We start from the raw sequence: 144,179 nt of genomic DNA on the forward strand, positions 1-144,179 counted from the left end.
TGTAGCAAGCGACCACCGAAGGAAAGGGGCGAAATTGTCGCCTTCTCGCTGCAGCGAGACTGTCTCGCTGTGGCAAGAGAGCGACAGAGGAGAGTGCATTTCTGGGTGCAGTCTCGTTGTAGCAAGATTCTGCAGAAACCAGGGTGCAGATTTGTCTGAGATTTTTGCTGTGGCGACAGAGGGCATTGCTGCAGTGAGAATTTCTCACCGTAGCAAGAGTGTCATGATTTGAGGGTTTTAAAAGGGGGTTTAGAGTTTGAGAATTTATTTCTCAAAATCCCTTCTATTCGCTCGACCCAAAACCCTTTTCCACCGGTTAAATTGCCTCCAAAGCTGTTTGGGAGCTAGATTAAAGGTTGAATCCGTGTGGAGAACGCTTGGAGGCCAAAATCTGCATGAGGAGCATTTCTAAGGTCAAATCTGAGTGTGGGTCTTCAATCCAAGGTAAGGGGGACTCTATCCTACTCTATTATGTGTGATTTACTGTTAATTGTTGAATATTGTGGTGTAACTGAGTTAAAGGGTAGGAAATTGTTGAGAAATGTGATGAGGGCCATGTGCCGTGAAATGTGAATATTGTGTGTGTTTACCCGAAATGGATGAATGTGAATTGTATGCTAGATATTGCATGATAGAATGAATATTGTGAACAAATGTGGGCTCGAGGGCCATGTAATATAGATGAATATTAGCTATGTGTCATGTAATGTGAAATGAATGTTGGCCTAATGCTGTGTATTTGAAGGCAAAGTGGGCTGCGTATCGTGTGTAAGCATGATTATTGCATGCGTGAATGAAATATGTGTAAATGGGCATGTTAGCGCCGTTGTAATGTGCTGTGAATGGTTTAGCGATACACTGGGGTGTGGAAGATGAGGACGGTACAAATACCTTCGGGAAGGGAGAGTGGTGGTGACACCGACTGTGGAACGGGTGCACCACGGGCCACACATTCTCTTTCTGACTAGACCTCTGACCACTACCTTTGTTGAGCGACCCATGACTGCCCACGTGGTATCCGTGAGGCAGGGGTAACCGGCGACCATTCACAGTGTGAATCTGTGATTACAGTGCCACAGTGAGTGTGGCTGGCGTGCAGGTGCACGGGATTATTATTAATTATATTTATAAATGTGAAATGTTGTTGGTGCCGTAAGTGCACCGGTGTGGAATTGGAATGAACCATGTATTGATACTGTTTATGTTATATCTGTGTAAAGGTATTGAAAATGTGTTGGAGGTGAGACTATGATAGATTGTGTGTTTTTTAGTACTCTACATTCATTTTTCAGGCAATCAAGACAATCAGCACCGGACTGCTATAGGACTTAGCTTTTATCCTAAAAATGTTGTAATTGAACTAGTCCTGTAGCATTTATTTGATATTAATTTGTATACCTTCTCTTATTTCGAAATAACTTATGAAATTTTGGTTATTCGAATTCGCAAAATTATTACTTAATTGAAATTAAATTTAAGGTGTTACAATTTTGGTATCAGAGCAATTCATCCAGACTGGACTGGGGTATCGGGCTGAAGCGTTCAAGATAAGTGTTGATTGTTTTGTTTACCTGAATTATAAATGTATTATTGATCTGATGTGCTGGACTGTGACTGTTTAATTTTGTAGCTTAGATTATGGCTGGTAGAGGTAGAGGAGCTAGAGGCTCTAATGACCTTATGGAACGCATGGCTTAGATTCTGGAAGCCATGGTGCACAATCAAGGTGGAGAGCCGGTTGAGTATCGAGGGTTATCTGCCTTCACTAGGCATGATTCTCCAAAGTTTGAGGGTGGATTTGACCCTGAAGGAGCTCGACGGTAGGTTGCTGATGTGGAGAAGATCTTCAATGCAATGGGATGCCGTGAGGAGAACAAGGTTGCCTATGCCACCTACTTGCTGTGTGGGGAGGCTGAGGACTAGGTTTGCCGGTCAGACCCTGCCACAAGAAGATGGCTATATCCAGTGGAAAGCATTCAAGACCATCTTCCTAGGGAACTACTTTCCCCGGGACCTAAGGAAGCAAAAAGCTAGGGAGTTCCTTGAACTGAAGCAAGAAAATATGATTGTTGGGGAATATGCAGCTAAGTTCCAAAAGCTGATGAAGTACTAGCCTCATTTTCAGCATGGTGATGGAGAGGAGGATCTGTGTGCTCAGTTTGAGCATGGATTGAGGCCGTACATCTGAGCTGCGGTTGGTGTGTTTCAACTGACAGACTTGCCTACCCTGGTGAGTAAGAGCAGAATTTTCGAAGCTAACTCAAGAGGGAAGACGGTGGACACTAGGGGAGCCGGCCCAGTGAGGCAAGATAGAAGACCCCCTAGGTTCTCAAAGGGACTGTACTCGGGTTCAAACAACTCTCAATCTCGAGGGAGTTCATCTCAAGAGAAAAGCAGTGGGAATGGTTCAGGATCAAGCTCTTTCAGAGGGCTGCTCAAGTGCTTCAGGTGTAAAAGGGCACACATGGTGAGGGACTGCCCACAGCCATGGCCAACATGTGGCAACTGCAGGAAGTCAGGGCACAGTGTTGATGTGTGCTGGGCCACCAAGAGGAGTGGTAGTACTAGTACGGCTCAGAGGCATGAGTCGAGAGGGAGCACAGGGCCGAGCACGGGGCTGAAGCCGAGCATCCCCAAGAGAGTCTTTGCTATGAGTAGGGCAGAGGCTTCACAGTTAGGGGAACTGATCTGAGGTAAATGTGTAAATAAAGGCAGATTACTTGATGTGTTGTTTGACTCAGGTGCTATGCACTTTTTTGTGTCTGTGGACTGTGTGAGGAGTTTGAATTTGTATGTAACTGAATTGTCGTGTAATGTTGTGGTGACTACCCCTACAGGTAAATTGGTTGTGACATCATCGGTATGTTTGGGGTGTTCGATAATGGTACATGGTAGGGAGTTTGAGGTGGACTTAATTTGTTTACCTCTTTCGTAATTGGATGTAATTCTGGGAATGGATTGGCTGTCAACCATGTACTACTGGATTGTAGAGAGAAAACCTTGATCTTCGGTGTAGCAATAACCGAGGCCCCAAGACTTATGAGTCAAGGTGCATGGGAGAAGACGGTGAACGCCAAGGCCTTTATGGTGATGTTTTCGATGGAGGCCGAAAGCACGGTGGGGCCGGAGTATATTCCCGTGGTAAAGGATTTGTTAGAGGTATTTCTCGAAGATGTTTCCGAGCTGCCACCTGAGAGGGAGATAGAGTTTGTTATTGACCTCATTCTGGGAGCAAGCCCAATTTCTGTGGCGCCTTATAGGATGTCACCAGTGGAATTGGTAGAGGTCAAGAAGCAAGTGGAAGACCTATTGCAGAAATGGTTTGTGAGACTGAGTGTGTCACCGTGGGGAGCACCAATGCTCTTAGTGAAGAAGAAGGATGGAAGCATGAGGATATGTGTGGATTATCAGCAGTTGAATAAGGTGACGGTCAAGAATAAGTATCCACTTCCAAGGATCAATGATTTGATGGACCAATTAAGGGGAGCAACAGTGTTCTCAAAGATTGACCTAAGGTTGGGGTATCACCAGATCAGAGTAAAGGATACAGATATACCTAAAATGGCGTTCAGAACACGATATGGTCACTACAAGTACTTGGTTATGCCATTTGGAGGGACCAATGCGCCTGCGGTGTTCATGGATTACATGAACAGGATCTTCCACGAGTTTTTGGATAAGTTTGTGGTGGTGTTCATTGACGACATCCTAATTTATTCAAAGACTCAGGAAGAACATGCCAAGCACTTAAGGATTGTCTTGCAAATTTTGAGGGAGAGACAAATGTATGTGAAATTCTCCAAGTATGAGTTTTGGTTGTCGGAGATCTAATTTTTGGGACATGTAGTGTCGAAGGAAGGAATCACGGTAGACCTGCAAAAGTGGAAGCAGTGGCTAAGTGGTTGAGGCCGACGAATGTGACAAAGGTGCGCAGTTTCCTCGGATTGGCGGGCTATTATAGGAAATTCATTGAGGAATTTTCTAAGATAGCGTTGCCTTTAACGAAGCTGACCCGCAAAGGAAAGGAGTTCAAGTGGACCAAGGGGTATGAAGCTAGTTTCTTGGAGATGAAGATAAGGCTGACTTCGGCGCCAGTGTTAGCGTTGCCCAACCCAGAGCAAAAATTTGATGTGTATTGAGATGCATCCGGGCAAGGACTTGGTTATGTTTTGATGCAAGACGGGCGAGTGGCCACCTATGTCTCGAGGCAGTTGTGCCTGCATGAAGTCAACTATCTGACTCACGATCTACAGTTGGCTGCGGTGGTTTTTGCACTTAAGGTAAGGAGGCATTACCTGTATGGAGCAAGGTTTGAAGTGTTCGGTGACCACAAAAGTTTGAAGTACCTGTTTGACCAGAGGGAACTGAATATGCAATAGAGGAGATGGATGGAATTCCTCAAGGACTACAACTTCACATTGTCTTACCACCTTGGCAAGGCAAATGTGGTGGCTGATGCGTTGAGCCAGAAATCATTGCACGTGGCAGCAATGATGGTGAAAGAAATGGAGTTAATTGAGGAATTTTAGGACATGAATTTGGCCATGAAGGTGAGGCTGGGGAGTTTGTATCTCGAAGCGATGACGACTAACAACGAATTTTTGGTATTCGTCCGAGATGCTCAGTAGAGAGATGCCTTCCTGCAAGACATGATGAGATAGAAAGGTGAGGGAAAGGTCTTGGAGTTCTACTGTGATGAGAACGGAGTGATTAGGTTTCAAAACCGATTGTGCATTCCTCAAGTGGATGAGCTGAGACAGATGGTGCTTGAGGGAGCGTATAAGAGCAGGATGAGTTTTCACCCCGATGCAACTAATATGTATCAGAACCTCCGGAAGAGTTTCTGGTGGAATGGTATAAAGAGAGTCGTGGCTGAATATGTGGCTAAATGACTAACTTGCCAGAAGGCGAAGGTAGAACACCAACGTCCACTTGGGTTGTTACAGCCGTTGGAGATCCCTGAGTGAAAATGGGATAGTATTTCCATGGACTTTGTTTCTGGGCTGATTAAGACTAGGAACAACCATGACGCCATCTGGGTAATAGTGGATCAATTGACCAAGGCTGCACACTTTCTCACGATCAACATGAAATATAAATTGGAAAGACTTGTGGAGTTGTATGTGAGGGAGATAGTCAGGTTGCATGGAGTGCCGACTAGTGTGGTGTCAGATAGAGATCCGAGGTTTACCTCGAGGTTTTAGGAGAGCCTACAATAGGCGTTAGGGACTAGGTTGAGACTGAGCTCGGCTTACCACCCACAGACTGACGGTCAGACTGAGCAGATCATCCACTCCCTAGAGGATTTGTTGAGGGCTTGTGTACTTGAGCAGCAGAGAACTTGGGAAGAGTGCCTGCCTCCCGTGGAATTCACGTACAACAACAGTTACCATGCTAGTATTGGAATGGCATCGTTTGAGGCCTTGTATGGGCAGAGGTGTAGAACTTCGTTGTGTTGGTATGAAACCAAAGAAGCGACTCTGTATGTGCCGGATATGATCTAAAAGCAGAATTAGCAGATCAAAATGATCAGAGATAAAATGAAGGTTGCCTAGGATTGATAGAAGAGTTATTATGATAGGAAGAGGAAACCATTGGAGTTCCAGGTGGGAGACCATGTGTTTCTGAAGGTCTTGCCTGTGACCGGAGTTAGGAGGGCTCTAAAATCTCGGAAGCTGTCTCCTAAGTTCTTTGGGCCATTTGAAGTGCTGAGTAGAATTGGTCCTGTGACGTATCGGATAGCACTACCCCCGAATATGTGCCGGATCCTTCTCATGTGATTGATCTTAACCCAGTTCAAGTGAGAGAAGACTTGTCATATGACGTGTATCCGATGAGAATTGTTGATCACTGTGTTAAGCAGTTAAGGGGCAAGGACATCTCATTGGTGAAGGTAATATGGAGCTTAAGTGATGAGGGAGATGCCACATGGGAAACGGAGAGTAGAATCAGAGAGTTGTATCTTGGGTTTTTTTTTTTTGCAGATTGTGTGTTTGGTTGAATTTCATGGATGAAATTCCTGAAAGGAGGGGAGAGTTGTAACACCCTGAATTTTGGTAATCTTAATTATTGTATATATATGTGTATATTTGGATATATGTTGTGGATTTGTATATATATATATATATATGTGCATGCATGACTGGATACGGCTGAAAATGGGCTAAGTGCTTAAGTGCAGGGTGTTGTCTCTGTAGCGAGTGACCCTTGGAGGAAAGGGACGAAACTGTCGCCTTCTTGCTGCAGCGAGACAGCGACAGAGGAGAGTGCATTTCTGCGTGCAGTCTCGCTGTAGCGAGATTCTGCAGAAACCAAGGTGTAATTTTGTTTGAGATTTTTGCTGCGGCGATAGAGGGCGTGGTGCTGTTAATGGTTCAGCGATACATTGGGGGTGTGGAAGATGAGGACGGTAGAAATACCTTGTGGAAGAGAGAGTGGTGGTGACACCGACTGTAGAACAGATGCATCATGGGCCACACACTCTCTTCCTGACTAGACCTCTGACCACTACCTTTGCTGAGCGACCCGTGACTGCCCACGTGGTATCTGTGAGGCAGGGGTAACCGGCGACCATTCATGGTATGAATTTGTGATCACAGTGTCACAGTGAGTGTGGCTGGCGTGCAGGTGCACAAGATTATTATTAATTGTAGTTATAAATGTGAAATGTTGTTGGTGCTGTAAGTGCACTGGTGTGGAATTGGAATAAATCATGTGTTGATACTATTTGTGTTATATTTGTGTAAAGGTATTGAAAATGTGTTGGAGGTGGGACTCTATGATAAATTGTGTATTTTTGGGTAGTGTAGAATTTTTCAAGTAATCAAGACGATCAGCACTGGACTCAGTGAAGGGACAGATAGACAACTATAGGACTTAGCTTTTATCTTAAAACTGTTGTAATTGAACTAGTCCTATAGCATTTATTTGATATTAATTTGTAAACCTTCTCTTATTTTGAAATATTTTATGAAAATTTAGTTATTCAAATTCGTGAAATTATTACTTAATGGAATAAATATAATTAAAAATTTATCACTTTCAAATTTTAGAAAAATTCAAAAATATTATTTGTTACTTATAGCCACTTACTTCTTAGAAGTTGTTCAATAGAAAAAGCATAACTATAGTCCAAAGTTCATCAAACTAATAAGAATATTTTCTTAATAGTATATATTTTCATGAAAAAATACTAATAAAATAATGTTACATATTTCCTTTAAAATGAAAATAAATTTCTTAGCAAGATGCGCAAAAACATTACTTTCATACAACAACTTAAAAAAATCACAAGTATTTCATTTTAACTCTAAATTGAGCAAACTCAGTGAGCATATTTTCCTTATGAATTCTTCTTTCATATAAAAATATTAAAAAAATATCATCATACAATAGTTCATTTTTTCTAAATAGTTGGGCGATAATAATCTTGGATGTTTTTTTTTTCTACGTGGCTTTTTTTACTTTTAGACAAATAAATAAAAACAAATGTTGTACTTAATATTTTATTTTCTAGGTTTGACTTTCAATCTTGATGCCTTTTCATATTCATAAATATTTTACTTTGTTTTGAAATTTCTCTATAAACATTATGAATTAATATTTAGTGATAAATTTTTTTTTCTATTCTTTTTATATATTGGGATAATTTAAACATGCTTCAAGTTATTTATATAATTTACATCAAATGAATTTAGAAACTAAATAATAATAAAAATGTTTCTATATAGATTTTAATTTATTATGTTTTTAGTTATCATGCATTGCAATTCTAGCTATACAAAATTTAAGCTTGCCTAATTCTAGAGGAAAAGCTATAATAGGAATCCTTGTTTATTATGAGTGACTTATGACATGGAAACACGAGAATTAAACAATAAACCCTTCGCTAAAAGATGATTACGCAAATTATTAACATTTACAGCTACATTTCACCAAAATATTTTATGCTTTTAGAACTCAAACATTTCAATTACAATTTGTTTTGCTAAATTTATATATTTTTTAAAACTACTTATCACCTAAAGTTAGAGATTTTTAATTTGAGTTGTTGTTTCTCTTAAAATAAAGTTTTCCAATTAAAAATATTATTTAAGGCATTCACCATCTTTAAGTGTTGCACAAGAAAAAATGACTAGCGTCAAAATTTTTTGGATTATATCCCTAATCCTAATCCACCAAACTTTCTTGGCCAATGCCTATTGTACAAAGAGTCTTGTACCCGCTTTGTATGTTTTTGGTGATTCTAGTGTAGATGCTGGAAATAATAACAATCTTAACACACCTGCTAAGGCAAACACATTTCCACATGGCATAGACTTCAATAACTGCTCCACCGGCAGGTTTAGCAATGGAAAAACCTTTGCAGACATTATTGGTATGTTGAACACATGTATTTATGCTCTTTCTTTATCCTATTATGAGTAATAAATATTAACAAAACTTTGGTTATTAAATAATTTATTTCATACAAAATTGTTATAAAGAGAGGAGAGAAAAAAAGTTCTTATTCTTAGATCTTTAAGCACTTTATTAAATTATAGAATTTGTTGTGGTAACTAATATAATAATTTATCAATATTAAGTATTTTGATTTAAAAATAAAAAAATTAAGTTAATTGTATTGAATTTACACAATTATTTCCTTGTGTGTAGATACCTAATATTTTTTTCAAAAAATTAATTTTAAATTAAATCATATATGCAATCTTAAAGTACTAAAATAAACGAATATAACTTTCTAATAAAAGTGTAAGAATATGAGTAATGCTAACTTCAAGGTCTCCATGTGAAAAGTTACAATATTTGTGTAACATTGTTGTGCTCATAGTTTACAAGACATTTTTTTTTGACATATTATGTGTACCTTTCTACCTTTGTTCTCTTTTCTTTTTATATATAGCTATTAGGTTGGGTTTACCGATGCCACCTCCATACTTGGGTGTTTCTGAAACTGAGAGATATCAAATAGCCACAGGAATTAACTATGCATCAGCTTCATCTGGAATCCTGAATTCAACTGGAGATGTAAGTGGAAGAAAAAAAGAAAATATATCATTCTGTTAATCAATTTAAAAATTGTGGGTTACTCACTATATTTACTTATTTATTTTCATGTGTATAAGGGAGAATACTTGTCATTAGACAAACAAATTGAATACTTCACCTCAACTGTGGAGAATGATCTTCCAAGAATTTTGCCTAACAAAATAAAATTGAGGCATTACTTATCCAAATCCATATATCTACTATCAATTGGAGCTAATGATTACACATTGGGTTATTTGAGAAATGTTATGGGAACTAACAACGTCAATCCCGAAGAATATGCAAATTTCCTCTTAAAGCAATTTACTTCACATATAAAGGTAATTTTCAATGAATTATTTGAGTTGACATGATCAAATGACAAAATGTATACGTTTTATAATACTTCACATTCTCTTTTACTAATCTACCTTTTCTTTACCCTTAAATTTTAGAAAATTTATGATCTAGGAGCACGAAAGTTTGTGATTGTTAGCGTTGGTCCAGTTGGGTGCATCCCTGGTTTGATTATTAGAACATTGCATTCCCAATATTGCAATGAAGATATTAATCAAAAGATTAAACCCTACTCAGACAAACTCCATGGAACTCTCCAAGAGCTGCAAACCCAACTTCCAAGTTCAAAATTCATTACCATGGACACTTACAACTTATACAAAGTAATTAGAAATTCCCCTGAAAAATTTGGTGAGCAACAATTAATCTCAAAAAATATTGTCATGTGACTTTTTCTACTTAAATCATAAATACACATTCTTACTGTTTTAACACAATGCTTTTAGGGATCACCAATGTTTTTGACTCATGCATTGGGCAAGGAGAAAAAATTTGTGAAAATCGGAAGCTATATTACTTTTATGATCCTGCGCACACCACCGAAGCTGTAAATGAGATATATGCAAAGGAATGCTTTAGCGGAAACCAGACGTGCTTTCCTTTTAATATTAAGCAATTGATTCATTCCCATTAACAATTTATATTCTATTTTAGTAGAAATACACGATAAACCATTTGTTTTTGTTAACATTCTTTATAAGTTTTTGTATTCATTTTTTGTTCATATATGATAAATAAGTTGTATTTTGCGCAAATTATTATAAAAAAATTGTAGATTTTTAATTATAAAAAGGTGAATACAATGCTTATGTTGCTCTTTTAAGTTATGATGCGTATTGTTTGTTCAGTCTGCTTATAAATGCACATAGCACTAGCAAGTGCACCAATTATTTTAATGAGATTAGTTCATATTCATCTATGAGAATTGGGCCAAAATTCCAGTATTTTTCTTCAAATTTCTTTTTGAGCGCACAATGTAATGGAATGACATGCATTGCACTTAACAAAAGTGGTTTAGATTGGGTTCACTTCTATTTGTCTCTTTTATATTCAAAGCTATCTCATCTACTTTACTTCTCATGCAATGAAGGTGACATTCTCTTAGGTTGAGTCGACTCCAATTCCTTAGACGAAAAATCTCAAAGCAATCAACCAAAACTTCCTAGTTCCTTAGCCTAGCCTAAGTAGCACTTGCATTATAATTAAAAAACTTAGAAAAATTGTATAATCATCGAACGAATTCCTCAACATGTTAATAACGATGATGAACTACTCATATCAAACTCAACAACAATTTTCAATTTGTAAAATCAAGTTTAACATCATTCTAGACTTGGTCAGATCAAAGAATGCATTAAAAGCAGAGAAACTCACCTAATTACATAAATGAAAGTAAATAAGAATGAGGATTTATTGATATTTTAGGAGATTAAAACAGAAGTTCATCTCATTATAATATAAAGTGAAACTAGCCATACATACGTATGAAAAACCTAATGTAAATAATGCAAAAGAAATAAATCAATAAATTACATAGTGACTTGGAAAGACACAAAGAAGTCTTCAAAATGTCTAAAAATAAAAGAAAAAATGAAAAAAAAGAGAGGATTAAACCTTACTTAGACAAACTCCATGAAATGCTCTAAGAGTTGTAAACTCAACTTCCATATTCAAAATTCATTACCATTTACATTTACAACTTATACAAAGTAATTAAAAATACCATAAAAATTTGGTGAGCAATAATTAATCTAATAAAACTTGTCATGTGACTATTTTCTAAAATCATAATTATATCTTATTTTTTTATCACGATATTTTTAGGGACTAATATTTTTTACACATGTGTTGAGTAAGGAGAAAATCGTTGTGAAAATCAGTAGGTATATTACTTTTATGGTTCTATGCAAAAGCTGTAAATGAAATATATGCAAAGGAATGTTTTAGCAAAAGTCAAGCATACTTTCCTCTTAATATTAAGCAATTAATTCATTCATATTAAAAATTTAGATTCTATTATATTAGAAATATATGATCAACCATATGTTTTTGTTAACATTGATTATATATATATATATATATATATATTTTGTATTCAGTTTTTGTTCATATATAATAAACAAGTTATATTTTGTGCAAATTATTATACAAACTTTTAGATTTCCAATTATAAGAAAGTTGTAACACCTTAAATTTAATTTCTATAAATAAAAAGTTTCGCGAATTTTTGAAGCACTCATATGTTTTTGTTAACATTGTTTATATATATATATATATATTGGTATTCAGTTTTTGTTCATATATGATAAACAAGTTATATTTTGTGCAAATTATTATACGATTTTTTAGTTTTTCAATTATAAGAAGGTGAATACAATGCTTATGTTGCTTTATAAATTATGATGTGTATTTTTTGTTCAGTTAGTTTACATATGCAAATAGCACGAGAAAAAGCACCAATTGTTTTAATGAGTAGAGTTCATATTAATTGGTAAAGATTGGGTCAAAGTATAACTACTTGTTTTTCAAATTTCTATTTGAGCTCACAAAATAATGGAATGACATGCTTTGAAGAAAATAAAATAAAAGTGCAGTAATTTTTTTCTATTTATGAATAAAAGAAACAATCACAAAACACTTTACAAAAATTATTAAAAATTTAAATAACAAAAGCAATTTGGATTAGAAGTCACTCTTATAAACACTTGCATTATAATTCAAGAACTCAGGCAAATTGCATAGTCATTGAACAAATTTCTTAACATCTCTATAACTATGATGAATCATTCATATCAAACTCAACACTAATTTTTCAATTATGAAATCAAATTTAACATTATTCTAAAGTTGAGCAAAACTAAGAATGTATTAACTAAAAGAAAGTAAATAAAAATAAAAATTTATTGGTAATATAAGAGATTTAAACAAAAGTTTATCTCATCCTAATATAAAATAAAACTAGCCACACTTACGTGCAAAAAATATAACATAATTAATAAAAAAACAAACAAATAAATTACATAATGACTCGAAGAAATAAAGAATTCTTTCAAATGTCAAAGAAATAAAAGAAAAAGTGACTGAAAAGTAAGATAGAAAATCTAAACTCAAAGTAAGAAAATTTTAAAAATGTAAAAATAATTTTATATATAAAAAATTACTCTCATAAAATCTATTTACAAAGTTTATAGTCTCTTTAGGTATTAAGACACTAAAATGAGCTTTAGAAAACTAGCAACAAGTTTTAAACAACATTTATGCATAATTTAACATTGCAACATCTAATAATAAGCATTGGAATGTGCAAAATAAATTAGCAACTCAAGCACCAAGTGCCCTCATAGTTAGAAGTTTGTTCCTTTTTTTTTCCGTCAACAAACACTTTGACTATTAAAAAAAAAAAAATTTTTTTAACTTTTGGTCTTCATACTCTTTGAATTCTTTAAGATATATTTCTTTTTCATTTGATTCTATAATATATAAAATAACAATAATTATTTCGTAGAATTTGAATTAAAAATTTTAAAATATTTCACAACTTAGATGAAATTTAAAAACATTGATTATTTTAAAATATAGTTAAGACATTATATATGTTAGTGTTAAATAACTTTTAAAAAGTACTAAATATAAATCCAAAAATAGTTTAATTTTGACTTCATCAAATTAATTCTTAATATATCAAATATATTTTTATAAGCAAAGAAATATACTCAAAAAATTAGTTAGTGCTCAAGATACAAGGAAGTTAACCAAAAGTGCAAAGTGTTTGATAAAATTAATCAATTAATTTATAATATATATATATATATATATATATATATATATATTCAATTTCTTTGAATGTTTGATTATTATTCTATATTTTATAAAATTGAGGTAGCATATTTTTTTCTCTCGAAGCATGACTTAGATAAATAATTAATTCATACGTATTAAATTTTTTTTATTAATCTAATCCAATATATATATATATATATCATCAACCATTTGTTTTTGTTAAATTTTTATATATTTTTTCATATATTATAAATAAGTTGCATTTTATCCGAATGTTGTATGGAATTTTAAATTTATAACTATAAAGTGAATTCAAATGCTTATGTTGCTTTTTATTTAATGTTATAAAATTTAGAACTTGTTTCTTTTATAGTTAAAAGATTAAATTATCACATTTTTAAAAATAAAATGCACTTTTTCATCAAAATTATATTTTAAAACAATATTTATAAACCGTTTGTTTTATAGTTAAAGATTAAATTCTCACATTTTGAAAATAAAATACACATTTTAATTAAAATAATATAATTTAAATTAATTGATACACATTTGAAAAATATTTAGCAATTTAAATTAATTTTATTTAACTTTAAACTAAACGCTATAATATTACCATTAAGTTGTATAATACAACCATTGTTATAATATTTGGAGCATTATAGAAATGTTTTAAATAAATATAAGTAATTTAGAAAATAAAAATAATATATGGTATTCACAAGATTGATTGAAAAATTGGACACAAAACCCTTATAGGGTTTGCTTCCGTCGTGATTGCTTAAGTTGGAGACTTGGAGCTATTTTCCCTTGTTTGGCACTTCAATATGGCATGGTTGCAAAGCAGCATTAACAGAGGCTTGATTTCTGTGTCAACCCAAACACCATTTTCAACTTGTTTCTCCAGATTCTTCTCCAAATCATCACCATATGTGGGTACGCCTCTTACCCATTCCACGTGTTTTTCTTCTCCGTTTGATCGAAAGGAAAATTGGGTTGTGATTCTGAATTGGGTTGGGTGAGAAATTTGAAAACTTTACGAGTTTAAAGAAGTGAAGCATTCTGCTTCGGTAGGCATCGTTTGGTTGCTGATAAATTGGAATAACAAATATAAAAAATGGGAAGGAAAATGTTATCATTTTTTATTTATTTTTATTTTTTTAATATAATTTGTTTCGACCCTTTTTTTAAAAAAACAATTATTGTTTTTGTTTGGTTCCTTAAACTATGAGCTACATCTAATTTTTTTGAATAATGGCTTGTTTTGGGCTGTTGATGTGGAAATCTTAGATGTGGGAAGGAAGAGTGTGAGAAAAATGAAAAAGTAAGGAATAATAACAATATAAGGATCAAAAAAACTTAATTGAACCTTTTCTGTCAGAATCTTTTGGCAAAGAAAGCTCAAGAGAGTAAAGTATTGAGTTTCATTTTCTTTTTAATCTAATCTATGCCTGGAAATGGTTGCAAATGCGATTCTTGCATATAATGAGTGCTCACTGTCATTACAAGAAATAAAAAAAATGTTCAGTATTTTTATAACTTTGGACGAATTCTTGTTGTTCTTGCCATCTTCTTGTTAGAAAAGGGGGAAAAAAAAAAAACCGAAACTTCATACAAGCTTCTAATGACTGAATCAAGTTTTCCAATATCTCAAAATGTTTCTTTTCCTTCCTTATTGTAGTCAGAAACTAAGATAATGTTTCTTTCCCTCTTTCTCTTTAACAATGTAGAATTAGTTTATAATCTTTTTTCTGTTGCTGCAGTGAAGGTTGGAATACCAGAGTTTCTTAATGGAATAGGCAAAGGGGTTGAATCCCATGTTGCTAAACTTGAGTCTGAAATTGGTGATTTTCAGAATCTTCTTGTCACTCGTACCCTGAAGCTCAAGAAGCTTGGTATTCCTTGCAAACATGTAATCTCTCGATATCTTTACTTTTCCTTTATTTGGTATAAAAGCACAGTCACACATATGGAATTCATTTATATTTACAAAAAAAGTTATCAATTATGGTTCACATGTCTTATGTTTGCAGATTTTATGTTTCTGTTCACATAGAATTACTGTAAACATCTGTTGATTGTCTGCATTGTTAACATTTCACCGGAGCTTGTCTTGCTAGTAGCTTTTATATGTCATTTCCCGATTGCCACTTCTAGTGTGATAACATAGACCCAGTCCACCGGTTAGCATGATATTGTCCGCTTTAGGGGTTAACCCCTCACGGTTTTGTTTCTCCCAGATATGACACACTAGGAAAAGGCCTCATGCTAGAAGAAAGGACGCCACAACTATTTAAAGACTGATAAGTCACTCCCTCCAACCGATGTGGGACTCATCATCCCCTCCCTCTTCGAGAGAGTCCGCCACAGACGCACTGATAAGGCACTTAAGCCGCCACAGATACGCCGATAAGGTCCACCGGCTTTGGCCTAGGCTCTGATACCAATTGATAACAACCACAAACTGTGTCGCCGAATTAAACGATCTTGAATTAGATTTCACACAATAAAAACGAAATTATTATGGAACAAATAGGAATTGAAATAAGAAGAAAATTAATAAAAAGTGAAAATAGAATAGAGATGGAAAATGGCACCACAATCGCAAGATTGATAAGCCAAAAAACGATCGCCACAAGAGTCTTAGCCTCTTGATAAGATCAAAGAAAATTGGCTCACTTAAGAACCTAGAGTCACACGCTCTCACAAGAGTATTTAATCTCAAATTGTATTCAAAACTAATTAAAAGTGTGTATATAAGAGCTTATATATCCCTAATGCTTGTAAACTAATACTAAAGCAAACCCTAATGGGCTTCTTGTACCAACAAGCCTAAATTCAAATAAACTAAATAAAATAACAAGATTTCATCCTAAATAAAAATTCAAAATAAGTAATGACCAATATTAAAATAAATAAACTAAACATAATAATTAAATCCTAATAAAACTCGTTAGAGTTCATATCCTCTAAGCATATGTAATTGACCATCTTGGACTTTTCTAACTCCAAATTAAGTTCTCTTTCAATTAGAACAGCAACAATCTTTTCTAAGTCTTCATTTATTCTTTTTACCCTTGTGCTTATCATTGGTCCTTAAAGTCCTTCTAATATCTTCAAGTCTTTATCTTCAATGGATCTTCCTTGATTTTCATCATAGTGTGACATTTTGATGTTAGTCTTAGGAATCACCTAGCAACCTGGAAACTTTACCTTTATTTTATATTTTTTTTAACTTTAAGCTTTATTAAATAAAGTGATGGCCTTTTTAATATAATAGCATAATTTAATTCCAACATGTTCAACCCCCTCAGATGTTTTGGAAAATAAATAATCAATAGAGGAAGGAAATTTTGTTCAACATTACCAACAGTAGGAGTAAAAGTAGGAAATGTTTGAAGAAATGATGCTTGGTGAGGGTGATTAAACTTAAAACCTAGAAGGTTATAATTATATCATTGCTTTTAACATAAAACTAAATTTTGTAGACATTGATGATATATTTGAATGGAGGCTTTGAAAGGAAAGTGGAGGAAAGTTTCCCCCCTCTAGATTGTGGGTGTTATAAACTATTTAAAAATAAATGAGGATGATTGGAAGGTTACATGATAATCTTTCATTTAATTCCTTTCATTTTAAAAAATTCTCAAATTAAGACTGGCTACAGTTCACTCAAAATAAGAAATTAATCTGGCCCTTCCTTTCCTTTTGAAACACCTTCATCTATCATACCCTATAAAAGATTTGTTTTTCGGGGAGGGGTGATTTGTAAGGAAAACAACAAAGATTTCCTTGATTATCAAATTAATCAGGATTTATTTTTTACACTTGTTCTTGTTACAAGTCGTCATCACTATCTTTTCTCTAATAGATTTTGTTTTTTATTATCTTTCATTTGCCTGTTAAATACTATCAACATACGTTGGCCAAAATGTAGAATGAGCCTTAGGAAAGAAAATCTCACAGGTTTACTGATGGCAGAGTATCTACAGTTTCTGCCAAGTCCAAGCATACCTAATAATACAATTTAGGCCAGTAAACAATGGAATTTGGATCTTTATTTTGACTTTTGAGCCATCTTGGATTGTCATAAATCAGCCATTAAATGAGTGCAAAATAAGTTAAATAAGTTGTGTAAAAAGTAGCATATGTCCATCAGTTGGATGTTGTAGCAATTATCAGTTTGGTTTTGGACAAAAGTCAGCAAATGTCCATGGGTTTTATATATCAATGTTTATTTGAGTTCATCCAAATTTTAGTTTGTTCAATCAGCTTTGCAAAAGCTAATAGTAATTTATATAACACCATGAAAGGAAGGAATAGAAGACAAAAGTAGAAAGCGCTGATAAGGCAGAAACTTGTATTTGTTTTTGCAAGTCATGGATGGTATAGATTCATCAATGTAAATATCAATTTATTTTGTTGTAATTTCTGTTCTTTCTTTTATGTTACAAGTCATTATTAGATATTAGTATAATGGATTATAAATAAAACGAAATGTCAAGGAGAAACAAATATACAACAGAACAAAATTTTAAAATATAATAGTAAACACTTGGATGCTGATATGAAATTCTTGTTTCATTCATTTCATTGTTGACTTACAGGCAAGTAAATTGGTCTTGTGCTGTAATGTAAAAAACTTTTATTATTCATGGTGTTACCGCTCTAACTGGTTTTGTATGGTTTCAAAAGCATGAATGTACTAGATTGAATGTTGGGTCTAAACCAATGGGACCCCCATTAAAAACATACCAAAGAAAGAGGGGCAGAATAGGGAAGTCAATTCAGAAAACCGTTAGGCAAGATGCTAACAATCTAACAGACGAGCGGACGTGGCAAGGGGAGGAAGGGAGAGATTGTGTGGAGTGAGAGGGAATATATGGGGGTCGCACAATTGAGAAGGGGGGGATTTTTATCTGGGTGGTTATTGGAAGGATAGCTGAGGCTATAGGAGTTCGCATTCTGTTTTTTGTATTGCTGTTTGTTCTTGTAATTCCAGGGTCTTCCCTGTGTTTTGTTCTGTTATTTCAATATAAATCTCAGTTCCTATCATTGAACTAAGAAAATTTGACCAACATAATATATATTTTAATTAATAGTTTTTGGATGTGTTATAAATTTACCCCATTAGCTTGCAACCAGAAAACTAGCTTCAGTAAGCTGTTATAACACCTAGTAAAGTATTATATGGTTTGTAAAGTTTTGGTAGCACCTTTCTGTAGAAAAGGTGGTAGAGTCTCACTGTAGGTGGTTTGGACATGTGTAGAGATTCGTACATGCCCTAGTAATGATTTAGAGGTCAATTATTTGTCTATAGACATGATTTAAGACAACATGATGGTGTCATTGATCCATGTAGCTCACTCCACCTAATGGAAAAAGGCTTAGTTATTGTTGTTGCTATTTGTTTTGTGCTTGCGTGTATGTGGAAGTGAGAGATAATGGAGTATGTTATTGACCCCTAAAGTACCTGGAAGTGAAAGGTGATTTCCTGTTTTGATCATTCTTTGCAACTTGCAATGTCGTAAATCCAAAATTATTTGAACTGTTGATAGACAATAAAGTGCAAAGTGGATTTTGTTTTTTCTTTGGAATGTATCCATTATGATAGTTCTACTACCCTAGTATAAGATGGCAAATAATTGATTACTCCACATGCACACACTAACATTTATAATCTTCCATGCAGAGAAAGTTGATACTGAAGCACACTCACAAGTATAGGCTAGGATTGTGGAGGCCACGTGTTGAATCCATCACATCCTGAGTAGGTTTCTGAAAGGTCTATTGTTGTGAGATCCAGCACTAGATGTTTAACTGCTTCAATATTTTTGAATGAAAGTATCAAATTATTGTCTCCAAATGTAGCCTTTCTTTTTTAATCTCATATAACTCAAACTAAGCTCAGGTCATTTAAAGAGAGCTAACTCATCTTTATGGGCAACATTCCTTTTCCTTATGCGAGGCCTTGGTGTTTTACTTGTCCTACACTAACTGCAATAAAGTTGTACTACTTGAGTATGTTTGGATTAGATTATTTTGGATGATTATTTGTAAAATGCTTAAAAAGACCCAATTCAATCTTGTTTGGTAATTTTTAAAAGATCAGCTTATAATTTTTTACTAATTTGCTTTATAAAAGGAAACAACTTATTTCAGATGAGCAAAATTTTGAAGCTCTTGGTTGAAAGCAATTAGTTTATTGTTTAATTAACTTTTTATTTTCTCATTTTGTCCTTAATAACTAACTCTTATCCTCTCTTTTTTTTTTTTGTAATTTCACTTTAGAAATAGTGATTATTTTATTCAATTTAAATAAAATAAATTATTTTAAAATTAATTCTCAATATTATTAAAACACAACTTATTTTGAGTAATCGATGATCGAAACAATTTACTTTTTCAGCTCTTTTAAACATAGTGATTTGTAAGCAGTATTTGGCCCTCAACGATAATTTAATCTTGGCTTTAGAAGTGTTTATACATTTAATTACGTTTACTTTCACTAGTGAACTGTCCGGCATTAGTAAAAATGATCAGCAACTTGTTTATAAGTTCTAGTTAAACACGCTCTTAGGAATAAACTTGACTTTGATTCGTTGTTACCAAACGAAATAAAAAAACCAACGTTTGCTTCATGTTTTCCTCAAGCAAACGTTTTAAGACTTTGATAAATAAATTATATATTTTGACACGTACAAAAGATATTTTAGTTAGTTGTTAGAAATTAATTTTTTAAGAAATGTATTATTGAAATAAATATAATTTCATTAACAATCAATAATATACCCAGAATGTAATTATCCATTAATTGTACTGATCTTCTAAATATACATAATTATATTACTAAAGTCTAAATTATATAAATATACTTTTACACTATATATATATATATATATATATATATATATATATATATATGGCAAGATTTTCTTACGCCAGGAAAAGAATTTTTAAAATTACACATATATAAGATCTTTATATATATATACCCTGGATTCATCCTTCGATGTAAGTATCATGATCAATAAAGCTATGTTTGTTTTTATAGAAGGTAATCGAAAATGAGAAAATGAAAAATTTTAGCAGTTGTTTGATTTAAAATTCAGCCTTTTAAAACGGTGTTAGCATTAAAAAGTAAAAGGGCATGGTGGAAAAGTAGCCTCTTCATTTGGGTGAAGTCATGCATTCAATGGATCTCTTGTGCACACGCATTCAGCATGTTGATCCTGAACCTTGCTTTCCTTTTTGGAAATGAAATGTGATGTGGCTTTTTACTTGATAGCCCATGATTTGTCATGTTGTGCAATTGCATCATAGTTTTTATTGATATTATATTATTATATCCTTGAGTACTTTCTTCTATAAAAGTGCTTTTACTTTATTCTCTTGAAACCAAAACACTTCTTCTATTCTTCACTTTTATAATATAATTCCAAATTTTACCAAAATTCACTCTAAAAATTGATTCCCTTAAAATCAACTCTACCAAGATCTCAAGGAAATAAACTCCCACTTGTCAATTACAATTCACATATTTTGTATTTGCAGATTTCGTATTGATAATTGCAAGAAACAGCCATGACGCAAGTCTCAAACAGAAAAGTAAATTTAGTTTATCAAATACTAGCATCATACTCTTTTAAAGCATATTTTTATTGTTAATTAAAATTTATTTAAATTATATGCGTGGCACTTCTAAGTTAACGATTATCACTTATACTTTATACTTTTGTAATTTCCTATAAATTTCAATCAATTACAAAAATTGTTAGAGAATGAATTTCTAGCACTTCTATTGTATGGAAAACATTCAGAATTAAAATATTCAACAAAAACAACTCTCTTTCAACCCATTAATATAGGCTCACAAAGGTAAGAAAAAGTTTAACACGATATCAATGGCCTTGAAGATGCGTATCTGTTGTGTTCTGCAGAATCCTTAGACTTCTACACCAGCCCAGCAAAACTCTCCATAAGAAGATGGATACTAGGCATCAAAGCCAGGTGGAAAAGAAGGAAAGCAAAACAATGAACAAAGTTTATAGTGCTTCCATGTTCAAAATTAGTGCAAGTGCTTGTTTGGACCTCACTTAATTTGGCAAATTGTTGGTTTATTTATTTATTTGCAGCTTCCTCGTAAAGCTTTTAAATAAAACTAAATATTTTCCAAAAACAGGATTATTTCCCAAAATTAAGCTGCACTCGAATAAAAAAGTCACATGTTCATGGTGGCAAACTGCACTATAAAACATCAATATAAATAAACTTTTCATTTGCTATATCATTTTTCTCAACACTATCTCTACAGACCACACTATTTCTCCATAACTGGATTTTCCCCTAATACGTACCAACATATATTAATTTAGTTTAATACAATATTGCATTTCAGAAATGCAAACAAGACCTACCTTACCTAGTTTCAGCTTTTCTGGTAGTCACCATGCAATAACTTACTGCCTAATAGGAGCCTCAGTACACACAGATAATTCATTATACAAAAAGGCAACCCTTCCACCTGACTCATATTTCCTGATACTGTTTCCAAGCAAAGCTAAAGCTTATGAACATCAAACCTTTGCAGCAATATGTACCCTTTAGTTAGTTAATTGTAAATATAGAACAAACTCTCCTACCTGATCAATACAACACCAGTTGCAGTAGCAGTGAGCAATGCAGTGATGATGCAATTCTGGACATGTCCCCAATAAATCAAGAACACGGTGAACAAGAAAACTTCATCACAGGTCATGTGTCAGAATCAGAATGAGGCAGAATTTATTCTTCTAAGCTGATATTTTTGTTCAGGCAATGTATCGGGCGGTAACTTTTCTTCAAACTCCTATTAAAGGGGGAAAGTACTATATGAAATCAGGAATTTTGCGACTGTGCACAAATATCAAATTTTCAACATAAAACCGTGCATCAATCATCGGCCTGGCTAAGGTATTATACAATGAGCTTGTCATAAAATCAACATCAGAACACAGCAAGACTAATTTAAAAAAAGGCATATTTTTAGGGACTATTTACTTATTTAAGCCTTCAAAATTTAGCATGAAACACCATGAATTTCATACTTAAAATAATAGTTAAATATCGATCAACTTTCGATATTAGTTCCAATAATATCTTCTTGTACAAAAGCATCACCGGCTTGACTTCTCAAAACTCCAATAATTTTCAAATTACACCAAATTCCTTCTTTAAAACTATATTATATTAACTGGTTTGAGAGTTGCGCATAATAAGATAGAACAAGCAGCTTGTATGCAAATATAATCCCTACTCCCAAATAAATCTATATTCAATAGAAGCTTATACCAAATCACCCTAGTTTATTAGCAGCTTATTTCGACTTGTCCTAGTTTATTAGTAGAAGGGAAGGAAACAATTACAAATTTTAAAATAAAAGTGCATTGTAACCAGGTGAAAAGGTTGTTTCCCAAAAAATGTGTCTATTCTCATTGAATATGCAAAATTGTCAAAGGAAGCTAAGAGAGATGTTAGTATGCAAACTTATTTTCCACCCAAATGCAAATTATAACAGGAAGATATGTGCCAAAATTTACATTCAAGCACAGTAAATTTACTATTCTCTTTGCTGCCCTACTAAGTCCAAAATATTCAGACCAATAAGCAATAGGCACCAAATTACGACAACAATTGAACCTTATTTCATTAGATGAGATTGATTATCAGATCCATCTTCCATCTCCCAGATACATTCATTCTAAACCTTATCTTTTTTTTTTGTCAACTCATCTGCCTTAGCATTATGTTCATCTTTTGGACTCCACTTGGATGCGAGGTGTAATAGAGAGAGGGCAGAAATAAAAGGAAAAGAAATAGAAAGATAAGCAATAGGGTAAAAAGGAGTTGATATTTGGATAAGTTAAAATAAGAATGAAAGAAAAGATAAAAGATTCTTTCTACTTGTTAGGATGAGTAAAAAAGTGAAAAGAAATAATTAATTTATATTAAAAATATTTATAAAAGTTTAAATTAATCTAAATTTTTTAATATATATTATTTCTTAATAAAAAATTATTTTTTATTTCTATATTTTTTAATATATTAAAATTTAAAAATAAAAATAAAAAAAATAGAAAGTTGAAAAATGGAGTGAAAATAGAGTAAAAAATATTTGATATTTGAATAAGTTGAAATAAGAGAAAAAATGACAAAATTCTTCCCGCTTGTTTAAGTGAATAGAAAAGAGAGTAAAAAATAATAATTGAATTGCATTAAAAATAATTATAAAAAAGAAAAATTAAGCTAATTTTTTAACATTTTAATAATAATATTCTACTTGATAAAAAACTATTTTTATTTTTTATATTAATTTAATATTTCTTAAAAATTAAAAAAGAAAAAAGAAAAAGGTTCCTCTCTCCTGCCAACCCCCCCCCCCTCCCCTGCTATTTATTTCTTCTCAAAATGGAAGGATTTTTTTTTTCATGGTAGGGCCCACCAAAAAAAATCCCTCTCCCCTGTTGCCTTCCCCATTCAAATACAGAACTTTTCTTTACTTTCCTTCCCTTTCCCCATTCTTTCTCTCCATCCAAACAAATTGTTGCTCTCATTGGCACTTCATTGCTTAGCATTCATCATTGGACTTATAGCTACAACAACTTTTTTCTTTGATAGGAACTTTGTAATAAGAAATTGCACATAAAACATTTCTTCATTGCACAATTTCATCCACCTTGCTTGAATCCAATGAGCGACATCCCTACCAATTTCCCTATCACTTTGTAAAATGGAAAATACAATATAGCATACCACCCAACTGTTGCTAATTTGTGCCTCAATACACTTGCATTTCATATGCTCCATCTTATTCCTACTACCAACAAATATAAAGAAAAAGTCAAACAATTCTTATACAGTCATCAGTTTTCTCCATATGTTATTCTGCCACCTTATGATTAACTGATCCGGAGGGCATTTGGAAAGCTTTTATGATGCTTATTGGGGTTTATGAAACTGGCTTATAGCTCCTATAAGCTCCTTTTAAGTCATCACAACACGAATCTTGGTGAAGCTTGTTATGAATAGCTATAATAGACTTATTAGGATTAGGGTTTATGTTAGTATTATAATAACAGACTTGGTTCGTTAGGATTACATATGTATCTTTATAAATATACGGATTTCTACATATTGTAGAGTATCTATCTAATTCCAGCACACTAATCTGTCTCTCTCTATGCGCTCTCTCTCTCTCTCTCTTAATTCTACAAAGCATATAAAAAACAGGCTCTTTTAAACTTATTTCTATTTCACAGTCAAATTTCTGATAGAAGTTTATTAAATAAACACTTAATTAAGCTATTTACATAAAACAAACCGTAACTCTCCCCCATTTTCAATTTCATTTTGAAGTGATAATATATGTCAAAGTAACAACTTCGAGTTCAAAGCATAAGGGACTTAATCCCAAGCAATAACAACAACAATAAAGTCTGGATCACAGACATCAGTGAACTTAGTCAAAAACTAAATTTTTAAAAATCTGATTAATTAAAAGATCTCTTTTAATAACTTTATATAAAATTCTTTTGGATCTCCTTCAACTCTTTTCTACTGAACTAAAAGTCATGCAATTCACTCTCCTCATTAGTGCCTCCATAGGTCTTCTCTATACGTGACTAAAAGTCTTCAGTTATCTTTTCCAATATAAATGTTACTTCAATATTCTGCATATACTATCATTTCTTATCCTATCTTTTTTCATGCAACCACTCATCCACCTTAACATATTTATTTCTGTCACTCTCACTTTCTTTTGTGTTGTTCCTTTAAGGCTCAGCATTTACTACTACATAAGATAACTAGTCGTATTGCAATACAATAAAACTTTTTTTTAAGATTGATAAGTACTTTAGGGTCACAAATAATTCCTGATATTTTTCTCCACTTTAACCACTCAACTTTATTTTGTGAATACCATCTTCATTATTTCCTATCATTTTGTAGAATCGATCATAAGTATCTAAATCTAAAAACTTATGATATAAAATCATCTCTAATTTTAACTTTTAACACATGATCCTCATCTTATTTTTTTCTAAACTTACAATGCAAATATTCCATTTTAACTTCTGCCCAAGGAAAAACCTTAGATTCTAAAGTCTCCTTCCATAACACCAGTTTAGCATTAACATCTTGTGAATTCTTAACCAATATTATGTCATCTACAAAGAACATAAACTTAGGGATAATCTTTTGTATGTCAATTATAGGATCAAAGCGAAGCCTTGATGTAAACTTATCCCTATTGACATACCTAATTATCCCCTCATACATATCTTGTATAGCCTTTCATAACACTTCTCTTGGTACCCCAATGATATAATTTTTCAAAGTCAATAAAAATCATATGTAAGTCTTTTTCTTTGTAACGATACACCTAACCACAAGGAAATATAATGAAAATATCCAAATAACAGGAGGCAAATGATGACCATGAGTTAGAACACAGGAGTTTTCCATTTTTTACTAAGGGAAGGCAATTGGAACATCTTGAAGCCTTCAAGAACAGGGTTCTGCTAGTCAAACTGTCAGATTACATACAAAGAATTTTTTAATGTGAATGTGCTCTTTTGAAATATTTTGGACTAAAAAAGATCATTTGATTATATAAGGTTGGTTGTTGTTGTTGTTGTAAAAAGATAATTTGATAATAACATTGAATCTGATCTGATTACAAATTGAATGTTCAAAAAATGTATTTCTAGCCATTAATCATACTAACATTGTTGAAAAAAGAAAACAAAATCTATTTATATACATTAGAAATGTAATTAAAAAATTATGATAAACAATGAGAATAGTTGGGTATTCTATCATTACATGACATCTCTAACAATATACAATATCATTTGATCAGGAGAAAGACTAGAAAGAAAACACACAAACTAAAGATGATAAGATACATTTGAAGCTCTGTTGTAACAAAATATAGTACTTGCTATATTACTGAAAGAAAAACTGCAATATATCCAAATTCCCAACTGGATGACTAATATAATCAACTAGGTCTAAGCACTATCCTAGAGGTATTGTGAATCATCATAGCAATCTCTGGGGTCAAATTATTAATTTTATAGAAGTTATTCATTCAAGGGATAGCTAGGAATGAATGATAAGCATTTGGAGAACACAAATCATTAATAGAACATGCAACCTCAAGTCTCGGATAAATATGACCACCACCAGTAAAGACAAACATGCCCAGGTTATAGAGAAATTAGTCCCACACAGACTATTAGTGAAGATGGTAACATAAAACTTAATACAAGAGAATTTTTTTGACATATACTAAACAAGTGAACAGTCACGTATTTCAATACTATACCAAAATCAATCTGGCAATAAGCAGAAAGGGAATTTTTGTATATACAGGAGGTACAAGATACAAATGTCTTTTTTCAACCTTGAACACTATGGTTTATATTTTATAGTCAATATTTTGCCATGAAGAGTTTCATGTTTCTGTTTTTCCCTGTGGTAGGAAGTTAACAAACTTACATAGCATGGTATTAAATGCCTAAAAGTACCATTTCACTCTCAACCTAAGGTGGTTCCTATTTGTTGAAATGAAAGAGACATTAATATTCATAAATAAATGATGGAATATCACTTTAGTACTTATTCATATCTCAAATGTCATTCCACTCAGTTAAAATATAAGAATTTCAATAAATATGGGGAATTGAAAGTTTTCACTTCCACTGGAATCAGAAAGTCACTACATGACAATCAACTAGTTTTAGTCACAAAACACATTAAATTTATAGCACAACCTAAACTTCTATAATTAAGAAAGGGAAATCAATATAAAAAATACATAAGTAAATAGATTTTCTTACCAAAGAAAATAGATAAACAACTGAAAAAACAAAAACATGAATTGAGGTCAGTACCTTCTCTTTCTTGAGCTTTACATTTTCTTCTTCTAAACGGGAAACCTTGTTGACCAGTTCATTATGGTAAGCCTGCACCATAAAACACTGATGAGTGACAAAAAGAAAATTCCCAACTGGTAAAAGAAAAAAACAACCAAAAAATCAATTCACCAAAGCATATTAGCTTTATGAAGTATATGAAGGCTAAACCTGTTTTCGAGCTCGGGACCGGGCAGCAGATTCCCTGTTCTTGATTTTCCTTCTCAATCTCCTTTCCAGAGTTTTCTCATATGCATCAGGAGCATCCCTTTTCCGGCCCGGTCTCGAGTCGGATAAACTGCCAATTGAAGGGGAGGATGACAGGCCTATTTTCTGTTGAAAACCTTGAGGCACAGGGGAATCCATTGTGTCCAACCCTGCAGCTGGACTGATAGAAGCTTCAGCAAAAAGCCCTGCTTGCACCAAGAAATCCTCTAAGGTGGTTTCACCAAGAGTCATTTCTCTATCCTGACTTTTCACATCCTCTCCATACCTTTTCTTCTGTCCTTGCTGAATTTCCCTCCACACATCGTCCACCGTCTTCCCACTCAACGCGCGGGCCAACGTAAGGCTGGCCTGCCGTTGAAGGGAAGACGACGACGACATGTTCTCGCTTTCCACACTGCCAATCACAGACTTGCTTGCTTCAGCAGTCCACACATTTTGAAGAAGCTCATCAAGGTTCATACTCCCCAATGGCTTCCCCATATCTCCTAATTGACTATTAACCTCATCAAGAGTGAGACTATACCATGAACCTTGCCTAGACAAAGAAGAAGGCTGTAAATGAGACTGTTGCCCATTACCTTGAGAACCCATCGTTTGAATCCCCATTCAAACCAAAACCTGAAAGTCATAACCACACAGCAACAATCAAATCCAAAAATCATCAACCATTGCATATGGATCCCTATTACTCACACCCCCATAATCACAAACATCACTCTAAAGCCTTTCCCTAAACAAATTTTCAAACTTCTCAAAATCCCAACTCTGTTTAGCTCAGAACACAAAAAACATCATCATCACAAAAGATTTGAGGTTTCAGCACAAAGAACCCATCAAAATTGAATCTTGAAGGTTGAGAAATGATGATCAACCAACCCCAGTTCATCAAAACCATCACACAGGATCAAAGAGCAAAAAAGGGCATCATCAAAAAGGGATTTTTACCTGAAAATGGAAAAAGGGAAGAGGATCTCAAACAAGAGAGAGAGGCTATGATATCGGGGTTGGAAAGTGCAGAAAGAAAAACATGATTGGTGGGGTGAATCAAAGTGAAAATGGGAACAATTTGAGAAGAAAACGGAAAAGGAAAAAAGGGTAGTTGGTGTAAACTTTGTGTTGTGTTTTGTGAGTGTGATTCGCAATTTTGTGGAAAATGATGGCAAGTGGCACACTTTGATAGGGTCATAAGGGCTTCTCATTGGGGAACCATCCTAGTCTTTGCTTCTCTCCGCTGTTTCTGTTTATTCTTTTATTACATAGTTGCCTTAAATTCAAATAAAATATATTAAAAATATGTTCTTATTGTGATATGATGAAAGAGGATAGTATTTAATTATAAATTTAGTTTTTATATTTGATATATTTTTTATTTAAATTTCACATAAAAATATTTATCTTTAAATTCTTATATCATAAATTATTTATGGATCAATATTTGTTGTTTAGGAAAATTAAAATAATGTTAGATTTGATTCATATATTGGACATTTTTTTTAATTTTTACATTTACACTTTATCTTTTAATTTTCTGTAAAAATTTAAATTTTATTTTTCACACGTTGCATATTCTTTTTTTATTTTATCATTATATAAAAATATAAATATTTTTGAATTTGGACTAAATTATCAGTTAATTAGCTTTTAATTATTATGAAAATAAATAATTATAAATTTAGATTTATTTAATAATAGAATAAGCTATAATTAGGTAACAATTCAAATAAATTTGAACACTCAAGGTGAACTAAAATTAACAACAATATTTCCTTCTAAAATTACGTTAGATTTACTTTTGTTTTCAAGAAACAAAAGCAGAAGATATATTTAAATTTTAGCATTCATATATAACGACAAAAAAGAATAACATATTAATTGGCAACAAGCTCAGACTAGAGTAGTCTTTTGTGTTTGTCAACATGCTCTTAGATGAAAACGAACGAATCTTCACGAAGTCAAGTCTACACAGTCACGTAACATAGATATCATGTTTGTATAAAACTTTATATATATATATATATATATATATATATATAGAGAGAGAGAGAGAGAGAGAGAGTTTTTAATCATAAAATATGTTACTTTAAACTCACTTTTTAGTAAATTTAATTTTATAAAATCAAATTTATTCAAATTTAAGTTTGTAAATGCTCACTCAAACACATATTTAAAGATTTTAATCTAATCAAGTAAAATTAGTATAAACTGTAAAAAAAAAAAAAAAAAAGAATGAGTTCAATTTGTTATAGAATTTTGCTTGCAGAGGTTTATTATATAGTCTCTCCTTATTTAAATTTTAAATTTTTGAGTGCATTGTCTTTGTTAAGCTTAATTTTATATTTATATTTAATAAGATGTAATTGTTTTAAGATATAAATTGATTTATGGACTAGATTAATTGATCATGTAACATTCAAATTAGCATTTTTTTATTATTTGGGATGTTGAGCTATAATTAATGTTGGGCTTTTAAGTTTAAGTTTGATTTTTTTTTAAATTAATAAGTTAAGTGTCGGATATTTTATTTGTAAATTGATATAAATCAATTTTTGTTATAATTTTAATTTAATTACATATTAATTTAATACGAAAATATTGAATTATGTTGTTTAGTCCATATTATAAATAATTATTATTATTAAGCTTATTTGTGTGAACACCAAAATTTTGATTTAAAAATTTTTTATTTTAAAAAAATTGAAATTTTAATATTATAAAAGGAGAATAGAAACAAAGGGTTTTAAGAAAAAAAATAAAATTTTTCTTAATAAAATAAGAAAAATTTAGAATTAATTTCAAAAAAAATAAAATATTACAAATAATTAAACTCCTAAACCAATGTTACTTTATACATAAATTATTATTTTTTCATATTTTTAGCATTTTATGAAAATCCTAAAATAAAAGGGGAGAGGAACCATGAAAGAGAGGTTCAAGAATTTGAAGGAGGAGGAGATTTTTCTAAAAAATATATATATAAAAAAAGAGCTAGTGGAAAGGAGGAAGAACAAAGAGCTTCAAAAGTCCAAGTAAGTTTTATCATGTATTTTTTTAAAATAAATTTGCTTCTTGACGCATTCCTACTAGGAGCATATTACACATCCATTTAACCACATATTTTCATTTTCTTCTTTTTTAAAAAAAAAATCACCTTCAAGCATCAAGATTCATCACCTCTTCACTTAACATTTTTTTCTTTTCCTTAATCCATCATCGTCTCTAAACACAAAACTTACCATGAAAACTTCTCCCCTACTCTTCCTCCTCTTCTGCTTCTCACACTAAGTTCCACCACCTCTCCACACATTCTTCCATCTATCATCATTCACAAACACAAAACTTACCGTAGAAGTATCTTCCTTACCTTTTCTCATTTCTCTTCCTTTTTCTCACACTAACCTCCACCATCCAAAATCGTGACTCCATTAACCTCACTTCCACCCTTTCATAACTTTTTTTTATTTTTCTTGGAGAAAAGCACACCCTTAACCCTAAAGTCCTTCCCTCTCAAATTTGAAAATTTTAAATTTTAGAGCATTTTACCTTTTTTTATTTTTTATTATTTTTTTGTCTGAATTTTTTTATTTATTTTTATTTTTACTTTTTTTATTATTTAGCTCAACATACAATTTCTTGTTTTAGTTTTATTTATTTATTCATCATCATTATTATTTATTATTATGATAATTATTAATTTATTTAATGAATGAGTTCTTATTATTATTATTTTTTATGTTAGCATAGTTTAAATTATTTTATTTTATTTATTTATTTTAATTCTCTTGATACCATTTACTTTACAATATTATATTTGAGTTATTTTTTTTTAATTTATCTCATTCTAACATTAACAATAAATTATTTTATTTTTTTTTATATTTCATTGTTTATATCCTAATTATCATGTTGGTTTTTTACTTTTTAGGATTGTTATCTTTTATTTTATTTATTATATATTTGTAGAATATTAATGCAATTTAATTTTATATTTATGATTACTTTATCTTATATTGTGAATAATAAATTACTTAATTTTTTGTATAAATAATTAATAAATAATAATATAATTAGATCAATTTATAATACTAATTATAGCTTATCTATCGTCATGTATTATAAATTGATAAAGTTTATATATACTTACGTTACCAAGACTTTATGCAATATTAATTTATCATATATTATCATTAATTAATTAGTTAACCATCTTAATAATAAATCAAGATATATTCCTTTTCTAATTACTAACTTACGAATCAATCAACTAATTTAAATCTAAATTATTTTATTAATAAAATAATTTATAATGCAAATGTGTAACGACTCTACTTTTATGTGTTATAAATTGTCAAAAATCTATTTGTACCAATTTTACCTTAGGTTTTATATAATATAAATCTATCAAATGAAATTTTTAATCTTTTTATTAAATGAGTATCTTTCTTAATCAATTCAAATAAATTTATTTTTTATTAAAATGAAATTAATTTCATATTTTAAAATTTCTTAAATCGTATTTCTAATTTTGATAAATTAAATAACTAATTATTTCTCTATTTTTATTTTATTATACAAATTTTTAAATATCGTTGTGTGATTTACATTGCTTTCGATTGTCCAAAATTATAAGAGATTAATGTATAACTTATGCTATTTTAAATTTTCTTTCAACATTAATCATAATCAAAATTTAAATTTAAATACTTCATTTACGAATAAAATATTTTTTAAAGATTTGCAGTATAGTTGTGTGATCTTCTTTCACTTTCTATATTATTTCTCGTAGGATACATATATAACCGCGTTATCTTGTATTCTAAACATTATAATTTTACAAAAATAATTTTAATTTCAAAAATAAATTTTCTTTTATGAAACTTAATCAACTAATTTTATAATTTTTAGATAGAACTACGTGACTTTGAATTCCCTATTATATCCGGATATATGTAGGAGCGAGAACTAGATTCGTTAAGTCAAAATAATTTTTAAAATAATTTTTTAAGGTATCCATTAACATTTTAATAAATAATTTGTCTTCATTTAAAATAAATAAATAAATAAATAATAATAATAATAATAATAATAATAATAATAATAATAATAATAATAATAATAATAATAATAATTGTTTAGGGGTTAAATAAATATTTTTTAAAATTAAGATGAATTTGCACAATTAATTTAAGGTAACCATTTTAAACAGATGTTGTAGGGTATTAATACCTTCCCTACACGTAAATGACTCTTAAACTCATTTTTGGTTTCAAAAATCATATTATTTTAAAAGTTTTTTTCAAGGTTTTCTTAAAATAAACTTTGGTGGTGACTCCTCTGATAGTTTTAGAAAAATATTTTTATTCTTGAAAGATATTTTTCTTAAACACGTTTTTTTGGCCGTACCGTTATGATCGCCCAGTTGCGACAATTTGTAATAATTTTATTAGTATTAATGGATATATTTTTATGTTTATTGTTATTGGATTGAGTCATAGTGAGGACCCATCTTATTATTAACCAAAAAGACCTGTTCTTTACCACTTCTGAGTAACTATTGCCCATTGAGGCAATTTTATCTCTATTTATTGTTTTCACTCATCAATCAAGAAAGCACTCAGTTATGGATTCCTCAATCTCAAATATTCCAGGTAATTCTAACACCTAATTCTATTATAACGATATTTATCATTTGTCATATTGAGAATTAGATTCCAATTTTTCCTTAGAGTGGTATTAAAGTGTAACATCCTGCATTTTGATTTAAATAAAATGAGATTTATTAAAGTATAATTAGAATATATTTAGTTAGAATTTATATTTTAAAAAGAAAATTAAAAAAATGTGAATAGTATCATATGAACAGTATCAATTAACAGTAAAATCGTGTATGTATAATGACCGCTGACGTCATCAGTGACATCATCCTGACCTCACGTACACGTACAGTACATGTGCACAGTATTTTCGGTGTAAATAGTAAAGTGGTGAACAATGTTTCTGACGATGAATAGTAATTTTGACGGTAAACAGTAAATTTCAAAAAATTTCTATGAAAACGGGGTTTTACACGAATTTTTCATTTCTTCACTCCTATCCAAGGTTCTCAAATGTTCTAAGGCTATATCTCACCATATTCTCTCATACTAAACCCTCATAAACTTAGATTTCTCTTCAGATATGTGATTTTATGTCCGTTCTAAAGGATTTGAAGTAAGTTTCTTCAAGTTTGAAGTTAGATTTATTGTTCGTTTCTCTTCTTCTTCTTTTTCTTATAGATGTTCATGGTGTTCTTAGGAAAAACTTCGTTCTAGAGTTAAATCTTCGGTTAAACTTTGTAAAAGCTCTGTTTTGAGGTAAGTGAGCTCTACTTATCATTTTGCTATGTTTATTACTTGTATTCTCATAGATCTTGTCATATTTGTGATTATATGTGAAATAATCTTTATTTTATGAAAAAATAATTGGTAAAAAGTGAGAATAATTGGTTGTTTATGTGATTTTATGATGAATACATAGTGAAAATATGTTGTTATGTTCAAATAGTACATGATAAGGTATATTGAGGATGATTGATATGGTTTTATGATTTTGTGATATGAAATATACAAAGAGATGAATGTTTCATGTTTGAATATGTTGTGGTTCACGTAAAAATGATGTGTATTGTGAATATGTCATGGTTTGATATATATGATGAAAATTATGTGTAAAACTATGAGAAATGGCATACGTGAACATGTGAATACATCATATCCTTTTCCATGGCATATTCACAATACATATCATTTTTACGTGAACCACAATATATTCAAACATGAAGCAATCATCTCTTTGTATATTTCATATCACAAAATCATAAAACCATATCAACCATCCTCAATATACCTTATCATGCACTATTTGAACATAATAACACATTTTCACCATGTATTTATCATAAAATTACATAAACAACTAATTATTCTCACTTTTCACCGATTATTTTTCATAAAACAAGGATTATTTCACATATAATCACAAATATACAAGATCTATGAGAATACAAGTAATAAACATAGCAAAATGATAAGTAGAGCCCCTTACCTTAAAACAAAACTTTTACAAAGATTTAACCAAAGATTTAACTCTAGAACGGAGTTTTTCCTAAAAACATCATGAATATCTATAAGAAAAAGAAGAAGAAGAGAAACGAACGGTAAATCTAACTTCAAATTTAGAGAAATTTACTTGAAATCCTTTAGAACGGACATAGAATCACAGATCTGAAGAGAAATATAAGTTTATGAGGGTTTAGTATGAGAGAAAATGGTGAAATATAGCCTTAGAACCTTTGAAAACCTTGGATAAGCGTGAAGAAATGAAAATTTTGTGTGAAACTCCCTTTTTATAGAAAATTTTTAAAATTTACTATTTACCACCAGAATTACTGTTCATCACCAAAAATATTATTCATTGCCTTACTGTTCATGCCAAAAATACTATTTGCAGGCACTGTTCATGCCAAAAATACTATGCATGTGTACTATACAAAGACTATATACGTACGTGACGTCAGCTATAATGTTTGTACACGGTCTTACTGTTCACACGCAATTTTACTATTCATCGACACTGTTCATACAGCACTGTTCACATTTTTTTAAATATAAATTCCAACTAAATATATTCTAATTATCTTTAATAAATCTCATTTTATTTAAATCAAAGTGCAGGATGTTACACAAAGCCTGTTTAATTCTGATATGTCAGTGGTATTATGGTTGTTAAAAAATATATATTCATACATACCATGATCTTTAATAACTCAATTTAAGATTTTAAGTTTTATTTGATTCATCTCGAAATTGATGTGGGACCTTTGTTATTAGTAATATTGTGGATAAATTAACATAAACATTTTATTAGTAATATTGTGAATAAATCAACATAAAAATCATCTAAAACATATTAGTGTATAAAGAGAAATTTAGTTTTGAAATTATGTACCCTAACTTTTGAATCCAATTCAAATTTGAAAAATCCTAATCTATAAATAAGTTTATAAATCTGTTTCAATTCCTTAGGCCTTGTATAGAGTAGGAAGTTTCAAATCTTTCAACATCAAAGTCATGAATTTTCATTAAGTATTGAGGGAGAAACCGTGAAAAACCTCAAAACATGATAAGTGGATTCATTCTAATAAAATATGTCTAGTACTTATGAAGTTCATAGTTCTGGAGATGAGTAGTGCTAAGAAATAAGTTTAGTCACAAAATTTGTCGCAAATATATTAGTGACAGATTCTTTAGCAAAAATCCGTCATAAAATTGTGAAATTTTAATAATGTCTTTGTGTAAGAAACTTAAGAAATTTGATAAGACGAAAAAAACTTAATAGCTTTCATTGTTGACAAAGACAATTACTCATACCACCTTGAGTCTAATCTGGATAATTCTAACACTTAATTATATTCTATTGACTGTTTAACATTTGTCATATTGAGAATTAGATTCTAATTTGTCCTTCACTAAATTCATGAGATATTTTTCATTGGGGTTAGGTTTAGTTTATTTGACTAAAATGTTTACTCAAGATTAAGATATAATTGGTATAACTCTAGATGATATTAAGTAAATTATTTGACTATTAGATCTTACTTAATATTATTATTGAAGTATTCCTAATTAAATATTAAATATTATCACAATATATTATGTAAAGACTCATATATAAGTGGATCGATGATCCAATCTCATGAATAATGATATGAGATATCAAATTCTCACATAAATAAACAAAAGTAATAATATATTATCAACCATCGAAACATTACATGAGTGTTATAAATAGTTTACAATGTGATAGTGATATATGTGATTCTTTGATCTAAAGTTAGTAATTCCTCTTTTATGTTTAAATTAAATCAAACGTCACCTACAATAAGATTATTTTAAAGTTGGAAGTTAGATATAAAATAAATCCTATGGAAAGAATGTGAATAATTTAAATAAAATTTGTTTTTCTATGTAATATGAATAATATCTACAAAACTTTTTGATAGAGTTAGAATATAAAATGTTTGATTATGTTAAATATTTATTTTAGAAAAGTCTAATTAAGGATAAAAGAAACAAAATTGAACTTTATAAAGTGACACATTTCATATCTTATATTTAATTGGATATATGGACAGATGAACTAACCATATGATATATATTATCATAGAAATATGTTATATTATTTTAGTAACATTCGTATTTAGAAGTAGAAATATATTATATTGTTTTAGTAACATTCTTAGTATTTAGAAGCTATGCATCACTTAGAAGTCACTTATTGTTTCTTTTATCAAATATAAATAGTTTATACTTAATATCGTAAATTAAATATTAAAAGAACCACAATGACCATATACAATAAACAAGTTAATTAAAGAAATCAAATTATAAGGAACCTAAAATTGAACTACATTTATTGAAACTTTTTCTTTTATAAAAGAATTTTAGATGTATAGCTCTAATTGTGTGATTTGATTTTCTCTTGCAACTATTAACATAGTAATGACGAAGAACTTCTAGTGAGTTATTTGTGTAAATACTCTAAGAGACACATTTCTATAAATACACACACAAATGTAAAATGTAAATCTTACATGAGTATTTAAAATCATTGTATTTTGTTACCATTACCATTATATGATTGTTGTCTTATATTTAAGACTAAAACTAGTACTTGTCACCTCTCCCAACAATTATTAAGTAATGTAAATTTTTTTAATATAATAAAAAAATATTAATAATCTCTTATTAAATAATATTTTTAGAGAAATATTATAATACACTGCATAAGAATAATTCTTTTTTTAAGAATATTATTTATTATAAGCAAAAATTTATTAAAAATTATATTAGTTTTATTACTCTTAAGTTAAGGACTTTATTAATACTTTTATAACTTTTAACAAATTTTAAATAATAATTAAGATTATGATAAAAAATATATATGCTAAAATATATATTTCTCTTATTTTTTATATTTCTTTGTCATTATCAATTTAATATTTGTTTTTAGGTTCACATTTCATCTTATATGCAATACAATCATGGAAGATTATTAATAGATAAAGATGACATCGACTCCACCAAATTAACTATCATATTTATCTATTGTAAAATATTTTTCATGTTTGTAATAATTGCAAAAGAAAGTGATTCAAATGAAAATAATAACAAATATTGTAGTATGGTCAAACTCTAAAACAATAAACTAAGACAAGAAAAAAAATGAGACAAATTTAATTACATAATCTCTTTGATTCCAAATTTCTTTCTAACTCACATAATACATGTTATTGTGTTGAACAAAAGAAATTATAACAATTTTCAAGTATAATTAATACATTAAAAAAATTGAAATATTTCTTTATCATTATCGATTATATTACAATATTCTCTTAAAAAGTTTAAAGTTGAAAAACTAGAAAAGAAATCTACCATTTTTTTTTTTTTGCAAAAATATTAAACTTTTCATTTTCAAATTTCTATCATTATCACATCTTATGAAAATTATAGAAATACTCTTTTTATTTTGTGATTTTTTATGAAAGACTTTAAATACATCAAAAGACTCCCTTTTATGTGCAAAGAAGAAAACCTATGCAAATTTAGTATAGGCATATATTATGACTAATCTATATTTTTTATCACCTATACACAAAATTCAAATGGGACCAGATAAGTCTATATGTAATAATTCAAGTAGTTGAGAGGGACCAAATAACTTCACTACGCCAAAAAGAGATGTAGGAGTTACAATTTCACTTTAACTTAGAAAGCTTTTAGAATTGTTTTAAAATATTGTGCTATATAATGTGTTGCATTTAAGAGAATAGTTAAATAAATACTTTCAAATAATAATTTTTCTATGATTTATTTCTCTACATTTGTAGATCAAAATAAGAAAGGTTAAACAATTGAGGATTGATTCTCTAATTTAAGTACAATAATTGAAGTTTGAGATTTTATTCTTAATCGAATTTGAATATATTTTGTCTCTTATTTATAGTTATGTTTTTAGGTTTTGTATGGTTTTTAAATGTGCATACTTTATTATATTTGAATTTCACAACTACTTTTAATACATAATTAACAAAAAACATTTAATCATGCTTAATTTTATAGATAAAATTTCAAAATGTATTTCACATTTGAGTTACTTTAACTTCTTGTGTAAGTTTGATTAAAATTTGATATGATAATTGAATTAAGATTAAAAAATTTTGATTGACTAATCTGAATTCAATAAATACTTTTTATGCCATTCATAGTAAGAATTTTCTCTAATCTGATTAGTGCTTAAATCACTTAAATCAAACCAAGAGTGAAAATATAATTTAAATTTAATAATTAGTAACCTATGATAGTTTTGTTATTTAATTGTAAAAAATTGATCTATTCGTCATTATTATTATATATAGAGAATTAAGTAAATACTTTGTTATTTAATTAAAAAATTTAAGAGAGAAAATTTAAATATTTATTTATAAAAATTACATTTATTCTTTTTATTTTTTAATTAAATAAAAAATATAAATACTCTTCTTTGTACAAAATGTAAAGATATAGTACCTTTGAAACTTTCTATTTATCTGGATGATATATATATATATATATATATATATAAATTTTTTTACTTTTAAATTACTAAAATATGACTTTTTAGAGAAATTACAAATTTATATATTCAATGAATATAAAATATATTATTATCTTAAAAACAACAAAATTAAGAATACTTGAATATCATTGGAAAACTGTAAATTGGGCAAAGAATCATATTAATAAGATGATTAGGGTCTTATTATATTTACGTTTAAACTTTAATATATTATTAATAAGAATACTTGCGACAAAATTAACTTGACGTTGTATATGAATAAATAGAGATAATAAATAGCCCATCATCTTCAAGCACAACCCTAGATAAGTGAAAACGAAAACCACCTATTGATCATATGGTAAACTTCCTTGGGCTTGAATATCTGGGCCACATGTCCAGCGCCCTGTGTTAGAATCACAAAAGATAGATATGATCAAGTTTATCACATTTCACAGAGAAATTGCTAATTAAATTGGTATATATATATACATGTACTTGCCTTCACGATCACGTATGTGAAGTAGTGGTCTTCTTTCATATTGTAGATTTCTGTGTATCTATGTTAAATATTTCAAGGAACATATAATTAATATAATGGCACACAGTTTCCCTTATGTAAATTTTTAAATTATTTTGAATCTTTATGTTTATATTTATAAAATTTCTCTTATTATTATTTGTATGAAATTCATAAAGAAAAGATATATAACAAAAAATCATATGTAAATCTTTAGAATTTGTTATTAAATCTTTAATTAATTTAAAAATATATTTTGAAAATTAAAAACTTAAAATTTAAACTAAATTTTACCACCTAATTTATCCTATTTATGAAAATTTTCCAGTAGTGTTTAGATGGAGCAGCATTTTACGTTTAATGGGAAATACATAACATTTGAGTTGCAAAAAAGAGAGCTGAATTAGCAATACCCAGCCACTTGACCCTCAACAAACCATGCACGCCACTTGTCACGTACGCTCATGTTGAACGATTTGATCCATTTTTGGGTTCCGAGGTGCGGCACACCCAAGTCAAGATCAGCACTGCAATTATCACCTCAAAATTCTCATGTTCATTTTCATACAAAATAATCTCATAATATGGGTCTATTTAGATAAACAGCTTATAATAGTTTTTTAAAAAAGTGACTTATGTCATGTATTTAATTATAAAATTTATTAGGATAAAATAAAACAAATTATTTTGATAATTTATAAAAAAAATTATTGAAGTAAGAAAGAAATAAGCCAATAAATTTAAAAAACTTATTAAAGGGTTGTACAAGTTACATCATGGTATATATAATTTCATTTTACATAGACTAATAAAAATTTGTTTATAAGAAATTAAATAAAAACTGATAGGATTTTAACACGATATCTTAATCTCATTAATCCACTTATGATAGAAGTTATCTGCACTGAAAAGAATTATCGTTAGAAGTAAATTACCAGTAAACGAGAGCTTGGAGGTTGGCATTAGTGAGATTCCGATAATATTCAACTGTGTTTAGCCAAGTTTTGGTGTATGCCACAGTTCTGTTGCATCTCAAGAACTCCCCCTTAGTTCCCTATTTTTGGATATATAGCATTATTCAATTAATTGCCTAACTCCATCAACAACTTCAATTGATTACTCCAATTGCAATGCAGCATTACCTCTCTTATATGAAGGGCCTTCCTCACATTTTCATCGTTTGCCCACACGTCAACAAGGATCTGATAATAACTCTAAAAGACAGTTGATAACTTCAAGTTAGTATAAAAGTTAAGATATCTTATTTGGTGTGTTAACAAATTAATGCAAGCTTATTTTATTTTGTTTATTAGTTAAAATTAGTAATTTATTTTAATACATGAGTATTTTTAAATTTTGGTTAAAATTAGTATTTTTAGTATTTGATGTGTCTGTTATTGATTATGAATGTTCTATTTTATTACATAAAAATAAGTTAAAGAAACAAGGATCACTTCCATTCATAGCATGTTAAAATTAACAGAAGAATGTTTAAATTGAGTTTTCTTTTATCAACAAATAAATTTATTAAAAGAAGTATAACAGATATTCCAACCCTTGCAACAATCCTGTGTTCCTTAAGAAAAGATTCATATACAAAGAAGGATTATAAATTCAATCCTAAAAAGAAAAATCAAACTCAACATTCCTAATTTTAATGCATAAATAGGATCCATAAAATTGATGTATGCAAGATTTTTTTAAAAAAAAGTTAAAAAAAAAGAAATCTGAAAAAAGCTATGTTCATTAGTTAATTATAGTAATAAAAAAAGTAAATTATTTTTCCTTTTTTTTTCTCTTCTTTTATAAGTAATTATTAAAAAGTTTAGCCAAATTATACCTACATTTTAACACAACCAAATAGACCAAAATTTTGGGAACCAGATAAAACTCCATACATTCTTTACTTTCCTCCCTTCCGAACATTCTTGCTACCAAAATCCTGAAATCTAATTGTCTAGAAAAAGATAATTTAATTTAAAAAAGTATAAAAAATTCAAAATTCAAAATTAAATCTAAATTAAAATTAATTAAATTTGTTTTATGATCTTAATCTTCATAAACTTTAAGCATTTAATGGAGATATATATTATATGTATTTAAACATTCCACATAAAAAATCAGTCTGAGATAGTGTGTGATGTGGCATATTCAGATACATGTAACCTGGACAACATAGACAAAGGGACATGCAATGCTGATAAGTGACTTGGTTCCCTACCTAAAATACATTTAGCTATATGTATCTCAGAGTTCTTGTATTTTCCTCTTTTTACTTTAGTTTGTTTAATATTATATGACATAGAATGTAAGTAATTTTCATTCTTCTATGATTAGAAGCATACCTTATATAAAGTAGTAAAACAAGAAGACATTCATCCTTGACCCAAACACAAAATGGAAAGTGAGAGGATTTACTTAACTCTACACCAAAATTCTGGAGGATCTTCAAATAGTTGTCGGATTTCTTGGTTCAAAACTGGCGTAGTAATACAGAAAGGTTCCATAATTTGTTGTATGTTTATATAACGAACAAGCTGCAAATTAATGGGTTAATTGAATACTATTCATGTTATAGCATGAATTATAGGATCACCACGACAACTACACCATAATGCACAACTAAAAGTGCAATACCTCGGAATAAGCTTCATAATCTGAGACGCACTTCGTGTTTTCTGGATCGATGTTTACAAATTCACCATCACAATTTTCATTAATTGACTGCGAAAATGTTTCTATAAATTGTTAGGTATATAAGGTTAGATGAGCCGTAGATGCAATTGGATACGAGCAATACATGAAATCAATCTCAAAATTATAATTGCTGGTCATTTTAATTTTTAAAATTACAGAAGAATATATATCTTTAAAATTGCAAAAATAATACTAAGTTAAACTCAATTCACGGATGTAGTTCAAAAACATAATATAAAGTTAAAGTGATATGGAACGCAAACACTACAATCATTTCCTCCCTTTTATATAACATATAACAGTAATGCTATTTTGATATCTAAAATAAGTATATACATTAAAAAAACACATACATTTTAACACCCTAATGTACTACATAGGACAAACACCTATTTTAAGTGTTAAACTAATATTTCTAAAAAAATATATGATCGTAACTATTCATCGTAGTGTCAAAAGTAATTTAAACCGTTAGTAAAGGAGTAAACTTTCGTTTTAGTATATAAAATATACTAATTTGAATAAAGTTAATTTTTAAAATTTTAAATTTTGATTTTTAAAATTAACAATTGTTAATCACGTTAATCTAAATTATTAAAAAAATGTTAAAATTAAATAATGGAGTAATAACATTTTATTATAGGCATAAAACAATGTCATTTTATAATCTTTTTAAAAAAAAATTATTTATTTCATCTTTTTTTTACCACGGTAAACTTACTATCTCTCTCTAATTCTTTCTTTCTGTTTACCTTCAAATCTCATCTTTCAACTCAACAAATTCAAATTCTTATAACTCAAACTTCATCACTACACTGAAAAAGAACATTACAGAAGAAAAGAAAAGTGAAAAAATAAAGAAAAAAATCTTGTTACTTATAAATGGTAAAAGTTAAAAATAATTTTTTTTAAATATTATAGAATAACATTATTTTATGTTTAGAGTAAATTAAGATGTATTACTGACAAAATAACATATCATTAATATACAATGCCCATAAGTAAAGTACAACTTTTAATATATAATAAATACTCTATTAAGACCTGTATTTATCTTAGCCATTCAACATAGTTTACCCATTTGAAATTAATCTACGTACTCAGCTGTCTAATTTTTTAGAATCAAAGTAATTGACAGTGACTAAAGTTAAGGATTAAATTTATTTATTTGTTTTGTTATATAAAAAAACAAACTAATCAATAATACTAATTTTAGAGACTAAATTAAAGTTTTGTTCAAAACATAACTAAATTCATAACTTGGTATAAAAAATAAAAAAAAAACAAACACCACAAAAATATTGTATAAAGATAATTGATTCTTTTAACAAATGGATAATTAGACAGTGACAAAGAACCTTATAGAGTTCTTCTGGTATAAGAGACCTTTGGTATGCATATAAAACTCTCGTGTTTAATTCCTGAATTTCGTCAACAACTGGGCTTGCGAGAAGATAACCCTAATGACGAAAGAGATAATTAGTTATACAAAAGCTCAGAAAATATCTACCAAATTAGAAAAATACTCCAACAACAATGTTTCTCTGTCTTTCGTACTTTGATGTTCATCACTGGCTCGCGTCTTGCTATGTAACCTGCTCTTCGAGGAAGCATATAAATTCAAAAAACATTTGGACTAATTAACGCCAAAATATGATTAACTAGTAAATTTCAAATTAAATTAATATTAGAATACAATGTAAAACATTTTTTACACTGTTATTCAATAATAGATATTATTATATTTATAAAAATTATTAATAATTAATTTAAAATTCATTTATCATGTATTCGGATTAGTTAATAGTATAAAACAATTTACATTAACAAAACTCTAAAGAATAATTGTCTACTACTATTTATAGTATTTACCTTCGTATACTTTTTGAACAAGAGGACCAGTAGGTGTCCCTGAATACGAACCACCACCAATGTAAAATGGATTTGAGCTAAACTTTGGATGATCAATAAACCACTGCGATGAAAATGAAACCCAGTTAAGGGAAGAAAAATCATATGCAAAAATTTAATTCTTCCGAAAATTTTAAGTGCCACCTTTGATCCAATTATACTTATAGATTTTTTTATATTAGTATAAGTTTAAAAACTCTTACTTGAGTTTTTCATTTAACTTATATCTAACGGATTATAATTTATTATTTTATTAATCATTAAATATAAATTAAATAAAAAAATCATATTAAATATAAAATTTTTAAAATTTACAACTTAGGTGAAAAGATCTGCTCTTAATTTGAATGCATTTGTCAAATTATTATATTTAGCCTTCAATATATTTCAAGATACAAACGTATGTTTGGGATCTTATTTTTGAGCTATAGCTTATTTTGTCTATAGGAAATTTTGTTGGCATAAAAGCAATGCACTTAAAGTATAGTGATAGTATTTAAATGAATAATGGTTGACCTTTTGTAAGAAGGAGTAGGAATGGTCTAGCCTTCTTGCGTTTGAGAGTAGGAAAATCCAGTGCCCACTGGCATATCTATGTATATCATATTCAACGAATGCGTCCATGCATGTCTGTTCAATTCAAGTTTTGGGAGCTTCCCACTGTAATTCTCATTCATCACTAAAGGCCCTGCAAAGTTAACCAAAAAACAATACAATCCAAATCCAAATTTATTTTTTTCTTTTTTATTTTGCATTTTTCTTGGTAATTTGTGCTCAAATCCTTATATTCTTTTGATATTTCTCGCCTATATCAATAGAAAATAGTTTCATGAGAGTGATAGTATTTGTTTTTCTAACCAAATAAAGTTTTTGTATTTCATGAGTGATAGTGTTTCTCGCCTAGATAAAGTTTCTGTTTCCAAAAATTTATAATTTTTTTATTTGATCTCTCATTTTTTATTTTTCTAAATAAATATTTTAAAAGTTATTTTTTTATATAGTCTCTTTATTAATGGTTTTTTATTTTTTTCTAATATATAACTGCGTAATATCCAACCTAAATAAAGTTATTTAAATTTTCATTATGTTTATATCTTGATTTCAAAAGTCATAATTTCATGAGTTTCAATTTCATTCAAAAATATGAAAAATGCGCTATTATTAATAATAAATTCCGTTCTTGATATATTCACTCAAATTATGTGTCAACTCAGATGTTATATATAAAAAAAAATGAAAAAAAGTTAAAAAATTACAAATGAAGAAATTAGATGCAAATAAAAATAATTTTTGAAGAACTAGATTAAAAAATAAAAGAACCAAATAAAAATACCTTATTTTAGTCGAAATAAAAATACTAACAAAAGTTGTTTCATTTGAGATTTTTTTATTTTCTACTTTTTAATTACAAAAATATCATATTATTACTTTTTAAATGTATAAGAACTAGTAAAAATACCTATACAAACATTTAAAAAAAAATAGAAATAAAGTAACATTTTTATAATTGTAAGGAAAAAATAGAAATAAAAATTAGAAAAAGAAGGCTGCTAAAAATTTGTTAAAATAAATTGAATAAAAAGATGATTTACCATTTTCAAAAAAGAATGCTGAAAGAGCAGAGCAACCTGGACCACCAACCAACCAAAGTAACAATGGATCAATGAATGGGTTTCTTTGAGACTCCACAAATAAGTAAAATATTTGCACTTGTTCTTCTTCTCCCACTCCCACGTATCTATGCAACAATAATTAACTCAAGTTCAAAACACTGCCATGGATCCACCATCTCATTTTTATGTATTTGTCTACGTATCAAATACATCCCTTAGCTAACTAAATACACATACATACGTATTTGTCGTGTATATAAAATATTATATAAATTAATGTAATTAATAGTTTCATTTCTCATACCAAAATCATGTATTGCTAACCAAATGGAACCCAAAGCCAAAGCTAATTGGAATACTCTTTACCATTGTCGTTTATCAAATGATGCAATCAATTTAAAATAAAGTAAGCTTCAACTATACGACAATTTTAATCTGTCTTTCTTTGACTGGAGTTATCAAACCCTGTGCTTAGTCTTTTTTGTTGTTATTGGAAGTATTGGAAAGTAATGCCGTTTTTTTTAATAAGCATGGACCACATAGAAAGAATCCCTAGTTTGTAGGCCATTTCTCTTCAAATTAACTTATTTTAAGGAGATTTACAAAAGTTGTTTCACTTGAAATTTTCCTATTGCTCAAATTGTTTTTCAATTTGAAGATTTGAATTTAGTTAATTTGGGGGGTTTACTTATTAAGTTCAATTAATTGAAGATTACTTTATTTTATTTGAAGTTTATGACAAAATCATTTGAGACATGCTTTGCTTTTTTATTTAAAACATCATACAATATATCATGTGAGAGCATGTTTTCAAAGAAAAATAATTAATCTTGAATATAAAATTGTAAATGAATGGGTTAATCCATCAGGTCAAGTGTGGGTCATCAGGATTTAATAAACAAAAATGTTAGTCAAATGAAATCTTTAAATAATTAAATATCTATATTTTAAACTTTCTCACTTAAATTGTGTATAATTTTGTTTTTTTATCTAATTAAATATCTATATTTTAAAATTATGAATTAATTGTATTTGTATCTCTTTAATTCTAAGTACAAGTTTTATTTTGAGCTAATAATCTTCTTATTTTTAAAATTAAGTAGTTTATTTAGTCTTTCGTTGAATTTTTCTATTCAAAACACCAAAATTTTTAAGTTCAAAATATTCATTAATATTTTTCTTAAACGTGTTTTTGCACAAACTCATCAAATAAATCATAAAATTTCATCCAAATATTACATACTGTGAAGTCTTACAAAATTTATCAAAATTTCAAAGTTTGTTTTTATCACAACTTTAAAATTATTTCATACTTTAAATTCATCATAAACTTCAAATATTAAGATAAGAAAGTAAAATTTAACAATTTAAGATAAAAAAGAGACTAAATCTATTTAAATTAAAAATAAAAGAACTTATCAAATTTAAAAAAATTAATAGACCAAAATCATATGTGGTTATGTTTTCCTTCACAGCTCACCATGAACTCTTCTTGAGTTTTTCTTATTTTCACTTTACTTGATTTAAAATAACCTACTCAAACCTAATTTACAAGGTTACTTCATGATTTCATTAAAAGCTCATTTGATGGTCATAATAAGATCAGAATGAATAGGATAAAAGTAAGATGATAAGTTTTTATCATATTTAATATTTGATACATATTTGATAAAAAGAATGATATAATATAGATATGCAAATAAAAAATAAATAAATGTGTAAAAAATAATAAAATTATTTTTTTCCTACATTGATAGAAATATATAAATAATTTAATATATATTTTTAATTTTTAATATATTTTAAAAATATATAAAAATAGAGAGGAGAGAGAATAGAAAAAAAGAGAGAAATAATAAAATAAAATAAAAATATTTTAAGAAAAACAATTGTTAATTTTATTCTTGTGACTCAATATACACTTAATTAACAATATATATGACATTTATCCTGATAACCATACAAGTCCTGAGCATTTGGTAATGAGTTGAAACGCAAAATATTCATATTCAACTCAACACTGCCTTACATAACGTAAACTATAAACACACGTTTGCGGCTGCAGGACACAAAAACAAACACAACATATCACCTTTTAAGTGCATCAAATCCAAAACAACCTTCTCCACACCACTTAACCACAGTAGAAACCAAAGCTACAACCATTCTAATCCAAAATAAAATAATTGATAATTTAAAAATTCACAATTTAATAAATACAATAAGAATAACAAATATATCGAAATAATAATAAAAAAGTGAACTTAGTCATACATTGATCCCCAACTCTTTTCAAAATCATAGTAATCAGATATATTCGGGGAAGAACAAAGGAATATTCCATGATAACAGAGACATGACATGACACTTAAGAAATATTAAGTGATAATAACAAATAATGCAAACAAAATATCATAATGCTTAAAATAATTAATTCAATTTCACGAGGCATATGCGCATTCCAACTCCATCTCATAATAATATAATCATAATGTGCTAACTTTTGGAATACTCCATTTCATATAAATTAAACAAATATTTTAAGACTGTACCAATAAAAAAAATTATTAATTACATTGTAAATTACAGTAAACAATAATATTTTTATATTAATATAAATTTAAAATTTTTTATATTTAATATGAATTTTTTATTTAATTTACATCTTACAGTTAAATAAAATAGTAAATTATAATTTATTAGAAATAAGTTAAATTAAAGGCACAGATTTAATATAAGAGTTTATTTTAAATTTATATATTAAACTTTAATTTATTTAATATCTTATAAATTAAAAAATATTTATATTTTAAAAATAAATTATTATTTTTACTATTTATTAATATCTGTAATAATAAATTATCATATATTCATTGAAATGGAAAAAGAAACGAACTCACCCAGTTTCAAGCTTGAATGGAAGATCACCCTCGTAACCCGGCAAGTTCTTCACAGTAGAACCCGCGGAAGCCATGTGGGGAAGAAGCATCAGAGCAACTAAGATCACACTGCCATATCCAAAACTCATGGCCCTGCACAGGAAGATTTAGTTGCTTTCATTCTATATTTTTTAATGTCAATAATGCTAAAGTTTAGATTTATATTATGAAAAACTATCGAAAATTTAAAAGCCAATTTAAGAAACTTTGTTTAAACGGTTAGATGATAGTGTCAAAAGTGAATCTAGAAACAAACAGAGAGATACATGGAAGATGTTTTGGCAACAAACACAAAACTCGTACTTCAGACACTAACACAATATAAATGGCTTCCACTGCAGTTACCAACAGATTCCTCAATTGGTTTATCTCTCTGTTCTCAATCTAGTATGTTAAGGTTTTCAAGAAAAACATTGCAGAAATTAATATTAAGAAAATGAGTGGATAACGAAAGCTTACCAGTGAGGCATCCTAGTTTTTATTGAGAAATCGTAAATGTTAGTGGCAGAAGAAGAACAGAGCAAAAGCCAGATACCATAAAGAGAGTGGATAACGAAGAATGTGCTGTTTCTTATACTATTAGATTTTTTCCCCTTGCATTTGGCTGAGTAATTTACAGCAAGAAAACAACAATTTTGCATTATTTACATTATTAATGTCGTTTGTCTTAAAAAGATGTTGGGCGTTGCCTGTCATTTTCAGCATCCTCATGTAATAAGTTTTTTGGATTTTATTGCTATAAATAAAAAGTAAAAATTTATATATCATTAATTGAAAATTTATTTTAAAAACCAGATCATGAATTGACCTAAAGTGACATCTCAACCATCATTTGATCAGTGTAATCAATTAAATCATAATTCAATAAATAATATTCAAACATATATAGGAAATAAGTTAACTCACTAGTCAATTCATGTTTTATATAATAAAAAATTGTCAATTCAATTTAGTTTATAAAAACTGTATATAAAATTTATTGTATTTTTCTATAGTCTGAACTTATTAAAAATTAATTGTCATCAATTATTAATTTTGTACTTTACGCTTATAATAAACATACCTAAAAATGTACAGAATATGTTTAAATATTTCCTTTTTAATTTATAAGTAAACTTAATAATTAAATTTTAACCTATAAGGACTTATCTAATTAACTCTGTTGGGACTTTTATTGTATAAAGAGAAAATAATATTAAGTATAATTTTTTAATATTGTTAATCTTTTTGTTAATTAAAATTTATTTCAATAATATTAAAATAATATTAACCATAAATTATTTATTAAAATAAAATTTAATTAATAAATAACATTATTAATATATATTTAAAAATAATTTATAAGTTTGATTCTTGATAAAGACCCAGAGAGCATAGAGAGATAAAAACACACTCCATAACACTTTTGTTTTTGTTGTTGCATTTTTACTTCATTTTGTTTTTAAATTAAAAATTTTTAAATTTTGAAAATGACAGGAGATCTCATTTAAGTAAGATATGTCTCGCTCAAGAAATAATCTTCAATTGTTAGTCAAGAGAATACAAAAAAAAATAGGTACTAAAATCAAACAAAAATATTTATAGAGATTGAACTAAATTTAGAGATATTTGAAACTATATATATATATATATATATATATATATATGTATATATAGTATGCATAGTGATGTTGAATTGAATCATTATAAGTTAACTCGATACTTAATAAAAATCATTTACAACAAGACTAAAATTATTAAAGACTCAAAACCTAATATTAAAAAAAAATGAAATCAAAATTTATTTTATTTTTTTAAAATCAAAAGTTTACTTAAGCTTTAATTTATTCTACCATTGATTATATATGGATTATCAAGTAAAAAATTGTTCCAGCTTATCTAAAAGAAAAAATTTAATTTGTTCTATCATCTTCACCATTATCATTAATAATGAAATATACAATTTGAGCCTTGTTGATTACTTTTATACACTAGTTGTTACATCTCATTGCGTACACAACTAAAACAACTATGGATTTTTAATAATAATAATTTTTTTCTAAATAGATGAGTAAAGGTATGCATTACACATATAATGTACATCTATATGTATGTGGTCATGTTTAGGGTTTAGGGTTTAATGTACATCAACAGTAGAAAATTTTATATAGACTTCCAAAATTTTTCTAAATTATTTAAGTATATTACAACCCAAAAGAAAATGAAAGTCTAGTGAAAGTTCTAGCCACTCATAATTTACATATACTCCATCCAAACATTTCACCCTTATCTAATATTATAACCCATTTAGAGGAATATCAGCATGAAGGCTTAGGTAAGTTGCTACAGAATACATGGAATAGGAGATCTAAACTCTAAGAGGACTTTACATAATTATGGGAGTATAATGAGGATTGTTAGTGGTGATAATCATTAATATAACACAAATGATAAAGATAATGGTTTGATTAGCATTGTTATGACTCCAACTTCTTGTCCTCATACTGAAGCTCATGTTCTTTTCAGGAATGAGAATATTCCATGGACTCATTTTACATTTATAACATAGTTAATAGACACAAAACAAAAAAAAAATGATGAATAAATCATTCATAATTTATATCATAAAGTAAAATTAATAAACATAATCAACTAATAGATTCATAAATCAAAGTAGCATTTCAGAGTCTTCTATTTATATTATTCTTTCTTTGTGGAATAAGTAATTATACATTTAATTTCTAGGTTAATGATTGATAGTTTTGTGTTCAGAGATAGTGTCATAGGTACTTAAACAAAGAATTGAGTAATAGTGCATAATTTTATCTTAGTCACTCCCAGTAGTTTACACTGTAACTTCTAGAATTTTAATAATTTGTTTTATACTATTAATTAATTTTTTTGATTAATTAATAACTCGATTAATTAACATGAATAAGGTTAATTAAAGACTAATTTAAGATTTATTAGAATTTAAATCTATGTTAATTACTTAGACTAGAATTATAAACTTAAAGTAGAATTTAAGTAAATACCAATGAGAAACCAGGTAAATAAAAGATCTGTGGTTACAAGAGTAATAGTTAGGGTTTTAGTAATTTAAACTAACGGAGTAAAATAATATTATTTGCCTTGCACCTTGATCCAACACATCATAATCAACCTTGTGACTCATTTGAGACTACACAATTTATGAACCAATCAAAACAAGCTAAACAACTCCATTCATCGTGACCACTTGGATATTTTTCTCTCCCTCATCCTCTTCTCCATTTTCTTCTTTTCTCTCCTCCATAAGCCTTATCTCGTTTTAGCTAAACATATCTTGCTTGGGTGAAAGACCCTGCACTAATTTCTTCTTCTATGAAAACAAGGGTAATAAAATGAGGATGTTACAACTATTTTCATATTTTTTCAGATTTCATACACTAACTTGTAAAATTCATAACTAAATCAAAATCATAAAATCACTTGAGTTTTATTTATTTAAGTGTATATTTCTATATAAAAATGTAAGCATAAATCATTCACTCATAGAGAGTCATTTGAGACTTAGTTTCCCTTTGTTGTTCCCAGAATACCATTATTAGTTTAGACTTAGTTTCCCTCTATTGTTCCCAGAATACCATTCTTAGTTCCAAGATAATGAAAAATTTGTAACTAATTCATTATAACTTCAAAAATCATGAAATCATTAAGGTTCTATTTCTTTAAGTATCTAATTTTCAAACAAAATACACACATAAATTATTCACCCACAGAGATTAGCACTCAACCCAGTTTCTCTTTATTGTTCACATAATGTCATTTTCAAAACCTAGCAATCGTAAAATTCATAACTAATTCATTATACTTCCAAAAAATAATGAAATAACCAAGGTTCTATTCCTATAAGTATGTATTATCATAAAAATATATATTCACAAAATAAATTCTTACAAATTCTAATTCAAGACCTATTTTATGTCTGTTGGTCACAAGTTATCTTATTTGAGTAATATATTCTTAGAAGAATCATTACTTATTCATTTTAAATCCAAAAGTGATTAAATTAATGAAGTTGTTCTATTATGTATATCTATTTTCAAGGAAAAATATTTGTTCATACCTAAGACTCTCAGGTCACCCTACTGAGAACAAACTTCCTTTGCAGTTTACATGATTTTATTTTTCACCTAGCAGTGAGTTACAAAATTTATATCTTGCTTATTTTAAATCCAAAAATGATGAAAATGGTGGAAATGTTTCCCTCTATGTCTATCTTTAAAAAATATATATAATAATAATTTAAACACTTACAAAGTCTTGCACATGATATAATTTTCCTTTGCAGATTATATAGCACCTTCTATCTATCAACAAGTTAGTTTAATAGTTATAACTGATTCATTTTAAGTCAAATTTTAGGGAAACTAATGGAGAATTACTCCTAATAGAGTCTTTTATCTAAATAAAATATCTTTGTAATTTTTTGCCAAATAGTCTATAATTTATAGAAATTACAATTTACTTCCTAAATTTCTAATTATTTGTTAAGATGTCCTTTTACCAAAACTTGGTCAATTTCATGTTACTCAGTAGTTTTTCCCTTACTTCTAAGTCATTATCTAAGTCTTAATATGGTAAAAAATATTCCTTTTGTCCTACTACTTCTACTATTAAATATTTTGAAATTTTGAAGTCTATTTAGAGTCAAAACAATGATATTTTCTTATTTAAAGGTTTAATCTTCCAAATTTATTTCAATATCTTAGTCAACTTCATATACTTCATATATTTTAGAAGTTCTAAAAGTATTCATGGGTTCAACAATTTATTTCCTAGTTGCTTTCCATTTTTATGTCATTTTTCTTTAACTCTTTTACCTAAAATTTTCAAAAATACATTCAAAATATCATTTAAATTAAAAAAAAAAATCCAAAACCTCTAGAATAATAAAATCATCTATGTTGACCTTTTAGAAAATTTTTTGTGATGTTTGGAATTTTCTATGACAAAAAATAACATAAAAAGAATTTTAACTATCTCAAAATTGTAAATCTTCTTACAAATTTTTAACCAAGGTTGATGTATTTATGCCATGTAAAGATCACACAAAGGATTATAACTCAAATTATGCATCAAAAAGAATATTTAGAGAAATAGCAAACAATTCAAGACAAAAAACGTTTAATTTTTGCATAAAATTTTAAAAGAGTATTCAAATAATTTTAACACATGGAATTACATAAAGTCATCATAGTATCATAGTAATAACACCTAGCAAGCAAAGTTATCAACAAAATTCTCTCAAAAAATTCATTTATAGTTTGTCAAGATTTTTCTGCACAATTTTTTATTCTCGCCTTTTTTAATTATTTCCTTATATTTTCTTGTTTTAATCAATTTTATTTTCATATATCAACTAGATCTGCAAAATTTTCATCAATTAAAAAGGATTAAGGATTCTTCTTGTCTCAAAAATTAATTAGTAAAAGTATTTCTCAATTTATGAACTATACTCTCCTTCCTTACTTGATTTTATTTTATTTGGTGGGATTGCAAGTGTGTGTTTGGTCTCCTCTCCTTCTTATCTTTCTTGATCTGATTTGAACCTTTTTCTTGTCCCTTCAATTTAGTTTTGAATGTGCCCAAAAAGGTCCTCAAATATTAGAGTCTTTTTATTTAGTTTTGATGATAAGATTATTGATGTTTTTGGGATTCTTTCTGTTTTGTTGGTTTAGAGGATGACATGGCTGAGTGGTAGAATTCCTTTTTGGTATGTATTAGATGTGATTAAGTGTTTAAAGGAGCTTGGTTTGACTGAATTTGAAATTTTAGCTAAGGGTTTCAACTTTACTTCATTTTACATGTGAAAATGGCCTCCATTTTGCTCGACATTTTTCAAATTTTTTTATTAGCTTTTATCGGCTAGGGACCTCACAACCAGGTAGAAGAGTTTAAATAAAGCAACTTTACTATTGAAGTCTCCTTCTAATTCAACTTTTATCCTTGAGGAAAGTAGTCCAAAAAATTATGCTCATTATGAAAAATTTGACCTTGTGATGTCATCTTGTTTGCTTACTTGTTTAGTTTGCTTTAGTTTTTGGTTGTTTAAGTTAGATTATTCTCCCTACTTAACACTATTTGTTAGTTAAATTTGATTTGATTTGATTTGATTGTGATTTGAGTAAGTCATTTGATTAGAGATTAGATCATAAATTTTTGTAAACCAAGTTTCTTCTCCTATTGGCTTACTTCACTTGAGTTGATTTCTTGCTTAATTATTAACAAATTGGGTCTCCTTTTATGCCAAACACCATGTCACTTGGTTTGAATAAGATAGGATTACAAAATTAAAAGTTTTTTCTAATTTTCTTATCTTTTACATGTCACATGAGTGCTAAACTTAAAAAATTTGATTTGACTTTTATATTTAAGATTTAGACTTGGTTCTTAAACGAATATAACCTTATTTAGCCCAAAAAATTATCATAAGAATTTTAGAATTTTTTAGAATTATTTCTTTTCCTAAATTGGGCCATCATTCCATGCTTATTCTAGGAATATTTGGATTTTTTAGCTAATTTTGTAATCTGTATTTAACTTTTCATTTTTGTTATTTTTCAATTTATTATAATTTTTGTAATCTTTTAGATGATCTAAAATTATTTTTTAAAAAATTAAGTATTTAATCTCTACTAAAATTAAGTTATTCTATAATTATATTATTTATTCTTTTTTATTAATTAGTCTTTTTTTTAAGTAATTTTTGCTAAATATATTTTAGTTTATAATTTTTTATATATGATCTAATTCTAATTTTTTTAAATTATATGATCGATAATAATTTAAAAATAGTAAAATTTTTGGACTGTTACAAAAATTGTATTGCTAATCTTCCCTCATTTGAAAGATATTTGCAACCCAAAAATTCAAATTTTTTCTCGGAATAAGAATAACAATACAAAGAATTCAAAATATGACAAGTCAATAATCTATGGAGGTAGGTGAGGAAATTACGAGGCCTTCGAATCCACATAATTGCTTGGTCTTGGTTAGGTTAAGTTGTTGGGTTGTTTGATGATTTTTTATTATTATTAAAAAAAACTTTATAAAAATTTATTTGAAGTAGCATTTAATTAATTATAATTTAGTTACTAATATTTTTTTCATTCTTAACAGTTTAAATAATTTAAACTTTTATAAAATAACATTAATCTTTGTTTTTAGTTATAATGTTTTAGTTACTTATTAATTAGTTTTATTAAACAGTTTTAATTAATTCAGCTAGTATAAATTATAAATTGTTTCTTATAAACTATTAACTAAGTTATCAATTATAAATTATAAAGTTTTAAACAAAGATGAATGTGAGACACTTCCATCTAGGGATGGCAATGGGTAGGGTACTACAGTACCCATCCTGCGTTTTAAAAAAATACCCGTACCCGGTCTCATATCTGCGTGGGTATAAATATTAATCTCCGTATTCATACCTTCTGGGTACCCGCATACCTGTCTTGTACCCAGTACTCGCGTTTGTTTGAGAAAAAAATATTTATAAAGAAAAATATGTTTATATAACTTCACATAAGTAGCATAATAATACAAAAATTCAATATGTAGTTACCAAATAAGGTATAAACATAGATAAAAAATAAATATTCAAAGATCATAAATGTTAAATGTATCTTAATATAATAATTTTCTAAACTAAAATTCTTAGAAACAATAAGCAAAACTAAACATATAAGTTATTTGTCAGGGATAATCCTATCTTGTGTGAGATTTGATTGATTGGTAATGTCAGAGCGACAACAAAATAGATCTGTACAATGGTTGTCCCTTCGTGTGGGATCACTTAGTAACCTTTTGTGACGGCATTGACAACTAACTCTAATGAATAACGTTTCATAGTTGTTAAGTTTTAGCGAGACAGACATTGAGAATGAGAATAGAGTTAGAGTAGAGAAGTTCAATACTAACAACAGAAAGTGGATACATAAAATATATTTTTTTAACTTTTGAATTTGAAATTGTAAGAAAAATAATAGATTTAATTAAAATAATATAATATAATTAGTATATATATATATATATATATATTAATACTAGTATTTTTTATTCATATACTATACGAAAGTATTTTATCAAAAATCTAAATTTTTGAAAAATTATTTTAGTCAATTAAATATTTATAATATATATAAATTTTAAAAGAAAGAATTTGAATAAAAGATAAATAGTTACAATAAAATTTTATAATAAAGAAATATACGTGTATATTAAAAAAAATTAACAAATAAAAATTAACAATAATTTTTTATATTTATATCTTTTCAAAAACTTCTTTAATGTGAATAAATAATAAAAATAATATTATTTAAATTCAATATATTATAGTTGTGCTTGTAATACATATGTTGCATAGAAAAATATTATTTTAAATTAAAATATAAAAAATAAAATTTAAATATTATTAATAAATCATAAGTTTACGGTAATAGTAGGTGATTGTAAAATTTATAATATATTTATTATTTATCATTCACTTTATGATTTAAATATCAATATGATTTTATTAACAAAAATATTTGTGTAAAAAATATTTTATGTGTGTCATATATAAATAATATTTTTTAAAAAGTCAATTTCATATTAACTATATAATAATTAAATTGTATTAGTCTAATTAAATGATATAAAATAGTAAATAAATTTTTCTATTAAAAATATAAATTAAAATAAATTTTTTGGTTTACTTTATTATTAAATATATTTTTATATTAATCTTATATAACTTCACATAAGTAATATAATAATACAAAAATTCAATGCATAATTATAGAATAAAGTTCAAGCATATATATATATATATATATATATATATATATATATATGCGGTTATAGGACGGGGTGGGGTACTTAGATACCCATCCCGCACCCATCCCCATTAAAATTTATAGATTTTTACCCATACCCATACCCGTACTCGTATAACGAGTAAATACCCTACCTATTGTGGGTAAATTTTGCGGGTGCCTATCGGTACTTTACCCATTGCCATCTCTACTTCTATCGTTTGAAAAACAATAATTTAGGGATTAATACAGTCTTTAAGGAATGCAATTCGTTGGAAGAAAAAATTGCCATCCCTGTTGAGAATTGAGAGGTGACTTCGGTTGAGAGAGTAAACTTCCTATTATGTCCTTAATTATTATAAAAAATTTATTACTATAATGTCCTTTATATAATATTTTTTATAATTCCTTTAAAAAAAAATTCATATTAGTCATCTTTCTGTCTATTATGCTTCAAAACTTCTCAATAATTAAATTTTAAAAAATGTTAGCATCAATATTAAAAACTAAATCAATCAATAATAATAAAATTTTATTAAAAAATATTCATTATGCTTTATAATTTTAATGCAATAAATATTTTTTAATAAAAATAATAATATCTAATGTTATCAATATATTGAATTTTTTATATTATATTATTTTAAATAAAGATTCACTATATAATATTTTATTATATATCTTAAATACACATTAAAAATTCAATAAACTATTAAATATTTATATTTTTAAGATAGTAAATACATATACTTTTTTTATTTAATATTGATTACTTTATAAAGAAAAAAGAAGATATACCACATTTATCTCTCAATTTTTTTTCTCTCTTTTATACAAACAATTTTTTTAATACATGTCAAAAAATATGTTAAAAATATTAAATATATTTTATTGAATTATTTAATTATTATAAAATATATGCACTAAATTATTTTTTAGAATTTTGAAATAGTAAATATTTTTATTTTTAATAAATTTTTTACTTTTCTTAATATGTGCTACACCCATTGAAAATATTACTATTTCATATTTAAAATTAACACAACTTCTTTTCTATCATTAATGTCCTTTGAAAAAGGAGGAAGAGTTTACGCGGTTTAAGACTTAATGCAGGACGACTTGCTCACTTTGGTCAAAGTCAATTAGCTTTTTCTCCATGTTATTTCTTAGTTCTTATAAATATTAATTGGGTTGTGTTAATTAATATTTTAAGGACACTAACTAAAAAATTAAATGTATAAATTTTTATTAAAAATTATACAAAGATATAAAAGTGAGTATCTTTTAATGCTTTTTAATAAAAAAAAGTATATATATATATATATATATATATATATATATATTTAACTAACATCATCAAGACATTGATTAACGTCTTTTATTTTAAAATTAAGTATTATTAATTCCATATTTTAAGATAAGATTTCTTTTTGTTAGAATTTATTTTTTTTACTAGCATTTTATGAAAAATCAAAAGAAATAATCTTCAATTGTTAATCAAGAGAATACAAAAAAAATAAAATAGTTACTAAAATCAAATGAAAATATTTCTAGTGATTGAACTAAATTTTGAGATATTTGAAACAAACAAAAATATATTTAAGCAATAAATACAGTATACATATTGATGTTGAATTGAATCATTATAAGTTAACTTGATACTTAATAAAAATTATTTAACAACAGGACTAACATTATTTAAAATTATTAAAAGACTCAAAACCTAATATTAAAAAAACTAAAATCAAAATTTATTTTATTTTTTTAAAAATAAAAAATTTATTTAAGCTTTAATTTATTCTACCATTGAGTACATATGGATCATCAAATAAGAAATTGTTCCAGCTTATCTAAAAGAAAAACTTCAATTTATTCCATCATCTTCACCATTGTCAATAATAATGGAATATATAATTTGAGCCTTGTTAACTGCTTCTATACACCAGTGGTCACATCTCATTGCATACACAACTAAAACAACTATGGGTTTTCAAAGGCCACTTTCACTCATTTCCCTCTTTGTTACGCTAACCTTCACATATCAAGCCACTGCACAGCTAAAATTCATAGATAGTTGTAACAATTGGATGGGAAACTACACAGCTAGAAGCACCTACAAGAACAACCTCAATGCCCTTCTCATCAATCTCACTTCCAACACAAACATTGACTATGGCTTCTTCAATTTTTCTTATGGCAAAAGTCCTGACATAGTGAATGCAATTGGTCTCTGCAGAGGAGATGTTAGCCCACAAGAGTGCCTTAATTGTCTCAATGATTCAAGAGTTCAGCTCACAAGAAAGTGCCCAAATCAAAAAGAGGCAATTGGTTTTGGTCTTGCATGCATGCTTCGTTACTCTAGCCATTCAATATTTCACATTATGGACCCTCAAATTGAATACTATGAGTGGACTGGAATCAATGCAACAAAGGTTGAGCAGTTCAATGGGGTACTCATGAATTTGCTGAATGGTCTAAGAAGCAAAGCTGCATCTGGTGACTCCCTTCACAAGTTTGCTGCAGGCATGGATGGATCCTCCCTCTCCCTCCCCCTCATTTTTTTTTCTTCTTAATTTCAATATAGGTTTTAATCCTTTATATAAAAAAGTGTAATCTTATAATTAATTATAATATAACAGTGTTGTTAGCATTAGCCATTAAAACTAATTTTAAGTGTGTTGTTCAAAAAAATTATAGAGAGCTTATGAAAACAGCCTGACTCCCATAAAATCTTTTCAGCTTATGTCAATGAGTTTTTTATGATCTAACTTATATGGTATAAACTCCTTATGCAATAACAAGTTGTTCTCCAAACACAAATTAACTTTTGTATTTTTATGCAATAAATATTTTTTTTCATAAAACCTATCAGTTTTAATTGTTTAAGTGTGTGTTTGGAAAATCACTAAAATTATGTTAAACCACGTTTTAACATAAAAGCTATAACTTATAAAGTTAGAATGAATTCATGATGTTAACATTTTTCTTAATATATTATATCTGCAGGAAATGTCACAGGACCAAGTTTTCAAAATATATATGCTCTTGTGCAGTGCACACCTGATCTGGTTGAGCAAGATTGTAATGATTGTTTGTTTGGGGCATTCTCAGAAATCACAAAATGTTGCAGTGGCAATAGAGCGGTAAGAATTGGAAGGCGTAGTTGTAATGTTAGATTTGACACCAATCGCTTCTATGGACCTATAAATGACACAACACCTTCTCCTCATGTGCAACCTAACTATAACACACCAACTAAAGGTACAAAAAGTGTCTCAAATTGTGGTCTAGTTTGGCTAAATCAGACAATTTATATATATTTGTAGATTTATATTACAACCCTTCTATTTTTGGAAAAGTATTTGTCTTACAGTATCTTTATTCTTATAATTAGAGAAAAGTTGCATAATTTTTCTCATTTCAAATTTATGTGTCAGTCTCATTTTTTTATATGTAAATTGTTACTTTTATAAATAACTCTCCATTTTAATGCAGGTGTCTCTCTCTTGTACTTAACAGATTTTATCTTATAACCCACTATGCAACAGTTGCTTATTTTAAGCAACTCTTACTAAAATTGCTCTTACATCACTTGTTGTCAAATCATCTAACATAGAGTTGAAGAGAGAAAGCAAAAACAAAAACAAAAAACAAAAAACAAAAATATTTTCTTATAAATGTAAAGGTGGGGGTAAGAAATTATGTGTGTTCCTATTTCTGTTGAATTACTATTTTCTTTCGTTTCTTTGTTTTTCGTTATTAATCTGTTTATTTTTGTATCGGTTACCATTTCAGTTAGAAGGCTTTATCGTCTTTTTTTCAGTCTTAAACTTGAGTCTACAATTTTTTTTCCTTTTTTTTTTTTTTTGCAGGACACAGCTACACATTAAGGACTGTCATCATCATAGTTGTTGCAGCTGCTTCCCTTGTCACACTATTCGTCTTTATTTGTATATATTTTGCATTAAAGGGTCCAAGGAAATATAGTGAAGGTAAGTCAAGGTAGTTTTTTTTTTTTTTTGGCGATGTGTTATTAGTTGATAGTTATTGCATTGTTGAAATTAATTTCTGATTTAGGATATAACATAGTTTAGAGAAATTTGAGCTACCAAAATTTTCATAGAATCATAAAATGTTGAGTTATTTTAAATAGTCAAGTGCAAGACAACAGTAGTTAAACCATAAAGAGTAGAAAATAAAAAGACATGGATGGATGAAGACATCAAGTATCTTGAATTCACTTGTTAAAAGCCATCTACAGGTGAAACAGAAGCAAATGTTGAAATTAAAATTGAGGAGCCACTGCAATTTGATTTTGACACCATAGAAGTAGCTACAGATAGCTTCTCTGATGCAAATAAGCTTGGTGAAGGCGGATTTGGACCTGTTTACAAGGTTAAAAACAATTTCATTGAAATATAACCTTTTGTAAGTGTGGTAGCTAATGGCTACGCTGCTAACATGAAATAAATGTGTTCAGGGTATGCTCTTCAATGGACAAGAGATTGCTGTCAAAAGGTTATCAAAAGCTTCTAATCAAGGAGATATTCAGTTTAAGAATGAAGTCATGTTGGTAGCCAGGCTTCAACACCGAAATCTTGTTAAGCTACTTGGTTTTTGCTTGGAGAAAAGTGAGAGACTACTTGTTTATGAGTTTCTTCCCAATAAAAGCCTCAATTACTTCATATTTGGTAACACTTAAATTGGGTTGTGTTCTATTTCTGTTAGTTCATTCATGCAGCAATACTACTTTACAGGATTGAATCTTGTTTTGCTTATGTAGATCCAACCAACCACAAACTCTTGAATTGGGAAAGGCGCTACAAAATTATAGAAGGCATTGCTCGAGGTCTTCTTTACCTTCATGAGGATTCTCGACTGCGAATTGTTCATCGTGATCTCAAGTTAAGCAATATTCTCCTAGATCAAGAGATGAATTCAAAGATATCTGATTTTGGCACAGCAAGATTGTTATGTGAGGATCAAACTCAAAGTGATACAAGTCAAATTGTGGGAACCTAGTAAGTATTGAAATAAATACCTAGAGCCTATTTGCTATTGTAATGATTCTCAATTGTAATAAGGGTCTTGCTAACAAGTGCCCTGAGGAAACTTTCTAAAGAACATTAGTATACACTCACTTGAATGCCTCCAATTACTTTAAGAAACATTTATTAAATACTTTTTGTGATTTAGATATAATAATACTTTCTTTTCTAGTAAATATTTAACTAGTGCCTTTAAGACACTGGTTAGTTTTTCCTCATAATAATAGTTTCTTCAAACTTTGTAAAAGGTGGGAAAACATGAAGATCATGCTTAAGCAAACTAGTTAAAGTTGTATTTGATTGTGTTTGATCATGTTGGAATGCAGTGGATATATGGCACCAGAGTATGTGAATTATGGACATTTCTCTATGAAGTCTGATATCTTTAGTTTTGGTGTGATGGTTTTAGAGATTGTAAGTGGCAGGAAAAATGTGCTAAGCTTTGTAAGTGTTCTGCCCCACTCTCCCCCTTATTATTTTCTTTAGGATGCATTTTTTATTGAAGGTTTATCTAATATGTGAAATAATTGCACTTCCAATATCAAAATTTTATAATGATTTTTCTAAACATTCAGGCATGGAAAAATTGGAGGGCAGATACAATTACTAAGATTATTGATCCCTCAATAAATGATGTTTCAAGAGATGAAATAATGAGATGCATCCACATTGGATTACTATGTGTTCAGGAAGATGTGGCTGACAGACCCACAATGGCTTCAATTGTACTTATGCTCAACAGCTATTCTACCACTCTTCCAGTACCTTTGCTCCCCACATTTTATATTAGTGGAACAAGTTTATCAGATAAAGATTCAAGTGAGAATAATTCAGGGTCAACAACAACTGGTGAATCCAGAAGTAACATCAACCAAGTGTCAGCAAATGAAGCTTCCATTACTGAGCTATCACCTCGCTAAGTTTAGTTGTTGAGTTTGAACAATAACGTCACATAACTCAAATGTCACAATAATATGGATTTTGTTTATACGATTTTTCTAATGTGTGCTCAAGGCCACAAGAAGAAATTAATAAATTATAAGTTGTTATTAGAAATTATAATGTTTAATATTATTAGTGCATTGAATCTTTTAATATCTTGTAATTTTTAATAAAAATTTACTATAGTCTATTTTGGATAAACTTTTAGATAAATATTTATAGAAAAATAAATAAAATTTTCTCATAACTAAAATTATCTTATTTGATCGAACAAACGGTTGATTTACGTGCTACATTTCTGATTCCCTTTAAAAAGGGTCTTAGATTTAAGTAATTTGTGGGTAGAAAGCTACTCAAGTAAAACTATTTGGTTATTATGAAAATAACAATAATAAATATAAACTATAAATAAAGGACAAATATAGGTGTTTTTAGTGCTATTTTTTAATGAAAATTCAAGTTTCACATTGGTAATCTGCAATAACATCAAATATAAATCATATTAAAATAAAACTATAAATTCGATACATAAACAATACCTAAAAAATAGCATATAAGTTTTTTTTAAATAGTTAAGATTAAAAGATAATTGCATGTAACTTTTTAATTAATCATGTGATTACTTATTAATTACAAAGTCTAAATTCATCCTTCTCACACTTTTAAATAAGAATTGTTTTCATTAGATAAAACTCTTTGAGACATACCCTGTGAGAACGCTGGTTTATTGTGAGAAATGAGAACACAGCAATAATTATTAGATTAAAGCTAATGGGTCGGATTAATTTGGAATTTAAACATCTTCATGTGGCCTTCTATACAAAACAAACATTGTTTTCTTAAATTCCGCATCCTCCCATAAGTTCTTGATGAAAACTGTTTCCTGAAATCTCTAAAATTGGTGCTGCCCATATTTTAATTCTTATGATCCCTAAACATTGCCGAAAGATCATGATTGTATAACCAGAATTTTTTTCCTTCCGCGACAATGCTAACTTACTTGACTAATCATACTCACCTTTCTTTGACTCATCGAAAGAGGTGAAATATGAAGAGACAAAGGAACGAACTCTAATGCCCAAAGGCAGTATATATTGGAGAATGCGATATCGTAGGAAAATCATATTTATTTTGTGCAGAGGATCACATGAGCATATTTTAATTTCTAAATCTGACCCTTTAGTTTTAATATAACTTATTATTATGTTTTCTCATTTCTTACAATAGACCAATAATTTTATGGATCTGAATCATCTCTAGTTTGTATGAAAGAGTATTGCTTTCCATGTTAAGCATGCTTTTCATATTGATTGCATTGACACGTGTAATTCAACTTGTCCTCTTTGTAGGGGAACTCGCCTTTAAAAACTCAGTTTTTGACTTTGAGGGTCCACATAAGGAAAATGGAATTTCAAGCAATGGTAGGGGTGTTTTCTGTCACATAGTGAATGGGAAAAGATTGTTTCTGTCAGGCTTGGAAAATGTAGAAGCACAAATGATAGAGTAGAGAAAGGTGGAGGAGAGCTCAACCATTACGATTTAAATGTAAGATGGTATTTAATGAGGTCTTCTCAGTGTGTGGTTGATGATTCAAAGTGCAAATACGTTCCTTCTAGGACTCATGGGAACAAGCACTAATGTCCTTGCTATAGGACAAGTTCAACAAGAAGGGCAAGTCCAAATGCCCTTAAACTCAAAAACAGCACATGTGAGGTGGCTTAAGCAAAAATTTATTAAAATCATTCAGTTAAATAAAAAATGAGATTGAATGTCCTATTTTCACGTAAATTGGAAAGGATCCGAATCCGTGTTCTCACGCTATATGCCCCTCTCCTGTACACACTCATCTAAACAAGAAATTGGGCCCCTTGAGGGAACTTCTAAAATGACAACAGGAGCATGAGGTCATGGCGAATGATTGACTAGTAAGACTTGATTAATTACTTACCATTAGTTAGTTCTCTCGCATTCAACATTTTAATCTTAATTGACTTTATAGGAACTTTTTCAAAATAAATAAAAAGATAAAATAACAAACAAAATAAACAATACTTTTCTGAAAGAGAAAGGACACGTTGAGTGAAATGCTAAAAGCTGATTGAAAAAACCAAGACCTGGAGTATTTCTATTACAAATTACACTGCATTAAATGAAAAATTAACCGCCCTACTTACAACAACCATTAATCCGCGTTTTAGTACTTTATGCTAAGCATTAAACCAGGAAAGCAACAGCAGATATAATGGCACTGCTCAACTTCCTTTTCCTTGCTGGATTTGCTGAAGAAGAACAGCAGCAAGCTGTAGTGTTGCTTGCAGACGTTTCTGTGGATCTGCATCAGCATCTTCCTGCAAGTTACTATCTGTCAACTGCTGATTTCCATTAGCCTCTCTTTGAGGTTCCCTTTGAACCATCTGTGGCAGAGGAGGTACATTTGACATCTGCTGTTGCTTTTGTAATTGTAGAACTTGACCAAACTGAGATGTTGAGAGATCAGAATTCACCAGATTGTTTTCGGTAGCATATTTCTGGGATGGTCTGGATGAGGTGTCCGACACATTAAATCTGTTAATCTGCCTAGGATCACCTGATGCAGATGCACTTAGAGAGCTTCCTGATTGCCTCTGCTGCTCAAGAAGAGTTGCAGCTAATTGCGCAAGCTGTTCGGGTTGAAGGGCTCCCACAGGCACTGATAAAGGATCTAAATGTCTTATATCAGGGTAAGATGACTTGCTGTTACCATAAAATGGAATACCAGAGATTCCACTGGAATGTTGAATTGAGTTTACATCTGGCACTACCCTTGGAATGATGGGTTGGCGTTCTTCGGCAAGAGGTTCAACGGCACCACTTGATGATTGCAATGATAAAGTTCTACTAGAGATTAAGTTCTGCAGATTATGCGAAGACCAATTTGGTCCAGACATCCGTTGCTGGATAGGAGGATAGTCACGACCTCTTTCATCATGAGACTCAGACATGTTAATAACCATGGCACGAGCTGAATCAGAAGCTGCTGCAAATTTATTTCCGATAAATGAAAGATTGCTGGTTCCAGAACTACCCAATTCTGAAATAGACGGAGATGTAGGTACACGTGCTGACGGAAATGATGACTTTGAATGCAGTATATTCTCATTATAGGACACCAGGTTTTCATTTGTCATTTCTTCTTGAACGTGTACTGGACCATGATTTAAACCAGGATTCTCCAACCTCAGAATAACACCAGATATACTCAATTTACCAGGTACCTTCAGTACTTTCTCTGAGAACTCTGATGGAGGTACAAGAAATAAGGTGGTTTTGTCATCCAACTTGGCAACTGCTGCGCGCTGCTTTTCCTCAAGATAATGCATAAATTCATTGTACAATTCAATGTCAGCATCACTTCCAGGCACAAAGAAAACAACCCAAACACCAACTGCTTGGTAGTAATGCTTTGAAAGCATGTCTAGACCAGTTCTTGCAGTGCAATCCAAGAATTCAGGTCTGGAATCAATATATTGACATTAACACCCAACATAAAACAATTGAGAGGAAAATAATGACAGTAAACTTCTTTGGCAGTGTGCTAAGTTGCATGGTTGTGATGTAAATGACTGCATTTTAATGCCAGAGTTTTCAATACGAATTCTCAATTACAACCATTTTGTGGGAGTTGATGTTTTGGCTTCTATGTTGCTGTCAGCACATGGGTTTATTGTGGGGAGTTTTTTATTGTCTATTTACAGAGGGACGGAGGGATGGGGGCATGGGAGAGCTTCTTTTGAGCTGATTAATTTTTCATTCTTTCTTTTTTGGTTGCAGTAGGAGGCTTTTCTATCTTCCTATCCTGTTCTTTTCTATCATTTCACAAGTTCTTTTTTTAATGAAGAATATTGTTTCATTTTTAACATTAATAAGATACTGTATATATGTTTTAACATAGTCGCATAATTGCGTAATAAGACAATTTAAAGCCACACACGAGCTAGCTCAAGCACAATAAATTTCTCAAACAAAATTTTCTTGTTTATTTAACAAACCAACTTGGCCATTATATACTTGGACGCCTAGATTAATTTTATCTCTTATTGCATATCTCCTAGTTTCTCAACTTTCTCTCAATTCCTTTAAATTAAATTAAACCAGTAAAAGCCCGAGTCATGACTGTGATGCATGTGAACTAACTGTCAACAAATTTTAAAAAAGTAAATGAAAATAATAAAAATAAAGCCCTTGAGCATTTATTTGAAATCCTTTCATGGATATTGTTAGATTGCACCTTAAAACCAATTGGCATTAAATGAAGTGGTCCAACAGGTATACAAATCCCATCCAGTAATTGAGACAGGCGATGTGGAACTTTCCAACAGATATCAAACAACATATAATTCGGTACCATTCCATTTTATTCCACAACATTCCATCCCTTTTCATGAATCCAAACATAGCATGAAGTTTCTGCTTATTTTACACGTTACCTACTAAAAATATATCCTTCCCTGGGTAAGTTGAGAAAATGTTATACTTCCATTACATTACAGTTAACTAAAAAGTCAATGTTTTCAACTTAAAACTAAATTTGTGGTTTAAGCGACAAAACACGGAAGAGGGAGTTTATTAGAAAAACAATGAAACTATGGGAAGGTAAGTATAATTTACCCGTACAAACATCCTTGTACAGTAAAAATTAACTTCAAAACTTGGGCTGAGAACCAATGAGGCAATGTTTTCAATAGAAGTTAAATTAACTATAAGCTTTAAGATAATTAAAATGTCTATAAAGCTATATCAGCATATGCTCTTTTCCAGGTAATCAAATTAAAATGTCTTTTACTCCTTTCAAAAGCAGTGCTATCTCATGAGTCATAGTAATATTTGACTAGCTAAGAAATAGAAAAACTAAAATTATTTCAAGGTAGATACAAGACAATCTAAATCTAAAAAAAAATATTTTAAAAGGAATATTTAACACTTACAACATCATGTCTAGGACTTTCCCCACAGGGAAGCAGCGTGCACGACAAACAGGGGTTCCACCTTTGGCAATGGTTCCTTCCCATTTCCACTCACTTAAAGATGAACTATCAGGTTGAGGTGTGAGTCGCTTCTTCTCAACAAAAGTTGATTGCAGAGCACCAGGACCCATTTCGAAACTATCATATGGTTTCCAACCTTCATGTCTATCTAAACGAGGCAGAGGTGAATTTGGAGGGTGATCAAGCGTCTGTCCATACGTAAAATTTCCAGCATCAAAGCTTTTATCAAAAGGCTCATGTTGGGGAAAATCAGATAATAATCTTGGGAAAACACGTTTCTGCCTTTCTAACTCAGAGAAAGGATACTCCGGAAGCTCTCTTTCAGGAGGAGGAGAAGCAGTCCTTAGCTTTTTAGCCTCACGTAGATAGGGAACATCAGGCAAGGCACGCAGATCATCAAAGAATGCACCCTTTTGAGGAAATCTGTGTGGGAAATCACCCACATGAGCATGTCTTTCTCTAGATGGACTATTTATATCCTCATAGATTTCTTGTGATACTCCTAGTGTTCTCCCCTTCTCTCCAACTTTCCTTTGCTCATATGAGTTAGTCCCACCAGCCCATGAAGAACCTCTTTTGTTAAGATCATAAGCATCAGAATCCCAATTTGGGAAATGGTTTGGAGAACTAATGTTGCGATCTACATTGAAGCTCCTATCCTGCCTGAGATTCTCAGAAGATCCATCGCGAACACTTGACTTGTAAATTGGGGAACGAGGAATATTAAATGAGCTCCTGCCGTTGCTTGATGAACCTGTTTCACTCTTGGCAAAACAAATATGTACACGGGGATTCCCAAATAACTTTCCCTTCAGATTATCTTTTGCTCTGCACGCAGACGTCAGACTCCTAAAACGAACAAAGGCATAACTCCGACCTGGAAATGTAGTAATCTTCACTATCTCACCAAATGGAGAAAAAGCCTTTCTTAAAATTGACTCATCCACCTTCAACTGAGCTGGGAACCCAATCCACAAAACTTCACTGGGATCTGGATTTTTATCACTCGGCTTGGATTTATCAGAGTAATGTGGTTCAGGGCTACCATGGCGTCCTCTAAACTCTCTTTGAGAGAAAGGAGATCCCCTTAATGTTGAGTTCCGCTCATCCCACGAGTAATCTTCATCACGTGGAATTGTTGATGGCTTATCCTGTGATGAAGAACATAACTAATTGTGAAATTACCATACATTTCAAACATTTAGATTTTAAAACCTTGAAAGAAGAATACTAGTTCCATAACAAGATCTACATAACCAGATGACAACTATGAAGATTAAGTGATTATCAACATCCAACATCCTGAAGCACTAAGAATTTAGTTAACTAATGAGCACTTTTTGCATTCACAGCTTGCTTAATATAAATTAAACTGTGCTCCTAGTGATAGCATGACACACTAAAGGCATAGAAGTGGAACAAGTCTAAAATTGCACCATCAAGACTTGGGCACAAATCCAACCCGAAGACATTACACAAGGAGATAATTACTAATAGAATAATGACAATAGTTATATGAACTATGACGACTTGACCTAAAGAGTAACAAAAAGAAGGTACAAACAAAATACAACAATACAATCAACCACTCCAATGTACCATCAAGTACAGCCCAACCTTATCTTACGAGATAGAATCGACTGTATGGATCAATCAATACCTTTAAGCTCTATTATAAACCAATGTACCATCAACAAAGTTTTAATATCAACTTCTAAGTTCTAACTGCTTAACACAAACCTCCAATGTTTTCAACGCACAACAATGAAATGTCTTCACACTTCACAAGCAGAAAATGATAAAACACCCAAACGTGATAGCTTCTTGTCAACATTTTGAAACCGAAAACATCCCCACATCTCATCCTTCTTTGAACTCAAAACAAAGTCTAGGATTTCATATTAGCAAAAACTAAGAAAATAGCACAAAACAAACAACCACAAGTTCACTTTCTTTTTCATCTGGATCATGTAACACACAAAATGCATTGTACTTAATTTTTCAAAGTGGAACTTCAGTTAAATATGATAAATATTAGGGTTTATAATGATAAATATGTTGATTATCCACATTATCAAGCATACACGGATATCTTTATTATTACTACCACAATCCATTTCTTTTAATAGAACCAACCCATATGTTCATATTCATTAATCACTTCATTGCACCAAGAATATCAGTATGAAAAATTCTACACTCATAAAAGAGGGTGGTAAGACCTAGAGCTATAATTTTCTATTTTAACAATGCTGTATCGAATTGTTTACCACATACAGTACAGAAGCAATTGACCCTTCTAATCATTCACAGAAAGAAAAATGCATCCATCAAATCTGGATCAGATGCATGTATGATTCAGGGAACATTAATTATTAATATATTAGCAGGAGAATTCAGGAAGGAACAGGGAAAGTTCTTTGTTTTCATTTAGTCTTAATATGAATAGAGAAAGACAAATAAATAATAAGTGAAGCTCAATTTCAATTTCCAAGTCAGTAAAGAAAAAGATACCCTTCCATTTCATTCCTGTCACTAATATATGAAAGTATCTAATATTATCTTGATCATATCATCAAACATCATAGATTCTATCATATGTCACTTGGGTTCTTTCTCCCTCTCAACATGGTATGAGAGCCCTATCATCCTCCATGACCTACCCTGTCACTACTCCATTGCTGAGCTCCCTAAAATTCAGGGTTCTAATTTATTTGCATGATTCTTCTTTAAAATTTCATATTAGTCATCTCTCTTGCCATGTTACTTAAGATTTTGGCAAACCTCTCGTGAAGTAGCTTTTGAGAGTGAATTAGAGTTGATTTTAAAATAGTTGCCTATATTGATGATGACATAGTGATAACCAAGTGTGACACCTCTAGCAAATTGAAACTAGAACTTCCTTCAAACAAAATTTCAAATTTTTGCCTTGGGATTACAACTATAAGTAGAAAGAGCATTTTTCTCTCACGGTGGAAATATGTCATTGATCCTCTCTAATGTTGTTATGTTAAAAACTAGGCCTAGTGATACTACAATGATTCTAAATGTTAGCCCCAAAGCAAATGATGACAAATCACTATTAGATTCTGTTGATATGTAAATATAGTAATTAGGCATAATTGATGTATAATTATAGTAATTAGGCCAGTAAAACAGCGTAATTACAGCATGATCAGGATTACCTTTATTAAAATAATAATCTATAATTAATGTAGATTCCCTTGTATAAATTCAGACCCTTGGGTCATATGCAATGTACAGAAAAAAGAAAACACATTCAAGTATCAGATTCTATATCCGAATGGACTAAATAAAAGGGAGACAGCTCTATTATTGATACAACTCAACAATCAAGTACCTTATTCCATTTTATTTCCTGCTCAACCATTTGTGGCAACCCCCTTCCCACTTCCTCCTGGCAGTCGTGGGAGGGGACGTAGTAACACCTATTCTCGTCTGTATCCTCGCTGTGCCTACTGCAAGCATTATGGCCATCTTGAGGCTCAGTGTCACACCAAGGCTAGAGCCCAGAATCCTAGTATGAATCCTGCCCATATGCCATCTCCAGCCCCTACCATATCTTCTCATATTCCTGTGCCTACATTGGAATACTAGGACTATCTCTGATACAGAGCCGCCATACAGTCAGATCCGCCTACCACCCCACAGTCCGCTCACCTGGTTGCCTCTATAGCCAAACAGGTACTCCTGCTACCTGTGTTTCCCAATCTTCATCCCTTGGTCCTTGGGTTCTTGATTCTGACGCCTCTGATCACGTCTGGTAATGTTTTCCTTTTCTCACAAATCACTTATCTTGATTCTCTTCCTCCTGTCACTTTAGCTAATGGTTCTCAAACCAACATCACTGGCATTGGTAATACTACCCTTATCCAAGGTCTCTCCTTAGAGTCAATTTTATTTGTTCCAAATTGCCCTTTCAATCTAATTTTCATCAGTAAACTTATTTGTTCGTCCACTTATCCAGTTCTTTTCAGTAATAACTCTATTCTTGTGCAAGATTGGATTACCGGACAGACGATTGGAGTAGGATATGAATCTTGAGGATTGTATTATCTTATTGCACCAACTCCGATTGCTTGTTCGGCTATTGAATCCCCTGCTCTTTTTCATCAACGACTGGGTCATCCAAACCTTCAGAAACTGCATATCATGGTTCCACACTTACCCAAAACATACACCATAGACTGCGAGTCATGTCAGTTATGAAAACATATATGAACTTCTTTTCCAAGTAGTGTCAATAACAGAGCTGTGTCTCCCTTTTATTTAGTCCATTCGGATATTTAGGGTCCGAGTCGTATTACTTCTACCTTAGGATATCAATATTTTGTTACTTTTATAGACGATTTTTCTCGTTGCACTTGATTATTTCTACTTAAAAATCATTCCGACGTTTTCTCTGTATTTCAGAAGCAAAAGAACGAAAAAATTGTCACTTAGTTAAAACAGCCCGCACTCTCCTTATCCACTACAAAGTACCACTCCGCTTCTAGGAAGATGCTATTCTTACTGCCTGTTTTTTAATCAACCGCCTCTCTGCCTCCGACTCCTGCACAGGAACTCCCTATTGCTTTGTGCAAAGGTGTCAGGTCTCGTTGTAATCCTAATCCTATTTATGCTTGTCATTTGAATTATAATTGTATATCTCCTTCCTACTCTGGTTTTGTGTCCTCCTTGGATTCTGTGTCTATCCCACAGACTATAGATGAGACGTCTGATCTCGACTAGCGAAAGGCAATGGGAGATGAGATAGCTGCCTTACACTCCACTGGCACATGGAACCTTGTTCCTCTCCCTCCAGGAAAGACCATCGTTGGCTATTGTTAGATTTATGCTGTTAAGGTTGGCCCTGATGGAAAGGCCAGATTAGTAGCCAAGGGCTATACCCATATATCAGTGGCCCCTCCATCAGTTAAACATCAAAAATGCCTTCCTCCACGATGAATTACAGGAAGAAGTTTATATGGACCAGCCTCATGGCTTTACTACCCCTGGCCCCTCTCCCTTGGTTTGTCGCGCGCTCCTTGTATGGCTTAAAGCAATTCTCATGTGCTTGGTTCATCCGCTTTAGTACTATCTTACAACAGTTTGGCGTGACTCAATGTGAGGCTGATTATTTTGTTTTCTTTCTCCATTCTTCAAAGCATACATGTATCTATTTGGTGGTGTATGTAGATGATATTGTCATCACTGGCTGTTAGGGTCCAGAATCTATACTCAGGTAACTGAAGAAAAAGAAAAGGATATTTTATTGATTATGATAGGAATTAGGATTACAAGAATCCCCCAGAGCCAAAGCTCCTCTCAGAGAATGTTATTCTTCTCCTCTCCTAAGTCTAACCAAAAAACTCTACTCTTAATTCCTCAAACTAACAATTTAAATAAAAAACAATGAAACTAACCTAATCTAATAACAGAATATCTTAATTGACTTATTCAAATTATTATGTGTGAATCATTCATTCAATCAGATAAAATTCAAGGAAGCTTCACCAAAGCAGCTATGGTTTTATAACCATTATCTCCTTTATACTGCCTCAAACCCAACTTTCCATAGAAGTATAAAACACAGAACCCTGTTGCCACTTCATTCAGGAAGGATCCACTAGGATTTATATCCACATGTTAGGATTGAAGTGCTTGTTGACATCCTCACGAAGGCACTAAATGGAAGATTAACTATCTCTATTACAAGTAGTGTAGTAAACATGTTTTTAGTTCACTTGAGGGTAATTATGCCCTTTGTCATATCCTGTACTACTAGCCTAGTTTACACAGCATATATGTTCTACAACCACATTGAGCACATTTTTTCTCTTATTTCACAGCCTCTTATGATGATTTATCTTACTCTACTAAGTCCTGTGTAGATTTTCTTGACTTTCACTATTCCTACCATTGTCATTAGAACCTATCTCATGAGGGATGGCATATGGCTATGTTGGATGAAATGCATGCCTTCAAATTGCATAACACTTGGGATTTGATTCCTTTACCTAATGATTTATGCAATTTGATTCCTTTACCTAATGAGAAATACACAATTGGATGAAAACAGATGTACACTGTAAGGGTCAACCTTGATTATTTTGTGGTTCACTTCAAAGCCCATCTGCTCGCTATTGGTTTGTGAAGTTAATTATTCTACACATATTCTACAGTTGCTGAACTTGCTTCTGTTTAGTTATTTCTCTTGCAACTAGCGTTTGCATCAATTGGATGTCAAAAAAAAAAAAAAAAACTATCCTAATGGTGACTTGCAAGAAGCAGTATATATCAAGTAATCACCGAAGCGTGTTGCCCAAGGGGAGAGTCATAGGTTGTGCAAATTGAAGAAATCATTGTATAACTTAATTATTCCTCAGTCACTTGTCCTAATATTGTTTTATTGGACAGTGTAGCTTTTGCTCATGTAATCTCCACAACCACCCATTGGGAGGTTTTTCTTTATATCATGGTAGTTTGTATCGCACGATTCACAATTTGATATGTGCAATTCGATGCAGTTCCACAACTGAAGGATACAGATTACAAGAAGTATCAGTTTCATTCTAGAATCACAGCCTGAATTGTTTGGGTTGCACATCAATCAGGTTGGGTTGCGCACGACCCAATTCACTAAAAACATTAATAGAACGTTTTTACTTTTTATGCGAAATGTGAGGTTTCTGCTCAATACTCCCTTTTGCAGTGAGACCCACTATTATATTTCAGAGAAAATCCTTAGTTTCTCACTCCCTCGCACTCTCTTCTCCACACTGTTTGATGCTTTTCCCTTTGTTTCCTAGTTCATTATTGTGTTTCTCTCAACTTCTCACTCCATATTCAAGATTCTAATGGTCTCCTGCCTCTTCAACAATTCTACCTATTTTCTATTTGTCTTCTCCTACTCTTTTTGCTTGTTTGTTGTTTCAGGAGACAAATGGGTCCTACCATATAAACAAAAGAGAGTGATACCATGTGGAAACACTAAGAAAGTATCTCCCCGCACAGGTTGTTAGTGGAATGCAAATGTTGTTCTCATTCTTGACAGGGTGGAATTGTAAGGATGAAACATCATCTAGCTGGAAAAAAGGCAAATGTAAGTGCCTGTAAGTGTTCCAGATGAGGTCAAAGAGATATTAATTAAATTATTGGAAGATAAGGGAAAGAAAAAAGGAGAAAATAGCTTGGAGTGTTTTGAAGCTGAGACCCAAGATGCAAGTGCTCATCAAAAGGAAAAAATGGATTCTTTTGTCAACGAAAAAAAACTAGATAAAACAACAATGAATATAATGTTCAAAGATAAAATTATTGTCATTCAATAAATTTGAAAATGCATATATGGTAATGTCTCACCATTAATTTGGTAAGAAGACCACATTTTATTCAAATGTTGGAAAATTTGCAAGAGCTTAAAAACCTCATACTTATCATGAAGTGGGAGTTTCTGTTTTTAAAAATGCAATTTATAGCAAACATCAAAATTTGAAAAAGTACAAGAGTGAATGGGAGAAGTGGAGCTGCATTTTGATGTGTGATGGATGGACAAATAAGAAAGGAAGATCTCTTACTAATTTTTCTTATTAACAGTCCAAGTGGGACTGTTTTTTTTAAAATCAATTGATACTAGTAATGTTATCAAGGATGTTTGAATTATTGGATGACATGGTGGAAGAAATTGGGGAGAATAATACAAGTTGTGACAAATGGTGCTTCCAACCTTGTGACAATTGGAAGAATGATGAAGAGAATAGGACAAAATTGTTTTGGTCATCTTGTGCAGCTCACTGTCTAGATTTGGTGCTTGAGGATATTGGACAGCTTCCAATGTTCTTTAATAAAATTTCAACTATAAAAAAATCACAACTTACATATATGGGCGCACACGGGTCCTTAACTTGTATATACAGCATTCTAAAGGAAAGGAACTAGCAAGGCCAAAGGTGACAAGGTTTGCAACTTTTTATCTCACAATAAATTGCATTAAGCAACAAAAAAATGCTCTCTGATCTATGTTTGCTTTAGAAGAATGAGATGAAAGTTCTTATACTAGTAAAAGTGAGGCTAAGAAGTCATGAACTTAGTTTTGAGTGATTCTAGATTTTGAAAATTCATCCAGTATTGCCTAAACTGTGTGATTCCTCTTGTAAAAGCATTAAAGCTTGTAAATGATGATTCAAAACCAGTCATGCTATATATTTATGAAGCAATGGATAAAGCTAAAAAGCAAATTGCTCAAAATTTCAAAATCAAGAATCAAGGTAAGAAAGGTGTGGAATATTATTGATACTAGGTGGAATTACAACTACATAGGCCTCTCCATACATCTGCCTATTATCTTAATCCTAGGTAAGTAAAGTCATCATCAATGTCCCAAGTTTTTTACACCTTTTTAAAGGTTAAGTAACTTAAGTTGTATGTCTTATGTCTTGTTTAATCAGGTTTCACTATGACCAAAAGTTTAATCCGGATAGTGAGATTTTATTTGGCTTATATGAGACCATTGAAAGAATGGTTCCAAATAGAAGGACAAGATTTTCTGTTGACCAACAACTAGTTTTGTTAAATGGCAGCCATGGCAGTGCCATGGCGGAATTTGGTGGCAGAAATTAACCTCGCCGTTACAGCGTTAGCGTTTTATGGCGTTTTTCCATGGTGAAAATTATTGAAAAATGGTGTTTTTGCAGGGTTGGGCCACAAACCTGACCCGCACAAGAAAACCCTAGGGTGACTTGTTAATAGCAGTGCTATCGCACCGGTGTAGTGCGGATCAGCCCCACTACTGCCACGTCTTGGGGCATTTGTCACATCACGGTGGTTGCAAGTGGTTTGCGGGCAGCCAAAATAGGGAAAAGTCGCTGGTGCTACTGTGCGATTTTGGGGAAAGGAAGAAACCCTTTTCCGTTTTTCTTAAAATGCACCGTTTTGATTATTTGTAAGGGTAGAAAGGTCATTTACCGTTGATAAAACATATATTTCATCTTCCTCCACACTCTTCCTCTCTGCACAAGAAGTCAAAACCTCAACATAGCAATATCTCCCATCCTCACCAACTCACCCACTCCATTTCGCCGTAAAAATCAGTTAGAGTCACTCACTCCATTTCGCTCAAAAAATCAAATTTTCCAGCATCTCCTCTGCTTTTTAGTTCACTGGAGAAATAAGCTTTTCCGGCATCTATTCTACTTTTCTGTTTAAGCTCTATTTTACTATTCACTGCTCATTCTTTTTCTTCTGTTCAAGATTTGTTTTGCTATTCATCCTTTGTTTTGTTGTTCAAGCTCTATTTAGCATTTTTTGTTTAATATAACATCTACGCTACAGTATTTTTCTCTTTTACACTGTTAATGTTACTTGGAAAGATGATGTAATCTTAAGAATTTTTTGAGCATTTATATTAAATTTGTGTACATAAATATTATACATGCATACTATAATATTTTTTTATATATTTTATTATATTTGCCATAAGTCCGCCATAACTTTATGACAGAATTTTTGGTTTCCGCCATAAGCCACCATCAGCCATTGATAACATTGCTAACAACTTGAAAAGTTCAAGACCTGAAAAGAACATGGCAAAAGATACTAGAGATAAGAAACAACCTAATAGTTTTAAATTGATTTTTTTTCAGAATTTAAAATTTTAATTTTAAGGAAAATTAAGCAATATCTTTATATGACATACATCTTATGTTTGTTTTAATAGGACTTTGGTGGAAAAGTTATAGTGGAGTACAAAGAACTAACAAAAGTAGCTATGAGAATTTTAACTCTCACATGTAGTGCTACAAGTTGTAAAAGAAATTGGAATACATTTGACCAATTGCATTCCAATAAGAGAAACCACTTGGAACAACAAAGATTAAATGCACTTGTTTTTGTCAAATACAATCTTCAATTTGTTATAAGACAAGGCATGAGAAGAGAAGAGAGAAACTTATGATCCTATATGTTGGTCGAATAATGAATCAAATGATGAGTGGATTACTGAAAAAGAAGACCCTTACCAATTGATATTTCTTGAATATACATGAGTGTTTCACTTTTGATGAAGGAGCCCCAAGCAAGAAAAAGAAGAGGGGTATTTGTTTAATGAAAAAACAATATAATTATAAACTAAAATTTAAATATATATTGACATGCTTAATGTTTTTTATTAATTTTATAGGTCCAAGAAATTTAAATGTCAAGGACAATAAGAAAGATAAATCTATTACTGGAGATGAGAGTGAAATTGAAGAGATAATTAGAGATGGGGTGGAAGCAAAAGAAGACATTTGACATTGAAAACTGGGGATGAGCTAAGTGATACTGATCTTAGGAAGGATAACATAGATGATATATTTAGAATGTGGGCCTTTTAAATATTTTTAGAGTTTAGAACCATAGTAGTTAATCTCGGATAGCAGCAGCCAACCTCAAAAACGCTATAGTGGGGATAGCAGTAGCAAGATGACCACTATTATGAAGTTTTAACACACACACACATGCTGAAAAATATAAAATTATTATACAAATTTGGAACAAAACAAAAAAGAAAAACTCAAATTAGAGAAGGAAATAAATAACAAAAAGCAAAGGGTGCAAGAGCAGCCATTGCTTCTACTTGAAGCTTTGAAATTTGAAATAAAACAAAGTAGGGGAATCAAAACAAAGAAATAGAAAAAACAGAGAGAAAAGAGAAGAAATGAAAGGAGAAATGAGAGGAGAGCTGAGGAGAGAGTTGAAAGGTGAGTTGAGGGGCTAGGGTCTGTGAGAGAGGGAGGGAGAAGATTCAGAAAGTAAAAGGGGGCTGAATCCCAATATAGCCCCCCCTTAAAAGCCCCAAATGTTAAAAAAACAAAGGGCAGAATTCGGAATTTTTAAGGAGAACAGCATAGCAGCCGCTACAGCCGCGATTTCTGCGATTTCCGCCATTCATTGCGCGACAACTACAACACTGAACCGCAACACTACAGGGTTGCCATAGTGGAACTGCGCTGCGCTACTCCGCTATGCTACGCCGCGATAGCGGCCACTATTGATAACTATATTTAGAACTAGAAATAGTGACTTAATATTGGTTGCATTTATTTTTTAAAATTTTTGGAAGGTATTGTTGTTGTTGATTTGAAGGTATATATGATTGATTTATATAGTCACAGCCCCCCCTTTTTTTTTCCATTGTGGCTGATTTTAAGGTATATGTGGCTGATCTATGCAGTCAAGCCTTTTTTTTTTGTCATTGTGGCTAATATGAAGGTGTATATGGATGATTTATGCAGTAACAACCCCTTTTTTGGTGTCATTGTGGCTGATGTGACTTAAATCTTTATACTATGTTTCATTTTATTAGTTATACAATGAAATATTTGACTATAAAATGTCAATATATGGATGAATTTAATTTTTCTTTGTGTTAGCAATTGGTCACGAATTTCAATTCACAATTCAGAAAATGGGTCTTCCAATTCACAATTCGAATCTCGATTTAACTACCATGCTTTATATATCAATTTGAATAGGTTCCAAGTTGTATGTAGTATATAGAGATCATGGAAATAGACAGTGCAGGGTTTCTCTAATGTTGATTTTCACTAGAACCTCAATTGATGGAACATCGACTTCTAGCTATTATGTTCTTGTTGAAAGCAACCTTTTCTTGTGGAGAAGTGAAGTGCTATTGATCAGTCAAATGTCAAATCAGAATATCAACTCAAAAGCCCAAGCTACATGTGAATTGGTGTGGATGGACTCAAGAGTGCAATGTTAAGCTTCCATTCATATTGCCTCCAACCTATTTTTCATGAAAGAATTTGAGCATGAGAAGATTCATTAGGAGGCTTTTTGTCAATAGATGTGTGGGTTGGAAAACAACTTGCAGACCTTTTCTACCAAAGTACTCAACAATAATAGAGTAGATTATAAAACATTCTGTGCAGCCCATAGAAGGAGAACAAGTCTTAGATGTGGCTAAGAGTCCTAAGACATGGCAGGTTTATGTTAGAAGAAAGAAGAATTAGTTACATCAATTAGTTAGTAATCACATGTGCCAGTATAAGGCTTTGTTGTATAAATACCTAAGTGAGTTGCTTGTAAAAGTTTTGATTTTTTTATTGTAATTGGGAGAAAGTCTCTTTCTCTGTTCGGAGTGTTAACTTTGGGAAACTCTTGAAGTTCTATCTCTTCATTTCAATAAACTCCTTTTATTTTTTCTCTCCCTAATTCTCTCAGTTCCTAAAACATTCATGCTTCATCTTATATGTCAAGAGAATAGTTATCACGCTAGTAGAGACTATGATGATAACTAACAAAAAAGGAAGAAAAGAAGGGGACGGATCTCTTATAAGGATTTGGAGGTCCTATGATTATAATAAAGCAAATAAAGTCCAGGAAGTTGTAGATAAAACGGTGAAGACGATGTTCAAAGCGCACAAGAACATGGAATAGAAGAACATAAGGCTGAACTCGTATTTCAATTGAAGATAATGCAGATTACGGCCAAATTTAATTTATGTTAGCCTAATCTTTATTTTCATTTCAATTTTGGGCTAAAACTTTATTAAGTGGTTTATTACTTTATTGTGTTTTAGGTTAGTGAGCTGGACCACATTAATTATTAAGTCACTTTAGGATTTTATATTTTATTAAATTTAGTGAGATTGGTTACTAAAGTCTTTTAGAGTTTTCACTTAAATTATTGTTACTAGGTTTGGCCATTATTAAAGCCTTTTAGGGTTTTAATTTTCATTATGAATACTCATGTAAGGTTCTTTTAAGAAGAAATTTTAGTTTTGAATAAGAATTGAGGGTTACCTCATTAAAGAGCTTGTGTACCTCATAGGGTTCTTGGAAAGAAACATTACTTGGATCTTATCAAAGGTTCTTCACACTCTCATAGCGATTCTACATCCAGTTTATAATTCTCCGTCGAATTGAGTTTGTAGTGTTTTCTTCTTTTTTTCATCATTTTGAATTTTCTTATTTGTCACATTTAAATCCTAATTTTGTTCAAATTATCTCAGTCACATCTCACAATTTACTGATCTTTTTTATGCTATGTTTTAAAACATCATCTTTCAGCTTGTTTTGGTAATGTTGAATTTCAAAGTTTCTAGAGCAAAATATACTCTTTATCACACAAATTTATTTCTTGACCTAATTGAACTAACTGAAGGATAGATCCATCACTTTCACATCCTTTGGTATCATGAGATTGAATCCTAGTGTTAGGTGATTAATTTATCTTTATCTTTCTACACAATTTTATTATTAATTTTCTCTTTTACTTTTATCTTTGTCGAGATATTCTTCTTATTTTAGGGCTGAAAAAAAAGGGGTTGATTCAAAAACGAAAAATAAAAAGAAAAATTAAAAAAAAAAAATCTTGCAAGTGATTCATATGCAATTTAAGTGATAAAACCAACAAAAGAATATACTGTCTCAACTATTCCTTTTCTTAATTGTCTTGTTTGACCTTTTATTTTGAGTGTGCATATTTCTTTTTCTTAGCTTTTATTGCTTGTCTTTATTGGTTCCTTGATTTTGTCTAGAGTATTTCTTTTATTTGGCCTCTTGATTGGCAAATCTTGTGGCTTTGTTACATTTGTGTGTCCAGAGGACTTGAATGGTAAAAGGTAAGAGAGATTATTACATAAAAAGCCTAATTTGAGAACAAAACATGAGTGGATCTATAATTCAAGAGTGTAAACACGTGTGTAGAGAGGTCTTTATTCCACTAACTTACTTTGTTTTGTAGTTATGTCAAGAGACAAAGGTATGGATAGGGAAAGCACTCCTTCCCCAAGATCAGCAGTCGTGAGGCTACAAATACAAGCCTTAACTCAACACTTGGATAGACTGCTGCAATGACAAAGTGAGGCATTAAACCAAAGAATCAACCAACTTGAGAAAATAGAGCATCCAATCATGGGAAGGACAAAAAAAGGAGGGCTCAATTTTGGGGCCAAAATTGAAATGAAAATAAGGACAGGGCAAACATAAATTGAATTTGACCCTAATCTCCATAATCATCAATTGGAACACAAGAGTCTAGCCTTGGATTCTTCTCTTCCATGTTTTTGGGCACTTTTAACATCGCTGTCACCATTTTATCTTCAGCTTCTTGGACTTTCTTTACTTTTGATCTTGTCATAGGACCTCCAAATTCTTATAAGAGATTCATTATTTTGTTTCCTTCCTTCTTCATCTTTCTTCCTTGTTTGCTCTCATTAGACAAATATATCTAAGTATTCATGTTCTTAATTTTGTTTAACAAACCTCTTGATTCAATAAGTTAGGAAAAATTGACAAGTGATCATTGAGACATTGACAATATAGGAAGTTTCTTCAATCTAGAAGGAAAGGGTTTTTTATAACAAAACCTAGCTCCAGAATAGTATTTGACATTGTTACCTATGGGGCTTATAAGGGCTTGAGCTCTCCAACTACAATAGCTAGTTTTTGTCATATAGTTTTTCCAATGTTCTTGTCAATTGGTATCAAAGTCTACCACCATGTCTTTTAGCTACAAACAAACGAAACAGGTAGTGACATTGGCATTGTAGTATTCATCCATGACTAGTCAAGGAGCTAGTACACAACCAGCCCGCATGAGCACCGAAGCTACAAAGTGTGGTAGGATATTAGGATAAGATCATAAGCTCTCCAACTACAATGGCGAGTTTTTATGGTATGGTTCTCCTAAAATTCTTATTAGAAATAACAGCATACAAGACCATAACAAAGATTATCAAGTCATTTTGTTAAAAGCACATAAGGAAAGGATGCAAGGGAATATTACTTTGTCCAAATGAAAATATTCATTTCTTATGTTTTGGGAAGAACTGGTTTGCATAAGCATTGTAAGTTTTCCTTTCACTATTAGGATTAGGAAGTTCATAATCCTAGTTTTTCTAGGTTTTTTTTTTTTTTCCTTTTCTTAAAGGGGGTGATTAGTTCTGTTTCAATGGCAATGTAATTATTTGTCACACAATATGAAGGAAACTATAACACTAATTCCTTGTATTTGTTTTGTTTTACTGTTATACATTCTAAAGAAGTTGTCCATTTTCATGCACTAGATTCAACAAAATTCAACTTGCTCGTTGTACATACTTTGCACATAATTTTAAATGGAGGCAACCATGATATCAATTCCTTGTATTTCTTTTGTTTGGTGTTTTCCTTACCAAGGATTTTTTTTTCATGTACTTTAGTGAATAAAAACTCTATTTCAATATACAGAACAAAAAAAAAAAAAAAAAAGGTAGAGACAGATTTGGATATATTAAATTTGGTTTCTGAAAACATTGCTTTGACTGCAAAATGGCTCTGTATTTTCCTCTACAGACTACGTATGGCATCAAGTCATCCATATTCCAAAGTAACACATCACTGTCATAACCCTCCTATTCCAAAAGCATAAACTATTAGTGAAGACACATGAATGACTTTATATCAGATCTCTAACACAAAAACCTTGTGCATGGATAATGCAAAGTTCACCTATATTATTCAGAAATTCAACTTTTAATTAGAAGAATAGGGGCAGCAAGGATTTAACTTCAAACCAATTGGACATAAAGGCTTCAATACCATGTCATGAACCAAGTAACCCAAAATCAATGGTTAAAGCTATCCATGCTAATCATTGGAAATTTATATCTCAATGTTATGGTTCCTTTAGATCTCTCAATTCCCTGGATTTGGGAGATGATTCTTGTACTAAATTTTGGGGGAACATTAGGATGGGTACATTTTTTCCTATACTCTTCAATATTTATTCTCCCAGGAAAATGCTAATCAACTCACTCTTTTTGGCTTTTATTAAGATTCATGAAATAATGTGGATATCACTTTTCATTTGATGAGTCCATAATTTCATGATTTTGAATAAATTTCAACTAATTATAGAGTATTCGACATAGTCTGTTAAAAATGTGTTGCTATCTCTCATCTCCTGCATAATGCCCTTAAAACAAGTTTTATTATTCATCTCCTACTGTTTCCTGGAACTTCTACTAGTTTAGAGATTTGCATAATAGGGAACACTCTAAATTACAGTCACTTATGATGTTGCTGAATTCAATCCATCTCTTCTAACCCGAAACAAAAAGGATATGATCTCTTGACAGCCTAAGCTTATTGTTTTGTAAATCATATTTCAATTTCTCGCTTCATCACCCAATAATGATTCCTTCCTTTTCCATAAGTGCATTTGGAAATCAATTTTATGAACTGTGATTCTAACAGGATTAATGCCAACGATGTCTTCAAATTTAAAGACCTCTAACTGCTTTGTCTGTTGATTATTGTATGATGTACACATCAAGTTTAGAAACTAGTTTAACATTTATTTTTACATTGCTCAACAATTTCCTTTTTTGGAATAACATGTTTGGTGTTTGGTGAAGATTAAGTTTGCCCTAATGCCCTCCAATAATCCCTGTGTTAATTATTGAAAAATCATTATTGGTGAAGAATGAATTTTCCCTTGGGCCCTCCAACAATCCCCGAGTGTTTGGCACCAGCAAAGTTGCTAAAACACTTTGGCACTATTTGCAATTTTTGGTTATTTAGTGTAAATGGTTGAAAAGAAATCCTAAATTCTTTATTTGGTTGTTGGTTGCCACTTCAAATGATTTGGGATTGAGCAGTTCACTTATCTTCATTGTGGTGCTCTGCAAATGGTCTTTTTAAGGGGTATTTTTGTTAGACCTTCAATGAGATTGGTGTGTTGCATTGCATGTTTATGGTTCTCTGTTTTTTTTTTTTTTTTTTTTTTTTTGTACTTGATGATTTCTTATCCTTTCACACTTGTACCTCCCTTTTCTATCTTAATAAATACTTTATTTATCCAAAAAATAAATCAGTAAGACTTAATACCCCTTAAGTTTATCTTTTAGCACATATGCTGCTTCTAATCAATCATGCCTCTTGAGATTTGGCAATGAGACAAAAAAAACCCTGATAAAATTCCCAATCAATCTAAACCACAAGATGAAAGCAACAAAAAAGAATAAGATAATCCCTAAATCAACCAATTAGGGAGCATAGAAATTGTAAATCAAGCACCAAAATTGAAGTACTGATTATAATTGCTATACTTCAACTGGTTTATTTCACTTTATATTGGACATTGAATACGATAGTTGTAGAGCATCTTCACGTTATGTTACTAAAGATCAAATATATCTACAATTTACTTGGATATTGAGTGAATAGAAAGATACTGTTGTTAATTATGGAAGTCAAATAAAAAATGTTGCATATCCTGAATGATCTATCTTTAAGGGTGCATTTGGATACACAGCTTAATTAAGCACTTATTAGATAAACTCTTTTTAAAAGATTATTTATGCCATAAATTTAATGATGAGTCTTATTAGAACAAGCTCAAAACAGCTTATTATGAAAAGTTATACCAATACGGTTACTGAAATAAATTAAAAAGAATTTGAGAATCAAGTTATTTTCGTATGATGTCCATAAATTCTTCTAAACACGCTCTAAAGGATCGTTTGGCTTCTTACTTGTCATGGAGACAAGGACCAAACCTCCTAAAAGCACAAACAATTAAGCAAACACTCATCCGTGGTTCTAAATCTACCACATCCCCTCTCTCATCAGCCCATTGGACTTGAAACATGGACAATGCACAGGCCTACTACACCCTATGGAGACGTTTGGTATGTAGATTCTTTTTTCCTTCCGAACACTTGTGTTTCTTGAAAATCATGTTTCATGGAAATCATGATTTCTAGAATGTTATAAATATATTTGGTATGTTTAAAAGATTCTGGAGAATATTTTCATGAACATAGCTAAAACTTTTCCATCTTCATAGGAGTCTTAGATTACCAACCCTCCCATGAAATTCTTTCATTGGGAAACATAATTAAAAAATAATTCCTGGTAATGTTAGCTTCCGAGGACTATTTTTTAAAATATTCATACCAAACATGGAAATCTAACAGTCCTAACTTTTAAAAATCTTGAAAAACTTAAAAGAATCCCCCTACCAAACACCCTGTATTAATAAATTAAACAATTGAACTATCGACCACTCAGTCAAAGAAGCTATAATGTCAAGGACTAACTCTCCTACAAGCCTGAGCAATTAATTGAAGACTCATGAATGATTTCAGATCGAACATAACCCAAATTAAATAGTTACTGACTTGGTAGGCTGGTACTGACAACCTTCTTGAAATCATTTGAGCTGAAATTATGAAACTAAAGCAACTTGGCAAATATTTAGCTTCAGCAAACACAGACAATTCAACACTGTAAATGTTTATCAGTGTATTTTCAATCATTGATGCAAATAAATCACCCTTGAAGTCTCTAGACTTGGGTTCATGTAATAAAGGCTACCAGGCCACTCATTCAAATCCAACAAATTCATCTGTCTAAAATGTGACTCTTTTGGCATTGGTAATGTATAAGGTGGATTATATATCTCATTTCAGGCTTGGTCTTTGATTTTGAAACAATTCCTTTTAAAAGCCTATCCTCATCCCATGTTGATAGCAACCTGTGCCATCATAATTCTCAATTTTAAACAATTGAAACACTTCGAGTTATTTTTATTTTCCAAAACCAGAATGATGGATAAGTTTGTCAGCTTTTCTGGTCTTTACTTCCCCTAAGGATGGAAGGATTTGAACTCCTTGTTCTTCCAGTGTATTCTGGTCAGTTTTCCATTTTCTTACTCATTCACAATGCAGGAACATATTCCTTCTTGATAACGTATTGTTAAAGACATGATTCATGAAACATGTTCCTGACTGTATCCAAGGTTCATACTTTAATTTGTACATCAATTCATGAATCCTGTTTTGCCACACCATCTCCCAACATAGAGGCACACTTAGATTAAATATAAAGACAAGTGTATTTTGATACTTCTGATGGTTTAAGGACAAAAACCAAAATCCCTCTAATGAGGAAACAGAAGCATTTTCTCCTGTAGATTAAATGCAGGAATTAAGAGCTTTTGCTGGAAACAGAAATTAGAAGCAAAAATTAGCTATTATGCTTTGTTTATGATCTATACAAATGAGCTCTTTGCAGGTGTTCTTGAAATTTTTGATACAATGGTGATTCTATACAGTGATGCAGATAATAATGGCCTGCTCCATGTTTGGTGGCCTCACAATGCTCTTTTCTGCCATGTATATGCACCATGTTTTGTTCTAGCTCCAAGAACTAATTCATACTTACACTTATGCTGACAACTAACAATATTCATGCAGATTAAGCCTTGCAGTTTGGGGAATACTGAATTTTCCCTTTAAGAGCAGTTTCCTTAGTGAGCTTTTGATATTTTTGGAAGAAGAGATCAAAACATAATGGATATGCATTAGGTCAGCGGTTATTTCTTGTATATGATAGAAGCAAAAGCTTAATTTCAAATTAAAGTTTGACCTGTATATACAGTGGGAAATTGTTGGTGTATGTTATTTGGTTTCTCTGTTTTTTATGGATATTTTGAGGTCTCCTGTGTTTAGCTTTGTCATATTTTCCTTGCGTTATTATGCATTTTCTTTCTGTCAACAACAAATAAAATATCTCGTTGTCCTCCTTTGTAATCCTTCTATATATTAACCAGTGAATAACAGCAAGCAGGGTTTAGTTTAGTTTACAGCTTCATCCCAAACAACTGCATGTAGATACACATCTAGATCTTCATGTGAAGCAAACCAAATAGGTTTCAAATCAGCTTCGTGAGAGAAAGGGTTAGGTACTTGCTTATGTGATCATTACCATAATCCAAAACATGAATATCAAAAAACATCATAAAGACAGTGAACCCCTTGAAAGAGCAATTTCAAAATTACTATAGAATGTATTAAAAATTCTCTCAAGGCTCCACTCTATGATAGAACACCAAAAGAATAACAAGAACTAATAATAAATGGAAATTATAAAAGCATATCTAAGTAAGCTATGTGTGCCACAAAAAGCGCAGAATTATCCAAAAATGGAAGGTTGCATTATGTAGCAGCTTGAACATACTTGCAAGTAAACCAAAATTGTAATCAAACTCAACCAATATGATGGAGGCCCGCTGCACATTTTCCTACTTCGAGACAAATGTTACGTAGTTCAACCGGCTAAATCACAATAAAATTTATACAGAAGAACCATGTTCTGAAATATGTTGAATTCTTCATACTTTCTTATTTATATTACAATTTACATGTCCTTGTTGAAAGAATTATGATCTGCACTTATTTTATCACATTTCACCATTTCTTGTGCTGGATATTGTGCAATGTTTGCAAAGATACAAAATTTGAAAACTGAACAGATATTACCACCTCTTGCTGCAGGTTTTCATAAGTGGGCTGGATGAATTTTTGGATTTATTATTGACCAAGTACATAGTCCTGTTAATAATGCTATGATTATTTCTGCAAACTTTGATGTTTTTATATTCTCTAGCTAAGGGATGGAATGTTATTATTTGAAATTGAACTACAGCAACATCATTTGAGATCTGTTTTGCATTATATATATATATATATATATATATATATATATATATATATATATAATTAGCTTCCATTAAGATTATAAATTGCATGTACTACAAACCCTTTCCATCAATAACTTGGAAATGTATGCAAGTACATAAAACTGAAATTGAAAAAGATGGAACTAAAATGTAATTGCAAAACAATTTAAAGCAGTAGCATCATCTGACGCACTGAGAAGCATGAGTACTTCATTTGGTCAAACGTACTCATACACGTACTCACTAAGTGTCAGATATCAATGCACATGGGTACTTCCAAAGTTATCTTTGAAAAAAAAAAAACATGCATGCAGCATGAGTATGACTTTAATAAGACTAGGTGCAACTTGAAGTATAGCTAGTTATGTCTTACATACTGGTTAAACCATTTTTCTTCCCATAAAGGTAGCAGTTTCTCAGGTTCAGGGATTATTTAACCTTTCTCTTAATTTTTCCCATATTTGTTTCTCTCTTTAATCAAACTCACACTCATTCCTGTGAGAGACATGAGGTATGAGTTGGTTCAGCTTTTATTATAGATGTTTTAACTTTTAAACAATAACGGCAACTTACTAATATTTTTGTATTCTTCACTTTCATTATTTAAAAATTATATTAGCATGCTCATACCTTTAACTTTTAAAAATTATCAAATTTTGTACCCATATCCAGACCGGATATAGTATCGTACCCAAATTGATGCAACATAGCTGATGCATAACATGTCAAACTTTTCATAACCATCCTCAAGTCATTATTAGGCTAAACTTTTTGGCAATGTGCAATCCATGCTTTAATTTTGACCAAATGGCCGAAGCATAACTCTAGTACTTTTCAGAAGGTTTTTGTGGCCCAACAGCTGATATGGGTGAAAATTAGGTATTTGGTTTTGATTAGGATTAAAGCACAAGTTCTTTTTTGGGGGTTTCTCTAACATATATGCAAAGGGATTGGGTAGATTTGCTCTATTTATGTTTCCTTTTTTCTTCATTGTTAGCATTTTCCTTTTACACTAAGCAGGATCCATTATGCTAAAAAATTATTGTAATTATCCTCTATCCATTTTGATGAATTTCTTCTTTCATAATTTTAAATAAAATATTGAAATTATAATTCAACTATGCCACTGAACTACACTATGTCCTTGATAGCACTATCCTGCCAACATACAAGACTCCTGGCTATTGAAATGAGTACATTTTATGGCAATGTTACTAGATCCTAGATAAACATTACCATTATAACATTGAGTGCTTCCTCTCACAAACTTTCTTTGCTTTTTAATATTTTTCCAGTAACCTTTTAAAGTATAGTGGAAATAAAAGGGGCTAACACTTGATGATAAATAGCTAAGGGCATGAAAAGGCCACAACAAATTTCAGATAACATATGTTTAACTGTCTTTTCTTTATCTTTATTCTACCGGTGTAAACATCTACCCTTAGTTGAATCATGCGCTAGCAGGCTTAGTCTGCTTATAATCTATAGTTGCAAACATTCTATTTTAAGTTTAAAATTCCTGCAGTCGTCATCTCTGTTTAATTTTCCTTTTGTGAAGTTTCATTCCTTTTAGGAATCAAACTTTTAGCTTGTTCTTTACAGTCTTAAGCAATACAGAGGCTATCAATTTTGTGGCATTCGAAGCTCAAATCAAAGAGAAAATACAGAAAAACTAATGAGCTAACAGATTCAATTGAATATTAAGGAATTAAACATTAAGAATGTTGTCGTTAATAAAATCCTTCTAGACACACAAATTTTTACTGTAACCAGCATTCGAACATAAACTGTTCAATCAAATAACTAACTCAAGTTTTTTATTCTACAATATCCCAATATTTTAATTCCAGATTATCTCTCAGGCCTTCCCTTAAAGTCTAACCAGAAGATGCTGATATCTGGTTTTAAAATTTGACCCGAGTTAAGAGCAGTACACTCTACCCATATTTTCATGAGTTTCCTATACCTTTAATGTTGAAATCATTGGGAGTGCAAAATGATATCAAAATTGAAAACTACCAAGAGGCAAACATGAGACACTTCATGCCCCAAGATTCATCAATATGGAAAAGTGGAAAACCAATGCAAGACTTGTGAAAAGTATTGAACAGCTGAGCTAATGCTGCATGGATCCACTTGGCAGTGGTTGGATAAGTAGATTTATTATTTTGTAGCCCTGTTTGGAGTGAATTATTAATTGAAAATCAGCAGCAACTTTCCAGTTTCCACCACGATTTTCTTAACAGTAAGGTGTATATTCTGGAGCAGCTTATTTTGATGAATTGAACTTTATCAATTACCGAACATGGGAAGCAATGACTATTGTGTTGTATTCCTACATTTCTTTCTTTGTGCAAATTTTGCTGGTTTATTTCTAAGCCAATACTATGGCCTTGATTAAATAAATTAAACTGAATTGAACTGAACTTCTGGGGTACATACATGTAATCTGCTGGAAAAGTAACAAGCAGTAAAAGGTGGGCAACACTGACCGCCTTTGCAAACTCAATTCTAAGTGGGTTGCCAGCAAGAGGAAACCCTTGCAGTGCTCTCATGGCATCAATAGCATCTTCATCCCTTTTGAAGTTAATGAAAGCATAGCTGCGGCCAGGCTGGAATGCCACATTCTCCAATGGTCCAAACCGTAAGAAATGATGAGCAAGTTCATCCTCTATAATGCTGTGGGATAGATTCCCAACCCAAAGGTGCCTGGAAGGTGGATTGTTATTGTTGCTGTTGCCACTGCGGTTGTCACGCCCGCTAACCCCATTTCCCCTACTATCTTCGTACCTTGAAGGGTAATCCCTCCTAAACCGGTCCCTTCCTCCTCGACCCGACTATTGCCAAAATCAAAACAATTAAAAAAAAAAAATTAAATTATCAACCATTCTCTTTATCTCTCTCACAAAACTAACACAAACAAGTCAAAAACATGAATCCAGACACGCAGGTGCACGTGCACGCACAGACAAACAAATAACCCTCTTTAATTAATCCTGCTACTTTAAAAAAATAAAATACACAACCGTTATGTGTTCCACTCAGCTCCACGCCAGATTAGGCGCACCAAAATGGCTTAATAATAATAATTAAACGAATGAACAGTATTGAAAACCAGTCTTAAAATATCGGGGTGTGATGATGATGCTTACGCCTTGAACAACAGCAAAAATAATAATTAGAACCCTGAGTAAGGTACTTGATTGATACTCTGCGTTGTGTGTGTGTGTGTGTGTGTGTGTGTGAAGTTGATGATTTGAAGTAGATGAAATAGTAAATGGGTGCAAAACAGAGAAAAGGTGATAGTAATCGAAGGAAACTAACCATGGAAGAGTGAAGAGACCAATTTCAGAGAGAGAAAGAGAGAGCGAATTGGGAATTTTGCTCCAACGATGTTGTGGATCGAGAAACGAGAGTGATGATTCCTCACTCACTGTTACGGAAGGAACATTAGGGTTTCTGATGGTTGGTAGATATAGGAAATAGAAATGTAGCGATCGAAATAGATAACTGGATAAGTGCTCAATAATAATTAAATATTGCAATTATATAATAACTAGAATACCAACATGGGTGGACGGGCAGGGGATGTATTTTTACAGTTTTATAACAGATATTTTTAAATTTTATAATATAAATTATTAGAAAAATCGAAATGTAGAAAAAATTATATCACTGCAACGAAAAAATTATATTTTAAAAAATTAATTTAAAAAAAACGAAATTAAAATTTATATTGACAAACAATTTTTTTACATATAAAAAGAAAAAATATTTTTAAAAATAAAAATAAATTATTATTTTTATCATACATGTCACACTCTAAATTTTCATTTTTAATTTTTCATTCATTTTTTTTTTATAATTCTTTTATTCTTCTCATAACATATTGCATTCTTTATTGTTATAGTAAGTTTCTTTTTTATTATTATCTTTTTCATAATTTGCTCTAAGCTCTCTCATCAAAATTCTCTTTTATCTCAACTTCATGTGAAGAATTAAGTAATACTTAAGAAAAAAGTATCAAAAATATTTAAATTCTTTACCTTAAAAGAATGTTGGAACATCAATAAATAATTTTGAAATATCAAATTCTATCTTCAAATCAAATTGTCTATTTACTAGACTTCATACTAATTGTTCAGAGTATTCAAAGAGAAAGAATAAGAAGAAGAAAAAGTAAGAAGATGAATCTTGTTAATAAATTATATATCAAACGATAGTTCCATCACTTGCATCATATATTTAATAAATAAACCTATGTATATATTATTAGTGATGTGTTTCACATAATAGGTGTGAAGATTCAATGATATTAATGAAGTTTAGTAGTGTGAAAAAAGTAAGTATAAATATTAGTAATAGAGACCAATTTTTTTAGAGCAAGTAGGAGTTGTGGTATCTCCAAAATTTTGTTTACTACTTATATTTCTATATAAAAATATTTTTGGACACCCCAATATTATTCATTATACCTCTAATTTTTTATATTAATTTTTAATGATTATTATTATTTTAATATATTATTTTAAAAATTTGATAAATTTATTTATAATTAGTATGAATTTAAATTGAATAACTTTACCCTATATACCAAAAATTTAGGTCAAGTTCTGACCCCTTATTTCCTAAATAGATCATTGATCAATTGGATTTTTATAACATTATTTCCTCTCATTCCTAGCTCATTAATCTTCTTTTGTGCCTAATAGGTTGAATTGGATCATTTTATGATGTTTGAATTTTATTTGGACTTTATTTAACTTTTTCAGTATTTGGCAAATTCTAATACTGTTTTAGTTTCTGGACCATATCTTGAGTTGTAGAACTCCTTTCATTATAATTCTTGATTTGTAGGAAAGCTAAGAGAAAGGTACACAATTCCTATGAAGAGGTCAGAAACCAATTTTGATGATAAGAAGCTGAAACTGGGCCTGGAAAAAGTCAGAATGCTGCAGTCGCAGATCCTGAGCAAGGTGCAGTATTTGGCCCATATCTCAGTCCACAAATGTCCGATTAAGCCTATTCCAGTGGTGTTTTGAAGCTAACATCCAAGGCTACAATTGTCCTTCAGGCCACGAACCAAAACGAGGCCGTTCATAGCCGAAAAAATAGAACAAAGTGACGAATGGAATTTTTGAATTTTAAATTTTGAATTTTAAGTTGTTTTTAGCTCCTCTTCTCTTCTCTCTCTCTTTTTTTTCTCTTCCATTTTTACTTTTCGTTTTCCTCAATTAATGGAGGCTTAGACTTTCATCTAGTCCAAGGATTGAAAAAGGATTGAGACACTCTTGAGGATCGGTTTTGCAATTTATTCAACAACAAATTTGGTTTCATCTCTTCCTTCTTTCTCCTTTTGCTAATTATGATTTCGAATTGAAGTTCTTCGTTTGGACTAATAATTTTGCAGTTGTTTGATTATATATTATTCAGTTGATGTATGTAATTAATTCTTGAAGGAGTGTGAATTAGATTTTCAGGTTTGAGATCTAAGATTAATGGCATTGGTGAATTAAATTAACACAAATCGATTAGATTCTAGAGGTTTCTGAACTTTGAGCGAATTGTGTGTTAATTGAATGCATGAGGGTTCTCGTGTGAATGCTTAATTTGAATTGAAGTTTCATTCAAATTTAATGTTAATCACTAATTTGTTGGTTGATGCATCTTCTTAGAATCCGATGATAGAGTGGTCATACTTCTTCTAAATTCTTGGATTAGAGTTTTTAATTTTTGTTAACTTTTGATTCTAATTAGTGTTATTCTATAAATCAAATCCCCTCTAATTTTATAATCATATAACATTATCATCGTTGGGAGACGACTTGGTTTGCACCTCTTATTACATAATTTTTATGCAATTCAATTTTTATTAATTTGTCCGAGTGCGACACTCGCGATCAAATTTTGGCGTCGTTGCCAGGGATGATGATGTTATTTGATTATATAATTCTGTGTTAATTTGATTGCATTGCATATTCTATGTTGCGTTTTATATCTAATTAGGATTTTGCATAATTAGCGTTTTTCATCGAATTAAGATTCTGCATAATTAGCATTTTTCATTTAGCATAATTGTGTCTATACATTCTGTTTTAGTAGCCTTTGAATAGCATTGTAGGTAGTCATCTATCCTTGCTTAGTATTACATCATTCAATTCTCTACATTTTTGCATTCTGCATTTGTCAAAAAAGTACACAGCCGTGTATTTGAACGTGTAGATCTTTGTCTAAACTTAAAAGTGACATAACTTTTGGCATACAGCTCTGATTTCTTATTGTCATATATGCATTTCATATAGCTCGACAAGATCTACACATGGTAATAGGCCGGAGGCCGGTTGGTGGTTTCTAAAAAAAAATATGTCTTTTCATTCTTATTTAGATATTATAGCTGAGAGAACTTTTCATGCTGATGATCAAGGAATAATAGAAAACAAGCTAGATGATTTAGCTTCTTTGATCAAGCAATTGACTTTCTCATAGATGGATACAATGTTTTGTGAGATTTGTGCTTCACCTGAACATTTCACTGACTTCTGTCCTATTTTGCATGAGCCTACAGGTTGGATGAATCATTCAAACTTGGGATGGGGTAATTTTACGCAACAACAATATCAACCCTCATCACAAACTTCTAAACCTTCCAAGAATGAGCCTTCCTTGGAAGAATTGATAAGGGAGATGACAATTAACGATCTGAATTTCCAACTAAGAATAGAAGCATCCATTCAAAACTTGAAAAATCAGATTAGTCAGTTGGCAACAACAATAAACGAGCTGAAGTCTCAAGGTCCTGGTAATCTTTCTGCACAACTAGTTGTTGAACCAGAGAATGTTACTTTGAGTTCAAGAAAGACCATTCAAGACTCGCAAGAGCAGCAACCAATAGATAAAGATCTTAATGCTACTGCTCCAACAAGTGATTGCAGCCCAACAAGTGTAAAATTTGCTCCTACTGCTCATACCACTTCTACTGAGGCAGAAGAAAATTTTGAGCAACCTGTTCCTCTTCCATTTCATTCAGTTTTTCATGATAATTTGTTGAATGATTTAGTTGATGATAATTTGACTGAGTTCTCATATTATATTGATTATCCTAGCTTAGCCAATTATTCTGATTCCTTTACTTGCGATGCATGTAATGGTTCTGCAAAATGTAGCATCTGTGTTGAAATTGATACATATGTTTATGGTGATTTTGATGCAGCTATTGCAGATTCTGAAAAAGTAAATCATGATGCATCCACTGTAGATTCTGCTCCAATTCTTACATTGTCTCCTTCTCTAAAGTTGCCCCTTACATCTGAGTTAAAGCCATTTCCTAAGCAGTTGAAATATAAATATTATATCATTGTATATTCAAGGGAGCATCCTAGGTACAGCAGCAAGACACGATGTTCTGCACATCAAGGAAATGAATAGCATGAAGAGAAGCTTATTAAGTTCATGAAGCAGCTGGAAATCCCTCCACGGCTATTTCTTCCATGTTCTCAATTAAATGAAGTGCTGCAAATTTATGAGAAAAATGAGGAATATTTAGGGATACAACTCAATTATTTTTTTTTCTTTTAGAAGTTTTCAATTTATTTTTTGCATTCAATAATGGTCTTGCATTTTAGTTTCTCGCCTCAATTTCTTTTCTGGTAAGCTTCGTTCTAGGTGGCTTGGTCCTTATATCGTGACTAAGATTTTTCCCTATGGTGTTGTGCAGATTTTGAAGCCTGGAACAAATAAAGTACTCACAGTGAATGACCACCGCTTGAAGCCATTTCATGAGGACGTACCCTTAGAGACCACTGAGGAGGTCCGCTTACTAACAGCCACTTATGCTTGATTAGGGAGTTCCTCTCTGCCTTTTCTTTACTATATTTTACATTTCCATTATACATTACATTGAGGACAATGTAAAGTTGAAGTGTGGGGGGGAGAGTAACTTTATTATTTAGCATTGTTTTTGTTTTTGTTTTTGTTTTGTTTTCCTTTGTTGAATTGGAAGTTGTTGAGTTAAGGCATTAGTCATTAAGGAGGATAGAGTTCCTACATGATTTTATTTTTGCTTCTTCCTCTTAATATATGCGAATTGAGTGATTGATTTTGATTTATATGATTGAGTATGTTAGACTTTACCTTTGTGAGCTTTTGAGCCTTATTTTTGGATGGTTGAAATTCATGCCATTCTTTTCTTTCTTGTGTATTTTCCCTCTTAGATTTTGTCATTCTAGAACTTGTTTTGATTCTTCTTTGAGGCTACAATTTTCATATGCAATTATGAACATGATAGAGGCATTTCTTTCAAATTTGTACCCACTTGGCCATATAGCTTACCTTACATTTTGCTCTTTGTTTAGCCCCTTTGAGCACCATTCTTTAACTTCTAGCACATTATAAGCTTTAAGTGAAAAACCATGTTATAGCTAACCTTAGGGAATAGGGAATGCATTAGTTTTATTAATGTTATTGTATTTCAAGTGTAGGGGTTTAGAAAAGAATGCAAGAAGAAAAAGAAAAAAAATGAAGAAAAAGAAATAAAAAAAAAATTATTACAAAGAAAATGAGAAAATTTTGATGCAGGGAAAAGGAAGTCAAAAGAGAATAAATGTATGTTATGGCTTGATTTGTCTAAGGACCAATGTTATTCGTATTCTTTTCAGTTGTATCTTGTCATTTTACATTAGCCCCATTACAACCATTGAATAAAGCCCTCTTGATTTGTGTTTGCATATGATTGTAAGTAGTGGAGAAGTAGAAGATTAACAAGCTTATAGTAATGCATTGTCTTTTGAGGTGACTTGAGTGAAACACTTTGAACCATACACTTGAGAGTTGAGTTGTATATATCATCTTGTGAGATCTTTCATGCTTGATCTATACACTTTGAATGATATTGCTTGGCTTGCATTTTTGAGAGGTTGGGAGTTGGATGTTTGATTGATTATAGAACTCTTGATGTTTTATTTGATCTGGTGTTCCTAAGTTCAACACTTCTAAAGATTCATTGGAGAATTTATTTATTTTGATTATTCTACGATTTTTAGGTTACATGTTTCTATTTGCTTGACTGTGTCTTACATGAGGACATGCAAGAGCTAAGTGTGGGGGAATTTGATCAATTGGATTTTTATAACATTATTTCCTCTCATTCCTAGCTCATTAATCCTCTTTTGTGCCTAATTGGTTGAATTGGATCATTTTATGATGTTTGAATTTTATTTGGGCTTTATTTAACTTTTCCAGTATTTGGCAAATTCTGATACTGTTTTGGTTTCTGAACCATATCTTGAGTTGTAGAACTCTTTTCATTATGATTCTTGATTTGTAGGAAAGCTAAGAGAAAGGTACATGATTCCTATGAAGAGGTTAGAAACCAATTTTGATGATAAGAAGCTGAAACTAGGCCTGGAAGAAGTCGGAACGCTGCAGTTGCGAATCCTGAGCAAGGTGCAGTATTTGACCCATATCTCAGTCCACAAATGTCCGATTAAGCCTATTCTAGTGGCTTTTTGAAGCTAACATCCAAGGCTACAATTGTCCTTCAGGCCACAAACCAAAAAGAGGCCGTTTTCATAGCCGAAAAAATGGAACAAAGTGACGAACAGAATTTTTGAATTTTAAATTTTGAATTTTAAGTTGTTTTTGGCTCCTCTCCTCTTCTCTTCTCTCTCTCTCTTTTTTCTCTTCCTTTTTACTTTTCGTTTTCCTCAATTAATGGAGGCTTAGACTTTCATCTAGTCCAAGGATTGAAAAAGGATTGAGACACTCTTGAGGATCGATTTTGCAATTTATTCAACAACAAATTTGGTTTCATCTCTTCCTTCTTTCTCCTTTTGCTAATTATGATTTCGAATTGAAGTTCTTCGTTTGGACTAATAATTTTGCAGTTGTTTGATTATATATTATTCAGTTGATGTATGTAATTAATTCTTGAAGGAGTGTGAATTAGATTTTCAGGTTTGAGATCTAAGATTAATGGCATTGGTGAATTAAATTAACACAAATCGATTAGGTTCTAGAGGTTTCTGAACTTTGAGCGAATTGTGTGTTAATCGAATGCATGAGGGTTCTCGTGTGAATGCTTAATTTGAATTGAGGTTTCATTCAAATTTAATGTTAATCACTAATTTGTTAGTTGATGCATCTTTTTAGAATCCGATGATAGAGTGGTCGTAGTTCTTCTAAATTCTTGGATTAGAGTTTTTAATTCTTGTTAACTTTTGATTCTAATTAGTGTTATTCTATAAATCAAATCCCCTCTAATTTTATAATCATATAACATTATGATCGTTGGGAGACGACTTGGATTGCACCTCTTACTACATAATTTTATGCAATTCAATTTTTATTAATTTGTCCAAGTGCGATACTCGCGATCAATAGGTAGCTTTTTAACTTGTTCTTTGATTGCCTCTTTATGTGAAGTTTTTTCTTCTTTAATTAATTAATAATAACCTTTCGGGCAAAAGAGAATGTACAATTATTTTGACACATAACGAGGAGATGAACAATGGTTAAGGTTTATTCTATCCTGATTCTAACTATTCAAAATTTAAATAAGGTGATAAAAGTATGGAAATATAGGCCTTTTTTATTTAAATAATACATTTTAAAAATAATTTTATAAAATAGAATTTTTTTAAATTAATTTCTGGTCTATACTTTTTTGGCCATGTTAACAGTAGTATCAACTATACATGGACGATAATAAATAACTATTGTCTCAAGATAATCGATACTATCTCAAGAGACTGACACATGAGCTTGAAAAATTGGCAGAGAAAATAAAAGGAAAAAAATAATAAAATGGCATAAACAGTATTAAAGGAATTCATATGATACAAGACACATGCTATAGGTACATAAGTACATTATTATCGACCAAATGGAGACAATAGATGTAAACTCCCTTATTTATTTACATAATTTTCTTCTAAAGAAAATTGAAATATCAATATGATGTGATTAAAATAAATAGAGATAAATGAATACAAAGGATATTCATATGCATAAACTCTAAATCACTAAAAATGAGCAAAATTTTAAAACTTCATACATATAAATCTCATTCGTAATAGAATTAAGAATATAATTTTGAGATTATCAATTTACAATTAGAAAAAAGCTAAAATTTCTATATCAACAATTAATTACTAAATATTAGACACATGCTTTGAATCGTTATTTACAATAGATTTATTCAAATACTTCAAACTCTCATTAAAAACTTAATTAATTTAATTACATCCTTCAAAATAACAGGTAGTCTCTTTCCTACCATCCCTTGCGAGTATAATCCTAGAACGAATCAATCCTCCTTTTTATCGCTTCGTTACCTAAAAAAGTTTGTAAGGATGAGCATCCCTTACCCACTAAAATTCTTGTTTTATATAATAATAAATAATAATACAAAAATTATTTCTAATATAACAAGTAACCAAGTAGCAATATTTCATACTTAACAAATTTAAGCAAATAAAATCATTCATATACATCTTTCATTATTGTATTTACTAATACGTATTCCATTTCTTATTTAATTAACTCATTTAAATTCAATATCTGAACTCATACCACTTTACTTAATCATACAATTTCAATCAAACGAAAGTTATCTATGAATATTACTCTACATTTAACCAATTATCATTATCCAATCTATATCTTCGTGCTACTTTATTCATCTCAAATCTGAATATTTCATCAATTAACGGTACTTTAGGTACTCTTAGACCCCTAAATCGCTACCAACGCACTCTCTTTAGTTACAAAGGACTTATGCAACATATATAGTCGACGGTAAACTAAAGTACACACGGATACAACGTGAGCATTCACAACCTTCCAAGCAAAGGTATAGTTAGAAGTTCGGTCAAGAAATGAATATGAGACTTGTAAATGCATCCTACTTTTATATCGTGTACACATCAGTAAATCACATTTACCACTCTCATTTTCATAATCAACTTCAAACTCTATACCCTTAGTGTATCTCTAAACTATCCATACATTATCTCAACAGTGGCACATCAAGTTATATCATTTTAATACATATGTTGCAAACACACTAATTGATGTACTACAATATATGTGTTATAATCTCACTTGTCGGTGTATTACAACTCATATATCATAACCATAACAATCGGTATTTTGTAACACATGTACCAGTGTCCCTTTCTCTTTTCTTCACACATATTCATCACTTTTCAATTTTCACAATTTTCCTTTTTCTTATAATCAGTTGTATACTTTCTCAGAGATTCTCAAATTTTCATACTTATTCAAACTTAAATCAACTCACATATGTAGGATATGATAACTCTTATATCACTCTCACACAACAACAAACTTCTCAATCAGGTGTATAATCACAAGGCAAACACATATCATTACACAATTCCATACAATATGCCCAGAGTCGGACACCCTCGGACTCAACCCAAATCGTGCAATCTAGAATATACTGTTGGAGATCGCATTCTCACATTCTTAATAGAATTTTCTTGCCTAAAGTTCAACATATACTGCCGGAGATCACATTCTTGCTTCACTTCTTAACCTCCTTAGAGTTTGGTCTATGTCAGGATCAAATACCAACGTGGATTTGTTTTTGTTTTTTCCTCGCATATACAAATCAAATTTAACAAAGTTAAACTAAAACTCAATATTAAGGGATACAAAAACAAAGATGATGCAGAAAGATATCAGCAAAAACATGTGAAATTCAAGTCTAAACAATTGCAGAATTATGCAAAAATTTTCTCCACTATTATTCTAAACTTATCTATTTAAAGGCAAAACAGAGTAACTTGAATATAATACTAAGTAAAAGAGAAAAATTCAGAAAACAAGAACTCAATCTAAAAATTTTCCTATTACTAATGATATTGAAACACAAATTTCCCAACAACGGCGCCAAAAACTTGTACAATTCTAAACACTAGCAAGTGCACTAGGAATTGCAGTAAGTAATAAGTAAATTTAAGATCCAAGTATCGTCTCCACAGGGAATTTGATTCAATTACCACTTCACAAGGCAATCACTAGTTGAGCCAAACAAAATTGGAGTTTGTAACATGTAGAAGTAATAAACCAGAATAATAAAAGATAATGACTTGCTCTAAAAACAGAGTATGAATTTCTATGTTAAGATGAAATTTGAATGAATTAGAGTTAGGAATTTATTTCACTAGAATATCAATATTGTAACACCCTACTTTATAGAGACCCTCAATTAGTGATTTTTTTTTTTAAACCAATAATAATTCATTCATACATAATGTCGATATTTCCAATCATTAATCACAAAATAAATTTTCACATGCAAATTTCAATATGAAGTTTCTGAATTTCATCGTAGCATATAATAAAAGTAAACACCCATAAGTATTTAAATAGTTGTTTACAGTAATCCAAAGGGCAAATGGTCAATGAGTTCCCTGCTTACACGTCACTATACACAAACTTAACCACAATTCCATTTATCAATTTCTCAAACACTTTTCAAAACCTATCAAATTTTATCTCAAATTTTTCCTTTTTTTTTTTAAACATCTTTATTTCATAATTCTCCAATTCTTTTCAACATACCTTCTATATGCTCACTCCACATCAATGATAGTTCATTCCTCAAGTATTTTAGACAATCAATTATTTATACTAAATTCAACAAACAATTATCATAGAAGCATCATCACACATAAAATCAATCTAAAAAAGGAATATCAAACAATTGTATACTAAGTATGGAAATAATTATAAATTCCTTCAAATATTTATACATACATAACAAGGAATAAAATAACCCATCTCCCAACGTTTTTCTACTATATCTTTGAAAATAGATATGCCCCCCTTACCTTGCAGTGTATACCGATTTTTCTCACGAATGTCTTCTTTTCACCACTTCTCAAATCATGATCCTAACCAAATAATCACACATAATCATAATCAATGTTAAGAGGCATTAATCATTTAACCCTCTACAAGTGAGTTGAAACTATCATTTTCTAATTTTTGCAAAAATGGCTTACTGGTCTTACAATTGTTTTCTATAATATAAATGGAATATTATAAGCCTAAAGGTGATTAAAAACAATAATTTTTCCCTCATAAAACACTCTTGGGACAACACCCCTAGACCAAGGGTTTTGAACCCCCAAATGTGTAACACCCTCATTTTTGTAATTTATTATTATTGCAATTAATGTTAGTTATTTGTGCATGTTATTTGAAATTAGAAGTGTTTAATTGATGTAAATTATAGGATATCTCGCTGTGGTGAGATAAATCTTGCTGTAGCGAGAATGAGGCAGTGAAAATGGAACATTCTAGAGTCCTCTCGCTGTAACTATAATCTCTCGCTATAGAGAGGAGCTCTCGCTATAGCTAAAATGACAGACAGCAAAGGAAGAAAACTTCTAGTTTTTTTGCTATAACGAGAACTTCTCGCAGTAGCGAGAAAGTTACAAGTTTGAGAGATATTTAAAGAACTCTCACCAATGAAGTAATTTCCATTTGTGTGGCACGAGAGATGTAAAAGTCAATATTGTATCGAGGATATGCGGATGCGGTTGTGGAAGCATTTTTCCTAGCGGCTAAGGAGCAATTGCCTTGAGACTGTGCTAACTCCCCAACGACCCCTAATGCATAAAAATTTTGTTTAACATTTGAGTCATCGCCTAATCCTTCTAATCCTATTGGTCAGCCTAAAATCTTCATTTTCAACCAAATCACATATCTCTCTCCATCCTCTTCGTTCTCTCCCTCTCCTTTCTCAGAAAAAACCTCTAATAACTCTAGATCTCTTTCAAATTTGAGCTCAAACATCCGTTCTTCTCGGATCTAAGTAAGTTTCTCGAAGCTCAGATATATATTTTATCCCTTTTCTTCAGTTCTCTTCTTATGTTAAGATCTCTACCTCGAAATACTTAGGAAACCTTATCTTTTGGAAGATCTTTCCATGGATACTGTGGAATCTCTCCGTAGGTCACTCAGAGAACTAGTTGGGAGGAACCGTTATCAGGTAAAGGGAGTATTTCCAAGCTTTAAGTTTGTATATGCGTATTTAACGACTCTAGGAGGATGTGAATAACCTATTTTAGTAAAAACCTATGATTTTATAGTGAAAGGATATTTTGGGTAAAAGAAAGACTTTGAGTTCTTTAAAAGAAATGAAATCGGATTTTTAGAAAATGTATATGGATTAAGTAATAGAAGATATACAATAATGAACTCTAGGTTAGGAAACTACCTTGAGATGGTACGAGTTGGGTTGAATCCGAAGGTGTCCGACCTTCAGTGCATTGTATTGCATGTATGGTGTGACATTGTGTGGTAGTCTCTGTGATAAGTTTGATGTATTGTATTGGTTGTGTGATATGACTTTGTATGACCACTTTATATGTTGAACTGGTATGATGCAATAAGTGTAGGTATAAAGTGATGACTGAAATGTATGTAATATAAGTAGAATTATAGAAATGAATGAAGTGTTGAATGAAAGTGAAAGCATGTGATGTATGAATGAGAAATGAGAATATAATTGAGAAAGAATATGATGCGTGATTATAATACATGAGTCCACACAACTTGAAACAGAGTGATTATAATAAAAATTATAGCATTTTGAAAGGGTGTGTTATCATATATATTGTAATCCATGAATTTATATAAAGTGTGACTCATGAATCATAACATGCTGATTGATATAAAGAATGTGAAATGAGAAATGTTGAGAATGAGAAAGAGAATGAGTATAGATAGTACAGCGATACACTGGGGGTATAGAGTTAAGGAGAAGATTTTGAAAATCTTGGGAAAATAAGGATGGTAAATGTTAACAATGAAAAGGGTGCACAATAAATTATTGAAAATAAACATTCATAGACTACACCCTTATCTCCCGACGAAGCTCCTGACTATACTTTTGCTAAAAGGGCCGGGGCAGCACACGTGTATCTGTGATGTTGCAGCCAACCAGCAGCTATCTATGCTAGGAAGTCCTCAAGGGATCCCAAGGGCAATTATGATAAAAAGTGTTATAAATGGGATATGATATAGAATATGTATGATTATTATGTTTGTATCATAGCAGATCGATTTATATTGTTATGATACGTGTGTTGTAGTTAGGGATGGAAATAGGCCAGGTCAGGCTATGCTTTACTCTAAACAAGCCTGGCCTGTAACATAATTATTAGGCCTGAGTCTGGCCTGTTACCTGTTAAAGGCTTTATTTTAGACCTGTTTAAGTAGCTTGAAGCCTGTTAACAAAGTCTGTTACAAAAAAAAAAATTAATATTAATAAACATATAAATATTTTATTATCAAATTAGTCTGCATATAATCAAATTTTTATTTGTGTTATTGATAATTATTAAATAATTTTAATAATTTTTATATAATTCTATAAATAATTTTTAAAATATTATTGGAGGATTGATTATAAATATTTTCATATTATAAAATATTTATATTTTAATTTTTCTCTATTTAATTTTATAAAATTATTAAATTATTACATCTTTTAATTATTTTTTATGATAATTATATTTTCTTTGTATAAAAACATCTTATATTCAATACATAAAATCACAGTAAACACATAAAATAAAATTGATAACAAAAAATAACACTTACAAATCTTATTATATCAGTTAAAAGAATTATTATATTTTAAAAAGTAAATAAATATTGTTATTATAAAAATCATAGATAAAAAATATTTATATTATAAAATTCATAGATGCAGAAAAATAAAATATGAGCATAGAAAGAATTATTAAAATTTATATTTAAATTAAAATAACTTATATTTCTAAATTTTTATCTAATTAAAAAATATGTGATAAAACTTAATATAAAAATTTAAATTTAATGTACTATATATTTATATATATATATATATATATATTATAAAATAACAACAATAATAACTATTAAATTAAAAAAATAATTACAAAACATTAATTTTATTTGTTTTATTAATTTATTATTTTAAATTAACAAATAAACATAAAATTAACTACATTATAATATTAATGTAATATAGAAAATATTACTGATACAATAAATTAAAACACATATTTATATATTACATATAAATTGATAAATTAACGAATAATTTAATTAAAACACGTGCAAGTTACAAAAATATATATTATTATATAATTTATTTATAATTACATTATTTATATTATTTGCTACATGGTCTAATTATATATATATATATATATATTAATATATATTATAATAAATTTTTTATTTTATTTTGTTATCATTTTTTTTATAAATTTTTATTTTCAAATAAAATATAATTCAGATTTAAGTAATTTCTATATATTATAAATAAAAAGAATGATAATGTAATATATTAATATAATAATTAAGTAATTAAATTAATAATAATAAAATTAAGAGTATAAAAAATATGTTAATATAATTTTATTATTTTATTTTTAAATTTTATTTTGTTTAGTTTTTATTACGTCTTATTTCTGTTCAAAGACTTAATTATTCTTTAAATTGCTTAAATATAATAAATATAATAATTTATTATTAAATAAATTTATTATTTAAAAAGTGTAATCATGTATAAATTTTTTTAATTTTTAATAAAATATAATTTTTGTTTATAATAATTATAAATAAATAAAATTATAACATAATATATTAATTTAATAATAACAGAATTAAGAATATAAAAAATATATTATTAAATAACTATGATTTAAATATATTTTGACAGCTCTATTTTTAAATTATATATATATATTTATACAGGCCGGCCTGTCAGGCTTAACAGGCTTTATAAACAGCTCAAATCTGACTTATTTACTTAATCAGGTTTTTAAAAAAGCCTAAGCTTGATTTGTTTATTAAAAAAGTCAGGTCAGGCCAAGCCTAAACCAGGCCAGGCCATAGCCCCTGTCAGGCGGCCTGGTCTGTTTCCATCCCTAGTTGTAGTACATCGACGGGTGTTACTAGGACATATGTATTGTGACATATAAATTGAAATGGTATGACACATGTATAATAACATACAGGTCAACATAGAAATGTATGTATGATGAGTGAATTGTGGTATGTGCTCTAATTGATGATTGTATGTATTTGGATGTGATAAACGTAAATATAGACTGTACCCTGTTAATAATGAATTAGAATAGGATATTTGGTTATAACTCTAATTACTGGTAATTAATTTATATTAAAAGAAACTTAGTGGGGCAGGAAGTACTCACCCTTACTGATTATTTTTAGATAATGAAAGAGAAGAAACAGAGATGGTTGATCTGTTCTAGGGTCATACTCGGCAGGGATTGTGGGAAAGAAACTGCTCAGATAAATTTGATTTAATGTAATAAAATCACTTATATATTTTATTTATTGACAGTGAAAATATTCTAAGGAGAAATATTGTAAATTTGTAAAGTTTATTAACTCGTATTTTCATATTGTACCATTTATTCCAAATATACAAATTTTTATCAATTTTTTTCCTAATCATGTTTTAACAATATAATTTATAAATGCAAATTATTTATATATTAAAAGAAGGATGTTACAAAATGCATTTTTGTAACAAAACAAAAAGCACCAAAATTATTTATTATAAAACATAGAAGAATTAAGCTAACTAAAATATAATTTATACAACAATTTTAACCAATACAAATGGACACTTTTTGAAACTTAGAAATTTTAAAATTAAAATTACCAAAAATTTCTTAAAAATATACCTAACAATTTTATCTAAAGCATCTCATGTTAATTCTATCTCAATTTTTTCCAAAAAATCAAGAACTATACTTTAACTTAGAACTATATTAATAAATTAATTGTTTAGCAAAAACAAGGATATTACATTTCTTCCCCCCCTCAAAGAAATTTCGTCCCCGAAATTTACGTACCTTAAGAAAAAAGGTAGGGGTGAGAATCCCTCATTTTGCTCTCTAGCTCCCACGTAGCATCTTCATCATTGGTTTCACTCCATACCACTTTTAGAAACAAAATGTCTTTTCCTTGTAGATGTTTTACTCGTTGATCCATAATATGTACGGGCGATGTTTCATAAGTAAGATTGTCCTTCAGTGGTATCGTATCAGGTTCAAGGACATGGGATGGATCAGGGATATATTTTCTCAGTTATGAGACATGAAAAACGTTATGGAGATTAGAAAGAAAAGGGAGTAAGGCAACTTGGTAAGCTACAAGGCCAATCTTTTTCAGAATTTGATAAGGACCAATAAATTTAGGTATGAGCTTTCGAGATTTCATAGCTCTTCCAACTCCTGTAGTAGGTGTAACTTTTAGAAACACATGGTCGCCTTCTTGAAATTCTAATGGCTTCCTTCTTCTATCATAATAACTTTTCTGTCTACTTTGTACCGTTCTCATTTTCTCTTGGATCATTTTAACTTTCTCCGTAGTCAGTTGAACCACCTCAGGTCCGAAAGTAAAATTCTCCCCTGTTTCATACCAACATAGAGGTGTTCTGCACTTCCGACTGTATAACGCTTCAAATGGCGCCATCCTGATACTTGAGTGAAAACGTTTGTTGTAAGTAAATTCAATCAAATGTAAGAATTGATCCTAGTTGCCTTTATACTCCATTACACAAGCTCTTTATAAGGTCTTCAAGCAATTGAATAGTTCTTTCTGATTATCCATCAGTCTGGGGATGATATGCTGAACTAAGTCTGAGCTTTGTTCCCAATGCCTTTTGTAACTTTTTCTAAAACCTTGAAGTAAATCTAGGGTCTCTATCTGATAATATGCTTGATGGTACACCATGTAGTCTTACTATTTCTTTGATATATAACTGGGCCAACTTCTTTAATGAATAACCAACATTAATGGGTAGAAAATGGGCAGACTTGGTTAATCTGTCAATAATTACCCATATCGCATTATGACTTGCAGATGTCCTCGGCAATCCACTCACGAAATCCATTGCAATATTTTTCCATTTCCATTTGGGAATATCCAAAGGTTGCAACATCCCAGAGGGTCTCTGATGTTCAATGTGCACCTTTTGACACACCAAGCAAGATGCCACATATTCTGCTATGGCTTTCTTCATTCCGGGCTACCAAAATAATCCTTCAAATCTTGGTACATCTTAGTGGTACCTCGGTGAATACTTAATTTACTTTTATGGGCTTCTTCCAAAATCATCTTATGAAGTTCTTCGTTTTGTGGAATACAGATTCTTCTTCGGAATCTCAAAATTCCATCGGTACCTTCCTGAAAATCTTTTTTTTTTACCTTGAATCATTAATGCTTTCTTCTCTTGTATGATTGCATCTTCTTGCTGAGCTATGCGAATCTGTTCTAAAAGTTCACTAGTGACCTTCAATATTCCAAATTTAAGACTCTTTGAAGTAAGTTCCATGGCCATATTTAAATCTCTAATATGCTCCACCAATTCCAATTCCTGAATCATCATAGTTGACACTTGTAAAGATTTTCTGCTTAACGCGTCCGCTACAACATTCGCTTTTCCAGGATGGTATTGAAGTTCAAAGTCATAATCTTTTAAGAATTCAATCTATCGACATTGCCTCATATTCAATTCCTTCTGATCAAACAGATACTTGAGACTCTTATGGTCACTAAAAACCTCAAATTTAGCACCATACAAATAATGTCTCCAAATCTTCAATGCAAAAACTACAGCGGCAAGCTCCAGATCATGCGTAGGATAATTCACCTTATGTGGTCTCAATTGCCTTAAAGCATAAGCTACTACATTCCTATTGTGCATCAACACACATCCTAATCCTTGCCATGACGCATCACAATAAACTTTAAAATTCTCATAAGGGTCTGGAAGTATTAATACATGAGCAGAAGTCAATCTATTCTTCAATTCTTAGAAATTATCTTTGCATTGACTAGTCCACACAAACGGTTGTCCTTTGCGAGTCAATGTAGTCAAAGGAAATGCCAACTTTGAAAATCCTTCAATAAATCTCCGATAATAACCTGTCAATCTTAAGAAACTTCAGATCTTAGTAATTGTTTTTGGTTTAGCCCATTGTAAAACAGTTTCAACCTTAGAAGGATCTATAAAAATTCCATCTTTACTGATTACATCCCTAAATAACTCACTTCTATTAACTAGAATTCACACTTGGAAAGCTTGGCATATAACTGTTTCTTTCTTAGGATTTCCAATACCACACGAAGATGGTCCGCATGTTCCTCATGATTCATGGAATATATTAGAATATCATCAATAAAAACAACTACAAACTTATCCAAATACAGATGAAAAATCCAATTCATGTAATCCATAAACACTATAGGTGCGTTAGTTACACCAAATGGCATCACTAGGTATTCATAATGCCCATAGCGTGTTCTAAAAGCAATTTTTGGAATATCCTCTTTTTTTACTCTGATCTAATGGTAACTAGACTTCAAATCAATTTTAGAGAAAACTATTGCTCCTCGTAATTGATCCATCAAATCATCTATTCTTGGTAGTGGATACTTATTCTTAATAGTCACTTTATTCAATTGACGATAGTCAACACATAACCTCATCGTTCCATCTTTCTTCTTAACTAATAACACTGGAGCACCCCAAGGGGATACACTTGGACACACAAACTATTTCTCCAATAACTCTTCCAGTTGCTTTTTCAATTCAGCTAGTTCCAAAGGTGACATCCGATAAGGTACTATAGAGATTGGTATAGTTCCAGGGGTTAAATCTATAGTAAACTTTACTTCCCTTTCTAGAGGTAACCCAGGAACATCCTCTAGAAAAATTTCAGGAAAATCACAAACAATCGGCAAGTTCTCTATCGTAAATTCCTTCTCCCCTTTCAATGAAAGTAACACCATACATATCTGAGTTCCTCCTTTCAAAGAAGCATTGACTTGGTTGGCAAATAGAAATATCAAATTCTCAGGAGATGATTTAACAGGATTAGTAAAGACAATGGTTTAGTTATGGCAGTTTAATAGAACACGATTGGCAGACAACCAATCTAGTCTTAGAATGACTTCTAAGTCAGTAAGGGGTAAACAAAACAAGTTTACAAAGAAGTCTTTGTTTTCTACTATTATGGGACAATTCAAACAAATCCTAGCAGTAATAATAGAATTACTACCAGAAGTAGAAACAATCAAATCATATGGCAAAACAGTAACAGGTAAATTCAACTGTCTCACACAAACTTCAGAAATAAAAGAGTGAGAAGCTCCTGAATCATACAATACATTCAAGATGTTCCTATTTATGAAACATTTACCCTGTATCATGATGTCAGACTGAGATGCCTCCTCCCCACTCATCGAAAAAACTCTCCCTTAAGTCCTCAGCCTTCCAACTTGATGGTTGTTCTTATTTTTGCTGCCATCAGCTTGATTGTTCTGGTTGTTGTTCTCTCGTTTCATCTCAGGACAATCACGAATGAAATGACCTGACTTTCCACATCTAAAGAAAACATAGTTCTTCTGCGAACACTCTCGAGCAAAATGCGGTCCTCCACAAATAAAGCACCGAGTACCACTATCACCAACTCTAGTTGAACTTCTAGCAAAGTTTTGAAACTTTCCACCACCTGATGAAGATCCTTGATATCTCTGTGATACTTGATAGGGTTTTCCTCTCCCTTGAGCATCTCCTCTTCTATTAGGATGGTTCCGTTGTGGACCAGAACTCTTCCACTGCGCCTATTTTGCTTTCGCATCATCCTCATAAATCCGACATCTATTCACCAGAGTTGGAAAATGAATAATTTCTTGATAGCCAATTGCAAGCTTAATGTCTGGAGGTAACCCGCTCTCAAACTTAGTGCATCTAGAACGATCATCTCTACTATTGTTAAAGTAAGGGCAGAACTTCGACAACTCATCAAACTTTGTAGCATACTCTCCTATAGTCATACTTCCCTGCTTCAAGTTCAGAAATTCAACCTCTTTCCTCCTTCTTAAATCTTCTGGAAAGTATTTCTCCAGGAAATGACGTTTAAATGATTCCCAATTAATCTCCCTTCCTTTAGCTTCTATTTGCTGACGAGCATATCTCCACCAGTGTTCTGCTTCTAAGTGAGATGCCCATGTTTCTCATAGAACCACTAGATCTATATACATACATATAACTACAACTAGAAAATACTCCCCTTACCTGATAATGGTTCCTCCAAATTAGTTCTCTGAGTGATCTACGGAGAGATCTCACAGTATCTACGGAGAGATCTTCCAAAAGATAAGATTTCCTAAGTATTTCAAGGTAAAGATCTTATCATGAAAAGAGAACCGAAGAAAAGGAATGAAATAGAGATTTGAGCTCCGAGAAACTTACTTAGATCCAAGAAGAATGGATGTTTGAGCTCAAATCTAAAGGAGATCCAGAGTTATTTGATGTTTTCTCTGAGAAAGGAGAGAGAGAGAGAACAAAGAAGATGGAGAGGAATATGTGATTTGGTTGGAAAAGAATATTTTAGGGCGAGAGTTCCTTAAACTTGACTTCTAAAGTTGAACAACATCATTAAAGAAGGTTTCAGGAAGTTTTTCTAAACCCTTCAAAAGTTTGTTTTTTGAGTTTTTCTATTTTGAGATTTTCTCTTTTCCACTCTTTTATACTATTTCATAAATAAGATTTTATTTTTTTTAACAAAATATTAGTTTTTCAAGTGATAAATTTTTTTAAAAATTAAAAAAATAAATTTAATTTTAAAATTATTTATATAATTAAATCTCTCTATCACCCTTCTTTCTCAATATTAAACATCTAAATTTAACCTCCTTCCTCCTCCCTTTCCCTCCTTCTCCCTTCAAACTCTTTCCTTTCCTCTCCCTCGAAACTCTAAAATAAAGCTTTACATAAAAAACTTACAAACAAAGTTCTCATGAATCTACAAGATAAAATATAGGGGACAAATTTAAAAATTTTAGACCAAATTAAATATTTTTTAAAATTAATTATATATGAACAAATACTTCAATGCTAACATTATCAAAATTGAAACCCACAAGTTAAAAAGAACAACCTGACCAATTGTTTAACAAACTCAAGCATATGACTTTACTAAAATAACGTTTGAACAAAAAAATAAGAAATGTTGCAGAAATGGATAAGTTTGAGCATGTAAGGAAAATAAAAATTAATTACAGCCAAACAAATAAAGGAAAGAAAATTATTATGCACCTACTAAAACCATGGGGCTGAGAGATCAAGATTATCTGAGCACTATGAAAGGCAATCCTAGTTGAATTAATTGATGCATGATGATATCGATAGTGCAAGATGTCAAGATGATGCAAAATGCAAAATGAATATTAACAAATTATTTTTATTTTGAAATAGTTTGAAACAGATCCTCTTTACAAAGTCATGCACCCTATAAATCAAATATAAATAGTTATGATGATGTTCAAAGTGATGCAAAACAAATTATTTCCATTTTCAAATAGTTTGAAGCCTATCATCCTTACATAGTCATGCACCCTATGAATCAAACATGAGTAAGAACTTGTAATTTCTTTGCTTGGTTTCTGACTAAAGACTTGGCCAATGTGCTTTGAGATTAACTTCTGCTAATATTTTGTTAGCTGAAATGATGATATGCTTATTTTTTCATGTTATATTTATTGATAATTCAATGAACTTCTTATGACTCGAAACACATCAAAATAATTGCAATGTTCTTTTTTTTTTTTTTTGTGGACACATGTTTCCCTTTAATATATGTTTATCAAGATGTAAAATAAATTAATGGTAAAACAAAGAAAATCAATAATTTATTTAAGAGAGAGATGAAACACATTGCAAAGAGGGTAATGTATAGCGGGTGAGAATGAAATGCATATAGTTTGAAGTGGATGGAATCAAAATGAATGACTACAATGATACTGGGGTAATTTTTTTTTTGAACAATGCTAATTGCACATGTTAATAATATTGACCACTCGTTAACAAGCTTAGAAGTAGGTTAACCAAACTTGAAGCCTTGTTAATTATCCAGTTTGAAGTCAAGCACTTCAATTGGCTCTCTTTTGCCTCGGTTTGCATTCATGTCATTTCATTCTTTTCATCTCAAAATTATTAATTATCTCATTTTGAAAAGCTTGGAATATCATTTATCCGAATTTAGGGTTTGACACTTATCGATTGCCCCTATTTGAATATATCATGCCAATTGTCCCAGATTAAGGATTTCAACACATCCATTGATCCAATTTAAGCTTTTATCATGCTTTTCATTTATGATCCCTTCTGGTAACTTTTTTTATTTCATGAAACCTTACTTTTCTTTTTCTTATTTCTTTTTGGTAAATCTAGCAGTCAAGTATCTCTTTTTTCTTTTGCGCTGACTTTTGCCTAGGTTGCTCTTTTGAGTTTTCAACCTAGCAGACATCTTTTTTTTTTTAATTTGCATTTAAGATCTAACCTTTTTTTGTTTTTATTTCATGAAACTTTTTTTCTTTTTCCTTTTTAGTATTTTTCAAATCTAACAATCGAATCTTTCCCCTTTTTTTTCCATCCTTTTTTTTTTTGTTTTTTTTTTGTTTGCATCTTTATTTTTCTTTTTAAAGAGATCTCAACTATCATATCTGGGAAAAGTAAAGTCTAATCAGGAAATCCTTGTGGTATGACATTCCATCTAAGGACTCAGTTCAAATTAATGAAGTAAAGCTGAATAGGCATTGATGAGATATCTAAAAAGAATCAATTTACTCTATTTCTTTAGAGATCGTTGTGGCTTTAAAATCCTAGTCATTTTTACCTTTGGTTGGTTGATATCCCTCTTCATCTCTTGATTATGGTATTCTAACTCATTGATCATGTCCAATTAGGAACGTTTAATGTAAGAATGTAAGATTTGAAATTGATTTATATATATATATATATATATTTACAAAAGATAGGAATTGGTGGTGAAAAGACTTATATGTTTATTTTTTATTTAAAGAAGTTCCCTAAATTCTAACACTAGAAGTATGCTTCCTCTTAGGTTAGAAAGTGGTCAACTCTCATTCTAAAAGAGCATTCACTCCTCAGTAGATGAGGTCTATCTACTAGCAATGTGTAGAACATCACATATTTTCAATCAAAAGACTATTGTTCATGAATGGATATTTCTCATTTGCTAGTATAACATTGAACAACTTTAAATATTTTTACTGTAAAAGTAAATTTTTAAAAAATAATTAGAACTGTGTAGAGCATTCACTTGTTGTACATAGATGTTTATGATACCGATTAGTTATGCTGCTCTGTAGGAAGTCATCTCCAATGTTGCATTTATTATTTTGAAGAACTGTAACTAATGTTTTATATGAATGTAATTATGTTGATAGGTGAAATGGTAATTTGAGTTTCCCAATAAATAGTGTTGTGTAATGCGGGGAACTTACTGACCATTTTGTCCTTTGTATTACTGTAAAAGGATATCTAAATATTTAAGAAAGTTTATCTTAAGTACTTTATGCAGTGACGAAATTCTGAAATGTGTTATTTAAAATTTGCTTGTTAAAGTTTATTTTTGCAATTAATGGTTTAGTACATTGTTATTACGTATGAGGGGAAGATTATATATATATATATATATATATATATATATATATAAACACTAATTCTCTAATCGAGGATTTATAAAGTAGAGTGTTACAAGAATGCTCTAGAACGCCCTCTTTTCTTTTTTTAAAAAAAAAAAAGCCTCTATCTCGTTTGAGCAAACCGAAATTCTTATTTTCCCATAAAAGAACAACAAAATTGAGGGTATTACACATAACCCAAACCTATTACATACAACAAGCCAACCAAAATGATCTAGGTAAATTGTTTTCTCTAGCTTTTCTAATAGATACAATCAAAATAAAATTATTTGAAGAAAAATATCTTTATTTTCCTTTTCTAATGCTTTTCATTTTGTGAAATAATTTAAAAAAAAATAATATATTAAAAAATTGACTGAAAAAAGTTTGCCCATAACATATGTTTCAATTTGGAAGTAATAAGAAAATAACTATAATTTTGTCAAACTTGACTTCTAAAGTTGAACAACATCATTAAAGAAAATTAAAATGAACACTATCTACATTTTATCAACTTTTCTCATTTTCTAATTAAAATTTCTGTAGTTTTAAAATATTTTTTTTTTTCCTAATCTTGAGTTAATTACTATTCACGTACTCTGAAAAATTTATCTATTTTGATAATTAGTGTAATTATCTACATGAGCCCATTCACATAAAAACCAATATAATTTTTAATAATTTATGGTGTCATATTCAATATAATTTTTAATGGTTTAATTAACGTATCTATTTAAACAATGCATTGATTAGTGAGGTTAAACACAAATAATTGAGTCTTAAAACTTCATTCAAAAACATCTAATATAGATGGAAATGTGTGGGATGAGGTGAGTGTATGATCAAAATAATTTAGATTAATCATAAAAACCAAAAGCAAGAAAGGCGAAGTTCTAAACTCAAAATAATTAACTTGAACAAAGCAATGTGATATGCACTTGTTCAAAAATCTAGGTTTAACTTATTCCAAAAAGTTATTTTATAAGAGAAGAATTATCTAAGACCTTACGAGAAGTATTTTAACTTATTTCTAACTAACATGAGATATCTTAACACATTTTATTTACTTTAGAACTAAATATTTGGTGCGTGAATTGGCAGCCAACATCCAAACTAGATAGATTACAGGGTCTCAACAAGATTGGATATATTTGAATAGGTTCAATATTTAAATTAAATAAGTTTTTATATCAGGTTAGAAAAATATTTTATGCACCGTGTGAATCTTGAATAGCCTATAAAACATGTTTAAGTGAAAAATTATAAGCTTTTAAAAAATAATAATTTTAATTTTAAAATTATTTATATAATTAAATCTCTTTATCACCCTTCTTTCTCAATATTAAACATTCAAATTTAACCTCCTTCCTCCTCCCTTTCTCTACTTCTCCCTTCAAACCCTTCCTTTTCCTCTCTCTCCAAACTCTCAAATAAAACTTTACGCAAAAAACTTACAAACAAAGTTCACATGAATCTACAAGATAAAATATAGGGCACAAATTTAAAAATTTTAGTCCAAATTAAATAATTTTTTTAAATTAATTATATATGAACAAATACTTCAATGCTAACATTATCAAAATTGAAACCCACAAGTTAAAAAGAACAACCGACCAATTGTTTAACAAACTCAAGCATATGACTTTACTAAAATAACGTTTGAACAAAAAAATAAGAAATGTTGCAAAAATGGATAAGTTTGAGCATGTAAGGAAAATAAAAATTAATTACAGCCAAACAAATAAAGGAAAGAAAATTATTATGCACCTACCCTTTATCACACAACAAATTAGAATGACAGCTATAAATTCAATCAAGCTTCTTAGGGGTCATCACAACTTGAAATTCCAAAGAAGATAGAAACACATTGGAAGCAAAATGGTGAAAATGATGAATGTTTTTGTGGCTGTAATGACTTTATGGTTGATGCTATCAACATTTTCTACAAGCCAAACTGATGAGATCACATGCGATGAGGCTATACCGTTATTCAAACCTTGTAAAGAATATTTGGTTGGTTCTGCAGAAATATCACCTCAGTGTTGTGAAGGAGCAAACACTGTTTATAAAAGGGCCAGCACCACTCAAAATCGAAGGGAATTGTGCAGTTGCCTTAAGAACGCTGCTTCCAAATATGGCGTCAAGCCTGACAAAGCAAAACAACTCCCTAAACTTTGTAAAATTGACCTTCCAGTTCCTGTTGACCCATCAATCGATTGCAACTCGTAAATCTCTATCCATCGTTCTTCCCTTTTACCTTCACACATGCATTCACATTTATCCATAATTTTATAACTATTCTTAACCTTTTTCTTATTGTGTACAGGGTTGCATGATATTTTTACGGGATCACGACATAGCTTGAGCAGCAATAACAACGTCCAACAAATAAATATATGTAATACACAATAAATTAGCAGCTATGTATTTCTTTGCTAAATAATGAGTGGAATATTTCTTCCATTGAGTTTTCCTATGCAATTTTCTTTCAAACTTTATACGTCCTACTTTGACTGTAGTTTTGTTATACTACAGTATAACGGTTCACAATCATACTATTATACAGTACAATGTCTCATTAGAGATGTTGATAATCACTAGTACTCAATGTCTCTTAACTTTAGTGAATACCTTTAAGTTAATTGCAAGAATAAAAAATATAGTGAAAATAAGAGTAAAATATCCGTGGCAATAAAAAAAACTCACCCAACATTATATGGTGTGAGTTTTAATTTTGATAATGTTAGCATGAAAGTATTGGTTCATATGTGACTGTAGTCATGTAAATAATTAAACTAATTACGAAAAGACATAAATTTCTCAGAGTACGTGAATAGTAATAATTAACTCAAGATTAGGAAAAAAATAATATATATTTTAAAACTACAAAACTTCTAACTAGAAAATGAGAAAAATTGATAAAATGTAGATAGAGTGTTCATTTTAATTTTCTTTAATGATGTTGTTCAACTTTAGAAGTCAAGTTTTACAACGTTATAGTTGTTTTTTTATATTACTTCCAAATTTAAACAGATGTTATGGCCAAATTTTTCTGTTTTACTCAATTTTTTAATATATTATTTTTTCAAATTATTTTACCAAAGGAAAGGCATTAGGAAAGAATAATAAAGATTTTTTTTCTTCAAATAATTTTATTTTGATTGTATCTGTTAGAAAAGCCAGACAAAACAAGCTACCTAGATCATTTGGGTTGACTTGTTGTATGCAGTAGGTTTAGGTTATGTACAAAACTTATATTTAATTTGGCCTCTAAAAAATATGCTCAAAATAATTAAAATTTAATTTTTTACATGTTTTTGCAAACTTAAGTAAAATAGATTTGATCATAGTAGGTTAAAAAAATTATTTTATTTGGGATAAAAATTTAAAGTTTATGCCGTAGGTTCATGTCAACCTAATTAAGGAGACCTTATTTAAGTTTTATACATTAGTAAACAAGATTTTTTTTATTTCTCCATTTTTTAGTAGACCTATTATGCCTATACATTGTTTTAGTAAAGTGATTTGCTTGGGAAGTATAAATTGTGAAGAGTTTGTGAATTCTAATTAAATGAGATTAATTGAAATAAAGTAACACATTTTAACCTGTGTCGGTCTTTATTGATCTATTATTAATATGTTTATTCAACTTTATAATAACCTGTTAAGTGGACTAAAAAATGTTTGTTAATTTTATAAAAAATTTAATTATCCTAAATTTTTTTAAAGCGAATTGTTTATTTGCCACTAATAAATAATTTTACTTTAAGAGAACCATTATTACATTTGATAATAGCATATATATATATATATATATATATATATATATATATATTGAAATACCAATTTCCATTTATAAAATTTAAAAGAAAATTTGACTAGATATTAAACTCAACATTTAATATTTAGCCACAACCTCCTTTTATACTATTTGGTTGTAACAATAAACAATTAACTACAATGTATAACTTCACAAAGATTGAATATCATTATATATATATTAATGAAAATGAAAATAAAAAAGTTATCCACAGTTCTTTTTTAATCCTTTATAAGTTTCCAAATAAATATTAAGAGTTTAAATTTTTCTAAAGCGATCAAGATGCATGTTTGTAAAAATATTGACGAAATTGAAAACATTTATCAAAACTTCAAAACACATACAACAAATTGAAAAAAAAAAATTAATTTGCCAAATTTTAACATTCGATAGAAAGAGAAAGCAGGTACATGTGCCACTCTAATGTGTCTACATAAACAAAATGCAGAGAAGAAAAATTACATAAACTTGCTTTAAAATACAATTATTCACTGAAACTATACTAAGCAACACCGAATAAATTGTAAAAAAAGTTTAACTCATGATCCCATCGACAATATTCGCACGAGTGAAAATCATCATCATCATCATCTTCATCCAGTAATATCCATCGACCTTTCTTCAATCTCCATCCATTGCATATACTCTTATGACGACAAAGAGGGGATTGATTTCGCACTAATGCTCTATTTATCCATAAATGTTGTGCAAATTGTTCCACCTTTTTTCTACATGCTATGACACACATGGACTTCCTCAAAAAACGCATATGTTCAAGTCCTTTTCTTCTTAACTCATCATCTTCAGAGCATAATAATATCATACCATACATATATTTTGCTTCCATGTGACCCTTTTCAGCAGCCACCTTCAAGATTTCAAGATCACCCATATTTTCGTTTGGATGACAGAAGAATTCTATAAATCCATCTCTGCACACACATTCTATGTTTCCGCTTTGCTTGCAACGTTTTAAAAAGGACAATGCTTTGTCATTAGGAAACCATTGGATTAGTGGGAACTTGTCCAGAGAAACTTGTTGCCAAACGTAACTATCTTCGGAAGCATCAAGAAAATCCCAACAACACATTTTCATGCTGTGAAGGTCAGTGAAAGAATGAGAAGCTACCCTTGCAACCACCTCTACCAACATGTCTTTTGGAAGTGATTGTATGGCGGTTGTCGGAGAGGACGCATTCTTGAAAGTGGGTTTTCTCGTTTTCTTTAATTTTGATGGAGCCATATGGTTGGATATGGTATTGATGAGTTTAAGGCTGCGGAAACTTAGGATTGGAAACTATGTTTTCGAAGCTACGGTATGATGTGTTTATATATATGTTGGAGGATATTTCAACAAGTGCTCATGTTGATATAATTAATATCATCGGTTAAGAAATCCTATATGCAAGAATCAATTTCAAGAAATCCAAGATCTAGGGATTTGATGTATTATCTATTTGCAAGGGATAATCTTAGTTGCACCTAACCTTTATCTTATTGAATCCTTACAAGAGTTTAAGTATTAATGACATCTGGAATGGAAAAATTTGGAGGGAGAAAAATCTAAGTAAGTCGATTTGGAGTGAGAAACTAATCCTAATCTTAATAATAGATAATTCTGAGAAGAATCCGGAAAATCAAATTATGTAGAATCAAGAATTTGAAAAGATATCTTAATTAAAAAAAAAATATTCTAAATGATAACCACTAAATTTCTTAAAAGAAATACGTAACTTATTCTTTGATTATGATCTAAATTTTACATCTGATGTAATAATACATAAATATTCAATCATGATTATAAGATTTAAACAATTACAAGACTTATATACTTAATCATGACTATTTATGATGTGATTTATACTCTATTTAGTAAGAAGAGTTGAAAGTTACAAACCTGTAGCTTCTATAAGTAAAGTTAGTTGGAAGATTATAATTATGTAAAGAGTTTATAGAATTTAAATTATTTAAAGATATATTTTTATAATATTATATTAATATAATATTAAAATTAAATATTGTTTTTATTTATTTATTATCAATTAATTAATTAAATAATTATAAGAAAAATTAAAATTTCTCTTTATATATGTTTTAACATGAAATATTCTAAATTTTATTTTTTAATATAATGTGAATACTAATTTTTGTCTCAATTTTTTATTATATTTTTGGTCCTGTTTTACAAAACCAAAAAAGAAATAATTTTGTATTAAAAATAATAAGAATTGTTCTTAACAAATGCAGTAAAATTAAATCTGACTTCCCAAGATGAAAATAAAAAATTGTAAGAAAATAAAAAAAAATAGATACCCATTCTATTCATAAAAAAGGAAGCATATAAGAAGTTTATCTGTATCAAGTATGATTAGCATAGAAAAGGAAAAAAAAACAAAGGAAAAGCGGAAGAATAGAAAAAAATAAAAATACAAATAAAAATACAGAAAGAAATTGAAGATGAAAGAAAAAATTAAATAAACAAATTATTGTGGAAACAAGAATAAGGAATATAAAGGAGAAGTTAAAGAATAAAAATATGACACCCTTACTACTTATTACCCCATCAATATAAATATAATATTAAAATAATCCAAGCAGTAAGAAAGCCACATATATGAGTTTACATCTGTTCACATACATAGAAACTAAATACATCATCTGCATCAATTATCCAATTACATATATGCATATCATCTGTCAAAATATACAGTTATCTAGTCATATAAACATATACATATAATTGAATTACATACAAAATAAAGTAGGGTCACGATATTAGAGACAACAACCAAAAAATGACCTTACAAGCTTTTCCCCTAGAACCATGATCATCAAAAATACCATTTCTTCCAAAAGTTAACGATTAAGGATTTTGACCCACTCTTGTCTCAGTCACTAGTAATTATACCTACATATATGTATAAGCTATTCTTTACTCATCCCTAACCTACTTTCATTTTCCACTAGGTTCCTACTCAGAGGAGGCAAGACTAGGAGGAAGTCCAGCATGAGAAGCAGTCATCTTCTTTCCAGTAGTAGTAAGGGTGTTTGAGCATTGAGAGGAATTTGCAGAGTCAGAAGAATTAGAGGAAGTCGAATGAGAAGTGGATGAGACAGAGATGTGTCTGGGTAGATGTATGTTCGCTATATTGGGTCATACAACAGGTGGTACATAAGGCCCTAAAGATTTAAGAAAATTTGGGGGTAATATTGGGGGCAATAATACAGGGACAGGAGGTGGGACATGGGGTCTTATAAATTGTACTCCAGGAGGAAATAGAAAAGTAAGTCTCATGGGTACCCTGATGGGGATAGGGTATGCCCTTGGGCCTGACCCATTTCTATCTAACAAAAAGGTAATAGTGTCAATATGGGTGAACTGTTGTTGCTCTCAATCGTGCGTCCATCTTCCTTCAGGATCATATCTGACTGTGACGCTGAACTGGTACGGTGATCCAGCCATTTGTGTCCTCACCTACCAAACATATTCACATACAACACACATAGCAACTAAAAGGGTGAGACAAACCCATTTCAACCAAAGTACAGTAGAAAACACGTCAAGATATTTACAATCATTATAGCAAATACCAAACAACACAACACACAATGTACATGCTATGTATGATTTTGTGCATCACCTAGTTAATTACTATACTGACACATGCATGTGGGCTCAAACCATTTTCTTTTTCTTTCTTTCTGGGAAGGATCAGGAGTTCACTGCCACCAACTATTCTTGGTCATAACCATCTCATCAAATAGTTTCTAAGGTATAACTCAACTAATTTTGAGAATCCATCGGGTTCTGTCAGGATAGTTCAGTTTTGCAGTGAGAATCGACAGCACAGGGTTGCGTGCCCTAGTCTTTGCCCCGTCTTAATCACACCCTACTATCTCCAAGACTAACCTAGAGTCTCCCCTAGATTTCGTATACTTCTCATCCAACACTACCATAATCACATGTTTATGATGCATGAACCTAATTTCAGTCTTTTAATTAGGTATTAAACATTTCCTTTCAATCAACAACAACATATGTTTCAAAAATTCCACCGACAATCCGGCAGAGTTTCCTCTATAATTCAGATATTTTCAAATTTTCTTCTCTCTGCAAAACAGTCAGAAAATTTCAATACACTTCTAATTTTAAGCAGAGAGTCATCACCAACACATTTCACAACTTTCCAGCTATTTCAATGGCTCACAAATACCTTTTTCCAATTATCACTATATTTCAAAATACTCATTTAAAATAATATTTTAAGATGAATTAAAATCCTTTAAATTATTTAAATATGTATATAGGTATACTTTAAATATATCCAAAACTGTTAAATAAATTTTGATCAAACCACTTGAAATTAAAGAAGGTTTTTTTTTAAAAAAAAAAAAAATTTTCTTAAGAAGAAAATTAACCACAATTCCATTTATCAATTTCTAAAACACTTTTCAAAACCCATCAAATTTTATCTCAAAATTTCCCTTTTTTTTAAACATCTTTATTTTACAATTCTCCAATTCTTTTCAACATACCTTCTATATGCTCACTCCACATGAATGATAGTTCATTCCTTAAGAATTTTAGACAATCAATTATTTATACTGAATTCAAACAAACAATTATCATAGAAGCATCATCACACATAAAATCAATCTAAAAAAGGAATATCAAACAAATGTATACTGAGTATAGAAATAATTATAAATTCCTTCAAATATTTATACATATATAACAAGGAATAAAATATCTCATCTCCCAACGTTTTTCTACTATATCTTTGAAAATAGATATGTCCTCCCTTACCTTGCTGTGTATACCGATTTTTCTCACCAACGTCTTCTTTCCACCACTTCTCAAATCACGATCCTAACCAAATAATCACACATAGTCATAATCAATGTTTAGAGGCATTAATCATTTAACCCTCTACAAGTGAGTTGAAACTATCATTTTCTAATTTTCGCAAAAATGGCTTACTGGTCTTACAATTATTTTCTATAATGTAAATGGAATATTATAAGCCTAAAGGTGATTAAAAACAATAATTTTTCCCTCATAACACTCTTGGGACAGCACCTCTAAACCAAGGGTTTTGAACCCCCAAATGTGTAGCACCCTCATTTTTGTAATTTATTATTATTACAATTAATGTTAGTTATTTGTGCATGTTATTTGAAATTAGAAGTGTTTAATTGATGTGAATTATAGGATATCTCGCTGTGGCGAGACAAATCTTGCTGTAGCGAGAATGAGGCGGTGAAAATGGAACATTCTGAAGTCCTTTCGCTGTAGCTATAATCTCTCGCTATAGCTAGAATGACAAACAATAAAGGATGAAAACTTCTAGTTTTTTCGCTATAACGAGAACTTCTCGCTGTGGCGAGAAAGTCGCAAGTTTGAGAGATATTTAAAGAACTCTCGCCCTAAAATCTTCATTTTCAACCAAATCACATATCCTTCTCCATTCTCTTCGTTCTCTCCCTCTCCTTTCTCAGAGAAAACCTCCAATAACTCTAGCTCTCTTTCAGATTTGAGCTCAAACATCCGTTCTTCTCGGATCTTAGTAAGTTTCTCGAAGCTCAGATATCTATTTTATCCCTTTTCTTCTGTTCTCTTCTTATGTTAAGATCTCTACCTCGAAATACTTTGGAAACCTTATCTTTTGGAAGATCTTTCCGTGAATACTGTGGAATCTCTCCGTAGGTCACTCAAAGAACTAATTGGGAGGAACCATTACCAGGTAAAGGGAGTATTTCTGAGCTTTAAGTTTGTATATGCATATTTAACGACCCTAGGAGGATGTGAATAACCTATTTTAGTAAAAACCTATGATTTTATGATGAAAGGATATTTTGGGTAAAAGAAAGACTTTGAGTTCTTTAAAAGAAATGAAATTGGATTCTTAGAGAATGTATATGGATAAAGTAATAGAAGATATACAATAATGAACTCTAGGTTAGGAAACTAGCTTGAGATGGTACGAGTTAGGTTGAGTTTGAAGGTGTCCGACCTTTAGCGCATTGTATTGCATGTATGGTGTGACATTGTGTGGTAGTCTCTGTGATAAGTTTGATGTATTGTATTGGTTGCGTGATATGACTTTGTATGGCCACTTTATATGTTGAACTAGTATTATGCAATAAGTATAGGTATAAAGTGATGACTGAAATGTATGCAATATAAGTAGAATTATAGAAATGAATGAAGTGTTGAATGAAAGTGAAAGCATGTGATGTATGAATGAGAAATGAGAATATAATTGAGAAAGAATATGAGGCGTGATTATAATACATGAGTCCACACAACTTGAAACAGAGTGATTATGATATAAATTATAGCATATTGAAAGGGTGTGTTATCATATATATTGTAATCCATGAATTTATATAAAGTGTGACTCATGAATCATAACATGTTGATTGATATAAAGAATGTGAAATGAGAAATGTTGAGAATGAATATAGATAGTACAACGATACACTGGGGTATAGAGTTAAGGAGAAGATTTCAGAAATCTTGAGAAAATAAGGATGGTGAATGTTAATAATGAAAAGGGTGCACAATAAATTATTGAAGATAAACATTCATAGGCTACACCCTTATCTCCCGACGAAGCTCCTGACTATACTTTTGCTAAAAGGGTCGGGGCAGCACACGTGTATCTGTGATGTTGCAGCCAACCAGCAGCTATCTATGCTAGGAAGTCCTCAAGGGATCCCAGGGGCAATTATGATAAAAAGTGTTATAAATGGGATATGATATAGAATATGTATGATTATTATGTTTGTATCGAGCAGATTGATTTATGTTGTTATGATACGTGTGTTGTAGTACATCGACGGGTATTACTAGGACATATGTATTGTGACATATGAATTGAAATGATATGGCACATGTATAATAACATACAGGTCAACATAGAAATGTATGTATGATGAGTGAATTGTGGTATGTGCTCTAATTGATGATTGTATGATTGTATGTATTTGGATGTGATAAACGTAAATATGGACTGTACCCTGTTAATAATGAATTAGAATAGGATATTAGGTTATAACTCTAATTACTGGTAATTAATTTATATTAAAAGAAACTTAGTGGAGCTGGAAGTACTCACCCTTACTGATTATTTTCAGATAATGAAAGAGAAGAAATGGAGATGGTTGATCTGTTTTAGGGTCATACTCGGTAGGGATTGTGGGAAAGAAATTGCTCAGATAAATTTGATTTAATATAATAAAATCACTTATATATTTTATTTATTGACAGTGGAAATTTTCTAAGAAGAAATATTGTAAATTTGTAAATTTTATTAACTCGTATTTTCATATTGTACCATTTATTCCAAATATACAAGTTTTTATCAATTTTTCCCTAATCATGTTTTAACAATATAAGTTATAAATGCAAATTATTTATATATTAAAAGAAGGATGTTACAAAATGCATTTTTGTAACAAAACAAAAAGCACCAAAATTATTTATTATAAAACATAGAAGAATTAAGCTAACTAAAACATGATTTATACAACAATTTTAACCAATACAAATGCACACTTTTTGAAACTTAGAAATTTTAAAATTAAAATTACCAAAAATTTCTTAAAAATATACCTAACAATTTTATCTAAAGCATCTCATGTTAATTCTATCTCAATTTTTTCCAAAAAATCAAGAACTATACTTTAACTTAGAACTATATTAATAAATTAATCGTTTAGGAAAAACGAGGATATTACATTTCTTCCCCCCTCAAAGAAATTTCGTCCTCGAAATTTACGTACGTTAAGAAAAAAGGTAGGGGTGAGAATCCCTTTTTTTGCTCTCTAGCTCCCACGTAGCATCTTCATCATCGGTTTCACTCCATACCACTTTTATAAGCAAAATGTCTTTTTCCCGTAGATGTTTTACTCGTTGATCCATAATAGGTACGGACGATGTTTCATAAGTAAGATTGTCCTTCAGTGGTATCGTATCAAGTTCAATGACATAGGATGGATCAGGGATATATTTTCTCAGTTGTGAGACATGAAAAACGTTTTGGAGATTAGAAAGAAATGGGGATAAGGCAACTTGGTAAGCTACAAGGCCAATCTTTTTCAGAATCTGATAGGGACCAATAAATTTAGATGTGAGCTTTCGAGATTTCATAGCTCTTCCAACTCCTGTGGTAGGTGTAACTTTTAGAAACACATGGTCGCCTTCTTGAAATTCTAATGGCTTCCTTCTTCTATTATAGTAACTTTTCTGTCTACTTTGTACCGTTCTCATTTTCTCTTGGATCATTTTATCTTTCTCCGTAGTTAGCTGAACCACCTCAGGTCCCAAAGTAAAATTCTCCCCTATTTCGTACCAACATAGAGGTGTTTTGCACTTCCGACTGTATAACGCTTCAAATGGCGCCATCCCGATACTTGAGTGAAAACGGTTGTTGTAAGTAAATTCAATCAAATGTAAGAATTGATCCCAGTTGCCTTTATACTTCATTACACAAGCTCTAAGAAGGTCTTCAAGCAATTGAATAGTTCTTTCTGATTATCCATCAGTCTGTGGATGATATGCTGAACTAAGTCTGAGCTTTGTTCCTAATGCCTTTTGTAACTTTTTCCAAAACCTTGAAGTAAATCTAGGATCTCTATCTGATAATATGCTTGATGGTACACTATGTAGTCTTACTATTTCTTTGATATATAACTGGGCCAACTTCTTTAATGAATAACCAATATTAATGGGTAGAAAATGGGCAGACTTGGTCAATCTGTCAATAATTACCCATATCGCATTATGACTTGCAGATGTCCTCGGCAATCCACTCACGAAATCCATTGCAATATTTTTCCATTTCCATTCAGGAATATCCAAAGGTTGCAACATCCCAGAGGGTCTCTGATGTTCAACATTCACCTTTTGACACACCAAGCAAGATGCCATATATTCTGCTATGGCTTTCTTTATTCTGGGCTACCAAAATAATTCCTTCAAATCTTGGTACATCTTAGTGGTACCTCAGTGAATACTTAATTTACTTTTATGGGCTTCTTCCAAAATCATCTTATGAAGTTCTTTGTTTTGTGGAATACAGATTCTTCTTCAAAATCTCAAAATTCCATCGGTACCTTCCTGAAAATATTTTTTTTTACCTTGAATCATTAATGCTTTCTTCTCTTGTAAGATTGCATCTTCTTGTTAACCTATGCGAATCTGTTCTAAAAATTCACTAGTGACCTTTAATATTCCAAATTGAAGACTCTTTGAAGTAAGTTCCATGGCCATATTTAAATCTCTAATATGCTCCACCAATTCCAATTCCTGAATCATCATAGTTGACACTTGTAAAGATTTTCTGCTTAAGGTATTGAAGTTCAAAGTCATAATCTTTTAAGAATTCAATCCATCAATGTTGCCTCATATTCAATTCCTTCTGATTAAACAGATACTTGAGACTCTTATGGTCACTAAAAACCTCAAATTTAGCACCATACAAATAATGTCTCCAAATCTTCAATGCAAAAACTATAGCAGCAAGCTCCAGATCATGCGTAGGATAATTCACCTCATGTGGTCTCAATTGCCTTGAAGCATAAGCTACTACATTCCTATTGTGCATCAACAAACATCCTAATCCTTGCCTTGACGCATCACAATAAACTTTAAAATTCTCATAAGGGTTTGGAAGTATTAATACAGGAGCAGAAGTCAATCTATTCTTCAATTCTTAGAAATTATCTTCGCATTGACTAGTCCACACAAACGGTTGTCCTTTGCGAGTCAACATAGTCAAAGGCAATGCCAACTTTGAAAATCCTTCAATAAATCTCCGATAATAACCTGTCAATCCTAAGAAACTTCATATCTTAGTAATTGTTTTTGGTCTAGCCCATTGTAAAACAGTTTCAACCTTAGAAGGATCTATAAAAATTCCATCTTTACTGATTACATGCCCCAAATAACTCACTTTTGTTAACCAGAATTCACACTTGGAAAGCTTGGCATATAACTGTTTCTTTCTTAGGATTTCCAATACCATAGGAAGATGGTCTGCATGTTCCTTATGATTCTTGAAATATATTAGAATATCATCAATAAAAACAACTACAAACTTATCCAAATACGGATGAAAAATCCGATTCATGTAATCCATAAACACTGTAGGTGTGTTAATTACACCAAATGGCATCACTAGGTATTCATAATGCCCATAGCGTGTTCTAAAAGCAGTTTTTAGAATATCTTCTTTTTTCACTCTGATCTGATGGTAACTAGACTTCAAATCCATTTTAGAGAAAACTATTGCTCCTCGTAATTGATCCATCAAATCATCTATTATTGGTAGTGGATACTTATTCTTAATAGTCACTTTATTCAATTGACGATAGTCCACACATAACCTCATCGTTCCATCTTTCTTCTTAACTAATAACACTAGAGCACCCCAAGGGGATACACTTAGATGCACAAATTGTTTCTCTAATAACTCTTCCAGTTGCTTTTTCAATTCAGCTAGTTCCAAAGGTGACATCCGATAAGGTGCTATAGAGATTGGTCCAGTTCCAGGGGTTAAATCTATAGTAAATTCTACTTCCCTTTCTAGAGGTAACCCAGGAATATCCTCTGGAAAAACTTCAGGAAAATCACAAACAATCGGCAAGTTCTCTATCGTAAATTCCTTCTCCCCTTTCAATGAAAGTAACACCATACACATCTGAGCTCCTCCTTTCAAAGAAGCATTGACTTGGTTAGCAGATAGAAATATCAAATTCTCAGGAGATGATTTAACAGGATTAGCAAAGACAATGGTTTAGTTATGGCAGTCTAATAGAACACGATTGGCAGACAACCAATCTAGTCTTAGAATGACTTCTAAGTCAATAAGGGGTAAACAAAACAAGTTTACAAAGAAGTCTTTGTTTTCTACTATTATGGGACAATTCAAACAAACCCTAGCAGTAATAATAGAATTACTACCAGGAGTAGAAACAATCAAATCATATGGCAAAATAGTAACAGGTAAATTCAACTGTCTCACACAAACTTCAGAAATAAAAGAGTGAGAAGCTCCTGAATCATACAATACATTCAAGATGTTCCCATTTATGAAACATTTACCCTGTATCATGGTGTCAGACTAAGATGCCTCCTCCCCACTCATCGAAAAACTCTCCCTTGAGTCCTCGGCCTTCCAACTTGATGGTTGTTCTTATTTTTGCTGCCATCAGCTTGATTGTTCTGGTTGTTGTTCTCTTGTTTCATCTCAGGGTAATCACGAATGAAATGACCTGGCTTTCCACATCTAAGGAAAACATAGTTCTTCTGTGAACACTCTCGAGCAAAATGCGGTCCTCCACAAATAAAGCACCGAGTACCACTATCACCAATTCTATTTGAACTTCCAGCAAAGTTTTGAAACCTTCCATCCCCTGATGAAGATCCTTGATATCTCTGTGATACTTGATAGGGTTTCCCTATCCCTTAAGCATCTCCTCTTCTATTAGGATGGTTCTGCTGTGGACCAGAACTCTTCCACTGCGCCTATTTTTCTTTTGCATCATCCTCATAAATCCGACATCTATTCACCAGAGTAGGAAAATGAATAATTTCTTGATAGCCAATTGCAAGCTTAATGTCTAGACGTAACCCGCTCTTAAACTTAGTGCATCTAGAACGATCATCTCCATTATTGTTAAAGTAAGGGCAGAACTTCGACATCTCATCAAACTTTGTAGCATACTCTCCTATAGTCATACTTTCCTGCTTCAAGTTCAGAAATTCAACCTCTTTCCTCCTTCTTAAATCTTCTGGAAAGTATTTCTCCAGGAAACGACGTTTAAATGATTCCCAATTAATCTCCCTTCTTTCAGCTTCTATTTGCTGACGAGCATATCTCCACCAGTGTTTTGCTTCTAAGTGAGATGCCCATGTTTCTCACAGAACCACTAGATCTATATATATACATATAACTACAGCTAGAAAATACTTCTCTTACCTGATAATGGTTCCTCCAAATTAGTTATATGAGTGATCTACGGAGAGATCTCACAGTATCTATAGAGAGATCTTTCAAAAGATAAGATTTCCTAAGTATTTCGAGGTAGAGATCTTATCATGAGAAGAGAACCGAAGAAAAGGAATGAAATAGAGATCTGAGCTCCGAGAAACTTACTTAGATCCAAGAAGAATGGATGTTTGAGCTCAAATATGAAGAAGATCCAAAGTTATTGGAGGTTTTCTTTGAGAAAGGAGAGGGAGAGAACGAAGAGGATGGAGAGGAATATGTGATTTGGTTGGAAATAAAGATTTTAGGGCGAGAGTTCCTTAAATATCTTTCAAACTCGGACTTTCTCGCTACAACGAGAGGTTCTCGCTACAGCGAAAAAATCAGAAGTTTTCTTCCTTTACTGTCTATCATTCTAGCTACAACGAGAGGGCTCCAAAATACATTTTCACCGCCTCATTTTCGCTATAGCGAGATATCCCATAGTTCACATCAATTAAACACTTCTAATTTCAAAAAACATGCACAAATAACAAATATTAATTGCAAAATAATAAATTACAAAATGAGGATGTTACACGGTTCAATATTAACCGCTCTTAGAAGTATACCTAACCGCTCTCTAAATATACTATTATAAAGCGATTCATACTAACCCATGTCTATGTTAGCGCTTCAAAAGCTTGTTTCTATTGTAGTGCATCCAATTTCTCAACAGTTTTCATTACAATTCATTTTATTAGCACTTTAGCATTTTCACATGACACATATCTTATTATCATTTTAGCATTACATATTCCTTAAATTTTAACATTCGAAAGAAAGAGCGGTTATCAAAACTTCAAAACACATAAAACAAATTGAAAAAAAAATTAATTTGCCAAATTTTAACATTCGAAAGAAAGAGAAAGCAGGTACATGTGCCACTCTAATGTGTCTACATAAACAAAATGCAGAGAAGAAAAATTACATAAACTTGCTTTAAAATACAATTATTCACTGAAACTATACTAAGCAACACCGAATAAATTGTAAAAAAAGTTTAACTCATGATCCCATCGACAATATTCGCACGAGTGAAAATCATCATCATCATCATCTTCATCCAGTAATATCCATCGACCTTTCTTCAATCTCCATCCATTGCATATACTCTTATGACGACAAAGAGGGGATTGATTTCGCACTAATGCTCTATTTATCCATAAATGTTGTGCAAATTGTTCCACCTTTTTTCTACATGCTATGACACACATGGACTTCCTCAAAAAACGCATATGTTCAAGCCCTTTTCTTCTTAACTCATTATCTTCGGAGCATAATAATATCATACCATACATATATTTTGCTTCCATGTGACCCTTTTCAGCAGCCACCTTCAAGATTTCAAGATCACCCATATTTTCGTTTGGATGACAGAAGAATTCTATAAATCCATCTCTGCACACACATTCTATGTTTCCGCTTTGCTTGCAACGTTTTAAAAAGGACAATGCTTTGTCATTAGGAAACCATTGGATTAGTGGGAACTTGTCCAGAGAAACTTGTTGCCAAACGTAACTATCTTCGGAAGCATCAAGAAAATCCCAACAACACATTTTCATGCTGTGAAGGTCAGTGAAAGAATGAGAAGCTACCCTTGCAACCACCTCTACCAACATGTCTTTTGGAAGTGATTGTATGGCGGTTGTCGGAGAGGACGCATTCTTGAAAGTGGGTTTTCTCGTTTTCTTTAATTTTGATGGAGCCATATGGTTGGATATGGTATTGATGAGTTTAAGGCTGCGGAAACTTAGGATTGGAAACTATGTTTTCGAAGCTACGGTATGATGTGTTTATATATATGTTGGAGGATATTTCAACAAGTGCTCATGTTGATATAATTAATATCATCGGTTAAGAAATCCTATATGCAAGAATCAATTTCAAGAAATCCAAGATCTAGGGATTTGATGTATTATCTATTTGCAAGGGATAATCTTAGTTGCACCTAACCTTTATCTTATTGAATCCTTACAAGAGTTTAAGTATTAATGACATCTGGAATGGAAAAATTTGGAGGGAGAAAAATCTAAGTAAGTCGATTTGGAGTGAGAAACTAATCCTAATCTTAATAATAAATAATTCTGACAAGAATTTGAAAAGATATCTTAATTTTAAAAAAAAAACATATTCTAAATGATAACCACTAAATTTCTTAAAAGAAATACAGAAAGAAAATGAAGATGAAAGAAAAAAAAGAGAAATTATTGTGGAAACAAGAATAAGGAATATAAAGGAGAAATTAAAGAAGAAAAACATCAAGGGAGAATGAAAGAAATAAAAAAAACAGAGCAGCGGAATATGAGAAATATATAATAATTTTTTAAATATTAATTTTTCAAATTATTTGGTAAAATAATTTGAAAAAGTAATATATTAAAAAGTTGAGTAAAACAGAAAAATATGGCCATAACATCTGTTTAAATTTGGAAGTAATATGAAAAAATAACTATAACGTTGTAAAACTTGAATTCTAAAGTTGAACAACATCATTAAAGAAAATTAAAATGAACACTCTATCTACATTTTATCAATTTTTCTCATTTTCTAGTTAGAAGTTTTGTAGTTTTAAAATATATATTATTTTTTTTTCCTAATATTGAGTTAATTATTACTTTGCACGTACTCTGAGAAATTTATCTCTTTTCATAATTAGTTTAACTATCTACATGACTTATCAAAATTGAAACTCACAAGGTAAAAAGAACAACCGACCAATTGTTTAACAAACTCCCCAAGCAAATTACTTTACTAAAATAATGTTCGAACTAATATACAAGTAATGTGTAGAAATGGTTAACTTTGAGCATGTAAGAAAAATAAAAATTAATTTCAGCCTAACAAATAAAAAGAAAAAAAAATTATTATGCACTTACCCTTTATCACACAACAAATTAAAATGACAACTTAGCTATAAATTCAATCATGCTTCTTAGGGGTCATCACAACTTCAAACTCTAAAGAAGATAGAAACACATTGGAAGCAAAATGGTGAAAATGATGAATGTTTTGGTGCCTGTGATGACTTTATGTTTGATGCTATCAACATTTTCTACAAGCCAAATTGATGAGATCACATGCCTAGAGGCTCTACCGTTATTGTTACCTTGTCAATCATTTTTGGTTGGTTCTGGAGAACTATCAGGTGCGTGTTGTGAAGGAATAAACATTATTATTCAAAGGGCCAGCACCACTCAAAATCGAAGGGATTTGTGCAATTGCCTTAAGAAAGCTGCTTCCCAAATGCATGTCGATCTTGACAAAGCAAAACAAATCCCTCAACTTTGTAAAATTAATCTTCCAACTCCTATTGACCCATCAGTCGATTGCAACAAGTAACTCTCTATCCACCATTCTTTCCTTTTACCTTAACACATGCATTCACATTTATCTATTATCTTATAATTATTCTTAACCTTTTTCTTATTGCGAACAGGATTAATCCATGATATTTTTACGCGTATGGATCACCAGAAAGCTCGAGCAGCAATAACAACGTCCAACAAATAAATATATGTAATACACAATAAATTAGAAACTATGTATTTCTCTACTAAATAATGAGTGGAATTTTCTTTCAAACTTTATCAATTGGTAATACTGTTTTAGGATTCATTCAACAAAGCATGAATCCTACACTTGTAAAAATTGAAAAACATCGACCTAAGAACGTTTACAATAAGCATACTATAATTTTTACTATATTTTAAATTTAAACTTTAATTAATCTACTAATTCAATTACATTGTGCATTGGAACTAAGTTTATGCTAAATACTAATTAATTTTAAATTTATACGTCGTACTTTGACTGTATTTTTATTATACTATACATACTATTTTACTGTAAATAAAATCATGGGCATTGCATTATTTGCCAGAATTTTGATTACCTATACATATACTATGTATATGAATTTTGCAATGCACAAAATGGTTAATCCCAACAGGTATGATACAAATCAAAACAGTAAAACTTTGTTTAATTTAAAATTCAATTTCAATGATACTAAGAATTTGTTTTATATTATTTAAAGATATATTTTTATAATATTATATTAATATAATATTAAAATTAAATATTATTTTATATTATTTTATTTATTTATTATCAATTAATTAATTAAATAATTATAAGAAAAAATAAAATTTCTCTTTATATATGTTTTCAACATGAAATATTTTAAATTTTATTTTTTAAAATAATGTGAATACTAATTTTTGTCTCAATTTTTTATTATATATTTGGTCCTGTTTAACAAAACCAAAAAAAATAATTTTGTATTAAAAATAATAAGAATTGGTCTTAACAAATGCGGTAAAATTAGATCTGACTTCCCAAGATGAAAATAAACAAAAAATAGATACCCATTCTATTCATAAAAAAGGAAGCATATAAGAAGTTTATATGTATCAAGTATGATTAGCATAAAAAAGGAAAAAAAACAAAGGAAAAGCAGAAGAATAGAAAAAAATAAAAATAAAAATACAGAAAGAAAATGAAGATGAAAGAAAAAATAAACAAATTATTGTGGAAACAAGAATAAGGAATATAAAGGAGAAATTAAAGAATAAAAATGTGACACCCTTACTATTTATTACGCTATCAATATAAATATAATATTAAAATAATTCAAGTAATAAGAAAGTCACATGTATGAGTTTACATCTGTTCACATACATAGAAACTAAATACATCATCTGCACCAATTATCCAATTATATATATACATATCATCTATCAAAATATACAGTCATCCAGTCATATAAACATATACACATAACTGAATTACATACAAAATAAAGTGAGGTCACGATATCAGAGACAACAACAAAAAAATGACCTTACAGGCTTTTCCCCTAGAACCATGATCATCAAAAATACCATTTCCTCCAAAAGTTAACGATTAAGGATTTCGACCCACTCTTCTCTCAGTCACTAGTAATTATACCTACATATATGTATAAGCTATTCTTTACTCATCCCTAGCCTACTCTTATTTCCCACTAGGTTCCTACTCAGAGGAGGCAAGACTAGGAGGAAGTCCAGCAGAAGTAGTCCTCTACCTTCCAGTAGCAGTAGAGGTGTTTGAGCAGTGAGAGGAATCCGCAGAGTCAAAAGAACTAAAGGAAGTCGAATGAGAAGTGAATGAGATGGAAATATGTCTGGGTAGAGGTATGTTCGCAATATTAGGTCGTACAACAGGTGGTACATAAGGCCCTAAAGATCTAAGAAAATTTAGGGGTAATATTGGGGGCGATAATACAGGGACAGGAGGTGGGACATGGGGTCTTATAAACTGTACTTCAAGAGGAAATGGAAAAGTAAGTATCATGGGTATCCTGATGGGGATGGGGTATGCCTGTGGGCTTTGCCCATTTCTATCTAACAAAAAGGTAATAGTGTCAGTATGGGTGAACTGTTTTTGCTCTCAATCGTGTGCCCATCTTCCTTCAGGATCATATCTTACTGTGACGCTAAACTGGTACAGTGGTCGGGCCATCTGTGTCCTCACCTACTAAACATATTCACATACAACACACATAGCAACTAAAAGAGTGAGACAAACCCATTTCAACCAAAGTACAGTAGAAAACACGTCAAGATATTTACAATCATTATAGCAAATAGCAAACAACTCAACACACAATGTACATGCCATGTATGATTCTGTGCATCACCTAGTTAATTACTATACTGACACATGCATGTGGGCCCACATCATTTTTTTTCTTTCGGGGAAGGATCACGAGTTTACTGCCACCAACTATTCTTAGTCATAACCATCTCATCAAATAGTTTCAAAAGTATAACTCAACTGATTCTGAAAATCCATCGGGTTCTGTCAGGATAGTCTGATTTTGCAGTGAGAACCGACAGCGCAGGGTTGCGAGCCCTGGCCTTTGCCCATCTCAATCACACCCGACTATCCCTAAGACTAACCTGGAGTCTCCCTTAGATTTCATATACTTCTCATCCAACACTACCATCATCACATGCTTATGATGCATGAACCTAATTTCAGTCTTTTAATTAGATATTAAACATTTCCTTTCAATCAACAATAACATATGTTTCAAAAATTCCACCGACAATCCGGCAGAGTTTCCTCTATAATTCAGATATTTCGAAATTTTCTTCTCTCTGCAAAATAGCCAGAAAATTCCAACACACTTCTAATTTTAAGTAGAGACTCACCACCACCACATTTCACAACTTTCTAGCTATTTCAATGGCTCACAAATACCTTTTTCTAATTATCACTACATTTCAAACTACTCATTTAAAATAATACTTTAAAATAAATTAAAATCCTTTAAATTATTTAAATATGTATATAGGTATACTTTAAATATATCAAAAACTATTAAATAAATTTTGATCAAACCACTTGAAATTAAAGAAGATTTTTTTTAAAAAAAATCATTTTCTTAAGAAAAAAATTAACCACAATTCCATTTATCAATTTCTAAAACACTTTTCAAAACCCATCAAATTTTATCTCAAATTTTCCCTTTTTTTTAAAACATCTTTATTTCACAATTCTCCAATTCTTTTCAACATGCCTGCTATATGCTCACTCCACATGAATGATAGTTCATTCCTCAAGTATTTTAGGCAATCAATTATTTATACTGAATACGCATACCAACCACACTCACTATAGTACTGTGATCACAGATTTACATCATGAATGGTCGCCGGTTACCCCCGCCTCACGAATACCACGTGGGCAGTCATGGGTCGCTCAACAAAGATAGTGGTCAGAGGTCTAGTCAAGAAGAGAGTGTATGGCCTGTGGTGCACCCATTTCGCAGTCGGTGTCACCACCACTCCCTCTTCCCCAAGGTATTTCTACCGTCTTCATCTCCCACATCCCTAGTGTATCGCTGAACCATTCACAGCATATTACAATGGCGCTAACACGGTCATTTACACATATTCCATTCACGCATGCAATAATCATGCTTACACACGACACACAGCCCACAATTATCGTTTACATTACGCGGCCCTTGGGCCCACATTTTCACAATATTCATTCAAATATACGACACAAGTGTCTATACTCATTCTATCACACAACATTTACATACAATCCACATCCATCAATTTCGGATCAACACACATAATTGTTCATACATCACGACACTTGACCCACATTACATTTCTCAGCAATTTCCTACCCACTAACTCAGCCACAACATAATATTCAGGAAAACAACAATAATTCATGCACAAAAGAGTATGATAGAGTTCTCTTTTTACCTTGGATTGAAGACCCACATGCTAAATCCACCAAGAAGTGCTTCCCCTCACAGATTTTGTCCTAAACACGTGGAGAAACTCCATGAAAACCCAAAGAAACCACGAAAACAGAGAAAAAGGGATGAGAAACGGAATCCTAACCATTAAAACTTACCTCCAAGCGTTCTCCACATGAATTCAACCTTCAATCAAGCTCTCAAACGACTTTGGAGGCAATTAATTGGTGGAATAGGGCTTTGGAAACGAGAGGATTAAAGGATATTCTCGCTGCAGCGACATGCCCTCTCGCTACAGTGAAAAAACCAGAGAAAAATGCACTCTGGTTTCTGCAGAATCTCACTACAGCGAGACTGCACCCAGAAATACACCCCAAACTGTCGCTCTCTCGCTATAGCGAGACGTCTCTCGCTACAGCGAGAAAGCGATAGTTCTGATCCTTCCTCCTAGGACCTTCTCGCTATAGCGAGAATAGCCCAGTATCACGCTCTGCACTTAGGCATTTGGCCTATTTCAGCCCAATCAGTCATGCATGCACCCATCTATACACACACACACACACATATATATATATATACATATATATATATATATACATATTCACAACATATATATAAAAATACACACATGAATATACATTTAGATTTATATAATTATCCATAATTAATATTACAAAATTTGGGGCGTTACAGGTTCAATGCTAACCGTTCTCTAAATATATTATTATAAAGCGATTCATACTAACCCATGTCTATGTTAGCGCTTCAAAAGCTCGTTTCTGTTGTAGTGCATCCAATTTCTCAACATTTTTCATTACAATTAATTTTATTAGCACTTTAGCATTTTCACATGACACATATCTTATTATCATTTTAGCATTACATATTCCTTATAATTTATCAATATTTCCCTTTCCACTTTGATAACATAATAGGGTTAAAGTTCCTTAAATATCCCTCAAAACCTGCACATTCTCGCTTGAGCGAGCTCTACAGGAGACCTTTCAAGCTTGAGGAATATAACCAGATAGCGGGACTACTCATTTTTTTGCTACTTTTACTTGAGCGAGAACATTTTTGCCTAAACGAGAGGTAATCTCACCTGAGCAAGAATGGGTCTAGAGACTTTCCTGTTTGCCTGTGACTCCTCACCTGGATGAGAGTACAGTTGGGTCAACCTTATTATATCTCGCTTGAGTGAGAATGCTCTAGAACGCCCTCTTTTCTTTTAAAAAAAAAAAAAACCTCTATCTCGTTTGAGCAAACCAAAATTCTTATTTTCCCATAAAAGAACAACAAAATTGACGGTATTACACATAACTCAAACCTATTACATACAACAAGCCAACCAAAGTGATCTAGCTAATTTGTTTTCTCTAGCTTTTATAATAGATACAATCAAAATAAAATTATTTGAAGAAAAATATCTTTATTATCCTTTTCTAATGCTTTTCATTTTGTAAAATAATTTTTAAAAAATAATATATTAAAAAATTGACTGAAAAAAGTTTGCCCATAACATATGTTTCAATTTGGAAGTAATAAAAAAATAACTATAATTTTGTCAAACTTGACTTCTAAAGTTGAACAACATCATTAAAGAAAATTAAAATGAACACTATCTACATTTTATCAACTTTTCTCATTTTCTAATTAGAATTTCTGTAGTTTTAAAATATTTTTTTTTTCCTAATCTTGAGTTAATTACTATTCACGTACTCTGAAAAATTTATCTATTTTGATAATTAGTGTAATTATCTACATGAGCCCATTCACATAAAAACCAATATAATTTTTAATAATTTATGGTGTCATATTCAATATAATTTTTAATGGTTTAATTAACGTATCTATTTAAACAATGCATTGATTAGTGAGGTTAAACACAAATAATTGAGTCTTAAAACTTCATTCAAAAACATCTAATATAGATGGAAATGTGTGGGATGAGGTGAGTGTATGATCAAAATAATTTAGATTAATCATAAAAACCAAAAGCAAGAAAGGCGAAGTTCTAAACTCAAAATAATTAACTTGAACAAAGCAATGTGATATGCACTTGTTCAAAAATCTAGGTTTAACTTATTCCAAAAAGTTATTTTATAAGAGAAGAATTATCTAAGACCTTACGAGAAGTATTTTAACTTATTTCTAACTAACATGAGATATCTTAACACATTTTATTTACTTTAGAACTAAATATTTGGTGCGTGAATTGGCAGCCAACATCCAAACTAGATAGATTACAGGGTCTCAACAAGATTGGATATATTTGAATAGGTTCAATATTTAAATTAAATAAGTTTTTATATCAGGTTAGAAAAATATTTTATGCACCGTGTGAATCTTGAATAGCCTATAAAACATGTTTAAGTGAAAAATTATAAGCTTTTAAAAAATAATAATTTTAATTTTAAAATTATTTATATAATTAAATCTCTTTATCACCCTTCTTTCTCAATATTAAACATTCAAATTTAACCTCCTTCCTCCTCCCTTTCTCTACTTCTCCCTTCAAACCCTTCCTTTTCCTCTCTCTCCAAACTCTCAAATAAAACTTTACGCAAAAAACTTACAAACAAAGTTCACATGAATCTACAAGATAAAATATAGGGCACAAATTTAAAAATTTTAGTCCAAATTAAATAATTTTTTTAAATTAATTATATATGAACAAATACTTCAATGCTAACATTATCAAAATTGAAACCCACAAGTTAAAAAGAACAACCGACCAATTGTTTAACAAACTCAAGCATATGACTTTACTAAAATAACGTTTGAACAAAAAAATAAGAAATGTTGCAAAAATGGATAAGTTTGAGCATGTAAGGAAAATAAAAATTAATTACAGCCAAACAAATAAAGGAAAGAAAATTATTATGCACCTACCCTTTATCACACAACAAATTAGAATGACAGCTATAAATTCAATCAAGCTTCTTAGGGGTCATCACAACTTGAAATTCCAAAGAAGATAGAAACACATTGGAAGCAAAATGGTGAAAATGATGAATGTTTTTGTGGCTGTAATGACTTTATGGTTGATGCTATCAACATTTTCTACAAGCCAAACTGATGAGATCACATGCGATGAGGCTATACCGTTATTCAAACCTTGTAAAGAATATTTGGTTGGTTCTGCAGAAATATCACCTCAGTGTTGTGAAGGAGCAAACACTGTTTATAAAAGGGCCAGCACCACTCAAAATCGAAGGGAATTGTGCAGTTGCCTTAAGAACGCTGCTTCCAAATATGGCGTCAAGCCTGACAAAGCAAAACAACTCCCTAAACTTTGTAAAATTGACCTTCCAGTTCCTGTTGACCCATCAATCGATTGCAACTCGTAAATCTCTATCCATCGTTCTTCCCTTTTACCTTCACACATGCATTCACATTTATCCATAATTTTATAACTATTCTTAACCTTTTTCTTATTGTGTACAGGGTTGCATGATATTTTTACGGGATCACGACATAGCTTGAGCAGCAATAACAACGTCCAACAAATAAATATATGTAATACACAATAAATTAGCAGCTATGTATTTCTTTGCTAAATAATGAGTGGAATATTTCTTCCATTGAGTTTTCCTATGCAATTTTCTTTCAAACTTTATACGTCCTACTTTGACTGTAGTTTTGTTATACTACAGTATAACGGTTCACAATCATACTATTATACAGTATAAAAAATATGGGTATTGCATTATTTGCCAGTATTTTGATTACCTATACATATACTATGTATATGAATTTGGCAATGCACAAAATGGCTAATCCCATCAAATGTGATACAAATAGAAATAGTACAACTTTGTTTAATTTAAAATTCAATTTCAATGAGACTAAGTATTAAAATCTCCAAGAAATTTTTGCTATAAGGTCCAGTTGAGTACAAAATAATACATGATACCAAAATATCAACATTAATATCTAAATGTCACTAATATTATAATGCAACAATGCTATAACAATAAGATCTCAACTCTGTGGTAATGTATTCATTGTGAATCTTAAATTCACAATGTATCATGTCTATTTTAATCTAAGCATTATCACTTTTTGCTATAACTTTACTAAAATCTCACTTTAATTTGAATATTAAATAAAATACCCGTTTTATTTATTTTTTTACTTTTATTTTATAAATAAAAAGCCAAAATAAATATTATGTTGTAAAGTTGGAGATTAAGGTAAGATTCTTGTAAAATTAAAGACAAAAATTATAAATGTTTAAATTTAAAGACTAAACTGAATATTTACTCATGTATCTTTCTTGTAAAAAATCCAAACTCGATAAGTATATTCTTGTACATGTAAACTAGTGAAGTAGAATAAACATATATAGTACAATATACAAAAGATTAAAACGATACAAAAAAATTATTTCATAAGTAATTACATACTTTCCATCCAAAACTAAAGAAATTATAAGTACTCAATTGGCATTTTATAGCTCGAAACTTCTTTATGTCATATAAGATATTAACCCCTAAAAGGAATTTCACAAATAAGACAAACCATATCTTATAAATTATAACAATAAAGCCTATTTTTCCAATCATCTTATTGCAACTGAACAAAGCATTGCTAATGCATTTCGTGAAAATTGTTTAGATCTTATGTTCCAGATGCTGCAAAAGACGAAGAGAGAAAGTGTATTGATTTCTTTGAAGTTTCACTATGTAGCTAGGGTGATAAAATTTTATAGACTTTCATTTACTAAGAATTCTATATTTAGTGGAATAAGTTCTAAATATTATTTAATTTTCTTTTGCTTTAAATTATTTTAACAATTATGATATGGTTGGCCATGCATAAAGGTCAGGACTTTATTTAAATTATGGATGAAGTAATATTGTTGGTCACGTTATCTTTGTTATCTATTTTTTCTTATTGTTAGTTCTATGATATTTTTTTTGGTTCTACAAAATTTTATAATTAATAAACCTTTCTAAAGACTTGTGTAAAAAAATTGCTTCCTAAATCTGACAAATTAGTAAGAATAACCATGTGTATCGGCTACTTGGAAAATCCATAGGCTTATTTATTTGGAATTCAATTTGTCTTGATTTTAACAAGTGATGGGTGCAAATTATACTTAAAGTAAGTGTATTTGTCACATCTATTTATTTATTTTAAGAAAGATTGATACTTATATTTATGTAGCAAACTTTAATGATTTTTTTCTCAAAATAAAAAAATTTAAATGTGCGTGTTTTCAAGTTATTATAAATTTTTGGTTTAAATATGTTTTGACTACCTCCAAATCGGGCTAAATTCAAAAAACTACCTCAGAATTTTTTTTTTCATTTTAATGTTTAACTAATTTTTTTTTCCAAATTTATACCTGACGTTAACCTCCGTCAGTTAAATGGTGACGTGGCTAACAGTTTGCCACGTCACCATCAATTTCTCTCATCCACCTCACTTTAAACCACCACATCAGATTCTACATCATCATTTTTGAATTTAAAAAAAGAAACAAACTA

General features: G+C 30.6%; 9 protein-coding genes across 12 annotated transcripts; 4 read left to right on the forward strand and 5 right to left on the reverse strand.

Moving 5' to 3' along the window:
* Nucleotides 1–8,130: 8,130 nt before the first annotated feature.
* On the forward strand, nucleotides 8,131–10,018 carry LOC113856636 (GDSL esterase/lipase At1g71691-like). The gene is made up of 5 exons (XM_027488554.1): nucleotides 8,131–8,377; nucleotides 8,903–9,027; nucleotides 9,126–9,368; nucleotides 9,483–9,735; nucleotides 9,831–10,018. Exons 1-5 carry the CDS (start codon nucleotides 8,131–8,133, stop codon nucleotides 10,016–10,018), a joined length of 1,056 nt encoding a protein of 351 aa, XP_027344355.1.
* A 3,882-nt stretch (nucleotides 10,019–13,900) lies between these two features.
* On the forward strand, nucleotides 13,901–19,262 carry LOC113856295. Its single transcript, XM_027488054.1, has 3 exons — nucleotides 13,901–14,097; nucleotides 14,925–15,073; nucleotides 18,854–19,262. The coding sequence occupies exons 1-3, from the start codon at nucleotides 13,989–13,991 to the stop codon at nucleotides 18,929–18,931; spliced, it is 336 nt and encodes a 111-aa protein (XP_027343855.1). The 5' UTR covers nucleotides 13,901–13,988; the 3' UTR covers nucleotides 18,932–19,262.
* Nucleotides 19,263–21,512: 2,250 nt separating this feature from the next.
* LOC113855176 (bZIP transcription factor TRAB1-like) lies at nucleotides 21,513–28,548 on the reverse strand. Of its 3 annotated transcripts, none has more exons than XM_027486693.1 (5): nucleotides 28,293–28,548; nucleotides 27,613–27,965; nucleotides 27,291–27,507; nucleotides 27,099–27,170; nucleotides 21,513–22,009 (listed from the first exon to the last, which is right to left on the reverse strand). In XM_027486693.1, exons 2-5 carry the CDS (start codon nucleotides 27,951–27,953, stop codon nucleotides 21,929–21,931), a joined length of 711 nt encoding a protein of 236 aa, XP_027342494.1. In that variant the 5' UTR covers nucleotides 27,954–27,965; nucleotides 28,293–28,548; the 3' UTR covers nucleotides 21,513–21,928. The 3 variants fall into 3 exon arrangements, with proteins under 3 accessions (XP_027342494.1, XP_027342492.1, XP_027342493.1); XM_027486692.1 differs by adding an exon at nucleotides 26,704–26,759 and having other exon boundaries at nucleotides 21,938–22,009; nucleotides 27,291–27,965; XM_027486691.1 differs by having other exon boundaries at nucleotides 27,291–27,965.
* Nucleotides 28,549–39,250: 10,702 nt separating this feature from the next.
* On the reverse strand, nucleotides 39,251–44,648 carry LOC113856335 (serine carboxypeptidase-like 8). Of its 2 annotated transcripts, none has more exons than XM_027488120.1 (11): nucleotides 44,623–44,648; nucleotides 44,068–44,170; nucleotides 43,753–43,790; nucleotides 43,554–43,655; nucleotides 42,136–42,222; nucleotides 41,922–42,035; nucleotides 40,641–40,712; nucleotides 40,434–40,552; nucleotides 39,912–40,025; nucleotides 39,481–39,538; nucleotides 39,251–39,384 (listed from the first exon to the last, which is right to left on the reverse strand). In XM_027488120.1, exons 3-11 carry the CDS (start codon nucleotides 43,762–43,764, stop codon nucleotides 39,301–39,303), a joined length of 762 nt encoding a protein of 253 aa, XP_027343921.1. In that variant the 5' UTR covers nucleotides 43,765–43,790; nucleotides 44,068–44,170; nucleotides 44,623–44,648; the 3' UTR covers nucleotides 39,251–39,300. The 2 variants fall into 2 exon arrangements, with proteins under 2 accessions (XP_027343921.1, XP_027343922.1); XM_027488121.1 differs by having other exon boundaries at nucleotides 43,753–43,795; nucleotides 44,623–44,640.
* LOC113854155 (serine carboxypeptidase-like 1) lies at nucleotides 44,649–48,747 on the reverse strand. Its single transcript, XM_027485031.1, has 3 exons — nucleotides 48,620–48,747; nucleotides 45,699–45,844; nucleotides 44,649–44,794 (listed from the first exon to the last, which is right to left on the reverse strand). The coding sequence occupies exons 1-3, from the start codon at nucleotides 48,745–48,747 to the stop codon at nucleotides 44,649–44,651; spliced, it is 420 nt and encodes a 139-aa protein (XP_027340832.1).
* Nucleotides 48,748–59,462: 10,715 nt separating this feature from the next.
* LOC113854156 (putative receptor-like protein kinase At4g00960) lies at nucleotides 59,463–63,448 on the forward strand. The gene is made up of 8 exons (XM_027485032.1): nucleotides 59,463–60,003; nucleotides 60,487–60,741; nucleotides 61,353–61,472; nucleotides 61,742–61,875; nucleotides 61,961–62,171; nucleotides 62,264–62,501; nucleotides 62,855–62,972; nucleotides 63,104–63,448. Exons 1-8 carry the CDS (start codon nucleotides 59,463–59,465, stop codon nucleotides 63,446–63,448), a joined length of 1,962 nt encoding a protein of 653 aa, XP_027340833.1.
* Nucleotides 63,449–65,503: 2,055 nt separating this feature from the next.
* Nucleotides 65,504–92,528, reverse strand: LOC113855161 (flowering time control protein FPA). Its single transcript, XM_027486669.1, has 4 exons — nucleotides 92,331–92,528; nucleotides 91,499–91,843; nucleotides 68,435–69,645; nucleotides 65,504–66,962 (listed from the first exon to the last, which is right to left on the reverse strand). The coding sequence occupies exons 1-4, from the start codon at nucleotides 92,331–92,333 to the stop codon at nucleotides 65,723–65,725; spliced, it is 2,799 nt and encodes a 932-aa protein (XP_027342470.1). The 5' UTR covers nucleotides 92,334–92,528; the 3' UTR covers nucleotides 65,504–65,722.
* A 34,643-nt stretch (nucleotides 92,529–127,171) lies between these two features.
* LOC113854161 lies at nucleotides 127,172–127,792 on the reverse strand. Its single transcript, XM_027485044.1, has one exon. The coding sequence runs from the start codon at nucleotides 127,790–127,792 to the stop codon at nucleotides 127,172–127,174; it is 621 nt and encodes a 206-aa protein (XP_027340845.1).
* A 13,891-nt stretch (nucleotides 127,793–141,683) lies between these two features.
* LOC113854166 (non-specific lipid-transfer protein 1-like) lies at nucleotides 141,684–142,141 on the forward strand. The gene is made up of 2 exons (XM_027485050.1): nucleotides 141,684–142,030; nucleotides 142,132–142,141. The coding sequence occupies exons 1-2, from the start codon at nucleotides 141,684–141,686 to the stop codon at nucleotides 142,139–142,141; spliced, it is 357 nt and encodes a 118-aa protein (XP_027340851.1).
* Nucleotides 142,142–144,179: the final 2,038 nt, after the last annotated feature.

The sequence above is a fragment of the Abrus precatorius genome, unplaced genomic scaffold (genome assembly GCF_003935025.1).
Source record: "Abrus precatorius isolate BTA unplaced genomic scaffold, Abrus_2018 Scaffold11, whole genome shotgun sequence".
Lineage (NCBI taxonomy): Eukaryota > Viridiplantae > Streptophyta > Magnoliopsida > Fabales > Fabaceae > Abrus > Abrus precatorius.

What these genes read in the sequence shown, in the direction of transcription:
- LOC113856335 (XM_027488120.1), bottom strand. An exon ending in CTCCAGAATTTTGGTGTAGA is followed by an intron (nt 40,713 to 41,921) that starts GTTAAGTAAATC and finishes ACTGTCTTTTAG; the next exon opens with AGTTATTATCAGATCCTTGT. An exon ending in TCACATACGTGATCGTGAAG is followed by an intron (nt 39,385 to 39,480) that starts GCAAGTACATGT and finishes ATTCTAACACAG; the next exon opens with GGCGCTGGACATGTGGCCCA.
- LOC113855176 (XM_027486691.1), bottom strand. Translation starts at nt 27,953, where the DNA reads ATGGGGATTCAAACGATGGGTTCTCAAGGTAATGGGCAACAGTCTCAT. An exon ending in GGTCCCGAGCTCGAAAACAG is followed by an intron (nt 27,171 to 27,290) that starts GTTTAGCCTTCA and finishes TTTATGGTGCAG; the next exon opens with GCTTACCATAATGAACTGGT. An exon ending in TAAAGCTCAAGAAAGAGAAG is followed by an intron (nt 22,010 to 27,098) that starts GTACTGACCTCA and finishes CCCCTTTAATAG; the next exon opens with GAGTTTGAAGAAAAGTTACC.
- LOC113854155 (XM_027485031.1), bottom strand. Translation starts at nt 48,747, where the DNA reads ATGAGTTTTGGATATGGCAGTGTGATCTTAGTTGCTCTGATGCTTCTT. An exon ending in CCATTCAAGCTTGAAACTGG is followed by an intron (nt 45,845 to 48,619) that starts GTGAGTTCGTTT and finishes ATTGTTGCATAG; the next exon opens with ATACGTGGGAGTGGGAGAAG. An exon ending in AGCATTCTTTTTTGAAAATG is followed by an intron (nt 44,795 to 45,698) that starts GTAAATCATCTT and finishes TTAACTTTGCAG; the next exon opens with GGCCTTTAGTGATGAATGAG.
- LOC113854156 (XM_027485032.1), top strand. Translation starts at nt 59,463, where the DNA reads ATGGGTTTTCAAAGGCCACTTTCACTCATTTCCCTCTTTGTTACGCTA. An exon ending in TCCAAGGAAATATAGTGAAG is followed by an intron (nt 61,473 to 61,741) that starts GTAAGTCAAGGT and finishes AGCCATCTACAG; the next exon opens with GTGAAACAGAAGCAAATGTT. An exon ending in AGTCAAATTGTGGGAACCTA is followed by an intron (nt 62,502 to 62,854) that starts GTAAGTATTGAA and finishes GTTGGAATGCAG; the next exon opens with TGGATATATGGCACCAGAGT.
- LOC113855161 (XM_027486669.1), bottom strand. An exon ending in GAATTGAGTTTGCAAAGGCG is followed by an intron (nt 69,646 to 91,498) that starts GTCAGTGTTGCC and finishes TCTTCATCACAG; the next exon opens with GATAAGCCATCAACAATTCC. An exon ending in AAAGTCCTAGACATGATGTT is followed by an intron (nt 66,963 to 68,434) that starts GTAAGTGTTAAA and finishes TATTGATTCCAG; the next exon opens with ACCTGAATTCTTGGATTGCA.
- LOC113856295 (XM_027488054.1), top strand. Translation starts at nt 13,989, where the DNA reads ATGGCATGGTTGCAAAGCAGCATTAACAGAGGCTTGATTTCTGTGTCA. An exon ending in CAAATCATCACCATATGTGG is followed by an intron (nt 14,098 to 14,924) that starts GTACGCCTCTTA and finishes CTGTTGCTGCAG; the next exon opens with TGAAGGTTGGAATACCAGAG. An exon ending in TTGGTATTCCTTGCAAACAT is followed by an intron (nt 15,074 to 18,853) that starts GTAATCTCTCGA and finishes TCTTCCATGCAG; the next exon opens with AGAAAGTTGATACTGAAGCA.
- LOC113856636 (XM_027488554.1), top strand. Translation starts at nt 8,131, where the DNA reads ATGACTAGCGTCAAAATTTTTTGGATTATATCCCTAATCCTAATCCAC. An exon ending in AACCTTTGCAGACATTATTG is followed by an intron (nt 8,378 to 8,902) that starts GTATGTTGAACA and finishes TTTTATATATAG; the next exon opens with CTATTAGGTTGGGTTTACCG. An exon ending in TCCTGAATTCAACTGGAGAT is followed by an intron (nt 9,028 to 9,125) that starts GTAAGTGGAAGA and finishes CATGTGTATAAG; the next exon opens with GGAGAATACTTGTCATTAGA.
- LOC113854166 (XM_027485050.1), top strand. Translation starts at nt 141,684, where the DNA reads ATGGTGAAAATGATGAATGTTTTTGTGGCTGTAATGACTTTATGGTTG.
- LOC113854161 (XM_027485044.1), bottom strand. Translation starts at nt 127,792, where the DNA reads ATGGCGCCATTTGAAGCGTTATACAGTCGGAAGTGCAAAACACCTCTA.